The following is a 114171-nucleotide window of genomic DNA, read 5'->3' on the forward strand; positions in this document are numbered from 1 at the left end:
TTTTCATGACCCAGAGGGATGGGGTGGGGAGGGAGTTGGGAGGACATTTCAGGATGGGGAGACACATATGCACCCATGGCTGATTCATGTAGATGTATGGCAAAACCCCACCACAATATTGTAAAGTAATTAGCCTCCAATTAAAATAAATTAATTTTTTAAAAACGATTTTTCATCAGTGAACTGAACAGTGCTAGAAAATTGGAAGAAATTTAGATTTTGATCTCAGAATCTCAACTGTAATGAATTATATTCAGGCATGTTTTTATATGAGACTGTTAGTGCTTTTAAATATATAATTTTTCCACTGTGCAACATTTTTGCAAGATAAAGATTATTTTAGCCATGAAGACATAGAAGTCCAGAGTAGGTATAACCTTCCAGTGGTGAAATATAGCAGATATTGGCCAAGCAAAGATTTAAACCAGATCAGAGCTAATGTAAAGTCAAGAAAAAAATTGTGAGAGAAACAGTTATTTCTTCAGCTTTCATACTCATGTTATTTCAAAAGAAAATCTTTTTATTTACTTATTTGTTAGGGAGGCCTGGCGTGCTGCAGTCCATGGGGTCACAAAGAGTCAGACATGACTGAGTGACTGAACTGAACTGAATCTCATCATGGATTCCCCACCCTCACGGCCTCATCTAAACCTAATTACCTCTCAGAGACCCCATTTCTAAATTCCATTGCTTGGATGTTAGGGGTTCAACATATGAATTTGGTGGGAGACAAAAACATTCAGTCAAAAACAACAGGCAAACCATAGTTTAACACAGAGCAAAACCCCGCTATTATGCTATAAGCAAAATTAAAAACCTTTAATCAAGTAATATGAGGATCAGTGTCATTGCAAGGTTAGTGAATGACCTGGGTGGTGGGAGACAATCACTGGTTGCATCACATCTAAACCTGAGTTGTCACAAGACATGTTATGTCTCTGTTTTGAGAGCACCCTTAGAGAGAAGGTATAAAAATAAAGAGGCTCTGAACTTTAAGGATGATGGCCTTCATCTTCCCTCATTGAATATTATTAGAGCCATTTTCACTGTGAGTTTAAGGCTGGTCAGCTTTGTTTTCAATGGCAGTTCCAATTGTTTAGTAGTGGCTAACTGCATTGAATGTATGGATGTGAGCGTTGGACTATAAAGAAAGCTGAGTGCTGAAAAATTGATGCTTTTGAACTCTGGTGTTGGAGAAGACTCTTGAGAGTCCCTTGGACTGCAAGGAGATCAAACCAGTCAATCCTGAAGGAAATCAGTCCTGAATATTCATTGGAAGGACTGATGCTGACGCTGAAGCTCCAATACTTTGGACACCTGATGCAAAGAGCTGACTCATTTGAAAAGACTCTGATGCTGGGAAAGATTGAGGGCAGGAGGAGAAGGGGATGACAGAGGATGAAATGGTTGGATGGCATCACCGATTCAATGGACATGGGTTTGGGTAAACTCCAGGAGTTGGTGATGGACAGGGAGGCCTGGTGTGCTGTGGTTCATGGGATCGCAAAGAGTCAGACTTGACTGAGTGACAACTGAGTGAACTGAACCGCATTGAGTGGTGCTTCAATGAGGGGAATGTCAAAGCCAGTGCTTGGGAAATCCATCACCTGATTGATTAGCACTGTCTAGAATGATTGTGGAAAGGAGCCTGGAGGTGTGAATACTGCCAATTGGCCTTTTCTGGGCTTGAGGCACATTAGTTTTATTACTAATGAGGACACTGAGAGAGACTCTTCCAGAGAAGCAGAGACAGTGGGGGAAAGTTGCCTGAAAGGATCGCCAGAGAGAGTCTAAGAGAGTAAACAAAGCTGGTGGCCTAAGTCAGGAAGAACTTGATTATTCCATGGACTCAGAGTAAACCAATCACAAATGCCCTAAAAATTAATGGAGAACAAGGATCTCTCTCCAACTGGAAAATAGTGGGCAATTCAAGAGGGGGCTGAAACAGAAAATGCCTGATATCCACTGTAGTGATTTATAAGAGCAGATAAGCTTGTGGAATAGATAACTATCATCATGCAACACAGTTGTGGGCAGGATGAGTCTAAGAAGTTGAACTTCACCAAAGCGGTATTTCTCTACACTGGGTGCATCTTAGAGTCACCTGGGGAACTTTATACAACCCCACCTCTGCCTGGGGATAGAGACAAATTAAATCAGTATACACTGGGAGTGAGCCCAGGTGTTTTAGTTCGAAATCCTCCCAGGAGATGGTGGGCCACTGGCCTAAAGGAAGAGGAACCAGGGCTTTAGAATCAGGTGCACTGGGTCTAAGTTCTGGATCTACCGCTAGTAGCTGTGTGAGCTTGAAAAATGTACTTAAACTCTGAATTACTATTTCCTCACTAATAAAATATAGGTAACAATGTAAAGTTCTGAGGCTCATATGAGATCATATATATACATAAAGGCCCTAATACAGTATCTAGAATGTTCATGGAAAGGTTTCCTGTTGCTCCAGAATTAACAACTGGAATCCAAAACTGAGAGCAAAGTATCAAGGACCAAAAAATAAATAATAAATGACTAGGGATCAGACATCCTTCTCAGGGCTTATCAAGAAGCAGTTGAGCTTACTTTGCTTTCCCAGTGAAGACTGCCACCTGCTTCCAGTGCCCGTAAGCAGACAGGAAGTGGCGGGGGAGACGTCTGGGAGGACATCTGCATCCTTGTGGGGGGTGGAGGGGAGGGGGGTGTTGCGGGAGGCTGGCTGCTTTGGGATGGGACGCTTTTCCTGCTCCCTGCTCATTCACCAGTTGGCTGTCTGCTTATACCACAGGTGGGCTGATTTACCTCTGCCCAGTTTAGTAAGTGGAATAGAGAACTGGAAGGAGAATGTGGAGCAGCAAGAAGGGGTAAAGTGTAGTAGCTTCCATGCCCAGGACTTAGCATTTGGTGACGAATGTGGGATTTTGTTGTGGACCGAAGGGATGCTGTGGAAGGCAGCCCAGTTTGAGGCCATCTCACCAGTACACCACCAAAGAGCACTGGTTGCCAGGAAAGTGGACCCAGTAACAAGAAACAGCGGGGTGAATCACCAAGGGCAGGAGCAGACGGTGAAGATGGTGAAGTGGGAGGCCTTCTGTGAGGCCTCTGGAAAATTCATGTAAGCAGCAACAAGGGAGTCAGATCTGGATGTCTGCCACAGAGAGAGAGGGCAGCCGGCAGCACTGCCGAAGAGGACTCCAGCACCCCAGGCAGGTAAGAAACACTTGTCTCTGCTGTCCCTCTTCGTTGTCACCTTACAGAGAGGAGGAGGGTCCAGGAGCTGGTAAACACCTCTGTGTGCTAAGTCTCTCTGGTGGGGGTACTGTCTGGGGCTGGGAAAAAGGATACGGTCATTGTACTGAAGCAAGATTCAAGTTTTAAGTCCTATTAGACTGGATTGGGCTTTTTACTTCTGAAAGCGATGGGAACCCTAAGATCTGCCTGAGTTGTTCTCGGGGGATGGGATTGGGGAGTGGGGATGGCGCAGCAAGGAGTCTATAAACATTGCAGAGCTGAGGGCAGTGGCTGTAGACCCATAAAATCATTTCACATTTGACTCCCCTGTGAACGAGGATTGCTTGATACACCAGGTGCAGTAGCTACCATTTTCATTACCGACACAGTGGCAACAGGCAAGACTGAATGGTACAGCTTTGGGGAAATGCACTGGTGATGAATCACTGTGTGATTAGGCGGGTGGGGTTTCCCCCGAAGGGACTGCAACCGCTCACAGCCAGCTGTCCTCAGAAGAGGTCAGCAGTGGGGCAGGAAGTTAGAACTCTGGCATCTGGAGTCAGCCTGAGTAGATCTCCCAGGAAGGGCACCTCATGAGGCCCTGAGGTGCTCCCTGGAGCACGTGGGCCACCAGGAGTGACACGCTTCCTCCTGGGGGTGAATAAGCCTATGCTCCAGAATCACCTCTGTGTTCCCCATTTCCATTCATTGTCCCTGAACTTCCTGAGATTTCATAAGCGTCTCATTTATTTTGACTTCTGATGTCCTGGGAAGAATTATGGAGAAAAGTCCGCAACCATACATGGAGCAAAGTTGTACAAAGGAGGGGGAGACTCTTGTTCTGAGGCTGTGGCCCCAGTGGCCAGCCTTGGGCACTAGCTAAGGACTTTAAGGAAAGGATCATCTCACTATAGCAGGTTATATCAGAGGTAGTGGCCAGGATGGGAGCACTAACGGGATTGTTTGCAGAAACACATAACAGGGGAGACCCTCAGAGAGTGTCAAAATTCTTAGGCATAGCAGGGGACCGTAGAGGGGAGGGGCTAATTTATGTCAATAAAACTAGTGTGAGTCAAGCCATATCGTTTGCGTTACACTATAATTAGAGTTACCCAGCAGTGGAACAAGCTCCTTGTCACTGTAATGTCCTGTGTCTAAAGGATAGATGTTTTCCTTTTAGGGAGTCTTCTAAGGGTGTTCCTGTGATGTTTATTCATTCAACGTGTATTTATTTCCCATTACTTATACAAGCATTGTGCTAAATGCTTTACATACAATCTCCATTGTGCTCACTCAGTCATGTCCAACTCTTTGTGGCCCCATGGACTGTAACACACCAGGCCTCTCTGCCCATGGAATCTCCCAGGCGGAATACTAGAGTGGGGTGCCATTTTCTACTCCAGGGGATCTTCCCAACCCAGGGATCGAACCCACATCCCTCGTGTCTCTCGCATTGGCAGGTGGGTTCTTTACCACCAGCGCCACCTGGGAAGCCCACAGTCCCATTAGTGGGCTTGTTATCTTATCAGTGGGGAAACTTCAGTTTAGAAATTGCTTAAGATATTAACAGCTAATAAGCAGTGGAGAGAGTGTGTGACATTAGGTTGTCTGACTCTAACCACTGCCTTGTACTCACCCCCAAAATTGAGTATGCTTGTCTAGTGGGGGATGTGGAGACAAACAGTTCCAGACTGATTCATTGATGCAGATGTGCGCAAATTGTTACGGGGCACGTGACTTAGTGTCATGGAAGAAGAGTGGAATGGAAGGGACTGTCGGAAGAGGCTTCTTACAGGATGTGCCTCCAAGACTGTTTCTTATGTGATGTGTAAGAATTACAGAGAAGAAGTACCCTGTGGGAGAGGAGGCTGACATTCTAGACAGAAGGGTCAATAAAGCAATTCTCACAGAGGTAGTTCAACAAATACCCATTGAGTAGCTGAATGACCACATGAGCAAGTCACCTAGTCAAGACACAACATTGCTTTGGAAGGACCCAAAGGTGGGGAATATGGGGATATTCGAAGGTGGGGATAGCATATCAGCATGGAATGCAAAGAGCAAGGCAGAGAGTGCTAGTAAGGTTGCAGATAACATAGAAGGCCATGAGCCAAATGGTAACACACACACACACACACAAAGAAAAAGCAGCTGTGGGCCAGTGGAAATGTTTGAAGGCTGTTTTGGGGGAGATTTGGACTCTATTTCTGAGCTGGAGTATCTCCAGGTGATGAGACAATGCTTAAGGTCACCCTGATTACACTGGCTGAAATGAACAGGTGGTGCAAGTCATTAGGGTTTGAGGACACTCCAACATGTTTAAGCTAAAGAGATTCCTTACAACTCTAAGAATAGATCATTTATTAAGTACCAAACTTTTCTTGAAATGAATGAATTTGTAAAATGCTTTAGTGTTGTTATACAAAAACTGGTTGCCTGGTTATAAGTTGCTATTTTACTCAACTTTCACAAATACACTGCCAGAGTGTTACGATCAAAGCCTGTGATTTTTATAATCGTGCTCAATTAACCATTTCAGTTTTGTGATGCATGGACAGAATGTTTATTTTGACTCTAATGCCCTCAAACCTGGTGCAATGAAAACATACAGGTCCACTTCATTGGTTTGCAAGTCACTGATCGAGCTGGTATACATGTATCACCTTAAGAAACAGATGGTCTACCTAGCTTTGAGGATACAGGCAAGCAGGTTAGCCAGAGGTTCTTAAAGCCTCACCAGCTGCTAAAGGCATATTTGGTATAGAAATCATAAGAGGCTTCCCCAAATCCCACCCATCCTCTCCTTAGACACCTTCCTGCTTTGTGAGGCATAGGAGACAGCTCTCAGTATAAAAAGACACAGCTGAACCTGGTTACATAGAGCACATCTGAGTGCTTTCCTCCATGCTTTTATGTTTGAACTGACCCTTCGGTCATGCGATCAGCTATTACATCTTGCTATTCTTTTGTTCAAAAAAGCAACAAAGATTTCAACAATGTCTAAGAAATTCAGTTAACTTGCCAAATGTAATCAATATAGCTTGAGTTTTTGCTTCCCCTGAGTAAGAAGATAGCACAGAAATACAAATAGATCATTTGAGTCAAACTGAGAAAGCTAATTTTGATCATCAGCAAAGGCAGTGTGACAGACATTGGAGACTGTCCTTCATAACTAAATCAGAGACTGTTTTCGTTCACACAGCTCCAGAGCTTCTGGGGAAAAGATTGTTCTGGAACCTACAGAATCCCCATCATTTTCTCTATCTCCTGGGTGAGACTCAAAAAGATGATTCCCGTAGGACACAATTCATACCCAAGTTCAGTCTTGGAGAAAGAGCTCTTTATTGTGCTCTTCATCTCCCATCTCCTTCCCCGGAGCTCACTGGGAAATGTCAGAGCCATCTCCACTTAATCATTTGAGAAAAAAACATTTCCAGCCTAAAAAGAAAGTTCTCAAGTTCCAGCATGCAGTGAATTTTTATGCTTGACTTACAAATGTCTAAAGACTGAGGGGAACACAAGAGGTTTATAATGGAAATGCTGACTGTGTCCTGATTTATTGATGCTGACAAGCATCTCCTCCACTTAAATCTCACAGATTCAAACTCAGATCTTACACTTCTGGGTTTCTTGTGGGGTTGTGAGGAAGACAGCAGACATGCTGACTTCACTGGAAATTCCCTGGTAAAAAGACCCTTACCAACATTTTGAAAATTAGATCTCCAGGCTCTGATACCAGCCACTGACTATCCAAGTAATGTATTCCCCACCAATGTAACCTGTGAGAACAGAAAGAAATGAATCTTCTCCCTTAACCATATGGCCACTTGGGAGGAAGAAGACCCTGCCTTGAGAAGGTGCTTCTCAACTGTTTGCCCAGGGTTTAAGAGGAAGGGTCCACTCCCGACCAGGACAAGGTAAGGCCTCTCTACACGTGGCCTGGTGTTCCCAAGTCTCTTCTGCTTTTAGACAACATTTCTTGTAAACTTGGAATGAAATGCTTCCATTATTTTCTCTTTCAGGAAATGATTCATGGTCTTTCCAAAACGAACAGGATCTCTCTCATATAGCAGAATATTTGAATTCCCAAAGCAAGAATTGCTCTTTGCAGACCTCTCCAACCTCTTTGTTCATTAAGTTTATGTCTGTTAGTTTCTCATTTGCTAGTAATTCTGGCAATTTGGGTCCAAATAAAACAAAGTAGAATTTGTAATGTTAATTTTTTTAAAGAAAATAATTTCCCTGTTTCTTTAAAAGCACATCCGATACCCTGGTTCTGTCTTCTAGGAGGGAGATCTGATGGTAAGGCAGAGATGTGTGGGGTAGTGGAAAGAATGCTGGAGATCAGATTCATCAGATCTCAGACCCGAATCTGTTGCATACTGGTGGCGGAATGGTGGGCTCATCCCACAGCCCCTAAGTCTCAAGTTCCTCAGTCTTAAGAACTGTAACACAGCCTGCTGAATTTCACAGAGGATCAGAAGGCCTAATATCTGTAAAAGAGACGAGAAACAAGACGTCAAGGAAAATAATGTCTGATTATCATTGTGAGTGTAATTCCTTGGAAATTGGTTTTTCTTTCTCATTTAAAGGATAGAATGCTTCCTCTGTCTGCCAGTGCACAGGCTCCTTTGTCCTGGGTAAAGCATCCCAATGTAGAATTCCTCTAAGGGGCTGACATTGGGAATGGGGGTGGTGGTGGTGAGAGGATTTAGGCATACGCCAGTGCCCGATGGGTAAAGCTGCTGTTCTGAGGGCCCTCAGGTGCCAAGATGCTTTAGAAACGTTTTGTCCTACACACCCTTGTAGCTTATCTTATATATCTATACACCATTATCTTGCTTGGATTTAGACCCCTGGAACTCAAATTTCTGCTTTAGAATTCTGACATCTTCAAAGTGGTGGGTCTTATTAGCAAAAAAGGAATGGTCCCAGCAACAGCACTCGGTTCATTGTGGCCTCTGAGGTGGATGATGGGGTGTGCTGCCCATGGGACAGAACACGCCCTGGTCCAGCTTTCTGGAGGACTGCCTACAGAGGGCTTGATTGTTTTCCTTCTTCCCCTCTCCTTTTGTCCCTCCCTTCTTTCATTTCTTCCCTAAGGAATTCCTTCTCTCAGCTGAAGGCAGCTCCCAATGGTCAATATTGGGGTAGGAAAGTCTGGCCCCGTGGGCTTGATTTCAGACAGATTTGAAGGGCCATCCAGCTTCAGAGCTTTCTGTGGGATTGATTGAAGCCTTGCAAGCAACTGCTTCATGGTTTAGATTTTCTCTCTTCCCAGCTCTGCTTCCCTTTCTTCTGCATAGCTGATGTTCTCCCTCTGCAGAAAAGAGCTGGCACAGTGGTCTGAGGGGCTGTCCTCCAAACACCAGTTTGGAAGTATGGCCCTTGGCTGGTATCTGGGAACTTGGGTTTATTCCATTCCCAGAACTGACAGGAGCAGCTCATAGTGCCCAAACTGGTTGTGGAAGCAATGTGGTCTGTGCTAGACACCTGTTTTGCTGTGGGGAGTCCGGAATCCTGGTGTGTGCTAAGTCAAGATTACCCACGTGACCGCCTCCAATAAAACCCTGGGCACTCAGTCTCTGCTGTTTCCTGGTAGGCGCATTGCCTGTGGGTTGCCTCACAAGTCCTGTGTGACTCCGCTGGAAGAAGGTTCTTGGAAGCTTGTGCCCGATTTCCTCCTGGCTTTGTCCCAGGTACCTTTTGCCTTTTGCTAATTTTTCTTTATATCCTTTTACTGTGAATAATTATATCTGTGAATGCTACCATATACCAACCCCTGTTATCCCTCCTAGCAAACTCCCCCAAATTCCTGCATACACATTTCCATCATCTTAGTAAACCTGACCGAAGTCACCCTCCCCTTACTGTTAACCCAAGACCTACTCTTCCTTGAAGCTCGATTTCAGGCAATGGTAGCACCATGCTTCCAGTTCCCTAATCTGATCATTTTAGAATCAAAACACTCCCATCCAGCTGGCTGATAGCCCTTCCAAATGTGTCTCTATAATGTCTCCTGGATGTGTGCTCTGCATTCTCACCACCACTGTGTTTGTAATTTAGGCCGCGATGCTCTCCTCTTGACAATTGTTTCTCTAATTGTTCTTTCCCCAGTCACACCGATACCCAGTGCCGCCAAGTTCACCTTCCTAATGTAAATTGTGGAATAAATGAGTATCTAGGTTTAAAATCAAGACAACTTCGGCTTTTTTTTTCTCAATGATTTCAGAATAATATTAAATTGCTTAGCAAGGCATTCAAGGCCTCCATGAACTGGCCTCAGCCATCAGTCTGATTCTCTCTTACTTTTTGTACTATACTTTTAGCCACATAGAACCTCACACTGCTTGCTGAAGAAGCCTGATATTTTTGCCTGCTTTTTCCTTTGTCTATGCTGTCAATTCCCTCTCAGAAGGTCCTCACCCACCTTTTCTTGTCGAGATTCTATTACCATTTTTTAAGCCAAACTTCTTTTGAGATCCGTTTTCATAAACCCTTCCCAATCTGTCTCAAGGTAGAACTGACATTATGTCCTCTGTGTGTCTACAGCAAAAATAGATTACTGTATCTTCCACCTCCCTTGATGTGTGTCTCTAAAAATAATAACAAGTCTTCCTCTCCTTTTCCTTTGACCTTAATATTTGACTAAGCAAGAGCAAATTGTTAAACAAGAATTTTTGTTTTTTATGAGACAGAAAACCATCCATGGTTTATAAGCTGTGTACATGTATATAGCATTTGAACCAGTGGTCACCAAATGTTCTGAATTGTGTACCCCAAAACAAACTTGAACATGTATTTCCGACACTATGTGTACAAATGTACATGTCACACACACGCACACTGTTGTTGTTTAGTCACTAAGTCATGTCCAACGCTCCTGCCGCCCTGTGGACTATAGCCCACCAGGCTTTTCTGCCCATGGGATTTCCCAGGCAAGAATGCAGGAATGAGCTGCCACTTCCTTCTCCAGGGGCATCCTCTCTACCCAGGGATCCAGCCCACGGCTCCTGCCTCTCCTACACTGGCAGGCAGATTATTTACCACAGAGACACTTGGGGAGCCCACGTACATTACACTGACATTCTCTGTACATCACAGAACATACACGTAAAGTTTCAAAGGATGACGTAAAAGACAGATGCAGCGCACCCTAGTATTTTCATCCTCTGCCCCAGTGAGGCCCCTTGTTCTGAGCTGTGTGAGACCTCTCTGGAGAACCCTGCTTCCTCTTCCCGGGACTATGTGCTTCGTTTCCCCTTTGTGACCTCCCTACCTTGAATCAAAAGCCGTTGTTTCAGTTGCACTAGGAAATACTAACTTCTTTGTGATCAGAATGCAAAGAGGTTATCTTTCTCAAGGGAAAGGTGAATTTCGTGAGCAGTGCAAAGCCCTGTAGTTTAGCTGCCTCTTTTGCCAGACTCTCCAAAGAGAGTCAGTCTTATTTTTTATTAAGGAAGGCAGCATATTCACATAGACCCTCAGGGCTTTTGTTATTATCTGATGGTTGCACAGGCAAACCACACCTTCTGAGATCCTATATGATTAGAAAGACATTTCAGAGTTGGGCTGGGCTGCAGGCAGGTGGAAGTACGATATTTTCCCCCTAGTGATGACAGATACTGTGTGATAATGCAGAGCTTTTTGTGGCAGTGACCTTGAGTATGTGAAGTTCTCAGCTCACTTCTGCTGTCACAACAGACTCTTGAGCAATCCAAGCAGAAAAACAGAAGTACAAGAAATACATAAAGGAAGGTGGTGGGTGGTGGTATAAAAATAACTATAGGAAGATTTTCGGGAAATATGGTCAAATGCACATTAGCATCAAGCATAAGCTTAAGAATCTGATACAGAGTAAGTCTCAGAAAGAAAACAGATTGCAAAAGGACATTTATACAATTCTGGATTAAATAAGATCTTTGAACTTGAATTGTTAAAGAGACCCCAGGAAGACAGAGATCTGCTGTTATACAAGGAATCTTTGGGCTACTGTTCTGCAAAGTTAACCTGCACAAATTTAATATGATTGCATTAAGATTAATATCAACTGAGACCTTTGAATTTACAAATTGACTCTCTTTCTACTTTTGCAAACAAGCCTTACTGGAAATCACTACATCAAAAGTCATTAAAAATATGTAGATACCACAATGACTCCAAAAGGCAAGCTGAGCATCATTGCCATTTCACACACATCCCACACATCTCACACAACAGTGGTACAGAATGGCTACAGTTCACACGCTAGCTCTGAGTATAATGTTTCCTATCCAATCACCAGCCCACTACTAGGAACGGACAGTTTGGGGTTTAAAGCAAAATGGACTTTTCTCTGCAGAGATTTCATTTCAATGAAAGTCAAAATAAATAGGGCAGAAAGGATATATAATTAATCGCTTTCTTCTTCTCAGCCATGCTGGTATATTCTATGCCTACCCAGGTTCTCCAGGAATGAGCCTTTGCCTTGAACACTGTTCCATTCCACATGGCTCCAGGGGAGGCTGAGGCAATGAGGAAGTGGAGAAAGCCTGTGATATTCTCTGACAGCCACTCCAGGGCATTGCGAGGCAGATGCAGAGCCAGCAGGCTGCAGTTTGAGTCTGCTGTATTGTGCTATTCTTGGGCAGCAAAGCTTGCTTGCATGTAGGCAAATGGACATTAAGTTATGCAGGTAATTAATATCAGCGTATTTGCCTTTTCTGCAAGTATTTGAGGAATTTAAGATATAATTTACATGATATCTTATCCAATAGGTTGAAATTTCTGGAAATGCTACAGATATCTTGGAATGTAGCTAATCAGTTGATACAGAATGAGTCTAAAACAGAAGTGATTTTTATATCTCTCTAGAATGATAGTGTGTATTTTAAGAACTTTTATTCTGTTGATCTTAGATCAAATAAGGAATGTCAAAAGCACCTCTCTTATTCAATAGCTGGTTAGCCAAGAGAAGGGACACTTCAAGTACTAGAAGTTTTTCTTTGATTCTAGGAAAATAATATTTGATATTTGTAATTCAGGCTGTCTGGATAAATGGATTCAACACGCTCTTTAGAGGTACTAATTTTCTAATGGTATGCAAAGATGCTAACAATATCAAGTAAGAAAACACCAAAGAGAAGTATAGATTGTAACTAAGAGATGAGATTGTACCTGTGAGAGATCAACAATACAGGAATTATTTTGACACCGAGGTTCATTTTGGAGTTCTCACAGAGGCAATCAGGACTTCCCAGAGGCTTTTAAGGGCCCGTTCATTAGATCTGTAAGTCATTTGCTGCCCTATCTTTTCCTTCTTTCTTTGCCTACTGTCTATCCTCAGCAGCTTCTCTCCATGCTTTAGGAAGAAGAGGACAGCCTGGAGTGACATGCCTTCAAACACTCCCTGTGGTCCTAGACTGGACCCAAAATTCTTGCCTCCTTTCCCAGGAGCTGTCAGGGCCTTTCATGATAGAAAAGTAATTCCTCTTCACATCAAACTCAATACAGTATTCTGAATTCAGTCAGGAAAACAGAAACCATGGCAGGCATTTCAAACAAGGGGAATTTAATTGATCATAGAGAAAGTGAGGAAATTCCAGGAAAACACCTACTTTTACTTCATTGACTACACTAAAGCTTTTGACTGTGTGGATCACAACAAACTGTAGAAAGTTCTTCAAGAGATGGGAGTAACATACCACCTTACCTATCTCCTGAGAAACCTGTATGCGGGTCAAGAAGCAAGAGTTATAACTGGACATGAAATAACCGACTGGTTCAAAATTTGGAAAGAAATACAGCAAGATTATATATTGTCACCCTGCTTATTCTATGCAGAATACATCATGCAAAATGCTGGGCTGGATGACTCACAAACTGGAATCAAGATTGCCAGGAGAAATATCAACAACCTCAGATATGCAGATGATACCACTTTAATGGCAGAAAGAGAAGAGGAACTAGAGAACCCCTTGATGTGGCTGAAAGAAGAGAGGGAAAATGATGTCTTAAAACTCAACATTCAAAAAACTAAGATCATGGCATTTGGACCCATTACCTTATGGCAAATAAGAGGGGAGAAAGTGGAAACAGTGACAGACTTTTTCTTGGGCTCCAAAATCACTGTGAATGGAGACTGCAGCCATGAAATTAAAAGACACTTCATCCCTGGAAGAAAAGCTATGACAAACCTAGACAGCATACTAAAAAGCAGAGACATCACTTTGCTGACAAAGGTCCATGTAGTCAAAGCTATCTTTTATCCAGTAGTCATATACTGATGTGAGAGTTGGACCATAAAGAATGCTGAGCACCGAAGAACTGATGCTTTCAAACTGTGGTGCTGGAGAAGACTCTTGAGAATCCCTTGAACAGCAAGGAGATCAAGCCAGTCAATCCTATAGGAAATCAACCCTAATATTCACTGGAAGGACTGAAGCTGAAGCTCCAATACTTTGGCCACCTGATGAGGAGAGCCGACTCATTTGAAAAGACCCTGATGCTTGGAAAGAGTGAAGGCAAAAGGAAATGAAGGCAGCAGACGATGAGATGGTTAGATAGCATCACTAACTCCATGGACATGAATTTGAGCAAACTCTAGGAGATAGTGAAGGACGAGGAAGGGAGTCCGTGGCGTCACAAAGAGTCAGACATGACTTAGCAATTGAACAACAACAAAATCAGAAGAGCTGAAGGAGCAAAAGGAGGAAGGGATGATACACGGAGAACGGAAATCTCCTGATTCTTCCATTTTGACCCTCATGAGCCTATTGCAGCCACTGGGCAGCTCTGAATGCTGCCACTTCTGGGACTGGAATCGTCACAGCTGTCCCTCCATGGCTGAGGCTGTAATCAACAAAGGGGCCTCTGCTGCTGCCTGCCTGCTGGAGTCTGCAGCTAAACTGCCTCTCTGCTGCCGTAGGAGCTGCTGCTGCTGAATTTAGAAGCAGGATATTTCTCCCTTCCTCCAACCCTTTGATCTTCGCTAATGCCTGCCATTGGCAGATACTAATAGGAAGCCACTGGCAAAGAGCCTGAGAAATGTAATTTACAGTCCTCCAGATTGAATCAACACAGAGCAGTTTATAAAAGGTTAAGTAAAAAGCTGAGAAACAAACTTTTTATTGAAGTCATAGCATATATTGAAACTGGCATAAACTTGAGATCTGGGGACCTCTGTGTTGGACTTGATAAAACCATCTATCACATTTTATTTATACTATAATTATGATAAAGAAGTATAATACAAAGTATAAGGGGAAGATAGCAGACCTTGAATTTGTCTGAAATTGCCAAAAAATATTTTGAAATTTTAATGAAAAAATTGATCTTGCTTCCATAAACATGACCTAATTTACATTGTGATTTTTGCTTGAAAAGGCTACATGTATTTCTTATCAATGCTCTTTAGTGAAGAGCTCTTCTGATTCTTGATAGTCGCTATTAATGAGAAACTGTTCACAAATGGGTGAGCGAAAAAGTAAAACTTTTAAAAATAGCAATTCAAAAATTCACTGCTGTTGAAAATATATTTAAAGACTAATAGCTCCTTCTTCCTTTCACTGATAAACGTAATGTTGGCATTTCTTGTGATGATATGAATGGCTTTGAAGTCTATTAAAAAGTTTTCAAATCTGCTTGGTGTTGCTCTTTCATGCATGCATTGTACTGTAGTTACTGCACAGCTAGCTTAGATGTCTCTTAAAAAACCATGTTGGCTGCAAATGGATGGGAACACTGAATAATTATTAAAATAAAGATTTAGGGCTAATGTCGGATCAGGAGCTACACAGGCCAGAAGGCTCCATCCAAGCTTCCCAATCACACACTCTCTGTAATTTAGGATCCAGAACGCTAACTCCCCGGCAGGACCATAGCCTCGTCATTCATGTCGAGTCTGTGTGGGTGTGCTCTGACGTGGCTGGCTGAAGGAGGTGGTAAAGCACCTTGTTGACTGCAGTTCTTGCATTTTGAGAGAGTGGAAGTAAAGGACACTGTTCTGCTTGTCCTCTGCAGGAGTCTTGGGACACATTGTCAAACACCTCTCCAGTAGGGAATCGGGATCTAGAATACAATAGCATCCACTTATGATACACAAATGGCCGCTCTGCCCTGAAGACCAGGAAGAACTTCATGCTGTGAGTTTCAAAAGCTTGAGTTTAGTTCTGCTCAGAACACTTCTCCCTGATTTGTAAAAGCCTACACCTATCCCCAAAATACAGAGACATATGTTGACAAAGATGCCAAACAGATTTCTACATCCTTGTAACGGAACTTTGAATACAACTTTAAAATAAGAATGCTGGAAAACCATGTTTTGGTTAGTGTGGTTGACAGCTCTGGGATGACTCTTTTCCTCCTAGTATTCATGCCCAGGAGGGTGGGTTGGCCTTAGTAATTTGCTTCTAATGAATAGAATACACATTTCAGTGATAAAATGTCACCACCAAGATTAGACAACAAAGGCTTGCACCTTGCTTACCTTCTCAAGTCTCTTACTTGCTCACTCACTCTATTTGAAGCCAGCTGCCATGTTATGAACTGCCTTATAAAGAGGAGTTATAACAACCTAGACAGCATATTAAAAAGCAGAGACATTACTTTGCCAAAAAAGTTCCATCCAGTCAAAGCTATGGTTTTTCCAGTGGTCATGTATGGATGTGAGAGTTGGACTATAAAGAAAGCTGAGCGCCAAAGAATTGATGCTTTTGAACTGTTGTGTTGGAGAAGACTCTTGAGAGTCCCTTGGACTGCAAGGAGATCCAACCAGTCCATCCTAAAGAATATCAGTCCTGAATATTCATTGGAAAGACTGATGCTGAAGCTGAAACTCCAATACTTTGGACACCTGATGTGAAGAACTGACTCTTTGCAAAAGACCCTGATGCTGGGAGAGATTGAAGGCAGGAGGAGAAAGGGATGGCAGAAGATGAGATGTTTGAATCCCATCACCAACTCAATGGACATGAGTTTGAGTAAGCTCTGGGAGTTGATGATGGACAGGGAGGCCTGGTGTGCTGCAGCCCATGGGATCATAAAGAGTCGGAAACAACTGAGCGACCAAACTGAGCTGAGCATGACCAGAAACTGAGGAGAGTCTCCAGCCAGTAGCCAGAGAAGATCTGAGGTCCTTAGTCCACAGCCTGGAGGAACTGAATCCTGCCAACAGTTCTGCGTGGGTTTGGAAGCAGATCTTTCCCAGATGAACCTTGAGATGGCTATCATTTATTACATGGCAACCCTAGTCAACACCTTGATTGCGGGGAAACCTGAGCCAAGACATTAGCTAAGCTGTACCTAGATTCCTAAAAAGAGAAATAGTGAAATATTTGCTGCCTTATTTTTTAATTGAAGGAAAATTGTTTTATAATTCTGTGCTAGTTATTACTGTACAACAACACGAAACTGCCATAATTATACATATATTCCCTTCTTCTCGAGCCTCGCTCCCCTCCCCCATCCCGCCACGCTAGGTCATAGAGAGCCAGGCTGGGCTCCCTTGTCGTATAGTAACTTCCCACAAGCTATCTGTTTCATACATGATAGTGTGTATACGCTGATGCTACTTTCTCCACGTGTCCCGCTCTCTTCTGCCCCATCTGTGTCCGCAAGTCCATTCTCTGCATCTGTGTCTCCATCCCTCCCTGAAAGTAGGTTCATCAATATCATTTTTCTATATCCCATATATGTGCATTAATATATGATACTTGCTTTTCTCTTTCTGACTTGTTTCACTCTGTATAACAGGTTCTAAGTTCATCCACCTCACTAGAACTGACTCAAATTTGTCCCTTTTATGGCTGAGGAATATTCCACTGTATATATGTACCACATCTTCCTTATACATTCATCTGTAGATGGATATCTAGGTTGCTTCCATGTCCTGGCTACTGTGAATAGTGCTTCTATGAACACTGGGGTACATGTACTTGTTGCTTTAAAATTGCTAAGTTTTGAGCTAATTTGTTCCTCAGCAACAGATAACTAATTAAAGAATCCACTTGCCAATACAGGAGACCCAGATCCCTGGGTCGGGAAGATACCCTGGAATAGGAATGGTGACCCACTCCAGCATTCTTGCCTGAAGAGTGCTAGGGACAGAGGACCCTGGTGGGATCCAGTCCATGGGGTTTCAGGGCTGAACGTGACTGTGTGACTGGGCACACTATCAGTTGTGCTTAATGGGCAGAAAGAACTCATAAAGCACTTGATAGTCTTTCACAGTATACCAGAAGCTCACTCACTGCACAAGCAATGAGATAATTGGCACTTTTGAGAGAAAGAAGACAGCAATAACTTACTGAATCTTATGACTCTTCTATTTCCTTCAAAGACAGGTTTGTGTTTGATAATTCCTATGCCTTGCAAATAATTCAAATGCCTTGCAATAGATCTGGTGACAAATAACCAAACAAATACAATGTTAAAAAATATACAGAAATGTCATATTGGTTTGCTGCACAAAAGATAGCTGGATTTTATCTCAGAATGTTTTCCAATTGAAAAGGTGCTAATAATTTAAAAATATAGTTTAAGACATTTGCTTACTCAAAACAAAAGTGATAACTGTATTATTAAGACACTGGAAAATACAGAAGAGTTCAAAAAGAGAAAATTAAAATTTCTTATTATACCATATTCTAGAGATAATCACTATCAAGATTTTGGTGTGTATTTCCAGACCCTTTTTTCTAATGTGTGTGTATACATGTGTGTGTATAAAACACCTTTGTAACACAAAAAACATACATTTGTAACACTTTTCCTTCAAAATAAGATTATACTACACATTTTGTTTTTGAAGCTGATTTATTTCAGGTTAGTATAAATGAGTATTTTACATTTTAATAAAGGTTTTTCTCCAAATTTCTATGGCTGCATAATATTTCATAATATGAATGGGCTATGGTTTATTTAGCTGCTCTATTATTATATTCTATTCATTTTTTTATATTATGAAAGTGAGAAAGAGAATGCATAGTTCTTTTTTCCCTTATTGCTCATGGGTCGAAGGCAATATAGGAATAACTAAGTGTAGCTAGCTCTCTGTGAGAATAAACAAAAGTATTTATATATATATAAATATATATAAATTTGCTCTTTATATATATATAAATTTGCCTCTTTATATATATATATAAATTTGCTCCAGGAATCCTGATTTTATTGAAGTAGCAATGGTCCCAGTTTGAAAAAGTAACAGAAAATAGCAACCCCCCTGATCTCCCGTATAAGTAGAGTGACTGGAGGAACATCTAGGAGAGCATTTGGGAGCAGAGAGAGGGAAAAATCATTTGGTAGGTATAATTTTTCTTTTTGCCTATTTCTCTGTTCCTGGGTGAAGGTATGAACACTTGATGACGAGCTCTGGCAGAATTGAGGATCTTAAGGACGGCATGAAAGCCATATCTCGTATGACGGTCACTCTGGTCCTAAGCATATGGAGTAGAATGGAGAGCAGAATTATTCTCACTCTGTAAACTGTTCTTTATTTCTTTCTCTCCTTCATGTGTACCTAAAGCTACATAAGCTAAATATACATATACCCACTCTGTATCCATATCTGTCTTAATCTATCCGACGCCACATCAGAAAGTCAATGGTTTCTATTGTATACCTACATGACCAAAGACTTCTTTAAAAGGGTTGAAAATTCCCAAAGGCCAATGGTAATTTGCATGGAGGACTTATGAGTTAAGGGTATTTTTTGAATTTTATTGAGTATGTGTGCTTATGTGTGCTGGCTGATGAACGGTAAGAAGAGGGGAGAAGGATTGCTTTACTACCAGTGGCCCTATCCATCCTTGAACTTCTTAACTACCGCCTTAGAGTCATCGAGTTTGACAGGTTAGTCCAGCTGTGATAACCTGACTTAGCCATTAGCCAGGTTGCTCAGGAACATGCTGACATGGAGGGTAAATGTAGGAGGGACAGAAAATTGTTTAGGCATAAGGTGACTGTTTAGGTGCGACCAGAATACTTTCTGAAACCTGAGACTGTGAGGAAAGATGACCCAGTCTTGGGTCAAAATTGGAATAGAGCCATGTAATGTTAGAATTCAAAGACATCACTGAGAGAGAGCATCCAAGCCAGAGGTGAGCAAACTTTACTTGGAATCAAGGAGTTATAAAACTGTAGGTTTCCGTTTTCCCCCTTCCAAGTTGAAAATAGTTTGGGGTTTTTTTTAGGTTCAATGGAGAAATGTAAAGCCTTAGAACTTACATAACCCAATGCACTGAATTGAAAAACATCAGTGAGGAAGTAATACTGTTTCTTTAGCCACTAAAATGTTAATGTGTGGACATATTTATGAAGCAGCTCACCACAGGCAGCTTTATAATTTTTCATCCTGAAATTATATTTCAGGCCAAGGTAGATGATGGTCCCTGAACAAGACTATTATTTGATGAGAAATGTACAGTGATGTGCCCAGTGTTACAAGGCAGACAGATGAAGTCTCTAGGCCTGGAACCCAAGTTTCTTGACTCCCAATTCAAGGCTTCCAAGAACCATTTTAGAAAATTCAAGAGGAGGCAGATAGAGGAGTTTGGGACTTCAATGACTATTATTTGCATAGAAATGATTTATATTGGACTACTGTTTTTACTTAATTACCATAGCAACCACTGTCAATTTCCCTTTTAAAAAAATTAAGTTGAATAAGTTAATTTATTAAACTAATTTTAAAAATTGAAGTATGAAGTTAATAGAGTGGGCTTTTGTTTGTTAGGTTTTGACCTTTATAATGAGCTATTTTGAAAATAATTGTTAGTTATGGATATTTGGGGGAACATACCATCCAATACTGTACTATAAAGATAACATCATTTTGTACTGTTTTTGTCCCTTTAAGTCCAAGCTGGCAGTGTTTTAGTAGATAAAATTCTCTCACAAACTCTGTAGGACTCTTGTGAATCTCACTACAGCTCATCAGTTAGACAAAAGCCACACCTACAAAATCCCTTCTCTAACTTTTGTCCTGCAGAGACTGCTGAGGAACAAGTTCTTAAACTTCTTGGAGGCTGTGGTGTTTGATTAAGAGGTTCTCTGAGGCACGCCCCTCACCGTTTCAAAGTTTCACTGAATCGTACTCTGAGGATCCACTTTAGATCTTTGAAAATACAGTTTTTTAATATTTATTTTCATTTATTTATTTGGCCATGCCGGTCTTAGTTGTGGCATGCAGGATCTAGTTCCCTGACCAGGGATCGAACCTGAGCCTCCTGCAGTGGGAGCATGGAATCTTTGCCACTGGACCACTAGGGAAGTCCCAATCTTTGAAAATCTTAACAAAAGGTTTTACAGTCATACTTGTGGCTTTGTCTTTAGACTTTTTCTCCTAGCAGTGACTTGGATCTGAACATTACTCAAAACCATTTCTTGATTTTATCAACTACTGCTATCTGAAGGGGGATTCCCTGGTGGCTCAGAGGTTAAAGCATCTGCCTCCAATGGGGGAGACCCGGGTTTGATCCCCGGGTTGGGAAGATCTCCTGGGAGGCTAAGGATTTTTAAAATCATCAGTTTAACAGTCCTTCCCTCAATTTATCTCTTTCCTTTCACATCTTACTATAAGCAAGCTGTCTTTTCAACACTTTACTTAGAAAGCTTCTTAGCTAGATCATCAAGTTCTTTAGACATATTCTCTGCTGCCCACACAACTGAAGAGATAATGTTGCTAAAATTTCTGTCACAACTTAGCAAGGATCGCCCTTCCTCCAGTGTTCCTCATTTCCTTCTCAGTCTTCCCCACCAGCATTCTCAAAGTTCAGTTTTCCACTTAACAGTCTCTTCAAAACAATTTAGATTTTCTCTAATGTGCTTCTCAAAATCCTTCTAGCTTCCACCTACTGCTTGGTTTCAAAGCTATTCCCATTCAAAAAACTAAGATCATGGCATCTGGTCCCATAATTTCATGGCAAATAGATAGGGAAAAAATGGAAACAGTGACAGACTTTATTTTCTTGGGCTCCAAAATCACTGCAGATGGTGACTGCAGCCATGAAATTGAAAGACATTTGCTCCTTGAAAGAAAAGCTATGACCCACCTAGACAGGATATTAAAGAGCAGAGACATTACTTTGCCAACAAAGGCCCATCTAGTCCAAGCTATGGCTTTTCCAGTAGTCATGTATGGATGTGATAGTTGGAGCTTAAAGAAGGCTGAGTGCTGAAGAACTGATGCTTTCGAACTATGGTGCTGGAGAAGACTCTTGAGAGTCCTTTGGACAGCAAAGAGATCAAACCAATCAATCCTAAAGGAAATCAATCCTGAATATTTATTGGAAGGACTGATACTGAAGCTCAAACTCCAATACTTAATCCACCTGATGCAAAGAGCCGACTCATTAGAAAAGACCCTGATGCTGGGAAAGATTGAAGGCAGGAGGAGAAGGAGGTGACAGAGGATGAGATGGTTAGATGGCATCACCAACTCAATGTACATGAGGTCGAGCAAGCTCTGGGAGATAATGAAGGACAGGGGAGCCTGGCGTGCTACCGTCTGTGGGGTCACAGAGTGACCAAACAACAACAACAATGGTAGCCTACCACTCTCAGTACAGGGTTCAATCAGAGAAGAAGAATCACTAGGATAGATATACACATGCATGCATACACACACACACACACACACACACACACACCCACATATACAGGAATTTGATCATCCTGAATTGTGTGAGCTAGTTAAGAAGTCTCTTAAGCCTGGTTCACCAGTCAGGCAGTCTGGAAGGAATGACTGAGATCAAGAGCTAGCCAAACCCAAAAGCATGAGGTTTGAGCCTCATGAGGATAGACTGAAACTGCTGCCAATTATTATTGCCTCTAAACCTTGGTGCTGTGAATATCCTGCAGATGCCAAGGCTCATTGTCACAGAGATAAACACTTACACCTGGCCCAAGAGTTAGCCACTGAAGGAGAATCCTGGGGAAGACGGATTGCTACTTACAGCAATGAGGTAAGTCAGCAGATTAGCAACAAGGTGTGAGAGCTATAAAATGCCTGAAGCTCTCTAGGTCTCCCACAAAAATTTCCCTGTGGCTTGCCCTAGATGGAAACATGGGAAAGGGAATTCTGTGGAAAGTAGTTCAGGCTGGTTAAATTGACAATCTTACATCACCATAATCCATCATGTCTGCAGTCCAGCCAGTAAGAAGGAGGGAGGAAATGAAGAAAAGCTCATCCTCCTCCATTTAAGGATGCTACCTCAAAGGGATGCTTTAACCCCATGGGCTAAAACCCAGTCAGGGAGGTGGGAAATACAGTCTTCATTCCAGTGGTCATGGGCATAGGAATTCTGTTCCTGGGATACGAAGAAGGAGGAATATTAAAGACAATTCACATCTTCTGCCACACACGTTTGACACTTCCTAGATGACAGGATGAGATGGTTGGATGACATCACCGACACAATGGACATGAGTTTGAGTAGGCTCCAGGAGTTGGTGATAGACAGGGAAGCCTGGCATGTGCAGTCCACGGGGTCACAAAGAGTCAGATATGACTGAGCAACTGAACTGAACTGAAATGAACTGAATAGAACTTCTCTGCTTGTCAAGCTCTAATTCACCCCTGTGCATGCTTGATCGCTCAGCGGTGTCCGATTCTTTTCGACCCTCTGGACTGCAGCCCGCCAGGCTCCTATGTCCACAGGACTTTTTAGGCAAGAACACTGGAGTGGATTGCCATTTTCCTCCTCCAGGGGATTTTCCCAGCCCATGGATTGAACCCATGTCTCTTGCCATTGTAGGCAGATTCTTTACCTGCTGAGCCATCAGAGAAGCCCATTTCACCCCTATAGACTTAGCTCAATTATCATTCTTCCTGCAAAGCCTTCACTCTTTCTTCCCACTGTGTTTTAGGTAAGTCCCTCCATCTTGGCACTTTTTTGTTTATTCATTTAACAAGTTTTGAGTCCTTCCATGTGCCAGGCATTGTTCTGGGAACTGGGCAGTTAGCACTGCAGTTAGCAGTGACCACAACAAAGTCCTTTCTTTTGCAAAGCTCAATGCATCACAATTATTTAATATTCTTTTTTACTCTAAGGCTGTCTCAAATTAAGACAAGAAGGGCAAGATTCATAGATAACTTCAAACATTTTTATTCCCAACTAAATGTATAAATCTGTTATCTAGAATTAAGATTAAATAATTGGGTGAGTCTTCTAAAGTACTTCATATTCTTTCCTTTTTGTAATTGGTGATTTATAGGAAATATAATTTATAAGTTACATCTCTTTTAGAAAGTCATGGACCTTAAAAGGACCCTGGAGGTTATGAAATTAAACTACCTCAATTTAGATGAGAAGTCTGAGTCCTGGATCTCAGGATTGAGTGCCACGTTATTGTCAGTACTAGAAGTAGAATCCAAGAATATTGATTTTTGTACAGACGCCCTTGATGTATTGCTTTTTGTGTGTGAAAAAAAAATCACAGTAAAAATATACTCCATTATGTATATAAAAATCAGTCTTTCCAAAAATTATAGCATCAAAATTCAGTTAAGAAAAAACTGCTATAAGAACAGGGGTTTTTGAGGTGAGTGTATGATAGTGTTAAGGGTATTTTATAGTACTAGTGTGTGGGAAAAAAGATATAAGTAATTTGGAAATAAACATATTAGAGAACAGTAATATAGAGTTGTAAAATGTCAGTTATATTTTCAGGGTGACAGATGACACTTTACATCAAGGTCCACGTAGCCCTTTCATAAAATTTCATGGATTCTATTAGAAATCTGCTTTATGTTAATTTGAGGTCTATAGCTGCACACATACACTCACACACTCAAAACCAGGAAAGTGGAGTTTTAATTTAAAAATTGAGATGAAAAATAAAACCATTATGCACAGTTTTGAGTAGCCACTGAAGTTTAACACGTATCCTTCCTCTTTGACCTTTGCTCCCACACACCAACTGATGCAGTCTAAAATACATGCCCCCATGTTCACACCCACACTCTCAGCTATCATCCGCCCCTCACACACGGTTCTGACACTTTTGTTCCACCTTCCTCATCTATGGGAGATAGCTGAAGGAGAAATGAAAGTCTTGAGCACAGATGCATAATGTATAAACGTGGGTACTACACAAAGCCTCTGGAAAATAGCTTGCAGTGAAATAACCTTTATTTCAGAAAAATTAATTTTCAGTAGAATTAATGAAAATATAGCTAGCCCCTCCAGACAAAATTTGTGATATCAGATGGGAAGATTGTGATTCAGTTTAATCCATTTTTATAACAATATAACTGAACAAATATAATAAATTGATGGCTTCCTGAGAAAGGGGTTTAAAACAGTACTGTTCAATTATCTCTAAAGAAAAATTTTATCTTTTTAAGTTGGTACAGGAAGGCTACACTTAATATTTTAGGGATTTTGCCCTGAAACCTTTAGTTTCTCTGATTCTGCACTACATTTAGGTTTAGGAGGATACAATTGGGTCAAACACCAGATTTTAAAGCACACCAATATGGAAAATCAACAATGCTGTTGCTAAAAATACATAAGCCAGGAATTGTGGAAAATTCAAAACTATCAAAGAAGACAAATGTTATAAAGTCTCTCTAAAAGTGGTGGCCATTGACTATACATTACTATTGTAGACAATCCATCTTAATTTTATAGGTCAATTTTTTATTTATCAAGTCTTAAAGGTTCTGAAAATCAATAAAATTATGAAAAACAGAAGTGAAAGATGCACATTTCCTCCACTAATGAGGAAAAATAGCTCACCTTCAGGGCAGGTTAAGACTCTATGAATAAATGAATGGAATTCTTTGGGCTACAGGTGGCAGAAAACATGACTCAGACTGGCTTAAAAGGAAGTTTATTGTCTCCTATAACTAAAAGATCCAAATGTAGTTTCCGCACTTCAAGCATAGCCTGATTCAGTCGAACAATTCACAAGTGCTTGGTTGCTTGCCTCTCACTACCTCCTGTGTGACTTCAGTGCCATGTTCCACACAGATGTGCTCTGAATCTACCATCTTCTCAAGTTCAAGACCAAAAAGCAAGAAGCAGTCAGCTTCCTCAGGAACTCAGCTACTAACCTGAGTCTTGAGCTCATACCTGAGCCAATCGCCATGGCTAAGAGGATGTGATGTAGTGACTGGCTTAGGCCTAAGAAGTTTGTTTTACATCTGAGTGAGGACAAAGGTGTAGATGGTGCACATGGACCAAAGTGGGGGTGGGAAAGTAAATCTCAATATGAAAAGTGGGAGCTGTTCTCTGAAAGATGGAGAGTAAATGGGATTCTGGAATACAAAACACACATTTATAGGAATGATCTGTTAAAGGTGGAAATCTCAAATGGGGCCAAGAGTTCGGTTCGGTTCAGTCGCTCACTTGTGTCCGACTCTTTGCAACACCATGGACTGCAGCACGCCAGGCCTCCCTGTCCATCACCAACTCCCTGAGTTTACTCAAACTCATGTCCATTGAGTTGGTGATGCCATCCAACCATCTCATCCTCTGTCATCCCCTTTTCTCTTTCTGCCTTCAATCTTTCCCAGCTTCAGGGTCTTTTGAAATAAGTCAGTTTTTCCCATCAGGTGGCCAAAGTATTGGAGTTTCAGCATCAGCATCAGTCCTTCTAATGAATATTCAGGACTGATTTCCTTTAGGATTGACTGGTTGGATCTCTTTGCTGTCCAAGGGACTCTCAAGAGTCTTCTCCAACGCCACAGTTCAAAAGCATCAATTCTTTGGTGCTCAGCTTTCTTTATAGTCCAATTCCCATGACTCTCCATACATGACTACTGGAAAAACCATAGCTTTAACTAGACAGACCTTTGTTGACAAAGTAATGTCTCTGCTTTTTAATATGCTGTCTAGGTTGGTCACAGCTTTTTTTCCAAGGAACAAGCTTCTTTTAATTTCATGGCTGCAGTCACCATCTGAGGTGATTTTGGAGCCCCCCAAAAAATAAAGTCTCTCACTGTTTCCATTGCTTCCCCATCTATTTGCCATGAAGTGATGGGGCTGAATGCCATGGTCTTAGTTTTCTAAATGTTGAGCTTTAAGCCAGCTTTTTCACCCTCCTCTTTCACTTTCATCAAGAGGCTCTTTAGTTCTTCTTCACTTTCTGCCATAAGGGTGGTGTCATCTGCATATCTGAAGTTATTGATATTTCTCTCAGCAATCTTGATTTCAACTTGTGCTTCTTCCAGTCCAACATTTTTCATGATGTACTCTGCATATAAGTTAAATAAGCAGGGTGACAATATACAGCTTTGACGTACTCCTTTCCCGATTTGGAACCAGTCTGTTGTTCCATGTTCAGTTCTAATTGTTGCTTCCTGACCTGCATACAGATTTCTCAGGAGGCAGGTAAAATGGTCTGGTATTCCCATCTGTTGAAGAGTTTTCCACAATTTGGTGAGATCCACACAGTCGAAGGTTTTGGCATAGTCAATAAAGCAGAAGTAGATGTTTTTCTAGAACTCTCTTGCTTTTTTTTTATGATCCAATGGATGTTGGCAATTTGATCTCTGGTTCCTCTGCTTTTTCTAAATCCAGCATGAACATCTGAAAGTTCACGGTTCACATACTGTTGAAGTCTGGCTTGGAGAATTTTGAGCCTTTCTTTGCTAGCATGTGAAATATGTGCAATTGTGCGGTAGTTCGAGCATTCTTTGGCATTGCCTTTCTTTGGGACTGGAATGAAAACTGACCTTTTCCAGTCTTGTGGCTATTGCTGAGTTTTCCAGATTTGCTGGCATATTGAGTGTAGCACTTTCACAGCATCATCTTTTAGGATTTGAAACAGCTCAACTGGAATTCCATCACCCCCACTAGCTTTGTTGGTAGTGATGCTTCCTAAGGGCCACTTGACTTTGCATTCCAGGATGTCTGACTCTAGGTGAGTGATCATACCATTGTGGTTATCTGGGTCATGAAGATCTTTTTTGTACAGTTCTTTTGCGTATTCTTGCCACCTCTTCTTAATACCTTCTGGTTATGTCAGGTCCATACTGTTTCTGTCCTTTATTGTGCCCAACTTTGCATGAAATGTCACTTGGTATCTCTAATTTTCCTGAAGAGATCTCTAGTCTTTCCTATTCTATTGTTTTCCTCTGTTTCTTTGCATTGATCACTTAAGAAGAATTTCTTATCCCTCCTTGCTATTCTTTGGAACTCTGCATTCTGATGGGTATATCTTTCCTTTTCTCCTTTGCCTTAGCTTCTCTTCTTTTCCTGAGATTTTACTTGACCTCTATATATCTAGGTTTGTGTGTGAGAGAAGTTTGCAACATGGAAATACCAGTGGTAAGAAACAAAAAAATCCCCAAGAAAATCCTCCTCTTTCCAGCCAAAGGACCAGGAAAGGGGCAGTCAGTAAAACAGAAATATTTTAGCTGTACGCTGTAGGCAGAATTCCAAGATATCACCCAAGTTTCCTATCAGTGATGCCCTGACCTGGAACTGGGACGATCACTTTACCTCTGTGATTAGGCTCTGCTCTATGCCTTGGCTGATCTTAAGACATGGAGATTATCCAGGTGATCATGATCTTACACATGCATCTTTTATTTTATTTATTTATTTTTTAATGCTCCTAACTCCCCTGTGTGTGCATACCTACCATCCCATGGTGCCCCCGTCATTCTCTGAAAGTCCTCCATCTTAACTCTGGGATTCAGTTGCTTCACTGTAATACACTACACCACTCAACTGTACTTGTTGAGGACCACATCTGTGCCTGGTCCTTGGTTGTTTCCTCAGGGCCTAACAAACAGACTGCTCCCAAGTGGACTCTACATACATATCTGTGAAATGAATGAATGCCTGATGTCCCTTGATAAAGTGTTGTCACACACGCATCTTTTAAAAGTCAAGAATTTTTTCTGGGTTGTGGTAGAAGAGAAAGTCAGAGGGATTCAACATGAGGGAGGATTTCTTTTGCTATGACAAAGGGATCCTAAGACGTGGCAATGATGTAAGAATGGCCTCTAGGAGCTCAGCGTGTCCCCAGATGACAGCTAGCAAGACGATGGGAATCACAGTCTTAGAACTGTAAAGAAATGAATTCTGTCAATGATGGGAAGGAGTTGGGAGCAGGTCTTTCAGTACTTGAATCTCTAAGTGCAGATATAACTTGCCCACACATTTTAGCCTTCTGACCTACAGGATTCTTGATTCAGAGAAACTACAAAATAATAAATGTATGCTCTTTTAAACCACTGAGTTATTGGTAATTTGCCTGTTCTTGAGACAGAACACTATGAAAAAGCCATGCCCCAGTGGTGCTGCAGTGATGGAGCTGGGTGGCAAAATGCTGACATCCTCTACTATATTAGCTTCCGGTTGCTGCTATAACAAATTATGACAATTTTGGTGGCTTAGAACAACACAAATGTATTATCTTACAGTTTTGGAGATCAGAAAGCTGAATGCATCTAAAACCAAGGTGTCCACTGAGCTGCATTCTGTCTGCAGAGTCTGTTTCCTTGTTTTTTCCCCCCAGTTTTTAGAGGTTTCCTCCATGGTTTGACTCATTGCCCTTTCCTCCATCTTTAAAGCAAAGCACTTCAACTCTGTGATCACATCTCCCCTCCTTTTTTTGACCCTTTTATCTTACTCTTATAAAGACACATGTGGTTACATTGAGCCTACCTGAAAATCCAAAATAATCAAGATCCTTAACTTAATCACATTTGCAGTCTCTTTTACCATGGGAACATATAAGAATAAGAATATATTAGAATATAAGAATATATTTTCTATATAAGAATAAGGGAACATATTCATAGGGTCTGAGGATTAGAATGAGCAATGGTTCTGTAGAAGCCACATAATTTGAATTTGAACCACAGTTCACAAACATAGGCTAGGATATACATTCTGAATATAAACAGGTTAACTAAATATTAAACTAGCAAATGTAAATAAGAACCAGAGTCTTATAATACTGGGTTGGCCAAAAATTCTTTCCGGTTGTTCAATACCATCTTACAAAAATTCCAAATGAATTTTTTGGCCACCCTAATGAAAAATGCTCAGGATATAGTCCAAACTTACTCACCATATTAAGAAAACATCAACTCAAGTAAGAAAAGACAAGTAAGAGTTACCAATGCCAAGACGACACAGATGTTGGAATTATTGGACAGGGATTTTAAAGCAGTTATTATTAAAATGTTCTAATAAGCCATCACACATACTCCTGAATCAAGTGGGGAAAAAATAACAGAAAACTGTAGAAAATATTTATAAAAGATATAAAGAAGAACCAACTGAGAATTTTTAAATTTTAAAAATATAAAATCTTAAATAAAAACACATTGGTAGGTGTTTTGATAGTACCCAGGATTTAATTTATCAAAGTAACTACGTGAGGATGCTGAGAGGTCAATACTATAGAAAGAAGAGTTTATTCAAGGGGTATGTCATGCCATGCGGGGCTAGATGAAAAAATGCCAGCATGGACACAAGCCATTTTGGCTTCCAAAAGAAGGAAGGGGTAGGCAAGTCTGAGCAATCCTAGGACTGGATGGTTCTGTGTGTTTTTGTTTTTTTTTTTTTTAATTTATTTATTTTAACTGGAGGATAATTACAATATTGGTGGTTTTTCCCATGGGTGCACGTGTCCTATACCTTGAACCCCCTCTCCCACCTCCTTCCCCACCCCATCCCTCTGGGTTGTCCCAGAGCACCGGCTTTGAGTGCCTTGCTTCATGCATCGAACTTGCACTGGTCATCTATTTCACAAATGGTAATGTACATGTTTCAATGCTATTCTCCCAAATCATCCCACCCTCACCTTCTCCCACAGAGTCCAAAAGTCTGTTCTTTACATCTGTGTCTCTTTTGTTGCCTTGCATATAGGATCATTGTTGCCATCTTTATAAATTCCATATATATGCATTAATATATAGTATTGGTGTTTCTCTTTCTGATTTACTTCATTCTGTATAGTAGGCTCCAGTTTCATCCACCTCATTAGAACTGAGCCAAATGCATTCTTTTTTATAGCTGAGCAATATCCCATTGTGTATATGTACCACAACTTTCTTATCCATTCATCTGCCAGTGGGCATCTATGTTGCTCCATGTCCTAGCTATTGTAAACAGTGGAACATTGGCATACATGCGTCTCTTGCAATTCTGGTTTCCTCGGTGTGTATGCCCAGCAGTGGGATTGCTGGGTCGTATGGCAGTTCTATTCCCAGCTTTTTAAGGAATCTCCACACTGTTCTCCATAGTGGCTGTAAGGACTGGATGGTTTTGATAACCACTGGGTTACAGTGATGGTCTCTACCCGTCTAGTACTTGGCCCTGGGGGTGCTGATTTAGGGCAGGGGAAATACTGGCTTGATGTGTGAATGTTAGGTAAGAAAAGTTGTTGGGATATTGGCTCTGGAGTGGTTGGTTTGCAATGTAAAAAGCACGTGTAGGGGAGTCATTTGCTATCTGAAGGACTTAGTTAGATCTGGGAAGGCCAGTGTCTCTCTGGTCAGCAAGGGCCCCAAGATATGAAAACAATATAAAGTATAAAAAATAAAAAAACAATTAAAACAATGGCTCAATAGTGAAATGGGGTGCCAGAAGAGTCAGTGAACTTAAAGATGGAGCAATAGAAATGATAAATATGAACACCAGAAAGAAAAGGGATTTTTTAAAAAATGAATAGATTCCCCAGGACTTGTGGGATAGTAACAGCAGATCTGACATTCACATTATCAAAGTTTCCAAGGAAGAAACAGGATACTGGGCAGAAAAACATTTGAAAAAACAATGGCTCAAATTTGGTGAAAGACATACGCTTCCAGAATCAAAAAATTGAGTGAACCCTAAACAGAATACATTTTAAGGGATTCACACCCAGGTGCATCATAATCAAACTTCTGAAAACGAAGGACAAAGAAAAACTTTTGTAAGCTGCCACAGCTAGAGAGAAACAATGGATTACTGAGAAATAATGATTCAAACAGCAGCAGGTTTCTTCTCAGAAACTTGAAGGACAGTCTAAGGAAGAGGCAAACATTTTTCAAGTCCTGAAAGAAAAACGTTGTCAACCCAGAATTCTTTACCAAGTAAAATGGATCCCTCAGGAAGGAAGGTGAAGAAACACTAAGAGAATTTGTTACCAGCACACCCGCTCTACAAGAATGGCTCAATGAACTTCAGACAGAAACGAAAAGGCAGTGAAAGGCCACTGCTGCTGCTGCTGCTAAGTCACTTCAGTCGTGTCCGACTCTGTGCAACCCCATAGACGGCAGCCCATGGGATTTTTCAGGCAAGAGTACTGCAGTGGGTTGCCATTGCCTTCTCCAGAAAGGCCACTAGGACATCACAAACTGAGAAAGAGCAGTGGGGTCATGTGGATCGCATTTTGTATAACACTCTCAGAGTGACAAAATTATAGTGATTGCAGTGGTTTCAAAGCCTTAGGACTGGAAGAGGGTGTGATTATTTAGGTGGTTACTGAAGTGTGACACAAAGACGCTTCTTCCTTGTTATTGGGACAGTTCTGGATTCCGATTGTGGCAACAGTTATAGAAATCCACAAATATGGTAACACTTCAAATTTTACCCCCTAAAAATAGTGTATGTGAAGAAAGACTGGTAAAACCAAATAAGGTCTGTATGTGAGCAGCATTGAACCACTGAATTTTCTGGATTTGACATGTTACTATGGTTATAGGAGATACTATCACTGGGGTGGTATTAGGTACCCAGAAACTCTCTGCAATATTTTCTGCAACTTCTTGTCTTAAACGTTTCCAAAACAAATTATTAGAATGACAATATAGGACATATTTTAGTTTTTAAACAATTTAATAATTTATAAAGGTAGCATCCTACCTTTATAGGTAGGAAAGCAAAGGTTGAAGAAAATCAGCTGAACTGGCAGTTGATGTAGGAAAGATTTTGGTTCAGTGAGATCATTCTGGGCATACCCGCTCCAATCTACACATGCTTATGTGCATATGCACACACACACACACACACACACACACACACACACATAGCCACTTAGATTTCAATATTTCTGTTGTTTCTACTATTCTCTTTCCAGCCATCTAAGAATTTTCTTGCTCAGCATTAGGAAAGATCTCTCAGGAGATTGTTCCTCTTTTCCCATTGGTGGTCTGACCCATTTAACTCCTCCCTCATCTCCTAACCTTTTTAAAGTCTATAACTTAAAAAAAAAAAAAAAAAGGCTGTCCCTTGCAGCTTGTGGGATCTTAGTTCCCTGATGAGAACAAACCCAGGACCTCCACAGTAGAAGCATGGAGTGGAGCTGGACCATCAGGGAATTCCCTGAAGTCTTTATAATTCTTGTCACCATAAAATTCTAGCCTCCATTTCTAATAGTAATACTGCCGGCAGCCTATTTAACATCCCAGAATTTACTGCCACCTGATTGGATATGATCCAGCGAGAGAGCATGTTCTGAAGGCTGACTCAGCACTGCGACGTCAGACAAAGGAGGCAGCCTGGAGGTGCTCGGTCTCACTGTCACACATCCTTTGGAAGGCTGGGGAGCGTAACTCCAGACAGGTCTGAAGAAACACAGCAGGTAAGTAGAAAGTTGGAAGAAAGGCAAGGAGTGGTGAGAAGTCATCCCATTGATGACAACAGAGTGCGCTTAGCCACTGCAGCCATGTCCAACTCTGTGACCCCATGGACTGTAGTCTGCCAGGCTCCTCTGTCCATGGGGATTCTCCAGGCAAGAATACTAGAGTGGGTTGCCATGCCCTCCTCCAGGGGATATTCCCAACCCAGGGATCAAACCAAGGTCTCCCACATTGTAGGTGGATTCTTTACCATCTGAGCCACATTATCTAGCTCAGATCCTTCAATGATCATTCAGGTTGGGACTGAGAAAGGAGAAGACCATTCAAGAGGAAAGAAGGAACATAAGGAAGAGAAAACTTCTCACAACCAAAGACTCTATTCCCGTCTTTTTCTGGGGATAGAGGGAAAAAGGGTCAAGGATGGTAGACCCAGTTCTGAGGCTGCTGGGAGGGGGAACAGAGAAAGTTCAGTAGGCACTGATGACTCTGTGGATCCAGTCTGTATAGCGGGAAACCTTGGTGTAGTAGCCAACGTCACCTCTCAGAACACACCCTTCTGACCAGGATAAGATCCCCTGGAGCTGATTTTGGCACAGGATTGGGACAGCAAGTACTTCCTGTTAGAAAGAGGGGAGATGGGTCAGGCACAGTAGCCAGAACAAAGATGACCTAGTACCCAGTGCCCATCTGAGGGGCCCAGACAGAAAGACTCAGGTGATGAGGGTTGGGAGAAATGTCTGGTGGCCGTCTGGGACCCATCCCATCACTCACCCTAGGCTACATCAGAGGAAGCCACAGAGAAAGGTAGCACTCAGGTGTCTCCACACTCACATTCATGTTCATTCATGATTGGTTCTTCCTGGACCACATTTACCTTGATCTCTTCTTGGATGTAAACAGGAAACTGGATTGTGTTGAAGGAGTATATGTGGACCCCCAAACAGTGTCCCAGAACAAACTGGGGAGGGCCCAAGGGGAAAGAATTACCTTACATGTGTGTCTGCTCTCCAGAGACAATCCTGCACAGAACATGTTCTCTGTGATTTTAACAGGCATTTTTCCTATAGGGGAATCTTCGCAATATTCATTAGGGAAGCAAGAGACAGTCTGCTTTATCTTGACATCAGGTTTTACCTCTGAGCATGTGCACACACACAGGGTGAGGGCAGGATGGAGAGAGAGAGAGAGAGTTTATTTTTCTTTGATCCTTCACACATTCATCTCCCTTTCTTCCCTCCTTCCCTCCTTCTTACCTGTAATTAACCTCTCTATCATTCAACAAAAGAAAAAATAAATTGAAAGGGAACCAGAGAAGGAAACATATGAAATGAGAAAGCCAGTATCTGGTTCCAGTGCTGTATACCACATGTCTTGGACTTGGGTATGCATGGCTTTACTTGTGAATGCTGTAAGTTTCTAAAGAATGAGCCACATTCAGCATCACCACAGGATGATCCTCCAACCCCTTCCCACCTGCATCTGAATGATAAATGAGTCAAGAATACAGGATTCCAGAGACCTCCAGCCATACATAGCCATGCTACCCCTTAAAAGATAAGGTCTCTCCTATGACCTATTTGGCCTCAATTTCCACATTCATAAAATTAGAAGTTAAGATGTGTAAGTTCTCAGGACACTAACAGCTCTCTTGATCTCTAATAATTCAGTTCTATGATAATCCTCAAGAGTGGGCAGTCAAGGAGCACTAAGAGTCCATCTTGAGGGTCACTCACCAGAATTCTGCCATGACCAGCCCCAGCCAAAGACAGTGCAGTTGTTCATCCTTCTGTCGGTCGTCGGACTGGGCAGAGCTGCCAACTTTACCAGGTCGTTGAGCTTTAGGGGATGTGTCAGCTTGATGAGCACTATGTCATGCTCAGCAGAATCCTGTTTGAAACTTGGATGTGGGACAGTAAGCATGGGTCTTAAGCTCTCCATCCTTTTTTGGAAATGCTCATCTAAAATAGCAATCTCCATCTCAAGAAATCTGGAACAGGCCATGAAGGATGAGCAGAGGAAATAGATATTATTCTATTGTTCATCTTGTATCATCCTACTGGGGAATCTAACTCATAACCACCAGGATCTATTTCCTGCCTCTTTCCAATCACTTCTTAGGTTTGAGAGTACCCCATGCAAGTCTCTTCAGGGTTGAGCCATCCCAGTGACTAAGAAGGGGGAATGCTTCTCACTCCAGGACCCCATCACTCACGGTAAGAAGCAGTGTGCTGCGGTGAGAACCCATTGTTTGTGGATCAGGGTCCCCAGACAAGTGTCCTTTTCTGAGTTCAGGAAAACCAAAAAGGTTGATTCATTCTTCTGAAAGAATTGCAGGACTGAGTTTGCCTGTTCTGGTATAGGTGTTCCGGTCGTTGTTACTGCTGTCGGGTGGGGAGAGGAAGGCAGAGTCTTAGAGGCGGGGGCAGACTTTCCAAAGGATGGAAGTCTGAAATTCTTTATGTGGAAGTTCTTTGAAATGATCCATCTGTTTTTGGTATTTAAGGGACTATTAAACTATTTCCAAATCCTTATGTTAACTTCCCCTTGGACTTCCTTCTGTATTTGTGTCCTCCCTCTTACTCACACTTTCTCTCCCTTCCTTTCTTCCTTTTGATTCTTCTTTCTTTTCCTCAAACATCCTTCTTAGCTATATAGCAAAATCGCAGTTTTTGGTGCCAGTATCCACCCTCTATTGCATAAAATCTCATCTCAGTCTGAATCTTCTCTTGTGCTCATGGAGCCAGAGGAAAAGAACCTCTGAGAGTTCTAGGAAACTACCAATCCCTGGGGTCCTGAGTTCTTAACTTTCTCATGATCACTTGTGAAAGTCACTCATGTCCAACTCTTTGCAACCCCATGGACTATACAGTCCATGGAATTCTCCAGGCCAGAATACTGGAGGGGGTAGCCTATCCCTTCTCCAGAGGATCTTCCTGACCCAGGAATTGAACCGGGGTCTCCTGCACTGCAGGCGGATTCTTTCCCAGCTGAGCTACCCCTGTTATCTATACCCATTTCCTAGTTTTTTCCAATATAACCTTTTCAAAATTTTAAGCCAAAATAGGAATCTGCACTCACCAGCCACTGTCAGAATAGTGAAGGCTAGAAGGAAGCCATTCATGTCTGCTGTCTCCACACCCTCTTCCAGCAAGAAGATCTGGGAAGGGAGTGAATTACCAACCAGCCTGAGGCTCAGGAAGCTTTGCAAGGGGGGAAATTACAAAAAGGTGGCGAAGTTCAAGGGAGCAAGTGACTCTGAATTAAGGGAGGAAGGCATCAGAGGGAAGAAAGACAGCCCCTGTCTCTCTAGAGGGTCTGCCCTCCCACTGCAGTATGGGCAGTTTATTCAAGGTGAGGTTCCTGACCCCCAGGGGGATGTACTGTAAGCCAAGAACTTTGCTCTCCTTTATTGGTAAAGAGAAATCTCAGCCGGCCAATCCTGTCTGCCCTAATCTACTAGTAATACTTCAGCCCCCTGGTTCCCTTGGGTTTACTCACCTGTCCTCACTCAGCGTGGCTGATCTCTGCCTCTCTGTGTGACATTTACCAGCACTTGACTTAAAAACAGCCTCCCTCCTCTATGAGGTACAGGCCCCCTCCCCCTAAGCCGCCGAGCCCTCTCACATGTCACACTGATCCTGTCATGTGAGGACCTTTGCCCTGCATCACACTGGCCCTACCCCCGTCACCCTCTCCTCAAGGCACACTGTCCTCGCCTCCTGAAATCACGGCCTTGTAGGTCTCTTGCTTGGCTCCCACACACACCCGAGCGTCTCCCATCAACAGCTACTTCTGCCCTGATCTGAACACCTTCTTCTCCTGTCAGATGCCCCTTGACCTCCTTCCTCAAAGGTCATCTATGCACGCCCTGGCTGGTGAGCAAGGACTGGCTCCTCCTCTGGCATTTGGTCAAATGGTGGTGCTCTTTTGAATGGATGCCTCTGATTGGCTGTGAATGTTTAGCTATACTTTCTGAGTTCATAGCCATAAGTGAGGTTTCCCACTCACTCTCTGATCTGGCTACACCACTAACTACACTGAGGAACACTCTACCTCTCTGCTCCCCATCTGTGCTAATTCTTGTCTGATACTCACTGAGCTCCACTTGTTCAGACTGGATTTTAGGAGCCCTCAGATTCCAGTTTGAGCCCACTCCTCCAATCCCTTAGACCCTCAACCCAGAATATTAGTTGGAAGGACTGATGCTGAAGATGAAGCTCCAATACTCTGGCCACCTGATGCGTGTCCAGAGTATTGGAGAAGAGCCAGCTCGTTGGAAAAGGCCCTGATGCTGGGAAAGATTGAAGGCAGAAGGAGAAGGGGATGATGAGATGGTTGGATGGCATCACGGAATCAATGAACATGAATTTTAGCAAGCTCCACGAGATAGTGAAGGACAGGGAAGTCTGGCGTGCTGCAGTTCATGGGGTCACAAAGAATCGGACATGACTGAGGGGCTGAACAACAATAACCTCCAATCCCCAAACGGCTTCCTGGAGCATTATTTTTCTTTTTCCTCTATTATGGACTTTGTACTATAGGCCAGCCAGTTTCTGCAGTGCTTTTCCCTTTGGCTATTACTGAACACACTTCCTTTCATTCTTCAACTCATCGCACATACATATTTGGGGGCACTGACTTTTCCTACTCTTTGTCAGGGGATCTGTCCCTGCCCAAAACCCTTGCTGCATGGCTCAAGATTAGATGTCAGAAGGCCAGAAACTGAATCCTTAGAGATCCCCCTGGGTCAAAGTGTCTCTATTTTGGTGCCCAAACTTGGTTCTTCCTAACCTGGGTCTGACACTTCCACACTCATAGCTCTTCCTATCAGACCCTCACATACTTCTGGAAGGTCTCAGACTCAAGCAGCTCTACTTACTTGGTTCATAACCTTGACTTTCTTAAGGACAGGATTTACATCTGATTTAACAATGTGCCTCTGGACCCTAGCACAATACCTGGCACCACACAGATTTTACACACACACACACACACACACAAACTTTTTTAGATGAATGAGTGAATACCACTTTTTGTTTATCTTTTGACTTAAAACCCTCAACAACCTGCAGCACTGACCTAACTCCAGGGAATCTACACTCCCTGACTTGATTTACGTCATTTCCCCATGAGTTGTAGTGGGAATAGTATTCCCAGATCATGGTCTTTGATTAAATCAAGGATGAGGTACTGGACATCACTGACTTGAAATTTAATCTTTTCTTCTTTTAAAAGTTTAATTGAAGTATAATGACAGACAATAACTACACATGGTTCAAGGGTAAAATTTGGTAAATTAATGAGCATATACCCGAAAGATTCCTTATGTCCCTTTGTGATGCCTTCTTTTGTCCCTCTCAACCACCACCTTTTCACCAGGCGACTACTAACCTGTTTTCTGTCACTATAGGTTCAGTTATACTTTCTAGAATTTTAGATAAATTGACACACAGTATGTTTTCTTTTTTTTCAAAATCTGGCTACTTTCACTCAGCATAATTAATTTGAGATTCATAGATGCTATTGTGTAACTATAGAATTCATTTATTTTCACTGCGGAGTGATATTCCATTGTACTGGTATACCAAAATTTGCTAATTTATTTACCCATTGATTAACATTTGGGTTGTTTCCAGTTTGGGGCTGCTACAAATAAAACTTGTATGAAATCACTATATATGTGTGTCTTTATGTAGACATATGCTTCCTTTTCTCTTGGGTAAATAACTAGAGGTGAAAAGGGCTGGGTTTTGTATAGTAGGTAATGGTTTAACTTTTAAAGGCATGGCCAAATTATTTTCCAAAGTATTTTACATTCTCACCAGAAGTGTATGAGAGCTCCAGTTCCTCTATATCAGCACAAACACTTGATGTGCTCAGTCTTTAAAAAAATTTTTTTAATTGAGATATAATTGACAGATTATATTGTATTAGTTTTACATATACAGTGTACTCAGTCTTTTAATTTCAGCTATCCTCATAACTGTGAAATAGTGGTTCATTTTGGTTTTAATTTGCAATTCCCTAATGACTAATGATGATGAACATCTTTACACGAGCTTGTCATTCATGTATCTTTTTTCAATAGTATGTTCAAATCATTAAAAATTGGATTCTTTCCTTATAATTGAGATGTGAAGGTTTTAAAAAAATATCTTCTAGATGGGACTCCTTCAATGCTTCCAGAAGCTGGAGAAATGGACTCCCCCAGGTCCATCCACATGCCTCATCCCTAGAATCATTTTCAATTTTCTAATCTTTCTCTTTCCAAACTCCAAAGTAAACAGCCACACTATTCATTACTGACATGCATCCCATATATATTTTTATTTCAGGCTGCTTTTCTTTCCACACAAGGTAGATGTCCAGGTATACCACAGATCTTTTCCTATTGGAAAAGTTGCCTTTCACTATTGTTTTCTAGGGCCATGTTTGAATGGGGTTCTAATGTAGCAGTCCATTTCTGACTTACACATACCAAGCAGACCCATCTGTACACCAAGCACAGGTTTTTTCTTTTCCAAGAGCTTGTCATAAAGAAAGGTAGGGAATCTCCCTGCCTCCCACCCCTAAAACAAGCATATGTGTAAACTGAGGAAGGGGAAACAGTGCCATAGTGTGGATGACACAGGAATCTGAACCATCTGCTTATGCTGCTTCCTTGTCCTCTGACCCTGCTCAGGACCAATCCTACATGTATCACTTCAGTCTTTCTAGAATTATGCTGGGGCCCACATGACATTATGATTTAGTGGATCTGATAGAACACACCTTATGATGAACAATTCTGGTGTCATTGTTACTGGATATTCCAAGATCAAGTTCTCTGTCTCTACCAGGGCACAGTATCACATTAGGGACTACTTTTTGAATGGTCTCTGCTGCAAATGGCATAACACTGTTCCAGAACTCTACATGATTCTCTTACTAGGGCCACAAAATTTATTTTCCCATCACAGAAGTCTCTAATAGCATAGTTCTGCTAGGCTATATGATTCAAGGAGCAGGACTCCTTGCACCATGACCTGAGACTTCTTCCGAGCTTTTTCCTATTCTGGACCCCACTCAGGAAATGGAGTATTTCCAAGTGCTGAAGATGCTGACTCCAGAACCCCAAGAGCCCACTGGGCACTATGCTTCTTAGTGGTGGGGTGTCTGGCCTGTCCCAGTTCACTGGACATTGATAAGAAGAACTGCTGAATCTTCTTTGGATGTATCTTTTACCCTCTAGAGCACATGCCTCTTGACAAGGCCTCTAACATTCTTGCCACAGCTTAATCACTTGTTCTGATTAACCTAATGGGGTGGTTATCTGTTGCTGTCTCTGAAATGACACATCAGGTTAAAACAGTAAATGTTTATTATCTCACAGTTTTTGTAGGTCAGGAATTCAGGAGTGGCATACTTGAGTGATTCTGGTTCAAGGTCTCCCATGAGGTTACAGGCAAGATGCTGAGTCATCTGAAGGTTTGACTGGGCTAGAGGATATGCTTTTATTTAATATGATGGCTCACTTCAATGGCTTTTGGCAGTAGGACTCAGCTCCTTTCCACATGAATCTCTCTGTAGGGCTAATTCAGAGTCCTTATCACATGGAACCTGACTTCTCTCATAGCAGGTGACCCTAGAGAGAGCAAGGAATGGAGCTGAATGTCTCGGAAGTCACACATCATCACGCTGCACCACTCTATTTGTTAGTCACTAAGTCCAGTCCACACTCAAGGGAAGAGAAATTAAGCTCCACCTCCTGAAGGAAGAGATACCAAAGGATTTGTGGGCATACTTGCAAACCACCACGCATGATACCTCTACGATAGTGGACCTCTGTGATGATATGCAGGATGTCCAGGTTTCTTAGGGCTACATCATGACTGAAGGAAAAAGAAAATGCCTGTGTTATTAATGGGTATCTGCTACCTTTTTTCGTGCTGAGCTGTCCTTAGTCGCTCAGCTGTGTCCGACTCTTTGTGACCCTGTATACTGTAGCCCGCCAGGCTTCCCTGTCCATGGGGATTCTCCAGGCAAGAATACTGAAGTGGGTAGCCATGCCCTCCTCCAGGGGATCTTCCCAATCCAGGGATCAGACCCAGGTCTCCCACATTGCAAGCAGATTCTTTACTCTCTGAGCCACCAGGGGCCCAAGAATACTGGAGTGGGTACTCTATCCCTTCTCCAGGGGATCTTCCCAAACCAGAAATCGAAGCGAGGTGTCCTGTATTGCAGGCAGATCCTTTACCAGCTGAGCTACCAGGGAAGCCCCCCTTTACTTGATCGGAGTGGAAATGAAGGCATTAGCAAGTCAACACGAGGTCCCTGAGGCCATATTAATGTGTTCCAGCAGAGATATTACATCTGGCATAGCAACTGTAACTAGGGCAACTATTCAGTTGAGCTTAGTATTCTCCAGGATCAGACAATTTTGTCAGGGCAAGACTAGTGAATTAAATGGGGATAAATGAGGAATATCATCCTATATTCTTCAGATCTTAAAGGGTAACACTAATCTTTCCCACTTTCCCCAGGATGTGATACTGTTTTTAATTTATTATCTCAGTGAGGGAGCAAATGTTAGATATTTCACTTGGTCTTCCCAACTAATACAGCTTTTATCCCATAGTACAAGAGATCTTATACTGGAGGTTCTGCCAGTTACCAAGCATGTCCATTCCAATTACACGTGGGGGACCCAGAGAAATGAACTCTTCCTACCCTAGTTTTCTCCATGGCATTTATCACCATCTAACCTAGCACATATCATACTTACTCATTTTTATTTATCGTCTATCTTCCCAATGGATATAATTTCTGCAAGGGGGCTCTTTTGCCTTTTTAAAACTGATTTATTTCCAGTGTCTACATAGTGCTTAACATGTCACAGAAACTTTATAGTTCTAGTACATAGAAGACAGTCTGTAAATATTTGCTGAGTGAAAGAATAGTGACTCTCAATATGTTTACTTTTGTTATTCTTGTAATTGCTCCTAAGATTTTTCCATCGCTTCCAGTATGAATGAATTCAAATGTGAAGTGTTCACTTTGGAGCAAATTAGGGAAAGGCTCCCACAAGAGGATCCCTCAGTGGTCCCTTGGAGCAGTGTATGTGTTGGTGATGAGCTGAAAGGTGGAAGACAGGCCATGAAGGACACCAAGTTTCTCAGTCCCTTCTGTATCTCTCTGCCCCCAGTGTGGGTTGAAGTATACATATTTAATGTCCCATGTTTTCCAGTGGTAATTATTGGTATTTTGAGCCTCTTAAAATGGAATTGCTTGTTTTTAAAGAATTGAACTAGTTGTAAAATTTTAAATACTTTCAGACTTTCCTTTTGAAAACTTGGAAGATCTGGCTATTGCCATTTTTTCTGATGCTTAGAATTAGATACTCATTTCAGATGGGGCATATACTTTTGTATTTTGTCAAAGTTCTCATCACTCCTTTTGTCTCTTTCATACTAAAGCTAAATGACTGTTGTCATTCATCAATATATGAACAGAATCATTTTTCTTAAAGAAGAAAGTGATACAGTTTTATATCCAAGTCCATATGAAAACTGGGGAAAATGAAATGTAGACAGAAAGAAGTATACATTCAAGAAAAATGGAAGAATTTTTATAGAAGGTAAGAGAGCACAAAGATCATTCCTAAGCATTTACTACGTAATACGCAAACATAGGTGGGAACATAGCATGCAATTCAAGATATAGGGGGCTAGTGTCTACAATCCTTCTTAATCCAATAAGGAAGAATAAATAGTATATTCTACTTAATTTGTAAGGTATTTAATTGTTTTTAAAAGAAAACCTATAATTCCCATTATTATGCACAGCAATTTTTAATTTCTTTTCTTTCCATGTTGATATCTACCCACCAAGATCTGTACTGTCTCACTCCAACTCCCAAGTTTTGCCCTTTGGAAATGGAACTACAGAGGGAATCAGTGCTAGTTCATATGCTTAATAACAGTAGCTTCCTTATTTACATAAAGAAAAGTTTTGCTATTTTAGTTCAGAAGAGAGTTAATCTCACCTAAGGACCTTTATTTTCTTCAATTCTAATGTTGGGGGGCAGGTTCAGTTCAGTCACTCAGTCCAACTCTTTGTGACCCCATGAACCGCAGCACGCCAGGCCTCCCTGTCCATCACCAACTCCCGGAGTCCACCCAAACCCATGTCCATTGAGTTGGTGATGCTATCCAACCATCTCATCCTCTGTTGTCCCCTTCTCCTCCTGCCCTCAATCTTTCCCAGCAACAGGGGCTTTTGCAATGAGTCAGCTCTTTGCATCAGGTGGCCAAAGTATTGGGGTTTCAGCTTCAACATCAGTCCTCCCAATGAACACTCAGGATTGATCTCCTTTAGGATGGATTGGTTGGATCTCCTTGCACTTCAAGGGACTCGCAAGAGTCTTCTCCAACACCATAGTTCAAAAGCATCAATTCCTTGGCACTGAGCTTTCTTCACAGTCCAACTCTCACATCCATACATGACTACTGGAAAAACCATAGCCTTGACTAGACGGACCTTTGTTGGCAAGGTAATGTCTCTGCTTTTTAATATGCTATATCTAGGTTGGTCATAACTTTCCTTCCAAGGAGTAAGTGTCTTTTAATTTCATGGCTGCAATCACCATCTGCAGTGATTTTGGGCCCCAAAAAAGTAAAGTCTGACACTGCTTCCACTGTTTCCCATCTATTTCCCATGAAGTGATGGAATCAGATGCCATGATCTTAGTTTTCTGAATGTTGAGCTTTAAGCCAACTTTTTCGCTCTCCTCTTTCACTTTCATCAAGAGGCTTTTTAGTTCCTCTTCACTTTCTGCCATAAGGGTGGTGTCATCTGCATATCTGAGGTTATTGATATTTCTCCCGGCAATCTTGATTCCAGCCTGTGCTTCTTCCAGCCCAGCGTTTCTCATGATGTACTCTGCATATAAGTTAAATAAGCAGGGTGACAATATACAGCCTTAACGTACTCCTTTTCATATTTGGAACCAGTCTGTTGGTCCATGTCCAGTTCTAACTGTTGCTTCCTGACCTGCATACAGGTTTCTCAAGAGAACTTCCCTGGTGGCTCAGATCGGGGGTGGGTAGGAAGGGATTTATCCTTCCAGTTTCATTTTTGTTGATGGTTTTAGGATCCAATAACCATAATTGCAACAATAAAAGTAAAATTTCAGGTTGGTAGTTTGAATTCTGAGATGTTCTTAGCTAGAAAATATGCATGATGACTCGAAAAATGTAACACCAGGTAAAATTATCCAGATGTTTTATTAAAAGGCCAAACACAAATCCACCATAACCCGGGCATTTTGCTAAGCTTAAAGAGTAGTTAGATTATGGTGCATAGCTGTCAAACTCTTGTAAGGAAACAAGAGTGTTCTTATATTTATCTGAATATGTCTTTCTCCTTCTATCACCTTTTCCATCTTCATTTAAATCAATTTTAAAGATGAGGGAGTCTCTGAGCCCAATATTCATTGAGAGCCAAGCAGGCAGCTTTTGGCTGTGAACCAAACTGGGGATGACTCACCGGAAGCCAAATGTTCGTATGGGAAGCTCCCCCTAAAATGGCATGAAAGCAAACATTTATAAACATGTTAAAAAAGCATTGTGGAACCCTTGGGAGGAGGGGTTAAAATATTGCCACACATTCGTAATTACACCATTTTGATAAAATACTGCTTTGCTACCATGGAGGCTGGCCCAAGCATTATGTCTTTCAGAAACAAGGTTGCTATAATTGGTGTGACTGTCCTGACTCACAGTACTTCTTATTTTGAAATATAATTCTATTTTGATAACCTCAGCCCAATCTGTATTTTGAATGCGTTGAAAAATTCATATGCTACTTGTGAAAATGTTCTGTTCCCTATAGATAGTTCTCTCAGTTGCAATCTACACAGGGGTCACAAGAAAAGAGTGGTTAAAAATGGAAACATATTTCTTGTTGAGCAAATATTTACCTCAAATTGTTTAAATTCTGCACCATGATGTTGACTGTTGTATTAAATGCCCTTCTTTACCCCCTCAAGCAAATAAAAAACAATTGTTTTTATTCTGATAGATATTTTTGGTACATATTAGTTTCCTGTTAGACTTAGGCCCTAGAACCCATGACTCAGATGATCTGAGTCCGTGGGAAGTCAGCTCCTGTTAGAAATGCTCTGAAGACAAGGCGATGGTAGTGGTGGAAGGGTGGTGTTTTTCTGTCTGGCCCTGATTTGAAAAGGAACCAAGGAATGGAGAGGTAATCAGGCAAAGAGGCCAGTCCTCCTGCAAAGCCAAACTACCTGCCCTTTTCCTATGACCCCTACTAGGGTTCCCAGATTTGCTGGCACATTTTAAAAAGGACATCGAGTCAGCCAGGCAGTGACAGTTGAACTCACTGAAGTGAGTGAAGTGAAAGCCCCTAATTTTTGCCCAACTGTTTGTGACCCCATGTTCTATACAGTCCGTGGGATTCTCCAGGCCAGAACACTGCAGTGGGTAGCCTTTCCCTCATCCAGGGGATCTTCCCAACCCAGGGATCAAACCCAGGTCTCCCACATTGCAGGCGGATTCTTTAGCAGCTGAGCCCACTGAACTTAGCAGCAGCACTTTTTTAGAATTTTGTCTTGTTTATGGGTCAAAAACTCAGTCTACATAACAAAAGGAAGTATATCAGAGAAGGAATAAATAAATAAAGATGTATTAAAGTAAAAAAAAAAAACTTTGTCTTGTATCCAAGAAATCAATAACAACTCCTTTCAATCATACCTGTGTTGTATATGTTAATAAGGTGACTCTTGGTAGGCATGATTTAATCAATCATAACCATGTATGGAGCCACCATTAAATTCCCTAAATGATAAAGTTCAGAGAGCTTCCTAATGAGTGAACACATGGAGGTGTTGGGGGGTGGTGTTCCTAGAGAGCTCTGTGACATCATTCCCCTACCACAATCCTACACCTTGTCTAGTGCATTTCTTCCAGTTGGTTGTTCCTGAGTTGTATCCTTTGTCATAAACTGGTAATAGCAAGTAAACTATTTGTGATTTCTGTGAGCTGTTCAAACAAATTATGAAACCTGAAGGGGGAGCTAATGGGAACGCTCAATTTACAGCCTGTCAGTCAGAAGTACAGGTGCCCTGGGACGTGAGACAGCTGTCTAAAGTGGGGGTAGTCTTGTGGGAATGAGTCCTTAACCTGTTGGGTCTGCATTGACTGGTAGCTACTGTCAGAACTAAATTGTCGGGCACCTCGCTGATATCTGGAGAGTTGGCAAGTTGGTTAGTGTGAGGAAAACACCCACAGATTTGGTGTCACAAGTATTGTTAGCAAAAAAACAGTTCACTGTGCTTTTATGATTTCAGTAAGCTAGATTATGTATCAGGTTTGCCAAATCCATATGAAAAAACATACATGTAGGTTCTAGTCTACTGGTAGATCAGACAAGACTCAGCTGACTCACAGATACATGGAAATAGATCAAACAAGTAGCATGTGTTTGAAAGGAACACTTTAGTTAGACAAGGAGTGGGGATTTTTTGACAATCGTTTTGAATGTGAGTCAGAGTGTAGGTTTAAGTGGGTGAGCATGTGGGTGGATACATCTGTGGGTGTCAGAAAGAGACAGCCAGGGATAGATGGCTGCAGTTCCCTAGCTAGTAAAATGACTATAATAGTAAGATAAATTTAAAAGCATAGAGCTCCACAGAGTCCTTTAAAATAGTTTTAGACGCATGATGTCTACAGACAGGCTTATTTAAAATACCAATTGCATCCCACAAAGACTTTAAATTACTCCCTCCCTACACAATACCAGACGATTTTCATTTACCACTTACTTGAAATATGGTAATTATCACAAATGAACCCTAACTTACATTGCTAGTAGTCAAAATCATTTAAAAATAGGAAAATTGAGATAATTGGGCTGCATTTCTTATCTAGAAAATGACCTTCAGCTGTTCACAGACCAAGAAATGATAGCAAATAACTTGCCACAGAAATAGGAGCTAAAGAAGAATTTTATTTATTTACTGCTGTGACAGGATGGTTTCTGATATACTTATCTGCATTAAGTAAATAGGAGATACAAAGATATAAAAAGACAGGGAAGAGGCAATGTAATTTCTTGCCTGGTTTTACTGGAGAATAATGATAATGGTGAAGTGAAGGCTATGCACAGAGACTTTATTTAATGAAAAATTCACAGATGTTCACTGTTTTGGGCAGTTCCATGATGACATTTCTAGACCTTGGCAAGTGTGAATCTATGGGCAAGTCCAGAACTCACAAAAGCTACAAAGAATATCACTGGAGACTAAAGGGAATAATCCTGGAATGACAGAGATGATGGATGAACAGGCACAGGCTAGGCGGTCACTCAGTACACAGCTCCCGCATCAGAGCCTCTGTGACGTGCCTCCCTGCTGCGCTTGCTTGTAGAACGACAACCTGCATCTGCCTTCCAGGCACTAGCTCATAGGCACTGCTTGTGCCAGGTCAATGGAGGAAACAATGACTAATTCTTCATTCATCAACAGTGACTTTTTTTCAAAACAAAAAGCTTTTCCTAATTATAAAAATAATGCATGATCATTATTAAAAAATTCAGATAGAAGAGAAAAGCAGCATTCAATGAGTTTCGGAGAATTCACTGAAAGCCGTTAGATACCAAAGGAATATAAAGGGTCTGTGCTTCATCTCCTACTCCTTTGTTGACTCACTTCTCTACTCCTTGCCATACATCACTTTTCATGATTAATTGATGGAGAACAAGTGATACAATGTACTTGCCCAGCAGGGCAATCTGTCTATATACCATTATTGTTTCTCACATATTGGAAGCATAATATACATTTATTTCATAAGTTACTTCAGGCCTGGAAGCATCCAAAACTATATCCGCCTCCTATTCGCATTAATATCACTCCTGCACTCACAAGAAGGGAGCCCTCACCTGTCTCTGCTATAACGTTCTAATTCTTTACCCTTAGAGCTGAGCTAGGAAGTCAAATTCCATGTAAGCAGTCTGAGAATGATGAGTGGTGGTTTTGAGTCTCCGTGAGGTTTGGAACCTTTAATGCAGAGGGTGAACAGATACGCAGAATGTGTGAGCCCCCTGTAAGTCAGGACAGGATAGGCTAACGTTGCAGTTACCCAATTAATCTGAAATCCCAGTGGCTTAACCCAAGAAAGATTTAATTCTTGCTCTTGTTACATACCCGTTGCAGATGGGAAGGCCATCTTATTCGAAGACCAGGATGATGGAATTTCTGCCATCTTGTGGCTGCAACAGCTCCTTGGGCCCTGTAGCAGGGAGAGAGAAGAGATTCTCAGTGGGCTTTCCACTGCCTCTGCCCAGGACTGCATGTGGCTTCTGCTCACATTTCATTGGCCATAGCTAATCATATGGTCTTCCAAACTTCAAAGGAGCTGAGGAATTTGGGGAACGGATGAAATGATTAGCTAAAACTGTCTCTCACCTGAACTGTCTCACACTTAAACCTAAGTGTGCATTTTTGACACAGGCTGACATTTCCAAAATTAAGTAAGTGATATCTACTTGTCTATGTCAATTTTCTGCTTTGTTTGACATGAATATTTGAGAGTGACAAGAAGGTAAAGAAGAATATATTGTACACATAAACAGTTTTGTATATATATAATTACTGTATACATAATAGCATTTTATTTTCTATAACAGGTATTCAAGAAGGAAGAAGATGATTGTGAAAGAGAAAACCATTACCAAACCCTCATTTTTAGCCACTAATTCCAATTTGGGTTGACTGAAAGCTTGGATTTGTAATGGTGAACTAATTTCTGTAACAATTAGTTATCTCTGATCTTTGGAATTCCAGAAAATTTTTTTCTTTTGTGTATCTGAATTTTATACTTTTCCTATGATTTCCCTGATTAAGACAACAGAATTTATTATTGCATATGTGACAGTTCTGTGTAGGTGTTTGATGAGTGGCCTTCCAGTGATTCTATTTCTAGAATTTTATCCTGGGAAAATAAACAGCTAATATAAATAAATGCATGTACAAGTATACTTATGGGGCTTTCTGGGTAGCTCAGACAGTAAAGAATCCGCCTGCAATGCAGGAGACCCGGGTTCGATCCCTGGGTCAGGAAAATTCTCTGGAGAAGGGATTGACAACCCACTCCAGTATTCTTGCCTGGAGAAATCCATGGACAGAGGAGCCTGGTGGGCTATATAGTTCGTGGGATCACAATGAGTGATCGAGTCGGACACAACTCGACTAACACACACATTGCTAACAAGGGGGAACACTTTCATGGCACTTCGTACCTCCAGCAACTGAAGGTAAATTAATAATGGTAATTCTAATAAAATATCATGAATGATGCCATAGATGTCTTCAGTAGTGATGAACAATGTTCCTTATACATTAAGATAAAATGAAAAGTGAAAGTAAAATCAATCTGTCGCGTCCAACTCTTTGTGACCCCTGCAGTGTAGCCCATCAGGTTCCTCTGTCCATGGAATTCTCCAAGGCAAGAATGCTGGAGTGGATTGCCAACTCCCCCTCCAAGGGATCTTCCCAACCCAGGGACTGAACCCAGATCTCCTGCAGATTCTTTACCATCTGAGGCACCAGCAAAGCCCTTAAGTTTAAAACACCTGTTTATAAATCTCTATGTTTAGAATATTCTCACTTTCATTTTTGGCTTCCCTGGTGGCTCAGTGATAAAGAACCCGCCTGCCAATGCAGAAGATGCAGGATTCAATCCCTGGGTCAGGAAGATACCCGGAGAAGGAAATGGCAGCCCACTACAGTATTCTTACCTGGGAAATCCCATGGACAGAGGAGTCTGATGGGCTAGAGTTCACGGGGTTGAAAAGAGTTGGACACAACTTAGAGACTTAAAACAACAGCAACAACAAATAAATAAATGATATATATATATATATATATATGTATGTATATATGTATATATATACACACACACACAATATATATATCAAATAAAATGGGAATATTCTAGACATAGAAGGTTTTATATATATAATTTTTCCTCAGATAAAGTGATATTTTTATCAAAAAAAGAAAAAATTTTTTTTTATTTTAAAGCAAAAAAAAGAAAACCCCTGATGTTTAAAACAAAAGCTCAAGAGTTTTAATCCATAGATATCACAAAGAAAAAACAAAACGCCACCTGGTTATCCACACTGGCTCTGTCTTCCTGACAGCCCCCCTGCCTGCGCACCTTGATGAAGTCCCAGCCATCGTGGTGGGGATGGGTGGGCGGGTGGGAGGGGGAGCCAAGTTCTTGGTAGGCCCTCGTCTCAGTGCCTGGCTTGAGCTAACTGTGGAGTCCATGCATAGCTGCTGCTCTTCATTCCTTACCTCCCTCACTCTGACAATGGTCTGCTTTCTTTCCTCTGAGTAGGAAACCTGCAGAGGCAGCTGGCTTGGGATATTTTGTGTAGGCATGTGAGTTATATGTAAATCACATGCACAGATACTAAGAATCATTTCTCAGATGGCACAAGTCAAGAATATTTGCCTCGAGTTTGTGTTACACCTAAAAGAGAGCACATACTTCTGATATTTCTCTTAATTTCTTCCAGAATAAATCAATCCACTGTCAGGAGAGGTTTGGCTTTTCAAGTTCACTATTCATTTTAAAGTTATCCATGCATGCATGCTTATAAACATTAAATCATTTTCAAAGAAATTCTACCACAGTTGAATTCAAAGTGAAGAGCCAGAATGTAATAGTTTTATCCAAGAATCAACATCCTTTACAGTTCAAATAATGCAATATGAATTTATAACAGCCCAAAGAGGAAAACATTTTTAACTACTTTCAGTATTGAGAATAGTGATTTTATGAACTTCACTCAGCAAAATCATACATCTCTACCACTGATTTGTACATATAAACACACAATTCAAATTTTATTACTATCTGTTAAAATTATAGCAGCTATATTCATTTCAAAATTCAAAGAGGTGTGCTTTTTAAAAAGATAACATCTACACTTAAAAGTCAAAGGAATCTTGCTTTTCTATTAAAGACTAACTTTTATTCAATCAGTATACTCTCTTCTGAAAATTATGAAACTGCGGAAAGGAAAAAGAAAACACCAAACACTTTGTTTGTTGATTTATAATTAGCTTATATTAGCCTAGGCCATTATTTTGGTATTTGGAAGCAGGTTGAAAAAGAAGAACTACTGATAATCATATGTAATTCATTCTGATTTTATTGATTCAGTCCAGTTCAGTTGCTCAGTTGTGTCCAAATCTTTTTGACCCCATGGACTGCAGCACGCCAGGCTTTCCTGTCCATCATCAATTCCTGGAGCTTGCTCAAACTCATGTCCATCGAGTCAGTGATGCCATCCAACCATCTCATCCTCTGTCATCCCCTTCTCCTCGTTCCTTCAATCTTTCCCAGCACCAGGGTCTTTTCCATTGAATCAACTCTTCGCATCAGGTGGCCAAAATGTTGGGAGTTTCAGCTTCAGCATCAGTCCTTCCAATGAATATTCAGGGCTAATTTCCTTTAGGATTGACTGGTTAAATCTCCTTGCAGTCCAAGGGACTCTCAAGAGTCTTCTCCAACACTACAGTTCAAAAGAATCAATTCTTCGGCACTCAGCTTTCTTTATAGTCCGACTCTCACATTCATACATGTCTACCGGAAAAACCATAGCCTTGACTAGACGGACCTTTGTTGGCAAAGTAATGTCTTTGCTTTTCAGCATGCTGTCTAGGTTGGTCATAGTGTTTCTTCCAAGAAGCAAGCATCTTTTAATTTCATGGCTGTAGTCACCATCTGCAGTGAGTTTGGAGCCCCCCAAAATAAAGTCTCTCACTGTTTACATTGTTTCCCCACTTATTTGCCATGAAGTGATGGGCCTGCATGCCATGATCTTAGTTTTCTGAATGTTGAGTTTTAAATCAGCTTTTTCACTCTCCTCTTTCACTTTCATCAAGAGGTTCTTAAGTTCTTCACTTTCTGCCATAAGGGTGGTGTTATCTGCATATCTGAGGTTATTGATATTTCTCCCGGCAATCTTGATTCTGGCGTGTGCTTCATCCAGCCTGGCATTTTGCATGATGTACTCTGCATATAAGTTAAATAAGCAGGGTGACAATATACAGACTTGACATACTCTTTTCCTGACTTGGAACCAGTCTGTTGTTCCATGTCCAGTTCTGTTGCTTTTTGACCTGTATACAGATTTCTCAGGAGGCAGGTAAGGTGGTCTGGTATTTCCATCTCTTGAAGAATTTTCCACAGTTTGTTGTGATTCACATAGTCAATGACTTTGGTGTAATCAATAAAGCAGAAATAGATGTTTTACTGGAACTCTCTTGCTTTCTCAATGATCCAACAGATGTTGGCAATTTGTCTCCTGGTTCCTCTGCCTTTTCTAAATCCAGCTTGAACATCTGGAAGTTCTCGGTTTACATACTACTGAAGCCTGGCTTGGAGAATTTTGAGCATTACTTTACTAGCATGTGAGATGAGAGGAGTTGTGCAGTAGTTTGAGCATTCTTTGGCATTGCCTTTCTTTGGGATTAGAGTGAAAACTGACCTTTTCCAGTCCTGTGGCCATTGCTGAGCTTCCAAATTTGCTGGCATATTGAATGTAACACTTTTACAGCATCATCTTTTAGGATTTGAAACAGCTCAACTGGAATTCCATCACCCCCACTAGCTTTGTTGGTAGTGATGCTTCCTAAGGGCCACTTGACTTTGTATTCTAGGATGTCTGGCTCTAGGTGAGTGATCACACCATCATGGTTATCTGGGTCATGAAGACCTTTTTTGTATAGTTCTTCTGCATATTCTTGCCACCTCTTCTTAATATCTTCTGCTTCAGTTAAGTCCATACCATTTCTGTCCTTTATTGATTAGCAGTAAATTAAGAATTCTCTTTCCTAACAGAGAAGGATAAGATGCTAATTTTCATAATCATTCAGGATTTTAAGAGGCTGGAGAAGACTTTTGAGAGTCCCTTGAACAGCAGAGAGATCAAACCAGTCAATCCTAAAAAAAAAAAATCAACTGTGAATATTCGTTGGAAAGACTGATCCTGAAGCTGAAATTCCAATACTTTGGCCACCTGATGCGAAGAGGGGCTCATTAGAAAAGACCTTGATGCTGGGAAAGATTGAGAGCAGCAGAAGGGGATGACAGAGGATGAGAAGGTTGGATGGCATCATTGACTCAATGGACATGAGTTTGAGCAAATTCCAGGAGATAATGGAGGACAGGGGAAACTGGCTTGCTACAGTCTCTGAGGTCACAAAAGTTGAACACGCCTTAGCAACTGAACAATAGTAAGAAGGGAATTAGCCCTTGAGGGGTAAGGAAATAAAGTGCCAGTGCTGAGGTGTGAAGGCAAGGGAAACAGACTTTGGCAGAACCCTTTGCCTCTTTCATGATTTCCTGAAAGGATCCAGCTAAGAATTGCCGTGAATAACTCTCTTGCTAAGGTACAGCTTTTGCTACCACAAAGGACATGAACCAGCATAAAAGGTGTGTTCTGGAAGGAGGACTTACCCTCATACCTCAATGATGCTCTGGAGGCCTTGTCCGTCTTGCCTCATCGGCTGCTCCCATTGAGCACCAGCTATAAATGCCGACCATTTGCTCCTGACTCACCGTTCCCTCCTGGAGGAGGAGATGGCAACCCACTGCAGTATCCTTGCTGGAGAAATCCCATGTACAGAGGAGCCTGGCGGGCCACAGTCCGTGGGGTCGCAAAGAGTCAGTCACAACTGAGAGACTGGGAACACTGTTCCCAGCCTCTGGCCTCCTCAACCGGAGCCTCGTTCAAAAGACCTCGGTCAGGCCAGGTCATCCCTCCTGTCTCCAAGCGGTCAGGCCAGGTCATCCCTCCTGTCTCCAAGCGGTCATGGCGCTTTTCCACTGCTGAACTCAGACAATGAATGGGGAGGGTTCACTGTACTGGGCGGGAAGAATATAAAGCAGCTCTTTTACTTCACCTGAGAACTATCCTGAAATACTGTTGGGACCCGTGGAAGTGACTCATGCAATTATAAAGGTAACTAAGTGTATGGCTTGTTCTCTGCTATCCAGGCATCAGATAGTAAGAAATAAAAAGTAAAATTGGGCTGCTCAAGCATAATATGTTAAATCTCTTTAACAAAGAAGCTGTGGGATGTTTTCCTAATTCCCACTCACACGTACCAGCCATCCTGCCTTCTGTGTAACACTTAGCCTCTGACACTTGACTACCCTGCTTCTCCCCCCTACCAAGCAGTGAACCCATTTACATGCCCTTGAACGCTTTCACTGTCACACATGCACCAGGGAACTCTGGAACGTCTTTCTGTGTGTGTCGGCTTTTGCTCCCTTTCACCTCTAGAACGTGACTTTCTTTGGTTGAACAGGTTCTCTGTTCACCTGTGTGACTGTACTGTCAATAACATAATGCACAGGTGTGCATCTCAGCCGTCAGCAGATGCTTAAATCCTGATGGTGGTTTCAATCAACCGTCAGTGTATACAGAGTGCAAGTTGTGTGTCTGTAGATTCGTACTTGCCAAGAGGTACAAACTCCTGTGCTTCTCTGGGTATTTGTGCTTAGGTGCCTGTGTTGCGTTTATGTGTGTGTAAGTCCACATCTGTATACAGCTGTATGTGTGTCTTTAAGGCCCAGTCAGCAGCTTCCTGTAAAGTATGATCATTTGCTTCCGCATTTCTGTATCTAGCAGTGCTATCCTCTTGGATTTTTTTAACTTTATTTTTACTGTGGTAAAATATATGTAACAAAAAATTCACCATTTTAACCAACTTTAAGTATATGATTCGGTGGCATTAACTACATTCACAGTGTTGGGCACAGAGTCACCACGGTCTAGTCCCCAGATTTTTCATCACTCAAAAGCGAAATGTAACCAGTCACTCCCGGTTCCCCTTCTCTCAACCCCTGGGACCTTCTAATCTACTTTCTATCTCTATGATTTTGCCTAATGTTTTCAAGGCTCATTCTTGTTGGAGCATGTATCAGAACATCTGTTACATGGATATACTACATTTTATTTCTGTTTATTCATTGTGGACACTTGGATTGTTTCTACCTTCTAATTATTGTGAATAATGCTGAAATTAGCATATGTATACGAGGACCTGTTCAAGTTCATGTTTTTACTCCTTTTGGGTATATACCTACAAGATGAATTGCTGAGGCATACGGTGATGTTTTGTCTAACTTTTTGAGGAACCTCCAGATTGTTTCCACAGTGGCTTCACAGTACCATCAGCAGTGGATGAGGGTTCCAATTTCTCTACATCCTTGCCAACGTTTGTTGTTTCCTTCTTTTTTAAAATGTAATAACCATGCTAATAGGTTTGAAGTGGTAACTAACTGCAATTTTGACTTGCATTTCTCTAATGATTAGTGATGCTAAGCATCTTTTAATGTGCCTGTTGCTTCTACTGCTAAGTCGCTTCAGTCATGTCCAACTCTTTGGGACCTTATGGACCATAGTCTACCAGGTTCCTCTGTCCATGGGATTCTCCAGGCAAGAATACTGGAGTGGGTCCCCATGCCCTCCTCCAGGGGATCTTCCCGACCCCAGGGATCGAACCCGCGTCTCATGTCTTCTGCATTGGCAGGCGGGTTCTTTACCACTAGCACCACCTATCTTTAGAGAAATGTCTGTTCAAGTCCTTGCCCTGTTTTTAAGTGGGTTGTTTGTTCGTTGTTGTTGTGTTGGAGGAATTCTTTACATACTCTGGACATCAATTCTTTATCAGATCTATGATTTGCAAATACATTCTCCCAGTCTGTAATTTGACTTCTCACTTTCCTGATGATATCCTTTGAGGCACAAAAGTTTCTCAAAAGTTTTGATGAAATCCAATTTATCTATTTTTTCTTTTGTTGTTCATGCTTTTGGTGTTATATCTAAAAATTTATTGCCAAATCCAAGGCCATGAAGATTTTTACTATGTTTTCTCCCAAGATATTTATCATTTCAGCTCTTATATTTAGGTCAGTGACTCATTTTGAGTTAATTGTTGTATATTGTGTGAGGTAGTGGCCCACCTCTACCAGAACGATTTGTAGAAGAGACTGCTCTTTTCCCGTTAAATGGACTTGGTACTCTTGTCAAATGCTTTCCAGGTGGTGTTAGTGGTAAAGAACCCACCTGCCAATGCTGGAGACAAAAGAGACGCAGGTTCAATTCCTAGATTGGGAAGATCCCCTGGAGGAGGCAAACCACTCCAGTATTCTTGCCTGGAGAATCCCATGGACAGAGAAGCCTGATGAGCTACAGTCCACAGGGTCTCAAAGAGTCAGACATGACTGAGCGACAAAGCATAGCATAACACCCTTGCCAAATACTGATCATAGTGTTTATGTTTATTTGTGAACTATCAGTCTTGTTTTGTTGATTTGCATGAACCACACTGTTTTGATTAGTATGGGCTTGTAGTAATTTGAAATCAGGAAATGTGGGCTCTCTGTTTTTCTTTTTAAGATTACTTTGACTATTCACGGTCTCTTGCAATTCTACATGAAATTTAAGATTGGCTTTTCCAGTTCTGCAAAAAGGGATATTAGAGTTTTGCTAGAGATTGTGTTGAATCTGTAGATAGCTTTGGGTATGATTACCATCCTCACAATGGTAAGTTTTACTCCCCACGAACATGGGATGCCTTTTCACTTATTTAGGTCTTTAAGTTCTTTCAACAATGTTTTGTAGGTTTCAACGTACAAGTCTTTCATCTTTTTGGTTAAATTTATTCCTAGGTAATTTTTTACCCTCTCCTTTTAATTGACTTGAAATCCTCCATTGTAATTACTAGACTGTAATGTGTCCATAATGCATAGAATAGGGCTTAGCACATAGCAGACACTGAACAAATGCTAATTTAATAAAAGAATCTCCAAAATCTTAGGATCTTAGAACTTTGAGGAAACACTCCTACCAATTCTTTTCTTCTAAGGATGAAGTAAGGATGCTCAGGGGCTTCCCTAGTGGTTCAGCAGTAAGTAATCCACTTGCCAATACAGGAGATGCGGGTTTGATCTCTGGGTCAGGAAGATCCCCTGGAGAAGGAAATGGCAGCCAGTATTTCTGCCTGGGAAATTTCATGGACGGATAGGTGTAGCAAGCTATGGGCCATGGTGCTGCAAGAGAGTCAACTTAGTGATCAAACAACAACAAAAACGATGCTCAGACTGGGTAAGTGAATCGTTCCCAACAGCACTTAGCCAGTAGTAAAACCAGCAGTTCACATCACCTAAGAGTTTTCTGTGGATCAAAATGTAATCATTATATGCCAAGATTCTGTCTGCTGGAATAAGTGAATGTGTCTATAAACTTGGGTGCTTTTTATGTGGGTATGGGAATTTTTTCAGAATCTGATTTCTTATACTTTTAAATGAATCTTAGGGTTCATTTAGGATTCAAATGAATCATAGGATTATACAAAGGTTTAGTATACTTACAAAAGTATTCAATATGAACACAAAAGTGTATATACTTCAGCAAATAAGGTTATTAAAATGGATTATCTGGAGATACGTATCTATGAGGGCATCATAAATGGAAGTTTCTAGGAGTGTGTGTGTGTGTCTGTGTTAGATGAGATGGCTGAGTGTCATTTTGGAAATAAAGTTAGCCCATCAGATCTTTCCTCACTCACAGCAGAGGACCCTTCATTAGACTTTACCGCCTAAAGAACTTGTTTCATTATAGAATTACTTCCATTAAGAGAATGAGTGGAGAAAAACAGAATTGTATCCTTGCTTACAAACTGAGACATTCCTTAACGTGTTTAAAAAAAAATCACTCACGTTTTTTTTTTTTTTTCTCTCTCTCCTGAAGTAGGGGTCAGTCAGCCCGGGACAGAGGTTCAGTGCTGCCTTATTCGGGCTCTGTTCCACAGCTGGTCAGTCCCTGGATCATTCTCTCCTTTCTCCTGATCTAGGCTTCTCCCAGGGCCTCCCAAAGATGGTTAGTAATCATCAGCCTAGGAATCATCTCTGAGTCAATGGTGAGAGATCCGCAACTCTCTGACTCTGGAATTTGGCGGGCTGGATAAGAGGATTGCTACCTGCCTACTCAGTATCCCCTCACTCTCCTAACTCTTCCAGTTTTGTTGTGGGCACGAATGTACTTAGGAAAAACAAAACAAAAAAATAGGAAAACAAACAAACAAACAAACCAAAACCCACCACCCTGCATTTCTCACTCTCCTTTGCAGCTAGAGGTTGTCATTAGCCCAGCTCTGGACAATGAGGCATAAGCAAATGCTTTTGCATGGGGCTTTCAGGAAAGATCTTTAAAATGGAATTGATAGCCGACAAATGCCTTTTGCCCTTCTCATTCTGCCTTTTCCCAACTGGATTTTAGATGTAATGATGAAGGTTAGCAGCCCTCATAACTATGGCAACCATGAGGGAAAGGTTAAGATGTCACAGAGATATCAACACTGACATCGCCGTGCTGCCCAGCCACAGCCCACTACCACCTACCTCTTGTTTCACAAGAAAAACCCCTGATCAGACTAAACCACTGTTTTCTCGGTCTCTTCACTAGCAGCCCAATTCAATTCTTAACTCATATAGGAGCTTAAAAAGCTGAATGAGATAATTTGAGTCAGTGGACTTCTATGTATCTCGTTGCCAAATTAGACAGACTTACAGTAAACATTACGGAGGAATTCTAGGTAGTCAAGATAATGGTGGTGGCATAAATCTAAATCTCCCAACATACTGCCCTCCCCTGTAAAACACACACACAGAGCAAGAAATCAAGTAAAACTACATAAAACCCATGTCTTCACCAGAACTAGAAAACAGAATTCCAAATTTCAAATTAACTGTAAATAGAAGAATAAATATTAAATCCAAGAAAGCTGCCTCCCACATTGTTCATGAAGCTCTTCAGGTAAACAACGTTTGGGAAAAACCATGATGGTGAACTTAGGGTTGATTTAAAACTACCAGAAAGAGAAAGTCTGCATCTAAGTGGAGCACTTACTACATGGAAGGCATTTAACTGTGTGTGCAGGGTGAGAGGAAGCAGTCTTGGAAAGATAAAGCTTCTGAGCGAAAAATGTCCAAAGGAAAGAGGTTTAGAGGGTTCTTCTGAAAATCAGGTGGGGGATGGGGGACTCGGGTTGGGGGGGACTTTGAAATCCGCCAGACCTTCTCTTCCTCCAAAGCCATACTTGGCTACACTGACAGAAGGGGGCGCTCTTGATCTAGGAATCCTGCAACCCCTACCTCTCCAGCCCTGTCTCCATCTAAGCAAAATTACTAAAACAGGAAAAGAATCCAGAACCATTCAACTGATAAAATTTCTCCCCCCAGTAATGGCAAAATAGAAGAAAATTCTCTAACACTACTAAGTAACACTACTGTCTAAACTGAGTTATATATCGTCAACACTTTGAATAGCAAATTTAAAAGCTAAGTAGAGAAATGGACCAGGAAAAAAAGAAAAACAACCTAGGAAGAAATAAAATGAGAGTTGATTGAATCCCGAAAAAAAATAGAAAAAACAATAGAATAAACATTGTACTGCATTGCCTGTAACACTTTAGGTGATATATACTACCATATTTTAAATACATGTATACATATGCATGTCATCCTCCAAGTTACAAATGATTTCTTCACCACGTAGTTGTTCAGAATTTATCTTAGTTGGGTCTGATCTTTGAGGCATGCAATAAATAGTGTCTGGCTGTGATTGCTGTCATCACTGTTATTGGCAGTTGACTGGTTGAGGGCAGTGAGGAAGGGAAGAGAATCTCAAATAAAGCATCTGGAGCAAAAAATGAAGGTATTTGTCATACTGTGTGTCCACATAGGCCAAAGACTTGGCTTTACAGATGAGGAGACTGAGATTCAGGGAGCTAACACAGGGGGCAATAGAGAAAGCCTTCTTTCCCTCTCTCAGCTCTTTTCTTGCTGCTTCAAAAGACAATGAATGCCTCCTCTCTGAATCAGCCTGCACCACCCTCCAGATGCTATGACTCCCCTCTTAGCAGGACCTCTTTATATTCACCCTCCCCTTTCCTTCTGACAAATTCCCCCAGACAGAAGCTCTGTCTAAATCACTCTCATTCTAAAATGCTAAAATGCAAATAAACCAAACCACCTTTCCTTGACTCGTACAGTCAGATGATTTCCTTGCCATGTAGCTTTTCAGAATTTATCCTAGCTGGCATGCAATAAATAGTGTTTAAATCTCTGATTTTCCTCTTATCAAGCTTAAAAGTGTGTTATATGAGCTGTCCTCTTTTCCTTCCTACTCATTCATAAAGCTCTTGCTGTTTCTCCCTTCATCCTCTCTGAAAACGTCTTTTTCAGAAACCGTTGGCTCCCATCTTTAAACACCCTTATCCTTCGTCTTCTTGGAGCCACAGTCTTTTTCTTCCGGTCAGTCCCACGGTTATTCATTCTCTTGTTCTGGCTTGTTTTCTCCCCTCTTCAATGGAGGCATTCCACCAAAGGCCTCCACCACCTTCTGCACACAGAACTGCAAACTACAAATACACACATCCAGACACATCTGCTTCTTGGGTGCCTCCCTAGACGTCATCCCTGGGTTTCAGAAGGTACCTGGAGCTCAACATGTCTAAAACTCAATTCCACAACCTCTTTTCAAGTCTGCATCTCCTCCCAATCTCCAAACCAAGGTCAAATGATCCTGGATACCATCCTTTCCTTTATCTTCTCTCCCAAATCATTCATAAATTCAACTGGAAGCACTGAGTGCCTAGTATGTGTGGGCGCCGGGCATTGACAAGACCCACTTTCTGCACTGAACTCACAGACTCAGTGAGAAGTGCTGCCTAATCACTGTACGCAAGTTTCCTTCCATCCCGCTTTTCATTCACATTATCACCCTCCAGGTCCAAGCCAGCATTATGTCTTTCCTAGACTAATAAGTCAGCCCCTATGAGATCTCTCTGAAGCCAGCCTGTTCAAACGGAGTTGAAATCTTTTCTCCTTGCACATTTTATAACTGTTGTTGTTGTTTAGTTGCTCAGTCACATCTGACTCTTTTGTGACCCCATGGACTGTATCCCACCAGGTTCCTCTGGCCATGGGATTTCCCAGGCAAGGATACTGGAGTGGGTTGCCATTTCCTTTTCCAGGGGATGTTCTTGACCCAGGGATCAAACTCCTATCTCCTGCGTTGCATGTGGATTCTCTACCACTGAGCCCCCAGGGAAGCTCTCCTTGCACATTTTGTAGCTTAACACACTTGTTGCTGTCTCTGTGCTTCCCTCCTCCTGGAATTCCCTCCTCTGATCTCCTCACACTATACTGTATCTGTCCTTTAAGGCCCACCTCAAATGCCAGTCCTCTTTGATGTTTTCCCGGACTTCCCGGGCCAAGAGTGTGGCTTCTTTCTCTGAATTTATCAGATTTGCCCCCTTCACCCCTGCTTTATCAGCCATTCCTCCTGCCCAAGCTAGTTGCTCCACAAATCATGATTAGAATGATGGTGGAAAACCAGTTTTATGTGATAGGAATGTGGCTCCGTGATCAACTTCAAGAGAGATTACTCTATCATCAGCTAATTTGTGTACCTTTTCCCCCTGGAGATTTGATAAACTAAATTCCTGAAGAAGCTGAATATGCTAGGGTTACTAAATTCTATTTGTGGCTTCAAAGGAAATAATGCATAACTTTAAGAAAGTCATATGAGTCCTGGGGACCTCAGCTTCCCTATCTAGAAAACAGAAAGTTGTACTGAATGATCTTAAGCTTCTGAAGATTCCAGTTCTCTAGATTTAACAGTCTATAACTAAGTTTTCTAGGGGATTTGACGGGGTGGTTTCATCTACTGATAGACTGATTCTACCCATTCCCAGGCTTTTTCCTTCCCTGCCTTCTCTATAGAAGTTGGAAGAGCTAGACATCCTCTTGGCAGCTTTTCTTACAGCTAGAAGTGGCCGTGTGATGTAGTTCTAACCAACGAGATGGAAGCAGAACTCTATTGAAGGGAATTCCGGGAAGCCGTTGCTTTCCAGATGGAAGAGAAAGGCACAGCTGGCGTGACTCCTGGGGCAGGTAGACTTCTCAGATGGCCCCCTGATACATGATATATGGCCCTGTATAATTTCCTGCACTGGGGTATGGGCAGAATCATGAGCTATCACCTCCATGATTAGGTTACTAATCAGTTGACTTGGAGTCAATCAAAGGGATTATTCTGTGTGGGCCTGACATAATCAGATGAGCCTTTCAAAAGAGACACAACTTCCTGTCAGCCTCCTAGAGGAAAACAAACAGTTGCAAACTGCCTTGGGGCGGCCTCCAGAAGTGGCTAAGAGCTCAGCCCTAACAACTGCGTCCTACCAACTGGCGAGCTTGGAAGGGACGATGCGCAGTCCCAGCTGACACCTTGACAGCAGGCTGACTTCTCAAGCAGAGAATTCAATGAACCGTGACCAGACTCCTGACACGCAGGAGCTGCAGGATCAATTTGTGTTAACTTGCAATGTTTGCAGCTAGTTGTTATGAAGCAATAGAAAACTAATACAACCCCTTTCCACTTAATCTCAAAAGCCAGGCACTTATGAAAACCATCTTGTGATCGTAAAGGAAAAACCGAGTGAATCACAGAGACCTGACCTCTTGCATCTCTAAGCCACAATCAGCAGCTGCTTTTCTCCAAGATAATTTCTATACCAGAAAAAGAAATGTCTATTCATATGAGCCAATACGAGTTACTTGTAGTTGAAATCATTTCAACTGATAAAGCAGACTTTCTTTTACTTGTATTTGAAATCATTTCCAACTGATAAAGCAGACTTCCAAAACCAGCGTGAGTATATTATTTATTCACTGGCAAACTTTTATAAGGAATCTATAATGTTACAGATAGAAAAAAAAAAAAGAAGCACCAAAAATTTTAAAAATCTTTGCCTTCTATAGGCTTGTAGCCTAGTATAGCGGGAGAGGTGGTGGGGAACAAGGTGGGGGAAAGGTAGTCAGGATACAATTAAAATACAGAATGATTAGGCTATGATAAGTATAAGCAAAAGGTCTTGCATGCTAAGACCTTCACTTAAGTGAAGTTAAGTCACTTCAGTCATAGCCAACTCTTAGTGGACACTATGGACTGTAGCCCACCAGGCTCCTCTCTCCATGGGATTCTCCAGGCAAGAATACTGGAGTGGGTTGTCATACTCTCTTCCAGGGGATTTTCCCGACCCAGGAATCAAACCTGCATCTCCTGCTGCTCCTGCATTGCAGGCGGATTCTTTACCGCTGAGCCTTGGGCTAAGCCCAAACAAAAGATCTTAGGGAAGCTCAAAGAGATACCTAGTGTAGTCTTCAGGGTTGATCAGGAGGGAGGAGCTGGATCCAAGGCTTTAGGATGAGGAACAGAATTATGAAGGATGAGCACGTCATTCAGGAACAGCAGAGGAGGGGGGAGTCCTGGCACAGAGAGTGGAGGTCAGTCAGTCAAATAATTGACAACCGCCAAAATAGCTAACATGAGGCTGAGGAATGTGCGAGCCACCTAGAGCACCTGGTACCCGCCCCAGGCTCTGACGGCCGTCTTGCCTCACCCCACTCCCTTCCACAGAGGGACGAGTGCTGTCCCTCGCCGCTGAGGGAGATGCAAGCAGCTCTGGCCGCTGCTCCAGGTGTAAACACATCCAGAGAGTGGCTTTCCCAAGGAAGACTCTAGGTCAAAGTCCTTCTGGAATGTGCTGCGCATAGGGAATCCAAGAAGAGAGAAATGGATTTGACAGAGGAGACAACCCCTTCCGTTTTTTGAAGGAGACTCTTGGGGTCTTCAGGCTAACTCTCCTCGTGACTTAGGGTTCTCACAGCCTAGGATTTCACTTGGAAATTAGAAAGCTTCTGTAAATCTCCTTTAAATAAGTCAAGGAACAAATACATCACAATGATAAAATGGGAAATACTGAATTAGGGCCTAGAGAAAAACCCTGGAAATGAAAAAGCCTAAAATCACTTCATCGGAAATAGATGGGGAAACAGTGGAAACAGTGGCTGACTTTATTTTGGGGGCTCCAAAACCACTGCAGATGGTGACTGCAGCCATGAAATTAAAAGACACTTACTCCTTGGAAGGAAAGTTATAACCAACCTAGATAGCATATTAAAAAGCAGAGACATTACTTTGCCGACAAAAGTCCGTCTAGTCAAGGCTATGGTTTTTCCAGTGGTCATGTATGGATGTGAGAGTTGGACTGTGAAGAAAGCTGAGCACCAAAAAATTGATGCTTTTGAACTGTGGTGTTGGAGAAGACTCTTGAGAGTCCCTTGGACAGCAAGGAGATCCAACCAGTCCATCCTAAAGGAGATCAGTCCTGGTGTTCATTGGAAGGACTGATGATGAAGCTGAAACTCCAATACTTTGGTCACCTCATGCGAAGAGTTGACTCATTGGAAAAGACCCTGATGCTGGGAGGGATTGGGGGCAGGAGGAGAAGGGGACGACAGAGGATGGGATGCCTGGATGGCATCACCGACTTGATGGACAGGAGTTTGAGGAAACTCAGGGAGTTGGTGATGGACAGGGAGGCCTGGCGTGCTGTGATTCATGGGGTCGCAAAGAGTCGGACACGACTGAGCGACTGAACTGAACTGAACTGAAGGCAGAGATAGTCACAGGAAGTTGAAGGCAACAATGAAACCAATCTCGTTTTATCCACTGACCTGTTTTTTCCTATTTGAGGAGCAAAGGGGTTTCAAATGCTAGAGAAGAGATTACATGTCTTTCTTACTTCAGAGGACATCCTACCCAGCCTCCCCTGGTCTCCCCAGGAAGCTGGGGAAGCTTCCCTTGTAGCATCAGGTAGGGAGCTTGCCTGAGGCCTAGGAGGTTTTTTCCCAATCTTTTCAAATGTGGGATACAGTAAAATTCACCCTTTTTTGGTGTACAACTTGATGATGAGATTTGTGTATAGTGTATACACAAATGTGTATAGTGTGGTGACTCAAGGACGAAAGAGTAGATAAAACCCAGGAGGGTCTTGGAATGCAGGAATGGAAGAACCAGACCCTTATCGTCCTTCCCTCCCCCATGTTGTAAATACTAATGGATTTCAGGTCCTCCTGAGCAGTGTAACCTGTCTCCCCTCCTACCCCATAGCAGATATTTGCCTTGTTCTCCCCAGCTACCCACCTAGTATATATGCCTCATCCAATCAGCAAATGACCCGCAAGACCCCATCCCACTCCTTCTACCCTGGGTATAAAAGTGGACTAAGGACCCCTGTTCAGCATCGGATCTCCCTTGAGCTGGCCTGCTCTTCTAACAGCGTCTCCCACTCTAATAAACTTTATTTCCCTCTCATTCTGTCTCATGTCTGGAAATTCTTTTCCAACCCGCGCCCAGATCATGATATATAGTGAGTGAAGTCACTCAGTCCTGTCCGACTCTGTAACACCATGGACTGTAGCCAACTAGGGTCCTGCATCCATGGAGTTTTCTAGGCAAGAGTACTGGAGTGGGTTGCCATTTCCTTCTCCAGGGCATCTTACCAACCGGGGATCGAACCCGGGTCTCCCACATTGCGGGCAGATGCTTTACCGTCTGAACCACCAGGGAACCCATGACATACAGTAGTACTAACTAAACCATGAGAAAGACAAAGGACCCTTCCGTCACCCCCACAAAGGAGCTCCTGCCCCTTTGCTGTCAACACCCCCACCCCTGGGACGCTACTGACCATTTCTATCCCTATAATTTTGCCTTTTCCAGAATGCATGTAAATGGACTCATGCAGTATATATAGTCTTGTGTGTCAGGCTTCTTGCGCTTAACATAACACAAGGCCAATTTTTAAAAACTGTTGTCTGCCAAGGTCATCTTTCCCAAGGCTCAGTGGGTGAGGATCAGTGTTCATGCCTGTCTTAACAAATTCACCGGCGTATAACTGTAGGCCCTAAATCAAACCTGCTGAGTCAAAAGCAGCTTCTCTTTGTAATCTATTATGATGTGATGGCTCAAGTTACATTTCTATTGTGCAAACACTAATAGTGGTATAGTGAATTTATACATGAATATCTCTGTTTATTAGCATTTAGAAATGCATAATTGCATTTTAATCATCAAGAGCATTTATAGGCCTATGCTACTGCCCTTGAGGACCTTGCAAAATAATTTAAAAGATAGCATATACTTAAATCGGGCTTCCCAGGTGGTGCTAGTGGTAAAGAACCTGCCCATCAATGCAGGAGACATAAGAGACACAAGTTCGTTCCCTGGGTTGGGAAGATCCGATGGAGGAGGACCTAGAAACCCACCCTAGTGTTCTTGCCTGGAGAATCCCATGGACAGAGGAGCCCGGCAGGCTACAGTCCACAGGGCTGCAAAGAGTGTGACACGACGGAAGTGACTTAACACGTACCCATATACGTTCATTGCTGAAAAAGCTTTTAGGGCATCCTAGATTTTCACATTTGGCAATGACTTTCAGGATTATCCACACCTGCCTTTCATTTTAGATTTGAATTTCCTCCAGGGGTGGCAAACTCCAAGAGCTGATGAAGGATGTAAACGTGTGAAACTAGCCACGGGACACTGCCAACTTGCCTGAGGCAAGTCGGAGAGAGTTCGGTAGTGCCCATGGTCGCTCACAGTCAATTTGAAAAACCAACACTGAAATAACTTTAAGTGTATATATTTTGGCTTGCTTTAGTCCTTGGGTGGTCCCATTGCGATCTCTTCTATAATAGCCTTCCCAAGTTTTTGCCTAGTATGCTAGGTACTCCTGAGTCCCTGATCTACACCCTTTCACTCTTATCAGCTCCGTAGGTGCCAGTCTGGCTTTCAATTGCCAGCGTGGCATTTAATTGCTATAGGATTCCTTGAAGCCCGAGCACTGGCTTTGCCCTTCTCCCACCAGGCAGGCAGGAAGTAGCAAGAGACTGATGCCCTTTCAACAACCACTGATTGGAATTTGTGTGTAAGTATTCCAGCTACCGCAGCTTGCTGGGGGATTAACTAAACTTAGTACTTTACATGGGCCACCGGCATTTCCAAGTGAGATTAGAGCTCCCTTTACGACAGTGGACTCGTGTGACAGTCTATCTTCTATTTCCAACATCCTTTCCTGTTCTACTTCCCCATCTCCTACGGTCTTTCCTGACATCACCTGCCAGATAAGCTACTTTATTTGGATCTTCATCTCAGGATTTGCTTCTGAGAGTTGACCTCAAGTTGATGTAGCTAGTGAAAACTTGAATAACTCCAGAGATGCAAGGCTTACTGCATTCCTAATCCCTAGAGAATAGCTTGAACCATCTTTGTCCCACAGATATATCTTCCCCTTACAGAGATGAAAGCATCTTCCTGTGACTGGCATCTAAACGTTCACTCTATGGGACCATCTACTGTTGTGTGAACCCGTCTAGAATTCTCCCTCTTTAGAGAGAAATCGTTCAACCCAATTCCTAAATTGTCCTTGAATACATCCTACATTTCACTCACTTTATCTATGAAAGTTGTCAATTGGTACACAAAGCCAGTAATGATAATCTGAAATGAAAAATGCCCAAGAGGAGAATCCCCAGAAATCTGGGGGGCTTAGGATAGTGGACTTTCCCTTTGATGGGATATGGAAACAAGAGCCATTTTTAGTTAAATGTTAAAAGAAGGATCAGCCCAAAGGACATGGGATCATTTTGTTTACATATATAGGTATTATGTGTAACATTTGCAGTCCTAGTTTTTCACTTGGGAAAGGATCATGAAAAATGTGCTATGTCTTCATTTTCAGCCAGACAAGCTTCTGCATTTCCCAGTCAAGGGTTTAATGTTTGCTGTTGTATGTACTACTTAACAGGTTGTCACACAGTTTGTATTAAATTCACAGCTTCCTTCCAAGAGGCAAATTCTGGACATTTTCAAAAGGCAAAGAGGTTCTAAAATGTCTGAGCAGGGTCCTCAGAGTGTCTCATATCCATCCCTTCCCATTTTAAGAGAAAAGGGAGTTTCAGGAGAGCTGAGAGCTGGGCAAAATGGAGCACAAAACAGGGTGACAAGTAGATTCCAGAGCCCTTATGAATGTCCCTTCTGACATTATATTTGAAATAGAGTACTTGTTGGGGAGTTAAATGTACTAGTTTCTAAATTTTGAGAGTGCTTTGAGGATATCCGTGGCCATGTTTTTGCAGCCTATTTCTGGGACGCACTGAAAGGACTGATTACTTGCTAATGTGTCTTTTCTTTTACAAAACGATTTGTGAGTATGCATTCTGAGTACTTATGAACAGTTCTTCTTTTAAATGTTTTTTTTTTTTTTGAAAGAGAGATAAACAAGTGATGATTGAATTCAAGGCTATACCTATTCCTCCCACTTCTTCTCCATCTGATATAATTACAGTAAGTCTGGGTTGTGCATATCTGAACATCTTCTGGTTTTGATTGTCAAGCAATCAAATAGCATCTCTCACCCCCACTCAGACCCATAATTTAGACGTTTCTCTGAAGTGACACTTGTTGCAGTTTAATTATAATGCTCTTCAATCCAGAAAGCTATTTAAAGAACAATGGAAGCTGTGCCTTTGCAGTCCTTTCTTTTGAAAAAGATGCAGAAATTCATATGTGTATCTGATCCCTAACTGAAACTTGATAACTTGTGTGATGAATGGCTTGTTTCCTTTGAAAAAATGACTGATATTTTAACATACATGTTTATTTCCGAGAATGTCCAGCACAGTTATGCCATTTTAAAACTTAGGAGCAAGCATGCATAATTTCACATTCTGCATTCTGTTTACAGGAAATATTTTTTTTTTTCATTTCAAAATGAAATTCTCAAGGCTCAAACGGGTAGGTGTTTTAATTCAGCAAAGAATTAAAGAGCTGCTTTTTCCAGACATATTCTCTTTCCTTCCCTGGCAGTTACTGGTACCAACTTGCTCTTAATTATCTTCCATTCAATGCTAGTCATAGCCGCCTGCCTACATCACACCTCGGCAGGCCAGCCCACAGTACTCACCCAGCCCCCTCTGGCTGAATCATCTTCCGCCCCCATCCTTTCCCACTGCTGTTTCCTTTTCACTTCAGTGCTCTTTTTAGAGGGGCATTCTTGGTTTCCAAAGCTTTTTTTCTTCATTCTATATTATGTTCCCTTTATATGCTAGAAATCAACAATTCTTAAGGAATTGTTCCTGTCACTGAAGACAACTTGTGCTTAACATATGGAATTAGCTATCCATTAATTCTTGCCTAATTTAGGTGAAAGTAGGATTTGAGAAACTGGACATTTATCACCCTCACTCCAACATATGAAAGAGAAAATGAGTCATTTTTTTGTGAGTTTCTGCCTCGGCAGAGACACAGGAAATCCTAGGCTTGGGCAATTTAAACCGTCGCCTACAGCTTTGACATCCCTGCTTTCAACATTCTGCTTTCATTCATTTTTTTTTTTAATGTTGTAGTTAAGTCCTTTCAAATTGACTCTCAAATCTCCAGTTTTATTAGGCATAAATGCTGACCCAAAGGCTCCAACAAAGTGTCAGAAGTTGGAGGTTTTAGGATTGGATACTTGAAGGCACCTGAGCTCTGATCAACTAACAGAAATGTGCTCATACCAGTTGTGTGAAGAAACAAAGAAACCTTTCATCTTTATGTGTTATTGACTTAAAACAAGCTCAATATTTTATGGAGGTATCCACGCAAGTATATAAATTTCTCCGTATCTACAGACAAGTCACTTGTTGTCAGCTGACAATGATTCCTAATGCAGATCTTACAGCGACTCCAATAAGCAACGGGAGAAAAGAGAAAGCCCAGTTCAGATAATCAACCAATGACCCCACTGAGGGGGTCTCCTTTTGGTAAGAAGTTCAGGGCTTCCCAGGCGGCACTAGTGGTAAAGAACCCGCCTGCCAATGCTAGGCGACACTAGAGATGCAATCCCTGGGTCAGGAAGATGCCCTAGGGGAGGGCATGGCCACCCACTCCAGTATTCTTGCCTAGAGAATCCAATGAATGGAGGAGCCTGGCAGGCTACATTCCATTAGGGCACAGTTTTGGACATGACTGATGCAACTTAGCACGCATGTTTCAGTTAAAATATTTGGTTCAACTCTCCATTTTAAGTTAAAAAAATGAGCTCCAAAGGACTGATATGTCTTGTTCAAAGTCATTAGGGGATTAATTTTTTAAAAAGTTAAGAGAGGAACTCAAGTTTATCCACTAGACAAAAGGAAATCTACCTTTGTGAAGTGCCTGGCACTGTGCCCTTTTCATCATTTCACCAAATCTTCACAACCACCCCACAAAAAGGCATCATCTTCCCCAGTTAACAGAGAAGAAAACTGAGGGTCATAAAGCTAAGTATTGTCTCAAGTCCACACACCTGGGGAGTGATGCTGACATGTGGAACTTTTGCCAGTGTTTTCAGAGAACATTTTACAGTTTTGTGAGCACTCAGGGAGTACCAGGAATTGAACTAAGCTTGTTAATGTATCATCCGACTGAACTCTCACGACAGCCCCTTGTGATGTTTATGTATTAAAAATATCATTTTCTCCATAGTGAAAACATGGAATTTTATACTTTTGTGTCTTTTCTTTGTTTTGTTTATCTCTTTAGAAACAAAGACCATTCAAAAAACAGAGGGCAAATGCATTTTTTTCACATATTATTTTTGTGTGTCTAAATTGTCGATGTGTTTTAGGAGACAAATGCGTAATCACATTCTCATAATTGTTAGCATTTTCCCTCTATGGATTTCTGAGAGAGGATGAATGAGGGACCAAAGACCCATCACTTATCATTGGAATTTTGTCAGAAAAAATCAACTGTAAGGTGATGCTTAATATCTTTGCTCTAACTCTAGGTTTGATTGGGGGGACTACTGAGATAAGAAAGGAATGTGCTGTTATTATTTTAACTTATCTGAATTTACCAGGATATACATGCAGCACAATTTCTTAATGCTTAACTCAGAATCAAAGGAATCTATGTTTAAATAAATGTATAGCTTGGGTCTCTAGAAATCTATTCTTCAAAAACTAGGCAGGAAAAATTTGGAGATAAAAATAAGAAGAATAATAAAATTTAATGTATAGACTTGTTTTGAAGATTGGTGAACAGAGCTTTCAAGTCAAAGTAACGTATTTTTAATATGCATGCATTGGCTCGGGCATCCACCTGTCTCCAAACCTTCCTGGATGCCCCCACCTGATGTCTGGAACACACTCCCATTCTCAGCTCTATGAGCTCATGCCTTTTCATTGTTCAGTCATCCCCTCAAATTATTACCTTTCAGGGTTCCTTTTTTGTATTAACTTGAAGCGTGATGGTAATTTCCTTTAGAATATCTGTCTGAAACAACCTTTTCAGACTGCATTTTCTTCACTTGTAAAATGTGAATCTGATTAGATCAACAGTAAGGTGTCATCCTGGTCTAAATTTTATGGGTTTCTAGTTGTTCAGTTGCCCAGTCATGTCCGAGACTCTTTTGCGACCCCATGGACTGCAGCACGCCAGGCCTCCCTGTCCCTCACCATCTCCCAAAGTTTGCCCCAAGTTCATGTCCATTGCATTGATGAATGCCATCCAGCCATGTCATCTTCTGACACCCTCTTCTCATTCCAGTATAAAGTATAATGTTTCTAGTACAATGAATTAAGTCAGCAAACATATATTGAGGACCTACTAATGTCAGGCTCTATATCAGAAACTGGGGGAACCAGAATGCAGTCCTTCCCTGCAAACATCTCATTCTGTAGCAAAGGGGAGAGGCTCAGAGATGGCTAATTATTACTCAATATTGAAAATGACAAAATCAAAGTATGTGCACAGAGATGGAGTGATTATGGTTAAGTAAAACACAAAGAACATGGCATCTAAGCTGAGCCTTGAAAGATGAATTAATAGGCCCAAAGATGAAAGAACTTTCGAGATAGAAGGAGCAGCACAAGCAATGGCACAGGAACATGCTAACACGTGGGAAGAACCGAGAGAGCCCAGGCGAGAGGAACAGAGGCACAGCAGCCTGAGGACCATACCCTCTGAGAGGTCAGACCCATCCACTGCTAGTCATCTAGAGCTGCCACATAAAAACACTGTGACTGGGTGGCTTAAACAACAAAAGCGTATTTCCTTACTGCTCTGGTGGCTGGAAGTCCAAGAACAAGTAGTGGCCAGTGTGGGTTCTCCTGAGGCCTCTGTCCTTGGCTGGCAGATGGCCATCTCGCTGTGTGCTCTCATGGTGCCCCCTGCTATCACTTCTTTGGACTAGAACCCACTCTTATTACTTCACTTAACCTTCACTACCTTCTTAAAGGCCTTATCTCCCAATAGAGTCAGGTGGCGCAGCAGTAAAGAATCCGCCTACCAATGCAGAAGACACAGGGACATGGGTTTGAACCCTGGGTTGGGAAGACACCCTGGAAAAGGAAACGGTAACCCACTCCAACGCCTGAAAAATCCCACGGACAGAGGAGCCCGGCGGGCTATAATCCACGGGGCGCAAAGAGTCGGACACAACTGAGCATGCACACGTGCCCAATACCGTCACATATGAATGGGGGGAGGTACTGCTGCTGCTGCTAAGTCGCTTCAGTTGTGTTCGACTCTGTGCGACCCCATAGACGGCAGCCCACCAGGCTCCTCTGTCCCTGGGAATCTCCAGGCAAGAATATTGGAGTGGGTTATCATTTCCTTCTCCAATGCATGCATGCATGCTAAATCACTTCAGTTGTGTCTGACTCTGTGCAGCCCTATGGACAGTAGCCCACCAGGCTCCTCTGTCCACGGGATTCTCTTGACAAGAATACTGGAGTGGGTTGCCATTTCCTTCTCCCAGGGGGAGGTACAATTCAGTCCATAACACACAGCTGGCTGCGCGATTTGGAAAAGAGCAAGGAAGAGCTCCAGGGCAGTCAGAGTGGCTGCCACCAGGTACATCAGTCACCTCCGTCATGAGAGAACCCTCATGACTGCCTCACCCAAATGACTACATATACAATTTTCCATCCAATTTTGGTTTGTTTTGCTACTTTAGAACTTTAGAATTGAAACTTAGTGTGTGGGAAGCCTCTGGGGGAGACATCAATAAGAAGAAGAAATGGTTACTGACAGATAATATTTTTCAAAGATGGTCCCAACAATCTTTTCCACCCCTCGTCCTCCTACAGCGTAACCTTATCCCTGTCCCCGTCAATAAGGAGACTCTAAGTCTTGTTTCCTTGAATTTGGGTCTGACCTCATGGTTCGCTGTTGCTATTAGAATGGTGTTTTATGATTTCTGAGGCCATGAGAAATGCCATGAAATTTCCACCTGTTTCTTATCCATTTTGGGGCTTTCTCTCTCAGATTCTAGTCCCCATGGTGCAAAAATCCCAAACCATGTTAAAAGGCCATGTGTAGGTGTTCTGGACAATAGTCATAGCTGAGCCCAGCCATCAGTTGTCCCAGCCCAGGTGCCAGACAGGTGATGAGTGATCACAGAGAGAGCTCCTTCAGCCCCAGCTGTTTTAGATTCTCCTACCAAAGTCGCTTCTCATCACCGAAGTCTTCCTAGCTGAGAGGCCAGACACTGTAGTGCAGAGAATGCCCTTTTGTCTTTAGAATGTCCCTCACGCCCTTTCCAAATTACTGATTCACAGAACCTGAGAGTGTTATAGAGTAATTTTTTATGTCACTAAACTCTGGGGGCAAAGTGGAGTCTGGTGGCTAGTGCCTAGGAAGACACAGGGCACCAACATGCTAACATCCAGAGTTTCAGCTCCTCCTCTCCTCCTGGAGACCCCTTGGTCCTCTTCCCACCCTTCGAAGGTTCTCACCCTGTAGCCCTTGCAGCTCCATGAAGGACCACTGTTAGCATTCATCCTAGGGGGCTGGACCCCCAACTTCAGACAGGTCAGGTAAACGGTTCCTCCCAGTTATTCCATTGTACAACTCAAGACTGAAGGAGTGGACTGTTGAATGAAACTGTATCTTTGCCGATCATATAACTATATGCAGGCAGTGTAATCACAGCTGGGGATGTGGTTAAGATTCAGTTCAGGACTTTCCAGTTGTCCAGTGATTTGGACTCAAGAGTTTCCACTGTAGGGGCACAAGCTCGATTCCTGATTGGGGAACTAAGATCCCACATGCTGCACGGCATCGCCAAAATAAATAAATGAATAAAAATAAAATTCAATTCAAAATATATGATCCCTACCCTCCAGAGTTTATAATCTAGTATCTAGTGGGAAAGACACAGGCTCAAGCATTTCTAGCTAGCCATAGTCATTTCTGACTATAGATGTCTTTAAGAATGAGTGAAGTGTGACGTGGGACATCTGTGGAGGGAGGCCTTTGCCTTTGATACTGTGGAGGAAGACAGATCTTACCTGACTCTCAATTTTGATAAATGGTTCTGTTTAAAACAGCTAGTGCTATGAACTGTAAAATGCTTTTAATATAATAATTCTAATAGTATTTATGTTATTGGATGTATACAATCCAATGTCTTAAAATTCTAGTATTATGCTATGCAGTTGACCGCTTTTCTTATTTTGCCCTTAGAAAGAGCCCAGGAAGTAGATACTTTTAGTAGGTACTCTGTTTTACACAGAGAGAAACTGAGGTTTAGCGAAGTGACTTACCAAGGTCACATAAGCAGAAAATGGCAGAGTCGGGATATCCAAAGAGTTCAGGATATTTCAAACTAAATTTTGCACTGTACCATGTCAGGAAAGTGCCTGGATTCTTTGCCTCCACAATATAATTATATGGATATTTAAATATACTTTTGTGGTCTAGTTTCCCCTTCCCCTCAAGAAAGAAAAGAAATTTAACACAAGGCTTAATTTATAACTCAAGAGCTATCCAACAGAGTATTATCTATATCTTTAGATATACAACAGAGTATTAGTTGTCTAACAGCATTTCTAGTTAATTGCTAATTAATTATATATTTCAAATTGCTTGTAATATGTTTCCTTTAGAATTAGAGAGCTTTATTGGTAGGTTACAATTATGAGATTATACAGTTCCCACCACTGATTTAAAAATAATTAATGAAGGCTTGTATGGCTGCTAGTATAACTGACACAACCTTGAGTCTTTACAGTTTCTCCTGTCCTTCCTACCCAGGACCGTACTGTGTGGGAAATCACTCCTCTGTAGACAAGGGCTTGGCAGTGAATAGATATTGTTTAATAATCATTAGGACCAGGTGACCTCTATGATCTATTAGTTCCAAAATAATGATGAAAACCTTTCTTAATGTATTCCTGGTAGCCATGAGACTAGTAGCCCATTCATAAACCTTGACTTAGGAATGCATGTCCGGCCTCCAAGCACCAAACTATAAAATTATCCAACAGCCCCTCAGGGGTGAGGAGTGCAGCTGCAAATGCTTCCAGATCATTGTCCACCCGATCCAAATCCCACCTTGTAAGTTGTTGTTTTTTTAGTTACCAAGTCCTGTCTGTTTTGCAACCCCGTAGACTGTAGACTGCCAGACTCCTCTGCCCATGGGATTTTCCAGGCAGGAATACTGGAGTCGGTAGCCATTTCCTTCTCCAGGGATCGAACCCGTGTCTCCTGCATTGGCAGATGGATTCTTTACTGTTGAACCAGGGAAGCCTTTGTGAGTAAGTTACCCTATAACAAACTTGATCCATTGATTATATGGAGCTGCCTGCCTCATTTTTTTGGTCTTTCAGGCCTTCTCAGTTTGGTGGATACTTTTGTTCCTTTCATCTTCCAAAGAGGCTCAGGTTTCAAAATAGCAAAGACATTATCTTAAAAATGCTAATTTCTAGTTCACTGGGGCAGCAAGAACCTTTTCAGATATTTTATCTTCAAAAGTGTCAAAATTTCCTATACCAAAATACACAGGCCATAATTTTTGAACAAGACTTCTATGGTACACTAGTGGCTCAGTGAGTTATATATCATACCATATGAACCATTTCACTGACCTGGAGCAGGAACAAGGAAGCTTCTGTAGCTTCTCTCACTATTACTCTCTTTGAAGCCTAGGAGATCATAATTTCCTCTCCATTTGAGAATAGAATTATAGCCTTTATCCAGTAGATTAGCTTACCAACTGATCCCTGGTTTCCAAATTAATCAACAAGTCTAAAGTAGGGCTTCCCTGTGGACTCAGTGGTAAAGAACCCACCTGCCAATGCAGGAGACATGGTTTGATCCCTGGGTTGGGAAGATTCCTTGGAGAAGGAGATGGCAACCTGCTCCAGTATTCTTGCCTGGAGAATCTCATGGACAGAGGAGCCTGGCAGGCTATAGTCCATGGGGTCAAAAAAGAGTCAGACATGACTTAGTGACTAAACAACAACAATACAAGTAGGACATAATGCCTGAAAAAAAAAAGTACAAATGCATCTGGCATCCCAGACTGGATTAAGCAAATTTAGGTATGTGCTTAGGGTACCACAAAAAGTTAAAACAACAGATAAGCAATCATTAGGAGAGAGAAGTAGACTTAATGAACTATATTACACCGAGTTTATAAATCAGACTTAAAAGTTTTTTGAAACAGGTATGAGAAGTTGAGGGGAGGCGGGGGCATCATAACCTTTTCAGAGGTTGAGGTCACAAGGCAATCAATCTTTCTTTATATCTCAGAGTAGAGCAGTTTGACATAGAATACAGTTGCTCATCCAGAATCCCTCCAAACTGTTCATTTGTAACAGATATAGGAAACTTTTCATGTAGTTCACAAAGTCATTCTGGTCAACAATAGCATCTATTTCTAAGTACTTGTCCTTATGTGGCCTTAGTGTTTCAACAGTGGATTGTTTTGATTGAGGTTTCAACAGAAAAAAATTGTGGACATACTTCAGTGGATGGTAATTGAATGAATGAACTAGAACCAATAGAGCTGGATTCAAAACCCATTTTTTAAAAAATTTCTAATCTGTGACCTTGGATCACTTACTTAGGTTTCTGCATTGATAAAATGAAAATCGCTACATACTTCAAGCAGTCGTTATGATGCTAAAACGAGACATTGTGAGGTTATCTAGTTAAGGTAGTTGAATCTCTACTTTGGGGATGGAAGGATTAGAAATGGGACAGTTATTTAAGGAATTGTATTAAAATCCATCATAACTTCCCCATAATGATGCATTCATTCATTCCTTCAGAGCATATAGAATACCTACATGTCCAGTATTAGGTACAAAGAAGCTTCTATGACAAAACCTTAAGGAATAAGGTTTTTTATATCCATTTGGACATAGTTTACAAACTACATAGTCTTTGATAGAATCTGCAACAATTGATTGCAGCTTCAGTCTAACCATCTCTCACTGGTGCCTCCTCCCCTCTTTGAGAATAAGAGAGGGGGTGAGGAGCTTCCCTGGTGACTCACTGGTAAAGAATCCTCCTGTCAATGCAGGAGACACAGGTTCAACCCCTGATCCATGCTCCACATGCTGTGGAGCAACCAAGTCATGTGACACAACTACTAGCCTATGCTCCAGAGCCCAGGAGCTACAACCACGGACCTCTCAAGCTGCAACCGCTGAAGCCTGTGCTCTCTACAGCCCGCACTCCGCCATAAGAGAAGCTGCTGCAATGAAAAGCTTGTGCACCACAACTAGAGAACAGCCCTCACAACCAGAGAAAGGTCCTCGCAGCAACAAAGGCCCAGCACAGCCAGAAATAAAATAAACAATTAAAATTATTTTTTTAAAAAAGAGAGGAAGTGAGAGTGTCTGTTTTACAAATTACCTAAGTATTTTCAGAAATCAAAGTTTAATGACTTGGTACTTTGACAGTCACAATATAGGCGCAAATGCCCGCCCAAAATGTCATCCCCTCCACGACCTCCCACCCAAAATGTCATCCCCTCTTGAAGGCACCCTCCTCTCTGGTCTCTAAGACTTCACAAATGCTGCTCCTTGTGTCTGAATCACACTCTCCTGACCTCCCTGCCTCAGCTCATTGACTCCTACCCAAACTTTAGCACACTCTTCAGTCATTCCCTGCCCTGGATGGTTCCTCTGTCCTTATTCCCACTGTCTCCAGTCTAAACAGAGGCCTTTCTTACCCTTTTAATAGGGTATTAAATGAAATCAAGTTTGGTTTTTTCAAAACTGGAAAGATCATTTAAAATGTATTAGCAGTGGAAACATTCATTCACCTCTAAAGTCAACTCTTTTGCTTCAGGAAAATCACTAGAATAGTTTCTAAACAGAATAACCACCTATTGTTCTTGGAGAAAAAATGTTAAGTCGTCTTTAATCTGAAAGCTAGTACTTCAGACAGAGATGTGAAATGAGCCATGGACGGCTGTACATTTTGTTGTCTTTAGCATAAACATGTCCTTGAAGAGACAGATAATAATTTTTTTTTCTAACTACGTATTCAATCTTGACCCTGAAACCCAACCCACCCCTGACCCAGGAGATATGTATATCTTTTATATAAGAACTTTTTCACAGATTGATTTAGAACAGTCCATATCAGGCCTTCACTTAATATCACGTTGGAGTAGAGATCTGAAATGGCCTTATGGCTGAAACCATGGGATTTTTTAAAATTGAATAACCCAGACTTTGAAGTATGTCTTTTAAACCATTGCATTGTCTTGTCTGTTGCCCTAAGGCTAAAGAGAACTTGTTCAGTGAGGGTGAAGGAACTGGGTGTTTCCACTGTCAGTCATCCTGGGGTAAGTGATGAGGCAGGCTTGGGCATGGACTGGCAGATCTCTTCCCGGTTGTAGACAAAGGAGAGGGAAGTGTACAAACTGCACCGTGCATAGATGGGGTGAGCTGCCACATGAAACACTCTGACATACAATATCAATTTTATATATTTTATATGCAATATTTAATATTGATGGAAGATGCTAAGAGCAGAGAGTCACTTTTAGTGGCAGCTGAATTATAAGGCACTTTCCATGTTGTGCTTGAATTATCCCTAACCTGTCAGTGAAGGGTTGAGTATTTCAGTAGACTTGGCTGTGCTCTAGGGAATTAAGGAAGAACTGTGTGCATGTATCTAGTGTGAGCCGCGAAGAGCAGCAGCCCTGAAAGGCATTTATAGGACATCAGAAATAAACTGTGGAGTATGGCGCTGTAGCGTCTAGATCAGGATGTCTAGTCAGTTGGTCAGAGATCATCTAGACAGACTATGGAATATGAAAGTGCTCTTTGGAGAGTCACAGAACTTATTAGGGAAGGAAATCTGGGAAAAGGACAGATTTCCCACAGTTCCCTCTGACGGATATTGCTATTGTTTGGGGGAAATATTGATAGAAAAGCATGTGCTTTTTAAAGGTTAAAAAGTTTGAATTGCATTCTTCAAATTCACTTTGCCTTTTCTACAAAACCATCGACTTACTGATAATAAGGATTGTGGGTTTTTTCCCTTAAATCTTTACATCATCACAATTTCTAGAATAGTGTTTGGAACATAGTAGGTGTTCAAAGATATCTGCTGAGTTACACATGCATAAAGTCTGTCACAATATTTTCTTCAGTTTGATGAGATGACTTAGGTCACTAGTCATTTAAAACTGGTTTTAAAACCAGAAACTGAAAAACTCATAGAAGAAAACACAGGCAGAACACTCTTTGACATAAATCATAGCAATATTTTCTGGATCTGCTTCCTGAGGCAAAGTAAACAAAGCAAAATAAACAAGTGGGACCTAATTAAACGTAAAAGCTTTTGCACAGCAAAGGAAACCACTGACAAAATGAAAAGACAACCTACTGAATGGGAGAAAATGTTCGCAAATGATGACCAGTAAGAGGTTAATATCCAAAATATACAACAGCTCATACAACTCAATATCAAAAACCCCAAACAATCCTATAAAGATGGGCATTATATCTAAATCAACATTTTTCCAGAGAAGACATACAGATGACCAATACACGTGTGAAAAGGTGCTCAACATTGCTAATCACTAGAGAAATGCAAATCAAAATCACAATGATATATCACCTCACTTGTCAGAATATCTAAAAGACCACAAATAACAAATGTTGGCGAGGATGTGGAGAAAAGCAAGCCCTTGTACCCTGCTAGTAAGAATCCAAATTGGTGCAGTTAATATGGAAAACAGTACCAAAGTTCCTCAAAAGACTAAAAATAGAATTACCATATGATCCAACAATTCCATTCCTGAGTACATATCCAAAGAAAACAAAAACAATTTAAAAGATATATGTACCCCTGTGTTCATAACAGCATTATTTACAATAACCAAGATACAAAAGCAACCTAAGTATCCATCAACAGGTGACTGAATGAAGAAGTGATACACGCACACACACACACAAAATGGAATGAAATACTACTTTGCCATAAAAAGAATGAGATTTTGCACTTGCAACAACATGAATGGATATGGAGGGTATTATGTCTAGTGAAATAAATTAGACAGAGAGGGACAAATACCACCACTTGTATGTCACCTGTATGTCACCACTTATATGTGGAATCTAAAAAATAAAACAAATGAATGAATATAACAAAACTGAAACAGACTCACAGATATAGAGAACCAGCTAGTGCTTACCAGTGGTGAGAAAGAAGTGGCAAGACAAGTGTAGGGGAAAGAGGTACAAACTACAATATATAAAATCAGTAAGAACAAGGATTCTCCGTACCGCACAGAGAACATAGCTAATATTTTATAATAACTTTAAATGGAGTATAATCTATAAAAATTTTCAACTACTCTGTTGTACACCTGAAACTAAAATAATATTGAGGTCAACCATGCCTCAATTTAAAAAGTTGGTTATTAGAAATATACTGAAATAGAATTAGTAAGATACCTCTTTATTATAAGGCTGTTGCTGTAACTTTCAAATAGAAAATACGTTTTAAACACAGATTCCTACAAAAAGCTGCCCAATCATCACATATTGTTAGAGAATCAGGAAACCAGAAGAGATCTGAAGGCCATGTAGTTCCCTTACTTTACGAAGGAGGCAGTTAAAGCCCCGAGGGAAAAAAGTTACTTGCCCAGTGTCACACACCTCACCAACAGGAGCCAGGGCCAGGCTGTACCTGTTCTGATCCATTGCTCTTCTTACTACCACATCATAAGCCTCTACTAAATCATACCACTCATGGGTCCATGGCTAGAAAGGCAGTAGAGAGTACTTATTTGTATTTTATGTTTAACAAATACTCCGAAACAATAGTTGGTGTAGAGATTTTTTTTTTTAACCATACTTTGCTTAATTATATGAGCTTTGAATATCTTTAAAAGTCCTAATGTGAGAGCTGGATCATAAAGAAGGCTGAGCACCGAAGAATTGATGCTTTCAAACTGTGGTATTGGAGAAGACTCTTGAGAGTCCCTTGGACTGCAAGGAGATCAAACTAGTCAGTCCTAAAGGAATCAACTCCATGGAGTCACAAAGAGTTGGATACAACTGAGCAACTGAACAACAATAACAACAAAAATTCCTAAATGGTCATTCTCACACGTGGCTGCAAAAAGACCTAGGCCAGGGTCCTACCCCAAACCAGCAGGACTCAGTCATCGGTATTTTTTTTTAATCTTCTCCAAATGTTTGTAATTGCAACCAATATTGAAAATCATTGCCCTAAAATAGTTTTATTTAATGTCCTTATCTATTTTCCAATCCTTTTGCTAACGTTTCCCAACTTCTGTCTGATGCCCTCCTCTACGATTAACTAGGAGACATGAGAATGCACAGTCCTTACCTGGACTTCGCTAATGACCAGTGAGAACTTCCTAAATTAGTGACGTTCAATGCCAGAAACATTTAATTTACATTCAACACAAAGACATTTCCATCTGCCTGGGACAACGTTCTCTTGGCAAAACTGTTAACCTTTGACCTGCTTCATTTTGTACTCCAAGGCCAAATGTGCCCATTACTCCAGGTATCTCTTGACTTCCTTCTTTTGTATTCCAGTCCCCTATAATGAAAAGGACAACATTCTTAGGTGTTAGTCCCAGAAGGTCTTGTAGGTCTTCATTGAACCATTCAACTTTAGCTTCTTCAGCATTACTCGTTGGGGCATAGATTTGGATTACTGTGATATTGAATGGTTTGCCTTGGAAACGAACAGAGATCATTCTGTTATTTTTGAGATTGCATCCAAGTACTGCATTTCAGACTCTGGTTGACTATGATGGCTACTCCATTTCCTCTAAGGGAATCTTGCCCACAGAAGTAGATACATTGGTCATAAGAGTTAAATTCACCCATTCCAGTCCATTTTAGTTCACTGATTCCTAAAATGCCGATGTTCACTCTTGCCATCTCCTGTTTGACCACTTCCAGGTTGCTTTGATTCATGGACCTAACATTCCAGGTTCCTTTACAGCATCAAACTTAACTTCCATCACCACTCACATCCACAACTGGGTGTTGTTTTTGCTTTGACTCCGTCACTTCACTCTTTCTGGAGTTATTTCTCCACCGATATCCAATAGCATATTGGGCACCTACTGTCCTGGGGAGTTCATCTTTCAGTGTCCTATCTTTTTGCCTTTTCATACTGGAGGAGATTAAACCAGTCCATCCTTAAGGAAATCAGTCCTGAATATTCAGTGGAAGGACTGATGCTGAAGCTGAAACTCCAATACCTTGGCCACCCAATGTGAAGAACTGACTCATTGGAAAAGACCCTAATGCTGGGGAAGATTGAAGGCAGGAGGAGAAAGGGATGACAGAGGATGAGATGGATGAATAGCATCACCGACTCGATGGATATGAATTTGAGCAAGCTCCAGGAGCTGGTGATGGACAGGGAAGCCTGGCATGCTGCAGTCCATGGGGTCGCAAAGAGTCAGACACTACTGAGTGACTGAACTGAACTAAGGACAACACGTTGTGTTAGAGAATAGATTTCCATAGAACTGTATGATCAGCAAGAAATATGATCATTCAACCTCAGCCACCAGGGAAATGTTTACCTATGGTGCATGGCCTCTTTGTTCAAAGTCACCGAGGAGAAGTATTTTATATTTTCTTCCATTATGGGTGGCTGGTGGCTAAGTTGGTAAATAATCCACCTGCAATGTGGGAGACCTAGACTTGATCCCTGGGATGGGAAGATCCCCTGGAGGAGGGAAAGGCTACTACTTCAGTTCTTGCCTGAAGAATTCCATGGACATAGGAGCATGGAAGGCTGCTGTCCAAGGGGTCTCAAAGAGTTGGACACAACTGAGCGACTTTCACTCTCATTTTCAGTCACACTGCTGAGAACATTGTTTAACCAATTTAATGTTTAACTGCTGTCTTCCATGGAAATGAAGAACAATGAAGAGATTAGATTGCCTGTTTACATATCTCTTCTTTAGTTGTGGACTCACAAATTAAAAACCTAACCTTCTTTCCTTTAGTCTAATAATAATTTAACCTGTCACAATGGCCCACATTTTACAACCATTTGTAGTTTTTTATTTCTCCTCTCTGAATATAATCAGAGCACAGTGTAATAAAACAATTTACCTTTGCTTTAACATCATGTAAAAGTGAAAAAATGCAGTGAAGTCATCATTTTTAAGTATCATTACCTTCATTCTCAAGTACTTTCCATTTTTTACCTTATTTTTCAAGTTTAAGACATGAAATACAGCTACTGGGTCACAAATTATAATCATCTTGCCTTGTATCTGAAAACAATGTGCAAACATAAAGGTTTCTTGCTTTGGTAATTTCTGTAATTTATACATAGCATTGATGAGGCCCTGGGTATAATTCAAATGTACAGACAGCACCCACAACACGATAAACATAAGCTTTTCTCAGAGCATATCGTTACTGAAGCACAAACTAGGATAAAAGAATGAATCATTAACTCTCCAGGCAGCCTTTGCGTATTCTTTATGTAGTGTTTTCTATACTCACCTGTACTCGTCGTAATATTGTGCCATTTTTACCAACTAGTTAAGATTTCATTGTATAAACAGTAGCTGAAAATATTCATGTCAAAGATAATCATGCCTTTAAAAGGTTTCCTTGTCAGGTATTCATTAAAGTGGGTTTCACATCAAAATGATAGTCACTAATATAGGGCAAACATCTTATCCATTTGGCAGGTTTTTAAATTTTTTTAATTTTATTAGCACTGTATCAAATCCTCAGCCTATATTGTGTCTCCTTAACAGCACAGAAATCTGTTTTATGAATGCACACGATTGGTGGGCATCCAAAGTGGAATAATCAGTGTATCATTTACAAATATGTATTGGAGACTGTAATAGAAATGATGCTACTTATGAATGCATCAGAAATTCATTATTAGAAATATCTACTTGCACCAATGGTACATCTTATAAACAGTGCTTCCATTTTCTTAATAATTGGTCTTCAGAAATTCATTCTGTGATACATTCTCTAAACAAAGACTTCTCCCCAGCTGAGGAGTACCACTCCGGATTGCCTGAAGCACTGGCATTTTGCTTCAAGACAGGGGGTAGCAGGATTAAACACAGCAGCTACATTTCCTCCAGATCAGATATGTGACTGCCGGGAACATTTAATGGGTGATGTGGGTGACACAGACCTTCACAGGAGCGCCCACACGGAGAGCAGCCCTTCTTCAGAAAGCACGGCAGACATCGTTTCGTCTCATTCTAAAGCCAGTCACAACCTTCTCCAGTTTTGCAGTGGAAGCTTTCAGGCCCAAAGCTTTTAATCTACGCCTGATGGGATATGATGAATTTTCAGGAGGTGATTTGATTTCTAGAAGCAGGCAGGAGAATAGAAAAGGGCAACAATTGAGGTCACAGCTGTAACTATCTCTGAGTTCTCTGAAGGAGTAAGGTGAGACTATCTTGATTTTATCAGTCACATAGACACTGATAGGGGCTTTCCTTGTGGCTCAGCTGGCAAAGAATCTGCCTGCAATGCGGGAGACCTGGCTTCCATCCCTGGGTTGGGAAGGTCCCCTGGAGAAGGGATAGGCTCCCCACTCCAGTATTCTGGTCTGGAGAATTCCATGGTTCATGGGGTCACAAAGAGTCGGACACGACTGAGCGGCTTTCACTTCACTTCCCTTCAGAGACTGATAGGCACTAAATTAAGGACAATGTAAGATTTCATCCTTACGTTTCCTCTTAGGAGAAACCTATATTTGCCCTGGGGGCTTGGCGGCAGGGGATCAGGGTAGGGGTGAGTCATGAATCCCACCCCAGGCCTTTCTGTGGAGATACATGCGAAAACGGTCGTGGACTGCTGCCCAGGAAGCCCTGCGAGCTGAAAAGGCCTCTTGGGACTCTGATCCGACTGACTATGAATGTGTCATTCACGATTGTACATGCAGTGCTTTAGCTGTTTGTGGGAAGACTTGCAATGATTTTAGCTTTGTTTGCTTTTGCTTTAGTTTTTCGCGAGCCAGAGGATATATCTAAGTGAGAGCTGGCTTTCAACATTGCAACCTGACATTTTCCCAAATATTTACTGTGATCGCTTAAAACATTTTTGGGTGTATCTTTTAGAATTCCCCTCAACTCCAATGGCACATCTTATTTGATACAGTGAGTACTATCAATCTTCATCCCTTGGGGGAAGATTTTATTCTATTTTATTTGTATGTATTTGTTTCTTATTGTGGAAAACATATATAACATAAAATTTGTCATTTTAAAATGCACAACCTAATGGTATTTAGTTGGGTCACAGCGTTTAGTGCAGTTATCACTACCAATCTTCCCAGAGGCTGGCAAGTCAGTCTTTGCCCGACATCTGCCCTCCCTCCTGGTGGCCAGCATCCAAAATAAAGTAAACTTTCCTTTCCGGCAACCTCTCCTCTTTAAGGGCTTTTGAGTGGTGAGCAGTCAGACTCCACTTTCAGTAGCAAGCTGAGCTTCTTTTGCTTTCCAGCTTGTTCCCACTGGCTATCTACTTTACCCATGGTAGTATATGTACGTCAACCCTAATCTCCCAATTCATCCCACTTAATGATACTTCAACATTTCCTTCTCACTTTGTTGAGTTGTTTTTTTTTTTTGCCAATATTTCATAAGATCCTGTCATTCTATAGCTCAGATGGTCAAGGATCTGTCTGCAACGCAAGAGGCACGGGTTCAATCCCTTGGTCAGAAAGATCCTCTGGAGAAGGGAATGGCTACCCACTCCAGTATTCTTGCCTGGATATACCATGGACAGAGGAGCATGGCAGGCTACAGCCCATGCAGTTGCAGAGTCAGACATGACTGAGCGACTATCACTTTCACTTTCACTAGGACTTCTTTAGTTAGCAGAAGAAGGAGGGAAAGAAAAGCAGGCCAGGAGCCCATAACTTGCAAGATGGGAAAGAAAGATGGGAAAGAAAGATGGATAGAGATGAACAATTAAATAAATGGCATAGCATTTTGAGTCTACAATTATTTAGGATTTTAGCTGAGCTACAATGATTGATGGGCTTCCCTGGTGGCTCAGATGGTAAAGAATCTGCCTGTAATTCGGGAGACTCAGGTTTGATTCCTGCATCTGTAAGACCCCCTGGATAAGAAAATGGCAACCCACTCCAGTATTCTTGCCTGGAAAAACCCATGGACAAAGGAGCCTGGCGGGCTACAGTCCATGTGGTTGCAAACGAGTCAGACATGACAGTGACTAAACAAAAATGGTGACAGATGTCAACTAGACTTATTATGTAGATCATTGTGCAATATATACAAATGTCCAATCATTGTATCATACACCTAAAACTCATATAATATTTCCCTGGTAGCTCAGCTGGTAAAGAATCCACCTGCAATGCAGGAGACCCTGGTTCGATTCCTGGGTCAGGAAAATCGGCTGGAGTAGGGATTCCTGGGCTTCCCTAGTGGCTCAGCTGATAAAAAATCTGCCCGCAGTGTGGGAGACCTGGGTTCGATCCCTGGGTTGGGAAGATTCCCTGGAGAAGGGAATAGCTACTCACTCCAGTATTCTGGCCTGGAGAATTTCATGGACAGTATAGACCATGGGGTTGCAAAGAGTTGGATATGACTAAGCAGCTTTCACTTTCACTTTATGTCAATGATACTGAAAAAAAAAACAACAAATGAATAAATGTAAAAGTGAAACCAATAGAAACAGAAAGCAAACAATAGAGAAAATAAATAAAACTAAAAGTTTATTCCTTTAAAAGATTTTGAAAGTCAGTAAGCCCCTAGCTAGATTAACCAAAACAAAAAGAGGAAAGAAGATAAAACATCAAGGAGATACAATTATAGGTGCTACAGACATAGAAAAGATAATAAAGTTATGAAAAACTCCATGGCAATAAATTTAACAACTTAGATTAAATAGCAAATTCTTAAGAAGAATCAAATCATAACTAACCGAGAAGAAATAGAAAACTTGAATATACTTATGTCCTTTTTTTTTTTTTTCATATTTTATAATTTAAAATCTTCCTAAAAAGAAAGCTCCAGGACTAGATGGCTTCCCTGGTGGATTCTATCAAATCTTTACACAAACGATTTCAGAAAATAGAGGAGATGAATATATTTTTCAGCTCATTTATAAAGCTAGCTGAACCCACCAACATATTTTAAGGACGATGAACAAATGAAGTTTTTCCCAGGAATATTAAGAAAACAAATCACTGCATTCACACAAGAAAAGAGGAGGGTAATCATACAATCATATCAATCAATGGAGAAAAAAAATTTGACAAAATGCAATAACTACTTGTGCATTTTTTTAAAAAAAATCAGGCATAGCAGCCTCATAGAGGGAATCTACAGAAAATCTACAGTTAACATCATATTTTAAGGTATAAGACTGAATACTTTCCCCTAAGATCAAGAGCAAGGCAAGAATGCTCACTTACCACTTCACTTCAGCATAATAATGGAAATTCTATCTAGGGCAAAGGGTAGAAAAAATAAATGAATAAAGCCATAAAGATTAGAAAGATATTACACTGTCTTTTTTCACAGGAGACATAATTGTGTACATATGAAGCCTTAGAGAATTTACAAAAACTATTGAAACCAATAACTAAATTTAACAAAACTGTAGAATACAAGCTCAGTAAAGTTCCCTGGTGGTCCAGAGGTTAAGTCCCCATGCTCCTAATTTGGGGGAGCCAGGTTCGGTCCCCAGTAAGAGAACTAGATCCCACATGCCACAGCTGAAAATTCCACATGCCGCAACTAGACCAAGTACAGCCAAATGAATAAATAAATACCTCTCTGGATTCAATAGACAAACAGATTCAAGCGGTTAGATCTGATAGACAGAGTGCCTGAAGAACTATGGATGGAGGTTTCTGACATTGTAGAGGAGGCAGTGATCAAGACCATCCCCAAGAAGAAGAAATGCAAAAAGGCAGAATGGTTGTCTGAGGAGGCCTTACAAATAGCTGAGAAAAGAAGAGAAGTGAAAGGCAAAGGAGAAAAGGAAAGATATAACAATTTGAATGCAGAGATCCAAAGAATAGCAAGGAGAGATAAGAAAGCCTTCCACAGTGATCAATGCAAAGAAATAGAGGAAAACAATAGAATGGGAAAGACTAGAGATCTCTTCAAGAAAATTAGAGATGCCAAGGGAGCATTTCATGCAAAGATGGGCTCAATAAAGGACAGAAATGGTATGGACCTAACAGAAGCAGAAGATATTAAGAAGAGGTGGCAAGAATACACAGAAGAACTATACAAAAAAAATCTTCATGACCCAGATAACCATGATGGTGTGATCACTCACCTAGAGCCAGACATCCTAGAATGCAAAGTCAAGTGGCCCTTAGGAAGCATCACTACCAACAAAGCTAGTGGGGGTGATGGAATTCCAGTTGAGTTGTTTCAAATCCTAAAAGATGATGCTATAAAAGTGTTACATTCAATTTGCCAGCAAATTTGGAAAGTTCAGCAGTGACCACAGGACTGGAAAAGGTCAGTTTTCATTCTAATCCCAAAGAAAGGCAATTCCAAAAATGTTCAAACTACTTACTGCACAATGGCACTCATCTCACATGCTAGTAAAGTAATGCTCAAAATTCTCCAAGACAGGCTTCAACAGTATGTGAACCATGAACTTTCAAATGTTCAAGGTGGATTTACAAAAGGCAGAGGAACCAGAGATCAAACTGCCAACATCCACTGGATCACAGAAAATGCAAGAGAGTTCCAGAAAAACATCTACTTCTGCTTTATTTACTACACCAAAGCCTTTGACTGTGTGGATCACACAAAACTGTGGACAATTCTTAAAGAGGTGGGAATACCAAACCACCTTATCTTCCTCCTGAGAAATCTGTATACAGCTCAAGAAGTAGCAGTAAGAACTGGACATGGAACAACAGACTGGTTCCAAATTGGGAAAGGAGTACATCAAGGCTGTATATTGTCACCCTGCTTATTTAACTTATATGCAGAGTACATCATGAGAAATGCTGGGCTGGAAGAAGCACAAGCTGGAATCAAGATTGCCAGGAGAAATATCAATAACTTCAGATATGCAGATGACACCACCCTTATGGCAGAAAGTGAAGAAGAACTAAAGAGCCTCTTGATGAAAGTGAAAGAGGAGAGTGAAAAAGTTGACTTGAAACTCAAGACCATGTCATCTGGTCCCATCACTTCATGGCAAATAAATGGGGAAACAATGAAAACAGTGAGAGACTTTATTTTCTTGAGTTCCAAAATCACTACAGATGGTGACTGCAGTCATGATATTAAAAGACGCTTGCTTCTTGGGAGAAAAACTATGACCAACCTACACAGCATATTAAAAAGCAGAGACATTACTTTGCCAACAAGGGTTTGTCTAGTCAAAAATATGGTTTTTCCAGTAGTCATGTATGGATGTGAGAGTTGGACTATAAAGAAAGCTGAGCACTAAAGAATAGATGCTTTTGAACTGTGGTGTTGGAGAAGACTCTTGAGAGTACCTTGGACTGCAAGGAGATCAAACCAGTCAATCCTAAAGGAGATCAGTCCTGAATATTCATTAGAAGGATGATGCTAAAGCTGAAACTCTAATAATTTGGCCACCTGAAGTGAAGAACTGACTCATTGGAAAAGACCCTAATGCTGGGAAAGATTGAAGGCAGGAGGAGAAGGGGATGACAGAGGATGAGATGGTTGGATGGCATCACTGACTCGATGGACATGAGTTTGAGCAAGCTCCAGGAATTGGTGATGAACAGGGAAGCCTGGCGTGCTGCAGTCCAAGGGGTCACAAAGAGTCAGACATGACTGAGTGACTGAACTGAACTGAACCTCTCTAGGGAGGAAAAAAAACTGTTTTTTTTTTTCTTTTATCCCACAGGAGTCATTTTCTTTTAAAATTTTTATTAAAGCTCCCTCAAGGTATAATTGACATATAATAAACTTCACATATTTAAATTTTTTGAGTTAGTAAGTTTTGACATAGCCTGGTTGGCTTGGATGGTAAAGAATCTGCCTGCAAAGCAGGGGACCTGGGTTTGATCCCTGGGTTGGGAAGATCCCCTGAGGAGGGCATGGCAATCCACTCCAGTATTCTTGCCTAGAGAATTCCCATGGACAGAGGAGCCTGGAGGGCTATGGTCCACAGGGTTGCAAAGAGTCAGACATGACTGAGCAACTAAGCACATAGCACATACACCTGTGAAACCAAAATCAGGATAATGAATATACCCATCACTCCTAAAAGCTCCAATGTGCCCCTTTGTAATCGCTCTCTTCTTTCCATACTCCTCCATCTTCAGGAAGCCACTGGACTGCATTGTGTCAGTACAGATGTTTGCATTTCTTAAAAGCTTACATAAATGGACTGACATATGTATTATATAGTTTTTGCTCTGCTTTCTTTCACATAGCATAATTATGTTGAGATACACCCTGTTGTAACCATTTGCATGTCTACCTTGGGAAAACCTCTGTTGAAGTTCTTTGTCCGTTTTGTACTGGGATCATTTGTCTTGTTTGTTGTTGAGTTGTTTTAATAGACCTTCTCTCTATATTCTGTATATTAACCCCTTCTTGGATATATGATTAGAAGCATTTCTGCCATTCTGCAGGCTGCCTTTCTGCTCTGTTCAGTGTCCTCTGATGCACAAAAGTTTCTAATTTTGAATAGATTCATTTTGTCTTTCTTTTGCTGCCTTTGGTGTCGCACTGCCAAATTCAATGACATTTCTGTCCTGCCTTCTCAGAGTTTTATAGTTTCAACCCTTACCTTCCTATCTGTGCTTTCTAAGTTAATTGTTTATGTTGTTAGGTGAGGGTCTGTCAACTACAAATTGTCACTTGCCATGGGCACTTGCCTTCTACCTCTACAAGGATTCAGTTATGTACGGCTGCAGCTGCTGATCCTCATCTCTCCTTGAAGGAAGTTCAGGGTGGAGACCATGAATGAGGTGCTCTGGGACCAGGTCTTCAGATAGGTATTTTCAGGTAAAGATTTTTATGAACCTAGTCCTTATATCGCGGCTTCCCATGTGACTCTAGTGGTAAAGAACCTGAATGCCAACGCAGGAGAATTAAGAGATGTGGATTTGATCCCTGGGTTGGGAAGGTTCCCCTGGAGGAGGAAATGGCAACTCACTCCAGTATTTTTACCTGGAAAATCCTATGGACAGAGGAGCCTGGGGAGGCTACAATCCACGGGGTCACAAGGAAACTGAAGTGACTTAGCCCAATCCTTATATGTCCTTGTATCTAGAAAATTGCTTAATCATTTCATGGTGACAGCAGCTCCTTGGGACTAGCAGAAAATTTTGGCCAAGATAAGTACTTCTCCTTCACCAAAATCACATGTATATTGACCATCCCCCTGTGAAATGGAGTATTTCCTGCCACATCAGGAAACAAGGATGTCACAGTCATCAGGGACTTCGGCCTTCCGGGTGTGAGCCAGTAAGCCCTAAGGGAATTCAGAAAGAAGTATATCTGCTCTCTAAGAGCCATCAGCCTGCAGCCATTCCCTACAGAGGGAGGAAGTGAAAACTGCCGGGTGTTGGCCCCAGATAGCTGAGATGAATGTAAAAATGATTTCAGTGAACCCAGATGACTTGCATCTTCCTATACACAGAAGAGAGCTAAATAACTTGAGAAACCTGGCTTTCCTTAATTAACAATAATCTTCTGATGTTCAGGCTACCTGTCCCTTTGTTGCAATCTTCTGTATAACCTAACTTCCTCTGCCTCCATGGAGCAGCTTCTCAGGGCTACTTGAGATGCTCTCTCCCAGGTTTGAAGTTCTAAGAATTTCCCACTGAATAAAACAACTCTCTACTTTCAGGTTGTGACTGTTTTTTAGGTCAATACCCTCTACCTCTTTGGAGCAGTTTTCTCAGAGCTATCTGAAGTGCTGTCTCCTGGGCTGCAGTCCTTATTTTCCCCTAAATAAAATTTAAATCACCATGCTCACATTGAGCATTTTTCTCAGTCAACAGGCCCAACTTCATTCTTTTGCATCTGAACATCCAGTTTTTTTTACATCATTGGTTGAAATGTTGTAGCCACGCATTCTGGAAAACGAACTCACTCAGAAGAACAATGAAGATAGTGGAGTGCAGTTTATTACACCGGCGGGCCCAAGGCAGAGTCTCCTCTTAGCCAAGGACCCCGATCAACTTTTGTGAAAACCTTATATACCGTAAGTGTACTGCTCAAGCCCACCTCCCCAGATTCCTGAAACCTAGCCTGGAAAGTGCTAGAGGGAGATACAATCAGGTTACAGCCATGATTCATAATCAGAAGAGTCAGCTGGTTATACACTGGAGCCCACACCAGCAGGTGCCATAAAGATTACACAGGTGACTGATCTCATAGGGGATTATTACATTCTTCTGGGTGATGCGAAGTCTTGGTATGGAATCTGGTGTTTATCAGTCCAGGAGGCCATTTCGGCCGTGGGTATGTTATCCCCTTTGCTACCAGGCACATGGTCCAAAGCTCACTGAAAGGGCAAGATGGAGTTTCCTTCTTTTCCAAGATGGAGTCAGTTCGGCCAGCTCTTTCCTCCCTCAGAAAAAGACTGTCCTTTCCCATTGCATGGTCTTTGCAGCTTGTTAGGGACAGAGGTGCTGTCTCCTGGGTTGAGTCCTCATTCTGAGACTTAAACCACAGGCTTTTTTTTTTTTTAATGATCAAATGGAATCTTTCTGAATGCTGGTGAATGCATGGAACATAACACAAACAGGTATGGTCCTAGAGTTTATCTTTCAAATCCCAAATTTTGAAAAAATGCCAATTGAAAAATAGAAATATTTAATTACTAAAAAAATTTTTTCTCTGTCTTAATTCTTCTGCTCCCTGGACTTTGAAGCCGGGAGGTGGGCCTCATCCATGCCACTCCCTGGATGTCAAGGTCAGGCCTTGGATATAACTGCTGGATGTGTGGTTGAGAACTCAACTTGAACTCCTGATGCTGGGAGCCATATTGAACCTGATTCAGTTTTCTAACAGAAAACGGCTGTTCACAAGCACAAACCATGATCTTTTAGCTGAGATCACACTGGTCTCAGGACTTAGTGAAGCTCAGGTTCTTGAGGTCTCGTCACAGAAAGAATTCAGTGAGAGACAGAGTGATAGGTAAGGAGTGAAGTTATTCAGAGAGAAGCATCCTCTGCAGAGAGAGCGTAGGTCACTTCAGAAAGCGGCAGTGGCACCAGGGTATGGGGCGGTCAGTTTTTTTGTTGCTGTTGTTGTTGTTCAGTTGCTAAGTTGTACCTGACTCTTTGCAACCCCATTGACCACAGCAAGCCAGGCTCCTGTGTCCTCCACTATCGCCTGGAATTCACTCAGATTCATGTCCATTGAGTCAGTGATGCCACCGACATTTGTCTCTCTCTTGAGTATGATATTTTGAGCAATGAACAGCCAGACCTTAGTTCAGTAACATGTCACAGTACACCCCCCATTTCTTTGTTCCCTTTGCAGCAAAACTCAGTCACCCACACTCTGTCCCCCGGGGCTCTCCTCACATCCTTCTGTAACCCACTCACTGGGGTTTCCGTCCCAGCCACTCTGCTCTCACTGCCCTGCCAAGATCACAATAACTGATGTGGCTAAATCTGATCTCAGCTCTCCTCCTCCCCCTCCACTAGGCAATGCTGGACACAGCAGGGAATCCCCCTCCTGCTTACCCTCTCTTCATTGGCTTCTAAAACATCTAGACTCTAGCACCAATTCCAATGTGCAGGGTTTTTTTCCCCCCACACCGACAAGCAATTCTCAAAACACCAGTTCAGTGTGCTACTGTTTAAGTCAGCTCCGACACCGTCTACCTGGAGACAGCATCGGATCTCCCAGATAAGCCTCAGTGCTCCTCCCCCACTTTAGATGCCAATCACAAGTCCAGGTTATTACCTGTGCTTCTGGCCGACCGGCTAGAAGATTGTAGGTTCCCGTGGCCCCCTCTTGGATTTGATTAATTTGTAGAGTGACTCACAGAACACAGAGAAACATTTTACTCTCTAGGTCATTGGCTCATTACAAAGGCTATAACTCAGGGAAAGGGAAGAGATGCATAGGGCAAAGCATTTCGGGAGGAGATTGAGCTTCCACGCTGTCTCTGAGCACACCACTCTCTCTGGATCTCCCTGGGTTTATCCACCTGGATGTTCTCTGAACCCTTTTTGGATTTTTACTGGAAGTTTCATTACATAGGCATGGGTGATTATATTTACTGGCCACGGTGACTGATTCAAACTCTAGCCTTACCCCTCCTCCCTAGACGTCAGGGGACTTGACGCTTAAAGTTCCAGTTCTCTCATCACCTGGCCACCAGCACCCTTAGGTGCTTTCCAAAATCCACTTCATTAACAAAGACAAGTTCCAAGGGTTTTAGGAGCTCTGTGCCAGAAAAGGGGACAAAGACTAATTATTTATTTCCTTTTGTAAATCACAGTATCACAGCCTCCAGCTCTGGGCTGTCCATCTCTGTCTGTCTCCATCTCCTCTGCTGAGTCTCCCTCTCCCTGTTTCTGGTGAAGCCAAAGGACACTGCATCAGCACCCTTCTCTTTCCACACCCACCCGTTTGTTGTCATTCAGGCCATGGCGCCAAAGACGACATGTTTGCCCATAGTTCTTGAATTCAGCTGTCTGCGCCCCAGACGTCTTCCCAGCACTCCAGGCCACCTGGACCCCTGCCTCTTCTGCATCTCCACCAGATGCCTCGTGGGCAAATCATCCCTCACAGGTCCAGCAGCGATCTCCTCCAGAGATCAGACCGAAACCTAGAGTCAGCTTCCCTGCTCGCCTCCTCCTACACCCCCACATCTGAGCTTCCGGGAAATTCTCTTGGCTTTGACTTCAGAACGTGTCTGGAACCTGACCATGCCCACCACCTCCACTGCTACCACCCTGATCCAAGCCTAGGTGAGCGGCAGAGTGTTTTAATTGGGCCCCTGCTGCTGGGACAGCAAAGGAGAGCCTTTCAAAACTCAAGTTCTGTTGCATCACTCCTCTGCTCAGACCCTGCCATAACCCCGTTTCACTCAGAGTCCTTACAAACGGCTACCGCTTGGCCTCACCAGCAGCTCTTACGGTCCACCCCTCACCCTCCACTGCAGCCACCTGGCTGCCTCACTGCTCCTGGGACATCCAGCAACACGCCCCCCTCCATGTCTCTGCACCAGCTGCTCTCCATCTGGAACATTCTTCCTCCAGAAAACTCCTCAATGAGGCCTGCCCCAATTGCCAAGTTGGATCGGGCACCCTGTCATCTCCTTGCTGTGCCAGGATCTTCCCTTGGATGGGAGAGCTTTAGTTTTGACATGCAGGATCTAGCTCCCCGGGGATGGAACCTGGGTCCCCCGCATTGGGAGTACTGCGTCTTAGCCACCGGGAAGTCCCTCGCTCTCCTTATTCCTATCACTTTTAACACTTTTGAAGGAAACTGATTACGGTTACTGTCTACCGCCCTCTGCTGGAAGCTGGGCGCCTGGACAAGTCCTCCACCTGATTTTTGTTCCCTGGTTTAACTCCAGCCCTGAGAACAGTAAAATGCTTGCAGTAGGCACCCAGTAAATATTTGTTGGATGCATGAATGAATGAGATGATATCTCTTCCTCTGTTCACTGTGAGGTGTAGACACAAAGGCTGAAATGTGCTCTCAGCCTGAAGGGAGCTCCCAGGCTTGCCAGAAGGCAAGCCAAGACAACGGTGAAGACAAGCTGAGCCAGACGCTGGACAAGTCACCCCATTGCGCTGGGGAAACTGCTGGAGATGGGAGTTTTGCTACTAGCAACTACGACCCTTCTGTGACAGGAGGAGAAAGCAGTTGTCCATGAAGACTGCAAGAAATCACTCCAGAGGCATATGGAATTATTATTAAAGTGGCAATTGACAGCTGGTGGGCGGGGGTCAGGATAGGTGGGGATCAGAGTTGCCCACCACACCCAACTGCGAGGCCTCTAAAGGTTTGCCTCCCCCTGCTGACTTCGCCCATCCTCCACACTGCGGGCTCCCACGCAGGATTCGTTCTGATAATATCCTGTGTAAACGACAGCCCACCTCAGCCTCTATCCCCATTAACAGGCAGGCAGCTGAAAGCAACCCCCCACACCTGCCATTCAGGAAGAACAGCCCAGAGGACAGGTGTCCCCAGTGGACGAGGTCACAGGTAGGCAGTTCCTGGAGGGCGCTTCACGCATGGGGGCCATGGGTTCCTCGGGAAAGCCCTCCACACGGCTTCTCTCCTCATCCCCCGGGCCAAGCTGGTGACCCTTCCCCACGTCCCCCAGCCTCTCAGCTTGCACACTGCCCCCACTGCCCCCCGGCAGAGGCCTCCTGTGACCGGAGCACCAGCCCCCAGTCACGGGGTAGGTCGTCCGGATCTCACACACCCCTCGCCCCACAGCTTGGCGCTAAGAGAGCCTGGTCCACAGTTGTGGCTCCTTCCTGTCCTTCTGGGTGACCTGGGGTAAGCCCCAGCCCTTCTGTGAACCTCCATTTCTGTCCTGTGACGTGGGCATGGACCGAGATCACCTCTGCCGTCTATTAGTGCCTGCTCTCAGCACGGCAAACCTAGCACTGACTGGGGCAATTTTATCATTCTGCTCTGTCAGCTGCTTTTCCAGTCTAAGCTCCTCCACCACATTCTGAGCCGCCCCTGACCTGGCCCTCCCTGCCATCCAAGATGGTCACCCACACGCATCCTCCCCACACTCACCCCACGTCCCACCACTGCCTGCAAGCTATCTGTCTCCCTTTGACCAGGCCTGGCCCCTCCCAGAATACTCATCCCCTTCTATCTTCCTCCCCAAACACCAGCCATCTTTCTCCTTTCAGGGTTCCCCTCATGCCCCGCTTCCTCTAGGAGGGCCTCTGCTCTGGGCTCAGCCTGAGCTCTTCTTTCTCTCTATTAGACTCAGACACCCCCGTCCCCCATATCTAAATCACAGTGGAAGACAGCATAAACCCTTCACTTACATCACCTAGTGATGTGCCTGCAGCTTACAGAAGTTTGCCAGTAAGGCAGAGCAGTGACGTGACCAAAACAGAGGCTGTGAGATCTTGAGTCAATTAGTCAACATCTCTGAGTCTCAGTTTAGTTGTCAAGAAAAACAAGAATAATAACATGGGCTTTGGGGGACGTTGTGAGAATTAGATGAGACTATATATGAAGTCGGAGAAGGCAATGGCACCCCACTCCAGTGTTCTTGCCTGGAGAATCCCAGGGATGGCAGAGCCTGGTGGGCTGCCATCTACGGGGTGGCACAGAGTCGGCCACGACTGAAGCGACTTAGCAGCAGCAGCAGCAACATATATGAAGTGGGCCTTCCCTGGTGGCTCAGGCGGTAAAGCGTCTGTCTGCAATGTGGGAGACCCGAGTTCTATCCCTGGGTCGGGAAGATCCCTGGAGAAGGAAATGGCAACCCATTCCAGTATCCTTGCCTAGAGAATCCCATGGACAGAGGAGCGTGGTAGGCTACAGTCCACGGGGTTGCAAAGAGTCGGACACGACTGAGCGAAGTACCCAGTACAGTTTCTGGAACCCAATAGGCCCTTAATAAATGGAAATTAATGTTATAACCACCATTGAAAGGGGCTTCTTAGGTGTGTCACAAAAAGCTATATTCCAAGTGTTTTTGCTGGGCTGTGCTAACAGATTCTTTGGATAAAAAAATATTCCAGCATCTACAAAACTAGCTCTTTTTATGATAATTCCAACTATACAAGGATGTCGTAGAGCACGGCCACCACCTCCACTCATTGTAACACTCTACTGAGCCTGAACCTAGCCTCGGAAACTTTCTTGACACAGCTGTGGAAGCAGCCGCTAACACATCAGAATGGACACACATTGTATAATAGAGAAGTTGGCTGGTCATTGTCTTAGGTGTCTGGGAAGTAACATCCTTGGAATTTCCTGAGCAGTAAGAGCATTTTGGTTATTCATGCTGAGTCCAATAGTTTACGCTAAGAAGGTTAGTCACGTGGGCCCTGAGATATCTCAAGTTGAGGGAGAGACCAGCCCTGTGGTTAGAGAGGTGGGCTTTGAGCCTTGTGTGATTAAGGGGCCACGTGCAGCAAGCTCAGCCTTGACTCAGGTTTGGCCGTGCTCAGTCAGTTGTGCCTACGTAATGAAATCTCAGTAAAAACTTACTGCGTGGTGAACACAGTGATGTGCCAGGGTTGCAGAGGCTTCACATGTGAGGCCCTCCCAGACCTGACCCTACACGTGTCTTCATTTGGCTGAATTGTACCATTTAAAACAAAACTCTACTGATAAATCTAGTACTTTCTTGACTTCTATGGGCCATTCTAGTGAGCTATTGACTCTGAGGTGGTCATGAGAACTCCTGAATTTGCAGCTGCTTGGTCAGAAGCACAAGTGGCCTGGGAGCCCCAGAGCCCACGTTTGGTGTCTGAAGAAGGGGAGTCTCATGGAAGAGGGTGCCCTCAGCCTGTGAGGCCTGTGCTAAGTCCAAGGGGTTAGTGTCAGGACTGCATCACATTTCAATCAATCAAAACCAGGTCCTGTGGGCCTGGTGTGGGCCAAGCTACAGGTCAGACCATGGACCTACGGTGGAGTCAGAGAAAGACGAGAGGGAGCCCTGTTGTCCTGCCCCCAGGTGCTCAGGTACAAAGTCCATCCTCAGTCAGGATGCAGCGTGGGTACCAGGCCTGAGCCTACAGGAGAAGCCTGTGTGTCTGACTCTCTTTGCCCCGGTCCTTCATAGTCCCAAGGACCACCCCAGACCGTGGGGGACGAGAGTAGTAAATACTTCAGCTCCTGACCTCCCAATGGACCATCCTTGGCAGTGATTCCATTGCTCACAAAATCCTACCTGATATGGGCTTTGTGTGCTTCCCAATCTTGGTTTGCCTCATCCCTCTCTCCTGCTCCCCTTTGGGGTCACCTCCCAATAAAATCCCTGCAGAGTCTGTTTCCAGGACCACACACATCACAGCTGTGGGCAACTCTGCAGCGCTGTTCTTGGGAACGTGTCAGGGCAGCCCGAAGCCTGGCCCCACCTCCATGCCATGAGAGTCTGGATGGACAGAGAATGTCAGTGTGGACTTTCTGGGGACAAAACAGTCCCGGGCAGAGGGAGGGGGGCTCCCAGAGCCAGCAGGGGAGTTCTGGAGCCCTGCGGAGCAGCATTAGAGAGAGCCACAAACACAGTGGGAGCGGTCTCAGCCCCTTCTGGTGGATATCCAGGGCTGGACAATTGATCCCTGTGGGGTGACCGGGGGAAGGACACAGGGACAGGCAGGCCCTACATCCTGACTCCCAGCCCCGGCAGGCTGCTCTGTCCAGGGGCCCATTTGGTTCGGCGCCATCCCAGGCTTGAGTTTTGGCCTGCTGACCTAATGTCCTGGCACCCTTGCCTGACCGTCTCCAGGACACCGTCCAGCTCAGGTCAGTACAGACCACACTCTGCCCGAAGGTGCTATTACCTGAACACCGGGCTGGCCTCTTGATGGGTGTCAAACCAGTAGGTACGACCAAACCAAAGATTAGGAGAAGGAAGGATGGAAGGATTTTTTTTTTACTTGCAGCAAATTAGGAGAACACTGGGGATCTTTTCCAAAGCAGTGTCTTCCTAACAGCAGAACTGAGCAAGTTTTAAGCTAAGGGGCCTTGCATATTCACGAGGGGGTGGGGCTTGAGCAGAGAAGAATTCAGCATAGAATTGGGGAAAAGGTCAACAGAGTCCAAGCTTTAGTTGATTTAAGTCAGGAGGGTCAACACCATCATTCCATCCTCCAGCTGGGTGGGGGCTTTGATTCCCCCACAAAAATATATCATTATGTATAGTCAATCCAAAAGGAAATCAACCCTGAATATCCACTGGAAGGACTGATGCTGAAGCTCAAGTTCCAATACTTTGGCCACCTGATGCAAAGAGCTGACTCACTGGAAAAGAATCTGATTCTGGAAAAGACTGAGGGGAGGAGGACAACAGAGGATAAGATAGTTGGATGGCATCATCAACTCAATGGATATGAATTTGAGCAAACTCCAGGAGATAGTGAAGGACAAGGAAGCCTAATGTGCTGCAGTCCATGGGGTCGCAAGTAGCCGGACATGACTTAGCAACTGAACAACAAAATTTGTCCTTAAGGAGGAACTATGACACTGCTTTATCATTGCATTATTGTTTGACTACCTTTTCTCTGTTCCTGCATTCCTTTGTTCCCTTAAGATGGTTGATTACTAGGATCTGTTCAAGGTCAAGCATTGTGGCCAGGCTTGGATTCTGAAATGGCTTCTCTTATGACAGGAAAGCTGTGCCTTGTTCTTTCTCTAGGGCCCCCCTAACTCACCTGCTCACAGTGCTTTCCGAGCGGTGGGGGCCGGCACCGCTCTGTTCACATCCGTCAGCATGCAGGCTGCTGTCCCCTCAGCCTCCGCTTCAGGGTACCCCATTCTAACTCACTGAACAAGCGTGCCAGCAGAGCTTCTGACTCTCTGCACCCCAGAGGGAGAGGCGGCCAGGTGAAGAGGTCCTGCAGAGTGAGGCCTGGGGCAGGGCCTGTCCGGAATCCACGGCAGACTCAGGCCCGGGAAAAGTTCCAGGTTTTAGAGCTTGAGAGAGTGTAAGTGAGAGGACAGCTCTGGAGGCCCACAAGGGGGCTGTGCAGCGGGCGTCCCCCCAGACCCTGCCTCCCCAGCTGGCCTGGGGGCTCTGGCTCTCTGAGTGTGGGCACTCCCAGGGAGGGTGGGCAACCCAACACACACCTCGAGGCCTCAGTCTCCACTCTCACTGTGAGAAAGCCAAGTTTCTTCACAGACGACCTGCAGTCTTTCTTCTTACACAGCCCAGAAGGCGCTCTGGGCTCTCCTCTGCCCACATCTGCCCTGTCTCCTGTCTCCAGGTTCAAGGTCCAGCCTGTCCCCTGTGCAGTCCCAGCGGTAACTGCCTTGGCCTTGCTTTCCTCCTGTACTTTGTGGCATGAAATGAGCCCAGCCTTCCACTGAGACACTTCCAATAGTAAGGGGAGAGGGGAGGGGCTCTGTGGTGTTTCAGCTCTAGAGAGCCCCCTCATCCTGTGACAGAGTTAGTGCAAAACAATAAAAAACAAACCAAAAAATCCATGATACACAAAATATAAAAATTTCCATTAAAGACAGGATCAATATTACTGATTTTTCGTTTTGCCTCAGCTCCAATATGATTTGCCACTAATCGTCTTTAAAACTTCAATATTTTTTTAGTTCATCTTGGAAATTTGATGTTAATTTTTTATTATTTTTAACATTGCATTAAAATAATACATATCTTGCTCCCTGAGTTTTGGGGTGCCATTTTAAATTTTGCACCCAAGGCAACTCCCCATTCCCTCACTCTAATGCCAGCCCTGACCCCAAACTAACTTGGACCTGCCAGTGAAGGGGCTCTAGACCAGGCCATTCCCTGCCATGTTTTGTGCAAGAATGATAACAAATCAACCTGAACCATGAACAACTAAGACAGTTTTGGGAGAGGAGATCAGAGAGAGAGAGACAAAGACACAGAGAAAGAGAAGTGGAGAAGATGCAAAGATTAAAGAGAAGAGAAGGGACTGGGGCCAAGCCTATGACTTCAGAAGCTCATGCAAAGGACTCTTTGCCCACGGTACAGCCTTGCCTGATCTGAAGGCTTTCCCTTCAAACTGTTAATACTTGTAGTCAGCCAGACACAGTAACAGGAACATTTGTTGTTGTTGTTTAGTCACTAAGTCATGTCCAACTCCTTACAACACCATGGACTGTAGCCCACCAGGTTCTTCTCTCTGTGGGATTTTCCAGGCAAAAATACTGGAGTGGCTTGCCATTTCCTACACCAGGGGATCTTTCCAACCCAGGGATTGAACCCTCATCTCCTGCAATGGCAGATCTGGTGAGTAATTTAACAACTTCCAAAAGCAAACCCACTGTTTATCTTGGATGCCCTAAGGAGTAGAAATGATCTCCATGGGGTCCAAAAGCACATAGAAAACTTTTAAATACAAACTCATTCTGAGCATGGCAGCCTTGCTCACTTCTCCACTGTCATCAGCTGGGAGAACAAAAGCCATAGTGTACAAAAAGGTCACCTTCTGTGCTCAGGGTCACCAGGTGTCTCAGTTTTCACAACATTGTCACATTTGGACTTACTGTCTCCATGTAATTATAAATATCATACCCTGTCACTCTTAAATCTGGCCCAGCTTGGACCTATGTGAGTCACCTTATCCATACACAATGGTTGCATGAGTTCTGTGAGCCTCAAGCAACCCTCCGAGGCAAACAGAACAAGTAGAATGATCTCTGTTTTATAGAGGAAGAGACTGAGGGTCAGAGAGGTTATGATCCTACTCATAGGACTATTAAGCAGAGGAGCCAGTATTTGAACACTGGTCCACTGGTTCAAGGAACAACTTAAAGCCAAGAAACTTCATAACCAGATCAGAACTGTCACAAATGTCAATCCAGAAATACACCCTAAGGTACCAATGACGGGTATGGCTCCTGAGCTTTGCAAATCAGAAAAAGGAGGCAGTGGTAGCTCGGTGAGTCAATTTAGTTTGTCAGAATCCCATGTTCCCACAAAGAGCAGCCATCCTGTTTTCCAAGTGTTAGTTTTGTGATAATCAACCAGACACGCTCTCTTTCTCCTAAAGTTTGTATTCTACAAGGCTGGTACTAATTGACTCCTGTCTTGGCCAAGCCTTTTTTCCTCAGCGGAACTAGAGTCAGTGCAGAAATAGGACAAGATAAGGCAGGAGCCGTAGGCAAGTGTCAGACCACAACAGACCTTGAAGGACTTGACAGAAGCTATGGTTCCTAAAGGCGAGAGAGCATAGGGCTGATGTAAGGAGATCCATGGCTTTGGAAGTCTGTAGGGGACAGAAATGGAACAACAGGGCTGGCAATAGAGTGGAAACTGATCAGACCTGGTTATGATTGGCTCTGGGAGGGAGGAGCAGGAAGGAGAAGGAGGTAGAGATATTTTTAGACTCCCACTTCTGGATGAGAGGATGTCCCTCGCTGAAGGAGGAGCAGGTTCGGGGGGCCTCAAGCTCTGCATTTTGTCGTGTGTGCTGGGCCCCATTTGAGGGGCCTTTGAGAAATCCATAATAGCAGATCAGGTAGGCACATTTATGTTTAAAGCTCAGAAGAGAAGTCTGGGCTGGAGGTGAAAAGAAATGGCTACTCATCTGCATACACACAGTCACTGCACCTGTAGCAGTTCCCAGGATGCAAGTTCACTCAAGGCCATGGCCTCCAGTGGGGCTGGAGGGAGACTAGAGTCATGCTGATTCCTTTGCCCAAAGGATTGTGTAATGTTGCTTGGAATTTAAAGAAGCAATTACCCACCAAAATGTAAATTGGTGCAGCCACTATGGAAAACAGTATGGAGGTTCCTCAAGAAACTAAAAATAGAGTTGCTGTATTATCTAGCAACCCCACTCCTGGGCCTGTATCTGGAGAAAATTACACTTCAAAGATACATGCACCCTAATTGTTCATAGCAGCATTATTTACAATGGTCAAGACACGAAAGTGAAAGTCACTCAGTCGTGTCTGACTCTTTGTGACCCAATGGACTATACAGTCCCTGGAATTCTCCAAGCCAGAATACTAGCGTGGGTAGGCATTTCCTTCTCCAAGGATGTTCCTGACCCAGGCATTGAACGCAGATCTCCTGCATTGCAGGCGGATTCTTTACCAGCTGAGCCACCAGCGAAGCCCAGATAAGACAAGGAAGCATCCTAAATATCCACTAACAGATGAATGGATAAAGAAGATGTGGTGCATACACAATGGAACACTATTCAGTCATCAAAAAGAATGGAATAATGCCATTTGCAGCTATGTGGGCAGTCCTAGAAATGATAATAGTAAGTGAGGGGAGAAAGACAAATACCATATGATATCACTTATATATGGAATCTAGAACCTGACACAAATGAATTTACAGACAGACTCACAGACATAGAGAATAGACTGCTGGCAGTAGGGGAAGAGGGTGAAGGAGGGATGGATCGGGATTTCAGGGTTAGCAGGTGCAAACTATTACATGCAGAATGGATCGACAACAAGGGCCTCCTGTGTGGCACAGGGAACTATATTCAGCATCCTGTGATAAGCCATAATGGAAAAGAATGTATCTGTGTCTAACTGAGTCACTTTGCTGTACAACAGAAATGAACACATTGTAAATCAACTATATTCAATAAAATTAATTAAAAAAAAATTTACCCACCAAAGCAAGCGCTTCAGATACCCTCTGTTTGCTCAAACTGTTTAGTCTTTCTGGGCCATAATAACTATTTCCACAGCCTCTCTCAGAGCTGTGCAGACCCCTCCAGCCCTACTTTATCTCCTTTTGAAATTCCTTCAGTAGAGTTTGTTTTATAAGTACTTCCAATAAAACTGGGAGCTTGAGGAAGTTCTGGAAGCAGGGTACACACCCAGCATGTCTCCTTCAGGGTACAGCCTTCACCCAGGGCCTCTCGAGGCCAGCCTACAGCTGCTTTGGGTTTACAGCATCAGTTCACTTACCCCTCGCTATCTCCTGGGAGACCACTAATACCCCCATTTGACAGCAGGAAGTCAAGGCACTGCCCTGGGACACAGCTGGCAGAGAAAGAGCTCACACAGGGACCCAGCACCTGGGACAGGAGATGAGTAAATCTTGGAGAAACGGCCCTTTGTAGCCACTTGGCAGTGGCCAGGAAGCAAAAATGTAGGACTTTGGCTTTGTTTTCAAAAGGAATTTTTCCACTTTCATCTTCAAAGGGGATTTTTTTAGAATTCTTACTTGTAAAGTCATGAGCACTCAAGCTGTTACTCAAAAATACTGACACCAAAAGGAAAAAAGTCCCCTAAAAATGAACTTGCTTCAAAAAGAAACTAAAATTTAGAGGAAATATTAGGAAGAAAATCTTCTAGTTAAATTTAATTTGAAAAATAAAGCTAAAAATTATAAAAATAAAATTATTTCATTTTATCTCAAATAAAACCTAGTTTACAATTATAATGACCCCTTCTGAGAATTTTTTTAAATTTTTATTATGAAAAATTTCAAACAGAGCAGTAAACAGAATGGTATAACAAAACTCCACGTATCCATTACCTAGACTGAATCATGGTTGACATTTTTTTATGTTTATTTTTTTTAGCAAAGGTATTTTGAGGTCAATTACAGGTATTGTAACATTTTGATGTGAATCTCTTTTAAAAATGACATCTACCTACATAGACACAAAACCATCATCACACCTAAGAAAATCAACAAAAATTTCCTAATATCATCTTATAACCAGAAAACATTTAACACATTTAAGCCTCCCTTTTATACCTCCCCAAAATGTCTTGCAGTTGGTTTGTTGAAATAAAGATCCAATCAAGAACCACTTGTAGACAGGAGAACAAGGTGGCGGAGGAGTAGGTGGACATTAAATACATCCTTTCCATGTACACATCAGGAATACAGCTTCAGACACAGAAGTGCGGGCAGAACATCATCTGAGAGCAGACAGGAGTACCTGAACAGTGGAAAAGAACATACAGAACCACACAAAACTCAGTAGGATGAAAGAACTAGGGGGAAAACCAGGACTGTTAATAGGACTGGACCTGCCCTTGGCGGGTGGGGGAACTGAAGCTGGCATTGGATCCCCACAATTGGGCAGTTGTCTGAGTCAGAGGAGAAACATTTAAGGCTGAAAGTGAAACAGCTGATTTGTGGCAGCCTAAAGGGAAGGAAAATCAGACAGTCTTTGCCACAGCCATACATACCGGGAACAGGGATGCAGTTCCCCTAGAAGGCGCAGCAGCTGGGAACCGGAATTCATATTTATATTAAAAGGCAGAGACATTACTTTGCTAACAAAGGTCCATCTAGTTAAAGCTATGGTTTTTCCAATAGTCATGTATGGATGTGAGAATTGGACTATAAAGAAAGCTGAGCACCGAAGAATTGATGTTTTTGAACTGTGATGTTGGAGAAGACTCTTGAGAGTCCCTCGGACTGCAAGGGGATCAAACCAGTCCATCCTAAAGGAAATCAGTCCTGAATACTCATTGGACTTCAACATTCATTCATGTTGAAGCTGAAATTCTAATGATTTGGCCACCTGATGTGAAGAACCGACTCATTGAAAAAGACCCTGATGCTGGGAAAGATTGAAGGCAGGAGGAGAAGGGGATACAGAGGATGAGATGGTTGGATGGCATCACTGACTCAATGGACATGAGTTTGAGTAAGCTCTGGGAGTTGGTGATGGACAGGGGAGCCTGGCATGCTGCAGTCCATGGGGTCGTAAATAGTCGGACATGACTGAGCAATTGAACTGAACTGACCCAGGAACATAAAATATCACTCCATCTGTTTATGTCATCTTTTATTTCTTTCATTAGTGTCTTATAATTTTCTGTGTACAGTTCTTTTGTCTTATTAGGTAAGTTTATTCCTAGATATTTAATTCTTTTTGTTGCAATGATGAATGGAATTGATTCCTTAATTTCTCTTTCTGATTTTTCATTGTTAGTATATAGAAATGCAAGTGATTTCTGTGTATTGATTTCATACCCTGCAACTTTGCTAAATTCACTGATTAGCTCTAGTAATTTTCTGATACTATCTTTAGGGTTTTCCACGTACAGTATCATGGCATCTGCAAACAGTGAGAGCTTTACTTCTTCTTTTCCGATCTGGATTCCTTCATTTCTTTTTCTTCTCAGATTGCTGTAGCTAGGACTTCCAGAACTATGTTGAATAATAGTGGTGAAAGTGGACACCTTTGTCTTGTTCCTGATCTTAGGGGGAATGCTTTTATATTTTCAGCATTGAGAATAATGCTTGCTGTAGGCTTAACATATCTGGCCTTTACTATGTTGACGTAGATTCCTTCTATGCCCATTTTTTAAAGACTTTTAATCATAAATGGGAGCTGAATTTTGTCAAAGGCTTTTTCTGCATCTATTGAGATTATCATATGGTTTTTATCTTTCAATTTGTTAATATGGTGTATCACATTGATTCAGTTCAATTCAGTCATTCAGTCATGTCCAGCTCTTTGCAACCCCATGGACTGCAGCATGCCAGGCTCCCCTGTCCATCACCAACTCCCAGAGCTTACTCAAACTCATGTCCATTGAGTGGGTGATGCCATACAACCATCTCATCCTCTGTCATCCCTTTCTCCTCCCACCTTCAATCTTTCCCAGCATTAAGGTCTTTTCAAATGAGTCAGTTCTTCCCATCTGGTGGCCAAATTATTGGAGTTTCAGCTTCAGCATCAGTCCTTCCCATGAATATTCAGGGATTGATTCAATTCAGTGTGAATCAATCACATTGACTGATTTGTGTATTTTGAAGAATCCTTGCATCCCTGGATTATACCAAACTTGATAATGGTGTATGAGCTTTATGACATATTGCTGAATTCTGTTTGCTAAAATTTTATTGAGGATTTTTGCATCTATGTTCATCAGCGATATTGGCCTGTAGTCTTCTTGTTTTGTGTTGTCTTTCTCTGTTTTTGTTTCAGGGTGATGGTGACCTCAAAGAATGAGTTTGGAAGTGTTCCTTCCTCTGCAATTTTTTGAAAGAGTTTTAGAAGGATAAGCATTAGCTCTTCTCTAAATGTTTGATAGAATTCTCGTGTGACACCATCTGGTCCTGGGCTTTTTTTTTTTTTTTTTTTGCGAGATTTTTGATCATGGCTTCAATATCTGTGTTTGTAATTGGGTTGTTCGTAATTTCTATTTCTTCCTGGTTTAGTCTTGGAAGATTGAACTACTCTGAGAACCTGTTCATTTCGTCCAGGTTATCAATTTTATTGCCATATAGTTGTTCATAACAGTCTCTTATCATCCTTTGTATTTCTGCATTGTTGGCTGTAAGCTCTCCTGTATCATTTCTAATTTTGTTGATTTGGTTCTTGTCTCTTTTTTTCTTGATGAGTCAGGCTAAAGGTTTGTCAATTTTGTTTATCTTCTCAAAGAAAAAGCTTTTACTTTTGTTAATCTTTACTATCGTTTCTTTCATTTCTTTTTCACTTATTTCTACTCTGATCTTTATGATTTATTTCCTTCTATTAATTCTTTTTCCAGTTGTTTTAGGTGTAAAATTAGGTTGCCTATTCGATATTTTTCTTGTTTCTTGAGGTAGAATTGCATTGCTTTGCTTTCCTCTTAGAACTGCTTTTGCTGCATCCCATAGGTTTTGAGTTGTGTTTTCATTGTCATTTGTTTCTAGAAATTTTTTGATTTCCCTTTTGAGTTCTTCAGTAACCGGTTGGTTATTTAGAAATGTATCATTTAATCTCCATGTGTTTGTGTTTTTTTACAGTTTTTTTCTTGTAATTGGTATCTAGTCTCAGCTTTGTGGTCAGAAAAGATGCTTGATACAATTTCAATTTTCTCAGATTTACTGAGGTTTGATTTGTTACCCAAGATGTGGTCTATCCTGGAAAATATTCCATGTGCACTTGAGAAGAAGGTGTATTCTTCTGCATTTGGATGGAAAGTCCTGAAGATATCAATGAGATCCATCTCATGTAATGTATCTTTTAAGACTTATGCTTCCTTACTAACTTTCTGTTTTGATGATCTGTCCATTGGTGTGAGTGGAGTGTTAAAGTCTCTTACTGTTATTGTGTTACTGTCAGTTTCTCCTTTTATGTCTGTTAGTGTTTGTCTTATGTATTGAGGTGCTCCTATGTTGGATGCATATATATTTACAATTGTTATGTCTTCCTCTTGGATTGATCCCTTGATCATTATGTAGTATCCATTCTTATCTCTTGCAAAATTCTTTATTTTAAGGTCTATTTTGCCTAATATGAGGATTGCTACTCCAGCTTTCTTTTGTTTCCCATTTGCATGGAATATATTTTTCCACCCTCTCATTTTCAGTCTATATGTGTCTTTAGGTCTGAAGTGGGTTTCTTGTAGACAGTATACATATGGGTCTTGTTTTTGTATCCATTCAGCCAGTCTGTGTCTTTTGGTTGGAGCATTTAATCCACTTATATTTAAAGTAATTATTGATATATACATTCCTATTGCCATTTTCTTAATTGTTTGGGGTTGATTTTTGTAGATCTTTTTCTTCTCTTGTATTTCTTGACATAAGTCCCTTTAACATCTGTTATAAAGCTGGTTTGATGGTACTGAATTCTCTTAACTTTCGCTTGTCTGAAAAGCTTCTTATTTCTCCATCAATTTTGAATGAGATCCTTGCTGGGTACAGTAATCTTTCCTTTCAGTACTTTAAATATATCCTGCCATTCCTTCTGGCCTGCAGAGTTTCTGCTGAAAGATCAGCTGTTAAGTGTATGGAGTTTTCCTTGGATGTTACTTGTTGATTTTCCCTTGCTGCTTTTAATATTCTTTTGTGTGTGTGTGTTTGGTCTTTGTTAGTTTGATTAGTATGTGTCTTGGCGTGTTTCTCCTTGGGTTTATCCTGAATGGGGCTCTTTGTGCCTCTTGAACTTGACTATTTCCTTTTCCATGTTGGGGAAATTTTTAACTATAATCTCTTCAAAAATTTTCTCATACTTTTTCTTTTTCTCTTCTTCTGGGACCCCTATAATTCAAATGTTGGTGCATTTGATATTGTCCCAGAGGTCTCTGAGACTATCCTTAGTTCTTTTTATTCTTTTTAGTTCATTCTGCTCTTCAGAAGTTATTTCCACCATTTTATCTTCCAGCTTACTGATTCATTCTTCTGCTTCAGATTTTCTGCTATTGATTCCTTGTAGAGTATTTTTAATTTCAGTAATTGTGTTGTTTGTCTCTGCATGTTTATTTTTTATTTCTTCTAGATTTTTGTTAATTGATTCTTGCATTTTCTCCATTCTGTTTTCAAGGTTTTTGATAATCTTTATTATCATTATTCTGAATTCTTTTTCAGTTAGATTGCTTATTTCCTCTTCATTTATTTGAACTTCTGTGTTTCTAGTTTGTTAATTCATTTGTGTAGTATTTCTCTGCCTTTTCATTATTCGTTTTCAACTTATTGTGTTTGGGGTCTCCTTTTCCCAGGCTTCAGGGCTGTAATTCTTTCTTCCTTTTAGTTTCTGCCCTCCTAAGGTTGGTCCAGTTGTTTGTGTAAGCTTTGTATAGAGTGAGATTTGTGCTGAGTTTTTTTGTTTTGCTTTGTTTTTCCTCTGATGGTCAAGGCTAAGTGAGGTGGTAATCCTGTCTGCTGATGATTTGGTTTGTATTTTTGTTTTGTTTGTTGTTTAGATGAGGCATCCTGCCCAGGGTGCTACTGGTGGTTGGGTGATGTTGGGTCTTGTATTCAAGTGGTTTCCTTTGTGTGAGTTTTCACTATTTGATACACCCTAGGATTAGTTCTCTGGTTAGTACTAGGGTCTTGGAGCCAGTGTTTCCTCTCCAAAGGCTCAGGGTTTGATCTCTGGTCAGGAATGAAGATTCCACAAGTGATTTGTTATGGCATTGCTGCTGCTGCTGCTAAGTCGCTTCAGTCGTGTCCGACTCTGTGCGACCCCATAGACGGCAGCCCACCAGGCTCTGTTGTCCCTGGGATTCTTGAGGCAAGAACACTGGAGTGGGTTGCCATTTAGGTAAGATTAAAATAAATACCCAAAAGTGGGAAACCAAAGATGAACCCCAGACAAATGGCAGTTACAAAATCAGGCAAATAATAATTAAAATAATGGAATATACACATATACATTACACCCATAAGCAAAATCAAAACAAGCCAACAAAAATAAAGTAGAGTAGATTGACCCAGCAAATAAAGGAAATTTAAAAAATTATATCTACCACTTAAGAACAAAACTAACTAAAGCACAAACTGGAAAACAAAACTAAAGCAAGCTGCCAAGTGGGAAATAAAGCAATGAACACAAAACTAACAAATATGTTGAGAGGAAAGGAAAGAAAGAAAAAACGAAAGAATAAATACGCAAAGTTAAATAGAGGTAGATAAAGAAGATTTATATACATCAAAGATTAACTGCAAGGGGAAAGAACAGTAGGAAAAGCAAACAAAGGAATAAATGTAGAAAAAAATAGGTTTAAAAAAATTAAAAATTAAAATTAAAAAAAGAGGGAAAAAAGGAGGAAGAAATTAAAAAGAAAAAAAAAGAAAGAAAAAGGAAAACCCCACAGAACTACAAAAGCCCAACATAGAGGCAGAGGTTTATAACAACAATAAAAAATTGACTGAGAATAGAAAAAACTCAGAAGTAGATTTCATAGTGCCAATAAAATCGACAGCTGCAACGGGGCGGGGCCGGGGGGAGGAGAAAAGAAAAAAATCCAAACAAATCTACAGAACAAGTCAAAACATAAGAATAATAAGTGTTTTTCTTGAGTCACTGCTGTCAGAGTCCTTTCCCTCGCTGGGAGTCACAGTCCACCTCCGCTCCCTAGGATGCCCTCAACACTGTGCTGGTCTCTGGACCTGCTGTGGGGGCAGCTCAGATTCCAATCTGGTCCTACTCCTGTGTGTTCTTGCCTCCAATGTCCATGGCTATCAGAACTAGTGCAGTTTCTTTTGTGGGAGTTTTCAATGACCTTTTATATAGTCCACAGACACAGAGTCTGCCTAGTTGATTGTATGGATTTAATCTGCAGCTTATACAGCTAGTGAGAAGGTTTTGGTCTTCTTCCTTAGCCACGCTGCCCCTGGATTTCAATTGTGGTTTTATTTCCACCTCTGCATGTGGGTCGTCCACTGGGATTTGCTTCTGAGGCTGCCCTGGAGGCCTTGGGTTTGCCCCCATGAGGACCAGGTGCGGAGGTGGTGCAGTCGCTTGGGTGGCAGGGATTTTGGTAGCACTCAGGGGAGTTGGCGGCTAGGGCAGCAAGAAATACAGTGATCTAGAAGGGTATGGCAACCAGTATTGGCTAATACACTCCAGTATTCTTGCCTGGAGAAACCCCCTGATGGAGAAGTCTGGCAGGACACAGTTCACAGGGTTGGACATGACTGAAGTGATCCTCTGTGCATAGATGCAAGACTTTTTTTCTTTTTTTTTTTGCCTGTGGCAGCTCTGCCCAGTGAGAGTTGAGTGTGAAGGTGGCTCAGCTGCTTGGTGTGTGGGGACCCTGGTGGCACCAAGTGTGCAGGGACACAGGCTGCCTCCGCTGCAGGAGTTACGTCCCTATCAGAGTCTTTTTTTCGAGCCTCTTGTAGACGGCGATCAGAAGGCCTCTTTGGCCAGCCTTTATCTGTAGCTATGCCCATTCAGGCCCTTAGAGGGCTCCCTTGCCTGGGGTCCTTCTCTGTTGTTCCATGTGCATCAGGCACATAGAGGGGCACCCCCTGGCTGGGGTCCTCTCTGTAGATTGGCAGGTCAGGCACTTAAAGGAGCACACTGGGTGGAGTCCTACTCTGTAGTTCAGTGCATCAGGCATTTGATGGGCCAGCCTCTCTATTGTTCAGTGGCCCACGCTGGCCTGTGGGGAGAGAGAGACTATGGCTTGGAGATGGCTCCAAGCCCTATGCGTTGTAGTTTTTCTTCCAAGGAGCAAGTGTCTGTTAATTTCATGGCTGCAGTCACCGTCTGCAGTGATTTTGGAGCCTCCAAAAATAAAGTCTCTCACTGTTTCCATTGTTTCCCCATCTACTTGCCATGAAGTGATAAGACTAGATGCCATGATCTTAGTTAATCAAACTGATCACATGGACCACAGCCTTGTCTAACTCAATGAAACTATGAACCATGCCATGTAGGACCACCCAAGATGGACGGGTCATGGTGGAGAGTTCTGACAAAACGTGGTCCACAGAAGGCGATGGCAAACCACTTTAGTATTCTTGCCTTGAGAAGCCCATGAACAGTATGAAAAGGCAAAGAGATAGGACACTGAAAGATGAACTCCCCAGGTCAGTAGATGCCCACTATGCTACTGGAGAACAGTGGAGAAATAACTCCAGAAAGGATGAAGAGATGGAGCCAAAGCAAAAACAACACCCAGTTTCAGATGTGACTGATGATGGAAGTAAAGTCTGATGCTGTAAAGAACAATATTGCATAGGAACCTAGAATGTTGGACCCACAAATCAAGGCAAATTGAAAGTGGTCAAATAGGAGATGGCAAGAGTGAACATTGACATTTTAGGGATCAGTGAACTAAAATGGAGTGGAATGGGTGAATTTAACTCAGATGACCATTATGTCTACTAGTGTGGGCAAGAATCCCTTAGAAGAAATGGAGTAGCCATGATGGTCAACAAGAGTCCAAAATGCAGTACTTGGATACAGTCTCAAAAACAACAGAATGATCTCTGTTCATTTCCAAGGCAAACCATTCAATATCATAGCAATCCAAGTCTATGCCCAGATCAGCAATGCCGAAGAAGCTGAAGTTGAATGTTCTATGAAGACTTAAAAGACCTTCTAGAACTAATACCCAAAAAAGATGTCCTTTTCATCATAGGGGACTGGAATGCTAAAACAGGAAGTCAAGAAACACCTGGAGTAATGGACAAATTTGGCCTTGGAGTACAAAATGAAGTAGGGCAAAGGCTAACAGAGTTTTGCCAAGAGAACACACTGGTCACAGCAAACACCCTCTTCCAACAACACAGGAGAAGACTCTACACATGGACATCACCAGATGGTCAATATCGAAATCAGATTTTTCCTAGGCAGGAAGAATCAATATTGTGAAAATGACTATACTACCAAATGCAATCTACAGATTCAATGTGATCCCTATCAAATTACCAGTGGCATTTTTTTACAGAACTATAACAAAAATTTCCAAAATTAATGTGGAAACACAAAAGACCCCGAAGAGTCAAAGCAGTCTTAAGAAAGAAGAATGGAGCTGGAGGAATCAACCTTCCTGACTTCAGATTATACTACAAAGCTACAGTCATCAAGACAGTGTGGTACTGGCACAAAAACAGAAATATAGACCCACTGTTCCATTGAACAAGATGGAAAGCCCAGAAATAAACCCATGCACTGATGGGTATCTTATTTTTTACAAAGAAGGCAGGAATACACAATGGGACAAAGTCAGCCTCTTCAATAAGTGGTGCTGGGAAAACTGGACAGCTACATGTAAAAGAATGAAATTAGAACACTTTCTAACACCATACACAAAGATAAACTCAAAATGGATTAAAGGCCTAAATGTAAGACCAGAAACTATAAAACTCTTAGAGGAAAACATAGGCAGAATGCTCAATGACATCAAT

The 114171-nt window shown here is 42.1% G+C and overlaps 2 long non-coding RNA genes across 3 annotated transcripts; one reads left to right on the forward strand and one right to left on the reverse strand.

The window, feature by feature from the left end:
• Positions 1-2754: 2754 nt before the first annotated feature.
• LOC136163520 (uncharacterized) lies at positions 2755-70947 on the forward strand. 2 transcript variants are annotated; one of them, XR_010662250.1, is made up of 3 exons: positions 2755-3201; positions 47949-48265; positions 69182-70947. It is a non-coding gene; the product is annotated as an uncharacterized lncRNA (long non-coding RNA). The 2 variants fall into 2 exon arrangements; XR_010662251.1 differs by lacking the exon at positions 69182-70947 and adding an exon at positions 48422-48688.
• Positions 33257-34690, reverse strand: LOC136163521 (uncharacterized). Its single transcript, XR_010662252.1, has 3 exons — positions 34468-34690; positions 33722-33870; positions 33257-33351 (listed from the first exon to the last, which is right to left on the reverse strand). It is a non-coding gene; the product is annotated as an uncharacterized lncRNA (long non-coding RNA).
• Positions 70948-114171: the final 43224 nt, after the last annotated feature.

The sequence above is a fragment of the Muntiacus reevesi genome, chromosome 3, assembly GCF_963930625.1.
Source record: "Muntiacus reevesi chromosome 3, mMunRee1.1, whole genome shotgun sequence".
Taxonomy (NCBI): domain Eukaryota; kingdom Metazoa; phylum Chordata; class Mammalia; order Artiodactyla; family Cervidae; genus Muntiacus; species Muntiacus reevesi.